Source organism: Bos indicus x Bos taurus, chromosome 3, assembly GCF_003369695.1.
Source record: "Bos indicus x Bos taurus breed Angus x Brahman F1 hybrid chromosome 3, Bos_hybrid_MaternalHap_v2.0, whole genome shotgun sequence".
Lineage (NCBI taxonomy): Eukaryota > Metazoa > Chordata > Mammalia > Artiodactyla > Bovidae > Bos > Bos indicus x Bos taurus.
Genome location: NC_040078.1, coordinates 19,258,259 through 19,381,300, shown reverse-complemented (window position 1 = coordinate 19,381,300; position 123,042 = coordinate 19,258,259). Strand labels below are relative to the sequence as shown.

The 123,042-nt window shown below is 44.7% G+C and overlaps 2 protein-coding genes, 1 non-coding gene and 1 pseudogene across 10 annotated transcripts; 3 read left to right on the top strand and 1 right to left on the bottom strand.

Annotated features, from left to right (window-relative positions):
• Positions 1-44,487: 44,487 nt before the first annotated feature.
• On the top strand, positions 44,488-69,762 carry CGN (cingulin). 3 transcript variants are annotated; one of them, XM_027533633.1, is made up of 21 exons: positions 44,488-44,594; positions 51,110-51,984; positions 52,725-52,825; positions 52,969-53,038; positions 53,142-53,231; positions 54,905-55,032; positions 55,668-55,800; positions 56,364-56,576; positions 57,011-57,159; positions 57,397-57,529; positions 60,594-60,794; positions 61,126-61,332; positions 62,091-62,348; positions 63,356-63,526; positions 64,609-64,770; positions 66,112-66,201; positions 66,674-66,757; positions 66,871-66,989; positions 67,320-67,428; positions 67,814-67,977; positions 68,257-69,762. In XM_027533633.1, the coding sequence occupies exons 2-21, from the start codon at positions 51,124-51,126 to the stop codon at positions 68,396-68,398; spliced, it is 3,585 nt and encodes a 1,194-aa protein (XP_027389434.1). In that variant the 5' UTR covers positions 44,488-44,594; positions 51,110-51,123; the 3' UTR covers positions 68,399-69,762. The 3 variants fall into 3 exon arrangements, 2 of the variants coding, with proteins under 2 accessions (XP_027389434.1, XP_027389441.1); XM_027533640.1 differs by lacking the exon at positions 44,488-44,594 and adding an exon at positions 47,157-47,237; XR_003509587.1 differs by lacking the exons at positions 67,814-67,977; positions 68,257-69,762 and adding an exon at positions 67,120-67,210 and having other exon boundaries at positions 67,320-67,411.
• A 1,340-nt stretch (positions 69,763-71,102) lies between these two features.
• TUFT1 (tuftelin 1) lies at positions 71,103-121,212 on the top strand. 5 transcript variants are annotated; one of them, XM_027533573.1, is made up of 13 exons: positions 71,104-71,247; positions 95,913-95,987; positions 96,398-96,499; positions 103,473-103,559; positions 104,112-104,201; positions 106,116-106,181; positions 109,603-109,716; positions 113,740-113,868; positions 114,621-114,715; positions 116,803-116,908; positions 117,749-117,832; positions 118,757-118,857; positions 119,679-121,212. In XM_027533573.1, exons 1-13 carry the CDS (start codon positions 71,188-71,190, stop codon positions 119,740-119,742), a joined length of 1,173 nt encoding a protein of 390 aa, XP_027389374.1. In that variant the 5' UTR covers positions 71,104-71,187; the 3' UTR covers positions 119,743-121,212. The 5 variants fall into 5 exon arrangements, with proteins under 5 accessions (XP_027389399.1, XP_027389385.1, XP_027389374.1 ...); XM_027533598.1 differs by lacking the exon at positions 104,112-104,201 and having other exon boundaries at positions 71,103-71,247; XM_027533584.1 differs by lacking the exon at positions 106,116-106,181 and having other exon boundaries at positions 71,103-71,247.
• On the top strand, positions 73,481-73,611 carry LOC113890625. Its single transcript, XR_003510582.1, has one exon. It is a non-coding gene; the product is annotated as a small nucleolar RNA SNORA11 (small nucleolar RNA).
• Positions 99,449-101,162, bottom strand: LOC113886922 (annotated as a pseudogene). The gene has a single exon (XR_003509581.1). The product of XR_003509581.1 is annotated as a calponin-3 pseudogene (transcript).
• Positions 121,213-123,042: the final 1,830 nt, after the last annotated feature.

Here is a 123,042-nt window from a genome sequence, read left to right as displayed (position 1 = left end):
AATGGCACCAACGACTGTCATTGGAACAAAGGCATCAAAATGGCACTCACTGTACCTCAAGAGACATTTCAGTCAAGTAGCATTAAGTGAAAAGCTTTTAAAAGCTATTTTTACCCTAAACCTTTCTAGATTCTGGAAGCCACACGTGATTGCTTATCAAGGTGATTCATGTATGGAAAGTACTTTGAGATGAATAGACTCGTCGTAGATCTTCAAAGAAACTGTAGACTCCCCAATAGCTTTTTGCTCCAATCAAGGCTGAGATGGATTGGCCTAAAGACATTGTTTTGTCCATTCAAGATTATCCTCCTGTTATTCTAGCTCAAACAAAAACTTAACCTCTTTCCCAAGTAACTTAAGAGATTTTTTCCTTTATGACCTCCTGAGGTGATAAGATTTTAGTATTTCCCTTGGATATTTGAGGATATTATTGCTCTTTAAGCAATACACAAATATTTGTTCCAAACCAAATGCTAAATCAAAGTACTTGGTCCAAGACTGGAGGATGCAGAACCATATTTATTCCTTCTCTTGTACACACTCCAAACCACCAGACTATGAAAATAGGCAGTGGAAGGAAGCATCCCAGATTGTGCACCCATGCACATGTGTGCACCACCACCCATTTTCATCACCCATTTCACACCAGAAACATGTGAGTGATTTCAACCAGTCATTCATAGGAAGAATTTTATTCTTTGAATTGTAAGAATCACTGAGCCTTCTCAAAATGCTTCTGAAGCTTTTCCAGACCCGATCTGGAAAGGCCCATGGTGGGATTATGGAATGAATTGTCAAAAGAGATTCTGCATGAAGCTCTAATCCTATTTTATGTTTTCCTCCAAAAATTATTATAATTCATTATAATGTCATTTGCCTCTGAAATATTCTTGCTGAAAAATATTTTGCCATGCTTTCAAGTGCCAACTTATGATCTATGCCAATGAGGTCTAACCCAGCAGATTGTACCCTCTCCCACTGATCAGTAACCATTAGAGCACCTTACTGAAAATGCATCTATGCATCCATTCATTTATTCAGCAAATATTTATTGAGTACCTGCTATATGCCAGGCACTGTTCTAGGTGCTGGGAATGCAATAACAAAGAAAATCCTTGAATTCATGAAACTTTAGTGAGGAGAGACATACAATATACATGTAAATTGTTCCAATATCTATTATAGAATAACAAATGGTTGCAAAACTTGGTGGCTTAGCACAACAGTTTTATTATTATCCCTCACAGTTCTGGGAGGTCATTAGACTAAGCTAAACAGTTCTCACTTGGAGTCTCATGCAGTGGCTGAGGCTGAAGTCATCCCAAAAGCTTCCTCAAAAGTTCAGAAGTTGATAATGACTGTTGGCTTGGACTGCATGTAGGGCTGTTGGTCAGAACAGTCACCAGTTGGCCTCTCCACGTGGCCTAGGCTTCCTCATATCATAATGGCTGAGTTCCAAGATTGAGGGTCCCAAGAGGACCAGGCAGAAGGTGTATGGGTTTTTGTGACCTAGCCTCAGAGGTCACTGAGGCTAGCATCACTTCCATCACGGTTACAGACCCACCTTGGTTCAAGAGGGATGGGAAACATCTCTCAAAGGAAGTAGTAGAAGCATCACATTGTAAGAAAAGTGTGTGGAATGTGAAATCTTGTTGTGGTCATCTTGAAGAATACAATCTACCACACAAATAAATGAATATATAATAGTGATATGGTGTAAGTGCTAGGGGTGAGGAAAAAGGAAGACAAGGAACTGGGGGTGTAGTGCAACGGTAGGGGTGGTTGGAGGAGGCTTCGTCATTAAAGTGACATTTGAGCACAGACCTGAAGAAGGTGAATTCAAGTTCAGGTTTTATTCTTAGTGAAAGTGAAGTCATGGGAGGATTTTGAGCCAAGGAGTGACATGGCCTGACTAACATTTTTAAAGGACCACTCTGGCCACTTGGAGAGAATAACTGGTAGGGGCAAGGTTAGCGAGCTATTGCAATTTGCAGGTAAGAGATGATGGTGGCCTGGATCAGGGTGGAACTGTGGAGCTGTGCTTCAGTTGAGTAAGTTCTGGAGTATGTTGTTTACTTCTCAGTGACCTATTTTTCTGTAATTTAGTTTGCGCCCTGGGAGACAGTTTTGACCCATAATGGCTAACAAAATGTGTGTGAGTGATGGTACTATGCCTGCCACAAAGAAATAAAGGAAGAACATTCTGCTGAATGATAAAATGGGAGTTTTGCAGGGGCTGGGGACACCTTTGAGGAAAGAATTCAGGAAACAAGGATAAAGATCAACAGATCATCACAGGATGGAGTAAGTTCTTTGACACCGGAAAAGATATTCTAGCTCTGCCACAGCCTGGGGGGATTGATCAACAGTTGAATGACTTATAGTTGGAAGAAATCAGAGGTAGAGGCATCTATAACCTCAGAGCATTTGAAGAAAACTCTAAACCTTGCAACAGCAGAGCAGCATCTCGAAAAAAACTATATAGTTAGCATTTCCATTTCCAGAAATGTATTCCCCTAGCTAAAGAGGGAAAACCTGTATTAATTTGGACAGTCTTGGAACATTGTGTCATCAGCTAACACACAAGTTTCTAGAGTGAAATATTAATAATATAATTGATACTTATCATTCTCCTATATTTGAACCATCTTGATGATTACGGGAAAAACCAAAGCAGCAGAACAAATAGCCTGGATCAAATCCTTAAGAATGAATTCACGTAGGCCTCTATAACATATTGGGGATGGGTCTGAAAGCCAGCCCAGTTTTCTGTATTGAAGAAATTGGGACCCTAATACTGCTGCTAAAAAGCTATCCCAGTCTTCAGTAACCAACTTAGAAAAATTGAATCCTCTCCATATGGGTTTCTAAGAAAGAAGGTCAAAAGTTAATGGAAGTCCCAAGTTGGGCATTTCACAGTTAGGTAGCAGGAGGGTGTTTCTTTTCAACAGTTTTTGGAAACACTTATTTGCTTCCTTGGCTTATGGTTTCTGCCACGAGTTGAAAATTGGAAACACCTGTAACTTGGAGCGTGTCAAGGCAGAGATACAAATGATTTCAACATGTCTTCAGAAGTAGTGAGCCTTGGGTGCCCCTCTGCTGTCATTCTGTTAATGTACTGACTGCTCAGGTTCAGTGTGTGGGTGACCGGTACGTGTCAGGGTGGGGATTGGAGAGGACTGTGAGGTCAGTCCAGGCAGAAAGCAGCTTCGTGGGGACCAATGCTAGTTTCCTTAAAAATGAGCATCCCATTCTTATAGAACACACTCAGGGTCGTCAAAGCCAAGAACTCAAAGGGAGCGACTCATTTTGGAAAACAGTAGCAACATTTTTCACCATCTGAGCATCTCCCGGAAAAGGCAATGGCACCCCACTCCAGTACTCTTGCTTGGAAAATCCCATGGACGGAGGAGCCTGGTAGGCTGCCATCTATGGGGTCGCACAGAATCGGACACGACTGAAGCGACTTAGCAGCAGCAGCAGAGCATCTCCCAGCTTGAAAAGATTGACAACTGATTGCACTGAACCTGGAAGTCTAAAGAAGTCAACATGTAGGAGGAGAAGGAGACACGAAATGTCTAGCTTGACAGGGAAATCATCGTGAAATAAAGGGCAAGTGAAGAGCTATATCTGACCGGTGTCAAATAAAAAATGGGGAACCTGGAGGCTGCTATAGATTGTACTTATGAATATTGTTTGGTAATTCCTTATGTTTATAGGCTCTGAGGTCTTTCCTAGGGGCTCAGAAAATTCTCAGGAGGTGAGAAATAGCTGGAGGAAGTTTTCATATTGGGTTTCTCCAAGCAGAATTCCTCATTCTCTTCCAACAAGAAGCAATGGAATGTCTCTGTCTTCAAAATATAGTTCTCAAGACATGCATGAGCAGTAACTGCATCAGTCATGAAGACTTCTCTGTGAGCTGCTATATGATTTCATGGAAGATAATAACTTAGTTAAATTTAGAATTAAATTAACATTAGTTAAGAGATACCAAGAAGCAAACCTATACTTGTTGCATCTAGGTTGTTGCTATGGAGGTGAGCAGGTCTAAGAATTGAGTAATTAAACTGATTCTATAAAACTTCATGGCAAAATGAATTGGATTACTTTATGGACACACTTGGTTTTTTTTGTTTGTTTTTTTAGTTTTACCAGTTTATTGCTACCAACCCATCTCCCTCCACCCTCATGCACACATGCTCAGTCATGTAACCCCATGGACTGCAACCCGCCAGGCTCCTCTGTCCGTGGACTTTCCCAGGCAAGAATACTGGAGTGGGTTGCCATCTCCTTCTCCACTTTATGGACACACTTGTTATGTGGCTTGTTCATTATAAAAGGTTGCAAAGCAAAATTTAATTTAAAAATGTTTTTGGTCTAAGATACATTATTTTTCTAATTTAGCAGTGTATGTTTTTTATTATAGTTGTAATAATTTCCAGACACAACTGTGGATGTTAAAAAAAACTTGAGTCATCCTTTTGAAGGACATGAGGATTTTTTTTTTTTTTTTTGACATGAGGATTAAAATCATTGTTTTACAGTTGAGGAGACTGAGGTAGCCTCCAGAATTAAGTTTAAAAATTTTCTGGTGTAGATAAGTGGTCAGATTTTTTTGGGTATCTTCTAGTTGTTGGTTATATACAGTAAGAGTTAGAGATAGCAAGGAGACCATCTCCTGTGATAGCCAAAGAGGCATTTTTAATGCCTTTCCCATTGCCTGAAACATAAAGGTAATAAAATTTGAAAATGTGAAAGTGCCAAGATTCACCAATTTAAAATCATTTTAAAGGAGGAAAATTATTTAACCTTCATTCAGCCAGGAAATAATTCTCACTTCTAGGTTTGCATGTAAATGCATTGGTGTGTTAGTACTATGAGTCAGGTGGGAATATGAATTTCCTCTTTCCTATGCACCTGCTTCCTGACAGCCTCTGATCTCTGCTTCTCCTATTTAGAAATCCTATTCCTAGTCTAGAAAAGTAAATGTTAATGTTTTATGTATTATGAAACTATTGAAAATCTCTATGAAAGCTATGGATAATCTCTACCAGAAAAACACACATTTGTGCATATACACAAAATTCTGCAAACACTTTGAGGTTTAAAGCCCATTCCCATGTCTGTACATGGTCCCCAGGGAAAGCACCTCAGGTCCAGGGTTCGTTGGACAAGATGCTTCACGTCCTATCTTCCCAGAGAAATGATAGCCTCTCGATAATTATATGAACACGTGTGCCCAAAGAACTATTATAGAGTTCCTTCTTATTCTAAGTGGCTTATTATTATTGTTGTTGTTACTGTGATTTTATGTCTTCCTTTACCTTTGCCCCAAATGTTCTTCTGTATCTGTGAAAGTCCAAGCACCTCTAAAACCTGAAAGATGATCAGATAGTCTAACTACCTCAGCCAGCTGAACTTGATACCACTGGAACTGAGGAGGTTATCTCTGATTCACCAATCCCACAAATAAAGTGACCCTCTTGGTATGCCTGGCCCCACTCCACCTGATTCATTGGCTGTGGCTTATTGAATATTCATGTTCTCTCTGCATTTCTCAGGCTCCCTTGCAAGTGTTAGGTAGGGCCTCGAGATTGAGTCCTGGCAAATGGGAATACAGGTGTCAGGTGATGGGTGACTCCCAGCCCACTTAAAGACTGGTGTGGCTCTCCTCTTCCTACTTAGAGGAATGGTAGAAACATAATATAGAAACAGCCAGGATTCCTAAGTCACCCCGGGGAGAAGACCTGAACTACTGAGCTTTTCAACATACATTGGGTTTTACCAGAACAACCACAAACCTTTATTGTGCTTAGCCTTTGCGATTCGATTAATTTGCTAATTCAGCATGGCCTAACTATACTGATAAATACATTGGTATAAAGAAATTGGATTAAAAAAAGAAGAAAGAAATTACCCCAGAACATTTTTATGGAATGGAAATAAGTATGGTTAACTTGATAGAGCTTGATATTCCCTACATCGCAGGGTTATTGTATTGTAGATATGACAGTATATAGAATGCCTAGGATGGCATCTGGCTTATGTTAGTTACTCTATAAATGGTGGCTTTTATTGTTAGTTCTTAAGATATCCTATCCCATAAGTATTTAATGGGACATGATAAAACTTGACTACACTCATGGATGATAGGCTCCATATTCTGATTCTTTCTCAGATTTCTTCCCTTTAGGGTATCTCTCCTAACTAGTTTGGGTGTGGGGCTCAAGCATCTTTTATAAGATTACTGCAAATCATAACTTCCAAGAAATAAACTGTATACTGTCTTTAATCCAATAGAGTCAAATCCTGTTATTTCTTCCACATGTTAACTAACAAAACAGCATAACAGGCAAAATAATATCTCTAGGTGCTACTTCTTGTAGTCCAGACAATGAAAGAATATGACGTATAAAATAATGCTACATGAGGGACTTTCTTGGTGGTCCAGTGGCTAAGACTCCATACTCTCAATGCAGGGGGCCCAGGTTTGATCCCTGGTCAGGGGACTAGATCCTGCATGCTGCAACTAAGACACGGCACAGCCGAAATAAAGGATTTTTAAAAAATAAAGTAATGCTGCCGGAGACAGACAGTACACTCTGGGTTGGCGGGGAGGATAGCTCTATGCAGGCTCAAGTCTTCAGTGAAAACTTGAAAGAATTAGGGCTCAGATCTTGTCTTAAAGCATAGGTAGGATGTAGATAAGTGAAGGAAAGGAAAAACATTCCAAGTGGGCAATAGAATGATCAAGGTACTGATCAAACTCATGAAGGTTAAATATCAGGTTAAATCATATAAAATTATTGGGTTTTTTGGAAGGTAAAAAACAGTCAAATATGGGCAATTTCATATTGTTCAACCTAATAAAAGTGACATTTGTGGAGTGGTATACTGGAAGTTTCAACTGTATTGGTAATGTTTCTGTCTTTTGTACTGAGTGGTAGTAGATATATAATAAGTTCTTTACATGATTTCTTCTTTCTTAAATATTTCACAATTATTAAAATAATTAAAAGAAAAGCAAAAAAAAAAGAAAGTCTCATCAAATAATTTAAATAATTCCTTTAGGTAACACTTATTCTCTGGATGAAAATAACATTTCTCAGCAATCTCACATTTTTCTCAGCCTTCTCACACCTTCACCCTCTTTCCCAGCATTTCTCCAAATGTACCAGCAGGGCTTATCAACCATATGACAAAGGAGAGAACCCGGAGAGCCCTCAAGCGTAGTGTCCATTGACTCCTCTGGCCTTGGGGGCCACGTCCCCCCTCCGCCTGGCCACACCTTGCCCTGTTGGTGTTTGCAGCTGAAATTCGTGGTTGGAGACCATACGGCTATGATCTGTGAGGTGGCCTTCCTCGGGGTGCTCAGGCCCTGTGGCCCTCCCTCAACCTTTTCTTAGCTCTCTGACTGTGGGTCTATGAGGCCCATGGCACCCTGGCCCAGGGTAGCGGAAGGGGGTGGTTCCCTCTGCAGTGTCCACTCCAGGGTCACCTTGCCCCGAAAGTTCACCCCTCCAGCCACCAGCCAGATAGTCAGTCACTGTGGCTTTCCCAGGAAAGCTAGATCTCCAGGCCTCCTGCCTGACCACACTTCTCCACGGTGTGACAGAGGGGAACAGGGCATCCTGGGCCTCCTGACGAGGGCCCAAGAAGGACCAGTCTCGGCCATTCCCTCCGATTCTATGATGCACCCCTGCCATCTCTACACAGAAGCCTGGAGGGGAGAAATTGGGACACACATCTGACAGTTCCCCCCTTGTGCTTATTTCTTGTTCCCATCTTTCCACCATTCCCCCAGGATCAAAAGCATAGGCCTGCCTGCCTTCCTTGGCTTCATGTCCTTCTGCCACTGAGCAGCAGGCATTGGGCCTGGCAGTCATACCCTCTGGGAGAACTTCCTGAATTAAGTTCCCCAAGCGGGGCTCTTCAAGGAGGCACAGGAATTCTCTTTTTAAAAGGGAATTTAGGAAATCCTCTTTCAAGCCACTAACCTGGCTTATAAAGTTCTTGTCTTGCTATAAAATCCCATGTTGACTGTCAGAAGCCAAATATCTCAGTTATTTCCCCCTCATGCCTTCTGTAACAAATCCTTATTTCCCCTAGGCAGATGAATGTCAAGGGCCAACTGAGGATCAAGTCATTTTCTCAGAAAGGGAAAAAGGAAAGTATGTTATTCTTCAAAAGATTACTTTTCTAATTGCACAAAAATTCTCCCCATCCCCTGTTGCTCTCCCTCAAAGAGCTCCAACAACTCTCATGACCCTTAAATTTCAAACACCAAGATTTACTGGCAGGATTGGCCTCAAAATGTTGAACAACTTGCTGAATAGCAACCCTGACCCATGACGAACATGTACAGGAAATAAAACCAGTTAAGTAAGTTCACAGTGTTTGCTTTTCTTCTCTCCCAAAACACATCTGTGTACAGCTTTGTAAACAATTTACCCAGGGGCTCCCCTTCCTCCATCCACATTTGCAATGACCCCTTCTTGCCTGGTAAATAAAATCTGTGGTGCACTTCAGATGCCAGTTAACAAGGCCTGACTTACATAATCTATCTCATTGGTATCACAATTGCCTTTTAGGCAAGAGGTCTTTGGAGGAAAACAATCAGATTCCGTATTCAGTCAGTGAAAAAAAAATGAAAGGAGAGACCAGGTAAGGAGTCCTGCCAATCACAAAGCAGCACATTACTTACCCTCATCTAAGCTCAGTTTCTTCAATTATGAGATAGGGTTATTAGGAGAATTCACTGACCCAATGCACGTAATTTGCTTAGCACAGCAAAGTGTTGAGAAATATGTGTTAATGATAATCATCATTATTATTTTATTGTTATTATTGGGCCAGTGGCCCACTATTGATGATGGAAGTGTTTCCCTGCCTTCAGCACCTTTACCCACACATACATGTGAGCCTTTTGATCCAAACGTTGAACTAATGAAAATGGCAGGAATGAAGTGAGTGTGTGTAATGGGGGCAAAAACAGAAATTTCAGTCGGAGACCATAGTCCTGATTAGCACAAAAGCAAGCTTCCCCCACTGAGAAGGGACAAAGTCAAATTCAAGCACTTCAGGCTCTCATATGACTTATATAGAGCAATAAAAATATTTTAATAAACAATGAGGGAAAAGAGAAAAATGTTTAAAGCAAACATATATTAAAAAACAGACCCACAGGAGTACGTGACCACACGATATTCTAGTAACCCAGGCTTTCAGCTCTGCACTTCCGACAGTGCTTCCCGACGTGGAACGTGTCCATGGCCCCGGGGTCACACGGTAATAGAAGAGCCACAGAGAAAAGAGGAGCTTGGCAGAATTCCCTTCATATTTTAAGCTACAGCTTTCTTTACTGAAATAATAGCTTTCAAGACACAAATTGTTCACAAACCATTAATAGTATATATTGAGATGGGAGGATAAGCAAGAAGAATAACTAAGTCTGGTCTATTCTTTAAATGGGGACTTCCCTGGTGGCTCAGACAGTGAAGAATATGCCTGCAATGCAAGAGACCCAGGTTCCATCCCTTGAAGATTCCCTGGAGAGGGGAATGGCAACCCACTCCAGTATTCTTGCCTGGAGAATTCCATGGACAGAGGAGCCTGGCAGGCTACAGACCATGGGGTCTCAAAGAGTTGGATAGGACTAAGCGACTAACACACACATTCTTTAAATGAAACACTGCCTAAGTATAGAGGAATGAAGTAGAGGACTTTTCAAACCTTTCTAGGTCTCTTAAAATAATTCCATTGTCTATTGCAGTGGTTTTTCAGACATTTTTTTGACCACAACACACGGCAAGAAATATATTCTTCTTCTTGATCCCGTACATGCAAACATGACACTGGTTTCATGAAAGAATACTGACTCTTAGTATGTAATGTTTTTCTATTCTTTTACTCCGGCTCCTTCCTTCCTTTCCCTTTGTTTCTCCCTCCCTTCCTTTCTAAAACTCCTTGCCAAACTGATTTTTGCCACTTATAATCTGAAAAAATACAGGCCTAGTGGGTTTTTCTAATCACTATATATTTCTGCAGGTGAGTTTACCCATCCAGAATATGGATAGAATTCAGCCAACTTCCCAGGACAGCCGTTTCTAGGTTTGACTTTTTTGTCTCTAGGATTTAAGAAGTCATTCCCAGGGGATCTTGTTTTCTCTATAGCTGAAGGTAAGGATTTAGGAGCCTGGGGGAAGAAGGGGTTCAGATGAGAATCAACAGAAAGAACTGCAAGGTCTGAAGACAAGAACCATTTATCTGGTGCAATATATTTTATGTTAATTTAAGAAAAACTCTTATCTTAAATATTTAGCATCATCAAGCACCTTTTACAGTTAACCCAGCAAACAAAGCTCTGGCTCGGAGGCCCAATCATTTATTTTCACGGCAGAGACCTCTTTTCTAAAAGCCAGGTCCCATCCCCCGCCCCCAGAGCCCCGACCCCTCCCAGGCCTCGGGTAACTTTTCCCTCCAGTTTGGTGGAAGGTTACATTAGAAGAAAATAGTCCCTACCGTCTAGAAAGTTTTCAGGGGAAAAGAGGGCGTTTGACGTGTGGGTGGGTGTGCGGAAAGCGCCAGCACGAGCAGCGGGAGCGGCGAACGCCGGGGGCTGGGCTGCAGAAGAGTGCGGAGGCGCCAGCGGCGGGGGCGGGACGGGGCGGGGGTAGCGGGGCGGGGGTAGCGGGGCGGGGGTAGCGGGGCGGGGGTAGCGGGGCGGGGGTAGCGGGGCGGGGGTAGCGGGGCGGGGCGCAGGGGAGAAGATAGCCCTGAAGTTTCCCAAAGGGCAGTGGCTGCCGGCTCTCCTCGGTTGAGCAGCTGCTGCCCGTGAGGGGGCGCTGGCGGCCGGGGAGTTAAGGATGGGGCCTTGGTCTCCCGAACCCAGTGAGTGGCTTGGGTTGTCAAGCCACTCGTCTTTTTTTTTTGATAATTTTTTTTTTTGTCATGATGCTGTTTTGGCCTCCGACTCCGTGAAGGGAGCCATATTAAGAGTGCAGAAGAGGTGACCCGGAGGAAAAATTAAAAGGCGACTTTTAAACATAGAGTTTTTCTTTCTTTTCTCTCTCTCAAATTAATTTAGATGTAAATTACATTTGGAAAGATCAGGCTCGAAGGCTCTCATTTACCCTCACCAGATACTTAGAATAAGATTTCGGTGCGATAGTAATTTTGCCAATGGAGGCCGACTCCCTAAAACATCACCCTGGTAAGTAATGAACATTTCCATGGGTTATGACTTTGAGGTTTTGTTTTACTTCATTCTAATACATGGCCCTTCTAAAAGTGGTACGATCATAACTCAGCCTAGGTTTAATTAAGATTATTTTTGAAAAATCTCGATGGGTAGGTAATTTACCTAGTTTCTCATTCAGATTTAGGAAATTTTGCTTTATTGCTGCATGCATTTCTAATTATCTTTTCCCATGCTGTTCTTAGTATGGATGGAACACAGTCTCTCTCTTTCCTGCTTGGTATGTCAGCAAACATTTGAGGAGTGTTTAGTTCAGAATACTGTTGGGTATTATGGATTAAATAATCTGATATACCTGTCAATTTCATCAGAAACAGCATTTATGTATATACACATAGTCTATATCGGGCTTCCCAAGTGGCATAGTGGTAAAGAATCCGTCTGCCAGTCCAGGAGATGCAAGAGATTCAAGTTTGATACTTGGGTCAGGAAGATCCCTGGAGAAGGAAATGGCAACCCACTCCAGTATTCTTGCCTGGAAAATTACATGCACAAAGGAGCCTGGAAGACTACAGTCCTTGAGGTCAAAAAGAGTCAGATGCAACTGAGTACACACACACTCACACATCTATACCACGTTATACACCAGAACACACACACACATGCCTATACCATGCTATGCACCAGAAATCTTTGTGAAATGTAAACTCAAATTAGAGACCTTGTTTTATTTTGCAGTGAAATGGAGTTAATCTCATTGCAGTGTTGTGTATTTTAAGATACCTAGATTATAATAGGGACTCATTAACTGATAACTATTTATTATTTATCTAGATATGCTCCAAAGTGCTTTGCTCATGGCAAACAGTAAATACTGGTTGAATGAATGAACATGGCGTGTTCCTTACTATACACGTAGGGAAAACGCCAGGATGGGGATCCAGTAGCGCAATGACGTCATCAATGACGCTTAGCGTGGAGGTGTCTGCCCTAAACCTTTCACCAGATGCAGGCTCTCTCTTGACCTTGGAATGTGGATTACTTAAAATTTTAGGGGGAAAAAAATGTGTACCTAGTAGGCCCTCGCCTCTTGTTAGTATGGAGCTTGAGCAGTTTTCTTAAATGTGGAAAAGCTAAGCTCACTTGACACAAATCAGGGGGAAAAAAGGTTTCTACAAGTTATTCAAGTTATTCATGTCAAAAGCGATTAGTGGGCCCCAGCTTCCATTACATCATTCATTGGGAGAGGCTGGGAGCTCTGCAAGTCATATGATTCCATGGAGGAATTAAGGCTGAATTTTCTTTTGTGTTTCTGCCCTTAGCTATATTCAGTAGTAAGCATGTTTGGAAAAGGTTAAAACAGAACATGGAGCTCTAGTTTATTTTAATGCTGTCAGACTGCTAAGCAGTGGAAACTTGCTGAAGATATTTACCAAGCTGTTTCCTTAAAGACTTTAGTGAATTAATTAAAAGGGTTCTGAGAGATACAACATGCCAGACCCCTACTGGCTCATAAAATTGTTCTTTCTGATTGATGTGACTTGACAGCTAAGCACAGCGCATGTAAAGCTGCAGGGGAATAAAACAAGAGTAGTGCTGATGTGTTCAAAAGACATGTAAGTGTTCCACTTGAATTGGCTGTGACCGCAGAGTCAGCTGGACACTGTGCTCGTTTCCTTTGGCTCAAGTACCCGAGCTCTGTAGAAGCACAGATTTGGCAAGGTGCTCAACTACTGAGTGAAAATGAAGTCACAGCTTCAGAAGAGATTCACAGATGGCGATGTGTAGGTATTCTGTTTCGCGTTTGCGTCATTGCCTTTAGAATGCCTGCTTTAAGATGGTCCTCAGTTATGGAACCATGCCTGTGCCACACGGTCTCCAGAGGGACTGAGCCACAAGTGAACTGTGTTCTTTAGTAGACAAATATCTAAGACAAGCAGATAGCTCGCAGAAGTATTCTAAAATTTTTAACCAAATTCTGGGCAATGTTGGGTCTAACTGATTTAGAAAACATACTCTTTTTCAGCCAACAGTGAAGCCGACATTGTTAACGATATGAACCAACACTGAAAGCCTTCATCAGTAATACATACCTGCAGTCAGAATTTGAATGTGACCTGGCCAAATGTATTTACTCATTCAATGCTTATTTAAATAAGTGGTAGGCCTTGGAGATACCTCAGTTCTTATATTCTTTCATAGTGCTGTTCAGTAGGAACATAAGGTGAGCCATATATGTAATTTAAAATTTTCTGGTAGCCCCATAAAGACATTCAAAAGAAACCAATAACATTAATTTTAATAATGTATTTTATGTCCACCAAATATATATATATATACATTTTAATATGCAGCAATATAGAAATTATTAATATTTGCATTTTTTATTTTGAATTGTTATAATTCAGTGTGTATTTTACACTTAGAGCTCATCTCACATTGCACTGCTCAGATTCCACATATGACTAGTGATGTTGGGCAGCCCAAGTCTAGAAGGAAACACAGATGAGTAAAAAGGTAATTTCAGTAAGACGTAATAAAGGCAACGATGAGAGAAGTGTAAGGTACAATGAGAACACATAGAAGGGCTTAGTTCATTTATTCTTCCACCTGAAATTTCCATACTTCTCTCTGCTCCTCTATATTCTTCCTGCCTCCATGCTAATCCAAGCTGGCATCATCTCTCTCCTTGATTTCCACAACAGCCTCCAAAATTGTCTGCCTGCATTCACCCATGGCCCTCCCTGCAGCTACAGTGGTCTTTTAAAAATGACCATGTGGGACTTTCCTGGTGGTCCAGTGGCTAAGAATCTGACCGCCAATGCAGGAGACATGTGTTCGATCCCTGGTCCGGGAAGATACCACGTGCTGCAGAGCGACTAAGCCCATGCACTGCAACTGTTGAAGCCTGCTCGCCTACAGCCTGTGCTCTGCAATGAAGAGTAGCTCCTGCTCACAGCTAGAGAAAGCCTATGCACAGCAGGAAAGACCCAGCGTGGGCAAAAATAAATAAGTACCTTTTAAAAATGTCCATCTGATAATATCATTCCCCTGCTTCAAACCTTAACTGTATGATGAAGGCACATTGAACAAGTGTGGAATGATGCATATAAAACGCCTGGCACAAGGCTTCTGCTCACTCTTTGGTTCTCCCCACATCTCTCTTTCCCTGTCTTGTTTCTGTCATTTTCCTCTCTGGCTCTGGAAAAACCATCTGCCTCTCACTTCCTTCTTCCTCTTATTACTTCTTAGTCTCTTATCATCTGAATTTTCTTTTTTCTTTCTTGCTTTCCTCTTTCCTTTTCTCTCTCTCATGCTTTAGTTTATTACAATATAGAATTTAAACAGGCTTAAATTTTAGTGCTGTAGTGAGTTCCCTGGTGACCTAGTGGTTAGGATTCTGGTCGTGATTCTGGACTTTCACTACCGTGGCTTGGGATCAGTCCCTGGTCAGAGAACTGAGATCCCATCACGCAAGCGTCACAGCACAACTGACAAAAACAAACAAAAAAATGTGTGCTGTAGTTATGTACTTCAAGTTCTTCATTTTCTTTGTTTATTTGCTACTCGGCATGCGAGATCTTGGGCTTCCCGGGTGGCACTAGTGGTAAAGAACCCGCCTGCCAGTGCAGGAGACATAAGAGACACAGGTTCAATCCCTGGGTCAGGAAGGTCCCTTGGAGGAGGGCATGGCAACCCACTCCTATATTCCTCCCTGGAGAATCCCATGGACAGAGGAGCCTGGCAGGGTACAGTCCATAGGGTCACAAAAAGCTGGACATGACTGAAGTGACTTAGCACAAACATACTCATGTGAGGTCTTAGTTCCCTGACCAGGCAATGAACCTACGCCCCTGCTCTGGAAGTAGAGTTTTAACCACTAGACCATCAAGGAAGTCCCAAGTTCTTCATTTTAAAACTTAGAAGAGATTGACCTTGTATCAGGATTAAATTAATACGCTTTTTATTTCAGCATGGCCTTCAGTTAACTCTTCTTATAGAGAACTTCTGTAGAAGCAAACGTATTCTCTCCTGGGAGGAAAGCAATCCCCTTTCATGTTTTGTAGAGGAGAAAATGATGCAGCTATATACACAGTATCCTCCTCTAGTGATTTGAAACAAGTCAGAAGGAGAACCCAGGTACCTGCCCATAGCTGTGCCTTTCTTAGGTAGATTGCTGCTGCCTTCTGGCAGTAGGGCAGTGAGGCAAGTTAATTATTCAGTGTCAGAGGAGGTAAATAAATAAATGAATTACCTAATTAAATAAACCTTCGGGGTGCTAAAAGCTGGCAGTTTCCTCAACCACACACTTTTTTTTGAGAACTAGTCCTCTTGTATGAAGGAACAGCCAACCCAGGCATATGGGCTCTTCCCTTTTACCTCTGAGAAAGTGGATTTATGACCGTCTGTGTACTCATCTCTCTGTTTATGTCTCTGACATAGACCACTCTGCCAGTTGCCAGCACTCTTTCTACCTCCACTGAGAACATGGAGAGATTCTGCCACTACAGAAGGAGGAAAGAAAGTTATAATTCAAGAAGGACTTCCTGGGCTTCCCTGGTGGTCCAGTGGTTAAGAAGTTGCCTAGCAATGCAGGGGACAAGGGCTCGATCGCTGGTCCGGGAGGACCCCACACGACGCAACTACTAAAGCCCACCCGCCCTAGAGCCTGTGCTCCACAATGAGAAGCCACAGCAACGAGAAGTTCACACACCACAGCTGGAGAGTAGCCCTCACTCGCCACAACTAGTGAAACCCACATGGAGCAACAAAAACTCAGAGCAGGCATAAATAAACAGATATTAAAATGTAAAAAAAAGAAAGGACTTCCTGCTGTCAAGGCATGACAGACACCACCACAAAACAAGTGAGGGAGAATCTTAGCTGAGAAAAGATGTTTCTGTTATAGAAAATACCCCACCTCACCCCCTCCCCCATCCCAAGCCTCGCTTGAGGGAGGCTCTACTCTCGGAAGGGCTTGGGCGGTCGGAGTCAGAATCAGCAAGCTTTTGTTGAATAGACAGATACTGCATACAAGGCAGCTCCATGTACTTCTTTCTACTACACCCTTTTAATATTTGAACTTAAGAGAAACCCTCCAACTTTTTCCTAAGTGGAATTTTATTTTGAAATGAGATCCTGCAGCGTGAGGACCAACTACAGAAACACTTTAGTGTTAAGGGACCTCCACAGCCTGAAACATTTTTCCTAACTTGGACCACTGTTCCATGCGCATCCAGAGGCTATACTACATCCTACATTAACAGCTTGTTCTTAACCTCCCACTCCAAAGATTTACTGAGAATTTCTTTCTGAGCAGAGCTACTCTCGTAAAAGAAATAGTAGAAGCATGTTGTGTTAGGATAATTGCTATAATAGAAAGATCCAAGTAAAGAACATAGCTCACATACAGTAGTTTATTTCTTGCTTCTAGGGTTGTATAACTTTTGAACTGTGGTGTTGGAGACAACTCTTGAGAGTCCCTTGGACTCCAAGGAGATCAAATCAGTCAATCCTTAAGGAAATCAGTCCTGAATATTCATTGGAAGGTCTGATGCTGAAGCTGAAACTCCAATACTTTGGCCACCTGATGCGAAGAACTGGCTCATTGGAAAAGACCCTGATGCTAGGAGATATTGAAGGCAGGAGAAGGAGACAACAGAGGATGAGATGGTTGGATGGCATCACCGACTTGATGGACATGACTTTGAGCAAGCTCTGGGAGTTGGTGATGGACAGGGAAGCCTGGCATGCTGCAGTCCATGGGGTCTCGGTCAGACACGACTGAGCGACTGAACTGAGGGTTGCAGAGCAGCACTCCTCCATGTAGCCATTTAGGAACCCAGGTTAATGAAAGCCTGCAAAAGGCATGGAGGAAACAGGAGGTTTTTGTGAATCTAGAAGTAGGGCTGTTGTCATTTTTTGTGCTAAGTCATGTCTGACTTGGTGACCCCATGGACTGTAGCCCACCAGGCTCTTCTTGTCCACAGGATTTCCGAGGCAAGAATACTGGAGTGGGTTGCCAAAGAAAATTTTCATATATAGAGAGGACTGGGCCCCCAGGATGAGGGTGAGCATGTGGAGCGTATCCATCCTACTTTCATCAGTCTGGAGACCGCTGACGGCCATTGGCATTAGTTACCATCCAGAAGGATTTGACTGCTAAGGCCTGAAGGAAAAATGTTGTGTTTATTGACTGTGTTCATCTCTCACACTCAAACTTTTCTTTCCATTCTCCCAACTATGTCTTAATTCATCATTTCCTTTTTTAAAAAAAAAAAAATGCATGTATTTGGGGGCACTTGGTCTCAGCCACCGCTCACAGGATCTCTGATCTTTGTTGTAGCAATTGGGATCTTCAGCTGCAGCACGCTCAATCTTTTAGTTGTGGCATGCAAACTCTTAATTGCGACATGTGGAATCTAGTTCTTGACCAGGAATTGAACCCAGGCTCCCTGCATTAAGAGCTTGGAGTCTTAACCACTGGACCACCAGAGAAGTCCCCAGTTCATCATTTCTTAAACTATGTAAATAGCCTCCTAACAGAGGCCCCTACCTCTGTCCTCTCGCACCCTCAACCCCATCTAACATGTGACTCACTGTGTTATGCTTCAATGGTTCCTCGTCACTCACAGGCTTGAGTCAACTTTCGTGATAAAAAAACTGAATTCACATTCCAGTCCCTTCCTACCTCTTAGACCTCATCTCCTGGCATTGCACCCTGGGCATTCTGTGTCCAGCTTTGTCTTCCCCGCATACTCTATGTACTGACATGCCTCCTTGCCTGGGATGTGCCATCCTTCCTGGGCCCACTCCCACCTGTCCATCAGTTTTCTCTTTAATGTCACTCCATTGGTGAAACCTTTCTTGATTCTCCTCGGCTTGGTGATGCACCCCTTCTTCAAGAGAATCATAATTGATTGGTAAAGAATAGTTATCTCTCTAAACAATGTATTTTTCTCCTTTAGACTCTAAGCTAAATGAGGCCCTAGAACATGTGTTTTCATTGTGTATCTCAAGTGCTTCATATGGTTTCTGATGAAGAGCTGGTATTCAGTGAAGATTCGTCAAGTGAATGAATGAATGGTTTTTAACCCTTGGATCATTTAAGGATGAAGATGCTCTTTCTTGTCTGTCACCCACCTAAGAATAAAGGGTTTGGAACTTCCCTGATGATTCAGTGAGTAAGACTTCGTGCTCTCAATGCAGGGGACTCTGGTTCAGTCCCTGGTCAGGGACATCCCATATGCCACAGGTGAAAATCACACATGCCACAACAAAGACCTGGCACAGCCAAAAGAAGAAGAAGAAAAAAAAAAAGAATAAAGGGTTTGAAGAAGACAGGACAGGAAGTTGACACAAAAGCAGAAGAAATGAAAGTTGGATCTCAGAAGACTGTTGAATGAGAGGTCTCTGACATGTCAGTGTGTAGGGTTGGATGGGGCATCTTAATGCTGTGAGAGAGGAGACTGGTCGTCAGTACCCAATCTTTCATGGCTCCTTACTGACAGAGAGCCCTTATATTATTCGAAGTGTCAATGCTGCTGCTAAGTCACTTCAGTCATGTCTGACTCTGTGTGACCCCATAGACGTCAGCCCACCAGGCTCCCCCACCCCTGGGATTCTCCAGGCAAGAACACTGGAGTGGGTTGCCATTTCCTAGCTTATTGGAGGGGGTTTCTTAGAACAACCTTTAAAGATGGTTGACTTCACTGGGAGGTCTCCCCTTTGCCTCAGCCTCATTGCTGCTGCTTAGAATGGATGTGGTATCTGCAGCTGCAAATCTTGTTACCAGGAGACAACCCTGAGGATGGAAGCCATGGGCTAAGGAGAGCGGAATAGAGATGTAGAAGGAGCCTGAGTCCCTAATAGGATGGAGTCACCCTACCAGGCCTGCTGTGCCTATTTTGAACTTCCCCATAAGAGAGAACTAAAGTTTCAATTTGTTTAAATCACTCTTACTCACATTTCCTGTTTTATGTGAAAGTGAAGTGAAAGTGTTACTCGCTCAGTTGTGTCTGACTCTTTGTGACCCTATGGATTGTAGCCTGCCAGGCTCCTCTGTCCACAGATTTTCCAGGCAAGAATACTGGAGTGGGTTGCCATTCCCTTCTCCAGGGGATCTTCCCCACCCAGGGATCAAACCTGAGTCTCCTGCATTGCAGGCAGATTCTTTAACATCTGAGCCACCAGGGAAGCCCAAACTAATCCCAGCTGATACAGAGGAGATATTTACAGAGTCCTCATACATCAGATGGAGAAGGCAATGGCAACCCACTCCAGTACTCTTGCCTGGAAAATCCCATGGATGGAGGAGCCTGGTGGGCTGCAGTCCATGGGGTCGCGACTGAGCGACTTTGGTTTCACTTTTCACTTTCACACATTGGAGAAGGAAAAGGCAACCCACTCCAGTGTTCTTGCCTGGAGAATCCCAGGGATGGTGGAGCCTGGTGGGCTGCCGTCTACGGGGTTGCACAGAGTCGGACACGACTGAAGTGACGCAGCAGCAGCAGCAGCATACATCAGATATTTCATGCATGTTACCTCTTCATAGCTTCATGATAGTGCTATAAAGGTTGGTCAGCCTGCTCCTTGTCTAGCTGTATGTTATTGGGAAAGTTACTTCACCTCTCTGCGCCTCTGTTTCCTCATCTGTAAGATGAAGACAACACAATAATAGCACCTCCTCATAGAGTTATGAAGATCGGACAGTTCCTGTATGTAAAACGCTTAGAATTGTGCTTGGCGTGTAGTCAGTGCCTACTCTTGCATGCATGCTCAATCACATCCGACTCTGTGACCCTATGGACTGTAGCCCACCAGGCTTCTCTGTCCATGGGATTTTCCAGGTAAGAATACTGAATTGGGTTGCCATTTCCTTCTCCAGGGGAACTTCCTGACCCAGGGATAAAACCTGCGTCTCCTGTGTTGGCAGGCGTCTTTATCACTGAGCCACCAGGGAAGGTGGTGCCTACTCTTAGCAATTGCCATATTAGCAATAACATAATCACATTCAGATGCCTGACTATAGCTCAGAAAACTTCAGTAACTTGTCTAAGGTGACACAGTAAGTGGTAGAGCCAAGTTGCAAACACAGGCCTACATGAATCTTAAAACTATGCATTTCTCCATGCACTTTGGAAGGACCCAATGTGGGTAGGCTGCAGGGTGGAGGGCAGGAGATGGTCATGATCATGGCATCCAGTCCCATCACTTCTGGCAAATAGATGGGGAAAAGTGGAAGCAGTGACAGAGTTTATTTTCTTGGGCTCCAAAATCACTGCAAACAGTGACTGCAACCATGAAATTAAAAGATGCTTGCTCCTTGGAACGAAAACTATGACAAACATAGACAGTGTATTAAAAAGCAAAGATATCATTTTGCCGACAAAAGTCCATATAGTCATGGCTTTTCCAGTAGTCATGTATGGCTGTAAAAGTTGGACTATAAAGAAAGGCTGAGCACTGAACTGATGACTTCGAATTGTGGTGCTGGAGAAGACTCTTGAGAATCCCTTGGATAGCAAGGAGATCAAACCAGTCAATCCTAAAGGAAATCAACCCTGAATATTCACTGGAAGGACTATGCTGAAGCTGAAGCTCCAATACTTTGGCCACATGATGCAAAGAGCCCACTCATTGGAAAAGACTCTGATGCTGGGAAAGATTGAAGGCAAAAGGAGAAGAGGGCAGCAAAAGATGAGATGGTTAGTACCACCACCTCAATGGACATGAATCTGAGCAAACTCCAGGAGATAGTGAAGGACAGGGAAGCTTGTGTACTGTAGTTGCAGAATCAAGACACAATTTAGCAACTGAACAATAATACCACCTGGGCTTCCTAGGTGGTGCTAGTGGTAAAGAATCCTCTTGCAATGCAGTTGGCCAGGTTGGATCCCTAGGTCAGGAAGATCCCCTGGAGGAAGAAATTCAACCCACTCCAGTATTCTTGCCTGAAAAATTCCAGAAACAGTGGAGCCTGGCGGGCTACAGTCCAGGTGGCCACGAGGAACACACACGCATAATACCACCTACTTTATGAGATCATCGTGAAGATTAAATGAGGTAATATATGTAAAAGAATAGTGTCTGACATATAGAATAAATGCATAGTGTGAAAGTCACTCAGTTGTGTCCGACTCTTTATGACCCCATGGACTACACAGTCCATGGAATTGTCCAGGTCAGAATACTGAAGTGGGAAGCTGTTTCCTTCTCCAGGAGATCTTCCCAACCCAGGGATCAAACCCAGGTCTCTCACATTGTGGGAGGATTCTTTACCAGTTGAGCCACCAGGGAAGTCCATAAACACATGTGTTGTTTAAATAAATATATACAATTCGAGAGTTATAGATAACATATAAATGAAACACTCCTTTTGTAGTTTAGTGCCATAAAAATTCAAAAACAGGAAAAATCATAGGAGAAAAGAAATTTCACTTATTTTAGTAGAACCAAATAATGGACAGAGATGTGGGCTGGATCCAGGCAAAAGTATGGAGGCAGAAACTGGCATGGTCAGTGCTACAGAAGAGGTGGGGGTGAGAAGGGATGGTCAGACAGTAGAACTGGGGAATAGGGAGAGATAAGGTTGAGGTCTGATTACATAAGACTCTGAAAGCTAGATTTGCTTTAATGGGCAATGACGAATGGTTGGAACATTTCATGATGAATGTGGCCTATTTGGAAGATTCATCTGGCAGATGAAGATTGGAGAAGAGAAAATTAGAAGGAAGGACAATTAGGAGGCAGTTACAAAAATTCTGGCTTGAGGCAGTGAGAACCTAATTTAATATTACATTAGACATGGAGGAGATGAGGGGAAATTTTGAGATATATGGTTTTATTTATTCTTTTAATTTTTATTTCATATTGAAGCATAGTTGATTAACAATGTTGTGTTAGTTTCAGGTATATATCAAAGTGATTCAGTTATACATGTATCTATTCCTTTTCAATTTTTTTCCCATTTAGGTTATTATAGAATATTCAGTGGAGTTCCTGTGCTATATGGTCAGTCTTTGTTGGTTGAGATATATGGTTTTTAATTTATTTTCAAAAAAATAAAGGTAAGATATACTTAAAGTTGAGCTTCCCTGGTAGCTCAGCTGGTAAAGAATCTGCCTGAGACCCCGGTTCAATGCAGGAGACCCCGGTTCAATTCCTGGGTAGGCAAGTTCCCTTGGAGAAGGGATAGGCTACCCACTCCAGTATTCTTGGGCTTCCCTGGTGGCTCAGATGGTAAAGAATCTGCTGCAATGCAGGAGACCTGGGTTTGATCCCTGGGTTGGGAAGGTTTCCTGGAGGAGGGCATGGCACTCCAGTATTCTTGCCTGGAGAATCCCCATGGGGAGAGGAGCCTGGTGGGTTACAGTCCATGGGATCACAAAGATTCACACATGACTGAGCGACTATGCACAGCACAGAACAGCATACTTAGAGTTAAAAAAATCGGATAGTACATAAAGGCATAAAATGAAAAACAAAATCTCCCGTCTCTTCCTCACCTCAAGTCTAGTTTCACAAAGGCAACCACTCTTTAACAGTTTCTTGTGTATCTCAGATGAGTTTTAAGCACATAGCTATCAATAAACAGTTGACTCTCTTTTATTTCAAGGAGGTTGCTTTCTATAATGTTGCCTCCAACGTTGAATTAGCAAATACCATTGCTCCTGGGGGGAAATACAGGGTAGGTTCTTGCAAGCCTATGATCAGAACATTTTCAACTAATAAATTCATAACTTTGTTTTGTGTTTCTGTCAAAAGACACCTTCTTTAATAACTGTTGTTTCATTAACTTGTGACTAACAGCCTTCTAAATCCTGCCTGAAGGAAGCTTATTTAACACCTGTTTTCTCTGTAGGGCACAGCTCAGCCTTCTTGCACCTGGAAGCACGTAAGCACTACCGTTGGGGGCCGCTGAAAACAGTGAAATCACCCGCAAAAACAAACCTGAAAAACAGCACTAAGTAGACCGTGAATGGGACACTTGGCAGGATGAGAGCTGAAACAAGAGGCGGAGTGTTGCTGCTGGGCCTCAGCTGGGAACGTAACTGTCCCATGACTCAGATTGGTTGTTGCTCTGGATTTGTCTGGGATTGACCATGAAAACCTTATGAGTACTGATTGGGGAATTACAGATAAATTTTAGTAAGTAGGCAAATTGACAAATACAGAACTTGCAAATCATGAGGATGAACCAAATGTAGAGAGAGGACCAGTTTCTCAACTGTGTGACTTGTCCAGTCACAGATTGCATTCAGAAGGGCCTTGAGCTTGGTTTAATGCTCTGCTGTTGTTACTGTCCTGAAATTCCTAACTTAAAAAAAAAATTATAGTTGATTTATAATATTGTGTTAGTTTCAAATGTACAGCAAACTGATTGGGTTATATATATACTATACATAATTTTATATAAAATAAAATTAATAAAATGTTTATTTTATATAAAAATACAGATTATTTTCCATTATAGGTTATTATTAGATATAAAATATAGTTCCCTGTGCTATACAGTAAACCCTTGTTGCTTGTTTTTATCTATTTTATATATAGTAATGTGTATCTGTTAATCCCATACTCCTAATTTATCCCTTCCCCCCACCTTGAAATTCTTAACTTTTAAACAAGAGGCCTCATGTCATTTTCACTTTGCTGGTCTTGTAGCTGGTCTTGTCGCTGGTCGTGTCTTTATGTTTGTGTATGCATATTTAATTGCATAAATGAGATCATATTATAAATACCCTTCCTTTTTTCCTTCTTATAGTTTCCTTTTTTAAAAATTCAATCTTTGGTGGTATTTTTATATAGACATATATAAATCTACTTTCATCCTTTTAACGTCTGTGGTATAGATGTATCATGATTTATTTTTCAAGTCTCCAATTACTCTGGACAATACTTTGTTTATGAATTTTTACTTTTAGGAATTATGCCAAAAGAACTACCCTTGTTACACACACACACACACGCTTTGGCATATCATCCAATTATATTCATACACTACACTAGCAGTAGAATTGCTGCTACATTGAAGTATATTTGTATTTCAAATAATGATCATTATTGCCTTGTTGCTCTCTAAAAAGTTTGTACCAGTTCTCACTCATACCAAGAAAATTTGAGAATTTATGTTCTTAAATATAGCTTGCCAACTTCACAAATTTCCAAACTTAAAAAAAGTTGTCAATCTGGGCTTTCCTGGTGGCTCAGTGGTAAAGAATGGAAGATCCCCTGGAGAAGGAAATGGCAACCCACTCCAGTATTCTTGCCTGGGAAATCCCATGGACAGAGAAGCCTGTTGGGTTACAGTCCATGGAGTCGCAAAAGAGTTGGATACAACTTATTGACCAAACAACAACAATATCATTCTAAAAAAAAAATAGTGGAAAAAATATTTGCCAATCTGATCAGCTGAAGAGGTATTTTGAGCTTCCCTGGTGGCTCAGTGGTAAAGAATCTGCCTGCAATGCAGGAGACCTGGGTTCAATCCCTGGGTTGAGAAGATCTCCTGGAGAAGGAAATGGCAACCCACTCCAGTATTCTTGCCTGGAGAATTCCATGAACAGAGGAGCCTGGCTGGCTACAGTCCGTGGGGTTGCAAAGAGACATGACCAAGCAGCTAACATACTAAAGAGGTGTTTTGTAGTTATTTTAATTTGCATGTATTTAATCATGTGTGAAGCTGAACATTTTTTCTCATGTTTATTTATTAACCATTTTTTCTCTGTTTTTGCATCTCCTGTTGCTACCCTTTGTTCATTTTCCTATTCGGTTGTCTTTGTACTTTATATAAATTAAAGAAATTAACCCTTTGCTTGTTATATGAATTATAAATAATCCTGACTTATGAGTCTTTTGCTTTTATTTGCAGCATTGTTTTTTCCAAAACAGAAATGAAGATTTTTGTGTTATACACTGAAACTTCTAGATGAGAGATATTTTAAATTTCAAACAGCGAATTCCGTGGTGGTCCACTGATGAGGACTCTGTGCTTTCACTGCTGGGGTCTGGAGGGAGCTAAGATCCTGCAAGCTGAGTGGTGTAACCAAAAACAAACCTTTCTTAATCAATATTACTTGATGATAGCTCAGATGTAAAGGGCCTGGGAGAGGAAGACATCAAAGACAACAGCAGTGTTCCTAGGTTTGGGGAATAATAATAGTGTCTTTACCAGGTTTCTCCGACAGGGATTCTCTCAGTGATAGGTCCTTCACCATGAGCTTAGGGAGCTGAACTTTCAAAATCAAGAGTTCATTAGAGTTTACTGCTTTTATTTTTTAATAAATGATTTAGAATTAATTTTAGATTTACAGAAAAGTTGCAAAGATAGTAAGAGATGGTTCTCAGATACCTTATGCCCAATTTTTCCTATTATTAACGTATTACATTAACATGGCGTATTTATAGCAATTAATGAGCCAATATTGACATATTGCTATTGACAAAGTCCGTACTCTCTTCAGATTTCCTTGGTTTTTAGTTTCATATCTTTTTTCTATTCCAGGATAATGTCTTTTTTAGCTTCTTATTGGCTGTGACAATTGAGTTTCCTGATTTTTGTCACTGTCATTCCACATCAATTCACTAATGGGAGCAAAATCCTATCTGAGCTAGCCGTCCCAGGTTAGAGGATCAGCAGATAACCGACTCTAGATTCCTATCTTGCCTCTCTTCCTGCTTTAAATCCCCCTTTTCTGAGGCTGTGAGCCACCCTCCACTTCCTCTCCATTCACTCCCGTACCCTGCACATTCCTTCTTTGTCCTCTGACTTCAACCTAGTATTGGTTGTCTTCATTTGAAATCAAAGACTGTTTTCTAGATTCCTTTGCTAAGATTAGGATTAACCCCCACATCTTCCCATGAATTTGCTTTATTTATTTATATAATGGTTTGTTTATCCCCTGAATCAGGGTAGCTGGCTAGTTTTCTTAGCAGCTAGTCTCTAGTACAGTTCTAAGCCTGGAGTTGCTCCTGATACTGGAGAGAAGGAGGACTATAATTAGCAGAGGCAGGGAAGTTGGGAAGGAGAACTGTTTACTAAGGAATTTAGTGCACCTGGTTTGTATGTGTCCTAAGCAAAGGTGAGATGCACAAGTGCAGAAATCCTGGAGCAAGTTAGAAGTACAGATTTCGTACGCTGATGAGAGGTCAGTGTTTAAAACAGAGCTTGGAGAGATGTCTACTTTTGGAGGTGTCAGTAGGAAGCATGAGAGTGAGAGAGAAGAGTAGGGGGAGAGGAAAAAACCTTGTCCACAGTCAGGGGACGGGGAAGACACTCCCACGTAGGAGGCAGGGGAGGAGCTGGAGTAGTAGATCATGGACAGAGCATTGGTGTAGGAACCCAAGGAGAAAGGAATATGGAACACCAGGAAGCCATTCAGTGTAGGGAGGACTAAGAAAAGCCTTCAGTTTCTGAACTCACCTGCAGAGGAGGGACGAGAGGACTTGGAACCCTCGCATAAAATAAAGTGCTTGACTCAGACATAGTAAACAGAAAGGAAAGAAATAAGACAGCTTCAATCTTCAAAAGAATGGGGCTAAATTCCTCCTATACATCTTCAGGTCATAAGGAAGGTATCACAGGGAAGAATTATTGAAGATGATAGAGAAGAAAGGGAGGCTAGTGGAAATAAGATTCTAGCTTTTAGTTGTCCTACTTCACTTAGGATGTCAACTCATGAAGGCAGGGGTTTCTGTCTGTTTTGACTTCTTTAATATTCCAGGAGCCTAAAACAGTGTCTGGTACCTGGTGGGTTTTCAATAAATATTGCTGAATGGTGGAAAGGAACAGAAATTATTAAGTCTAGACACTAAGAGGAGAGGCTGGTTTTAGAATGAACGATAAATAAATATATCTTCGTCTAAGACCATGAGGAAAACTGAGGAGCCAGAGGGGAAGAAGGAACTTATACCCGAGGCCCTAAACTGAATAATAAGGTACCTGATGATGATGGACTGCAGGAAAGCAGATCTGGCAGGGAACTGAGGGCAACAATCCCTTTCTGCTCCCATGCAGGGAAGCCAAGAACTGGCTTGGGACACCAGCTGGGCACTCTTCCCAGCCCTTGCATTCCAGCCGAATACCCTACACAATGAAGAAAGGGGACTGACAGTGCAGTGACATGATTTAGGTTAATGAACTACTGATCGTCTGCCAAGTGGGTGGGAAGTTGTTTTTGTCTGCTTGCTTCTATGGAAAAAAATTGTTATGAATGATTCATCTTGTCTCATTACTCAAGAGCACAAATTGATAACAAGAGTTTAAAACCTAGGGAGAACATAGCTACCTCCACCCTATCCCACAGCCCAGTTTTTGGTGGATGGGTACGTTCACCCTCTCACTTTCTTGATTATGAGGGTTTCACAGACGTGTGTGTGTGTATGTATATATACATGTATATGTATATATATAGTCAAATTGTATATTTATATGTGTGCAGTTCACTGTGTGTCAATTATACCTCAATCAAGCTGTTTAGAAAAAGGAAAACAGAATCTTACATGTAAAATTATTTCAATCACAGAGTTTGGATTATATATAATATATATACACACATATATACACAGGGCTTCCCTGGTGGCTCAGATGGTAAAGAATCTGCCTGCAGTGTAGGAGACCCAGGTTTGATCCCTGGGTCAGGAAGATCCCCTGGAGAAGAGAATGGCAACCCACTCCCGTATTCTTGCCTGGAGAATCCCACGGACCAAGGAGCCTGGCAGGCTACAATTCATAGAGTCGCAAAGAGTCAGACACGACTGAGCAACTAACACACACACACACACACACACATATATACATACATATATATATATTTACTTGCATATATAAATTCATCTAATTTATCTTTACAATCCAAGAGAAAGTCATTTTGAAATAAATTATTTGAGGGGAAAATAAAGGTCAATCTAGGGAGACAAGATACAAAGAGAACCACTAAGATTTCCAGCCACATCCCGGGATAAACTAAGGAATTCCTTCTCTCAGGGGGAAAACTGAAGAGGAGAAAGAAAGTTTTTGGTTAGCTGGTGGTGAGAGTGTTGTGTTCTTTTTGTAAACTTTTTGTAATTCTTCTTGAGGTCATGCTGTCCTTGTAATCTTCAACCTATAGAAGACCCTCTCTTCCACAGCCTGGAGAGAAAGATGGCTTTTTCCTAGGAAGGCCTGTTGCTCTGCCATTCTGCTGCTGCCAAGGGTCACATTTCTTCATCCTCCTGATACACTACAGAACTCGAGAGACACCGGTACAACTCACCACATAGATGGATCTGGGGCCTGAGCGGTGAACCAAATCCTGGCTGAGGCCGGTTTACTTTAAACTTTTCTGAAGAGGTTTTGTAAATCATTTCCAAAGGAATTAAATTTAATCGAGTAAGGACTGAAATTACTCCCACTGTGGTCTCTGCCATCACCTGGCAGTCTTAGGGGTTTTATGCCAGACAATATGCATGAAACAGTGCTGGGTGCTGTTCTTAACCCTAAAGAGGCAGGGTTGGTTCTTGATCTCAACTTGAAATTCAGAAAGCCTAAAGAATAAAAATCCCTGGGGTGGGGATAACAAATCAATATTTACTTTGTGAGTTGGAACTGGTCTGCTTAATAAAGCTCGTTCATAAGTGAGAAGGGTAAATATCAACTCACTTCTTGAACTAACAGGCCCCCCAATTCACCAAAAATCTCCAAAGGACTAAAGGGATAACAGCCAAGTGTGCTAGTAATTGCTTTCTAGTCCTTCAGGCTGTGCCTCCAAAGCCAGTTCCTGCTTTTGGTCAGATCACTCCCCAAACTTGTCACCATCATGATGCCCTTTAAAAATTGTCTTCATAGCACTTAACAGTGTTTCATCAATTAATTTATCTGTTTATTTTCTGTCTCTTCTACACTGGAAGAGAATCTCCATGGAAGCAGGGATCTTACCTCCTGTTTTCGACACTGTATTGCTGCAATAATGTAGTATAATGGCTTCCCCAAAATGGGCTTCCCTTGTGGCTCAGTGGTAAAAAACCTGCCTACCAACGCAGGAGATGCAGGTTTGATCCCTGGTTGGGAATGTTAGGTTGTTAGAATAGGAAAAAGGAGTCCAAAATGGGGGTGGCTAAAAGACAAAAAGAGGAAAAAGTCCTTGAAAAGGGAGCAAAGGAAAAATTTATGGACCCAGAATGGGAATCTCAGGTGAAATAAACACTCCCCCTTCCTGATCATTGATAGGTGTTATGCTAGTCTTAATTTGCAAAGGGCAGGCTCAGGGGGAGGAGACAAAAGGTATAAAACGAGGGAGCCAAGACAGGCTGGAGCCTTTCCTTCCAGGGTTGGCCTGCCCTCATGCCTCCGGGGTGTATTATCCTTTGTTTACCAAATAAAACTCTGAGCTGTAACCCTGGTCCTTCGTTTCAAATCTTTGTTGTGGCAAGACTGAACAGAGGAAATTATGCAGTCTCCCTACAGGAAGATCCCCTAGAAAAGGAAATGGCAACCCACTCCAGTATTCTTGCCTGGAAAATCCCATGGACAGAGGAACCTGGTGGGCTACAGTCCATGGGGTCGAAAAGAGTCAACCATGACTGAGTGCGACACGCACACACACACACACACACACACACACACACACACACACACACGAAAGTCCCAGGGGGAGTGGTGGGCAGGGTTCTTTCCTTGCCTGTCTTGTTCAATACTGTATATCTGCAGTCCAAGGGTCACAAAAGAGTTTGATGCAAACTTAGTGACTAAACAACAAACAAAAGATGGCCACGTCCTAATTCTAGGAACTCCTGAGTATGCTACCTCATGTCATTAAAGGGACTTTGCAGATTTAAGGATGGAGATATAAAAGTAGGGAGAATATCCTGCATTTTCCAAGTGGGCCCAATGTAATCACGAGGGTCTTTATAAGAGGGAAAGAGGATCAGTGTCAGAGGACATATGGCAACAGAAGTAGCTGTCAGAAAGTGGGAGAGGGACTTGCAGGTCCTGTGCTGCTGGCTTTGAAGATGGAGGAAGGGGCCACGAGCTAAAGAATGTAGACAGCTCCTAGATGCTGGAAAAGACAGGGAAATAGATTCCCTACTAGCCTTTAGAAGGAATACAGCCCTGTGACAACATGATTTTAGGATTTCTAATCTCTAGAACTGTAAGATGATAAATTTGTATTGTTTTAAGCTGTTAAATCAGAGAAGACAATGGCAACCCACTCCAGTACTCTTGCCTGGAAAATCCCATGGACGGAGGAGCCTGGTGGGCTGCAGTCCATGGGGTCACTAAGAGTTGGGCTCGACTGAGCGACTTCACTTTCACTTCTCACTTTCCAGCATTGGAGAAGGAAATGGCAACCCACTCCAGTGTTCTTGCCTGGATAATCTTAGGGACAGAGGAGCCTGGTGGGCTGCCATCTATGGGGTCACACAGAGTCGGACACAACTGAAGCGACTTAGCAGCAGCAGCAAGCTGTTAAATTTGTGCTAACCTGTTACAGCACCCATGGAAAACTAACACAAATGATACCTGATGCATAACAGACTTTTAATAAACATTTATCGGTTGACCAACTTCCTTATATATGAGGCCCCAGCGAGCAATAGAAACAACACTTTGCAAACTTCATGGTGGTGTATAATAGCCAAGTGTGTTCATAATCCTAAATTCATTTTATTTTCACAATTATTATTCTTATATTACAGACAGGGAAATTAAAACTCAGTTGTCCAAGTTCCCATAGGTTTTAAGAGGCAGAAAGTATATTCAGAACCAATATTCTTCTTTTTTTTTTTTCAATATTCTTCTTATTTTCTCCTTATTTTTGTCTGATCTATAAACAATATTAACAATAAAGGACAGGTTTTAAAAAATTCATTTGCAATCCTATTACTCTAATAGATCAGTTTTATTTTTCTATGTTTTCTTCCAGGTTTTATCTATGTAAATGTAAAACATCTTTGTAATTATAGTATGTGATATATACATATGTAGTTTTAATTTTTCTTGTTAATATATTTTACTGCCTGGGTGTATTGGTTTGGGTCTTTTGGGAAACAGATGCTAAGACAAAATTAATAATAGAAGAAGTTTATTGGGAGTAACACCTGAGAAAGATACAGAGCAAGGAAGCAGGATTGGGCAAGGAGAATTCCAAATCATGGTGCAGCTCTGACAATCTCAGCAGGCCCAGCAGGGAGATCTGGGACAAAGATGGCCAGTGAGAGGAGTCTATGGAGCAGAAGCTCCATGAAGCTGAAGCTCTAATACTTTGGCCAACTGATGTGAAGAGCTGACTCATTGGAAAAGACCCTGATGCTGGGAAAAATTGAAGGCAGGAGAAGAAGAGGATAACAGAGGATGAGATGGTTGGATGGCATTACTGATACGAGTTTGAGCAAGCTCCAAGAGATGGTGAAGGACAGGGAAGCCTGGAGTGCTGGAGTCCATGGGGGTGCAAAGATGCGGACACAACTGAGCAACTGAACAACATGGAGCAGAAATGGCCAGTCCTGGTACCCACACTGGGCTCAGTCATTCCTGGGGGCTGCCTGGGAAGAATCTGGTCTCAACTTGAATATAATCATGAATCCTACAGGTGCTGCAACTGGAAGCTGTGAGGTCATTGCATTCTGGCAGGTGAACACAAGGGCTTTCCTGAAAGGAATCCAAGTGGGGCAGCTCCAGGGCTACTACAGTCCACCTCTTACATCATGAGGATTCACTTCTCCCTACATATTGAGTAAGTGTTCCCTGGACCTCTTCTCCTCCGGAGAAACTTAGACAAGGGACGTTAGTGCAGTAACGTGCAGTCCCATTGCTGCAGCTGGTCTCACGGCTGCAACTTGTGCTCACTGTTTCCTTCCTCCACTCCAAATCCCCTTTGCTCTCAGCCGTCACCTCTACTGTTCTCAGTGGCTTACCCAGTGGCGCAGCCCAACCCCTAGCCCCTGAGGAGTGTGACGTACCTTCTCAGGTCAAAATTACTACATTTGTCCATTCAAGGTCAAAATTAGGCAAAATGTGCCCGGGTGGGTCACTGCACATATTCCTCCCTGCCCAAACTGGGTAGCAGCAGTTTACCTCTTCCCTAATCAGGGCCAATGACCCCCAACAACATGATCACTTCTCTTCTTGCCTGCTGCTCCCTGTGTATAAGGAATCCAAAGTGACCAGGCTGCAGCCATAGCATGAAACTCAATGTTACCCTTCTAGGAAGAATATAACCCTCTGGGGATTAGAACTTCAAACCCTGCAGAGCCCAGAGTTGTAGAAACAGTCAGTGCCAAGTCCCCGGTGAGTCACTGAGAGTGATGGTGAGTGGGTGCTATTGTCTGAATGTTTTCATCCCTCCAAAATTCATACGTTGAAATCCTCATGCCGGGTGTGATGGTGTTAGGAGAAGCAGTCTTTGGGAAGTGATTAGGTCAGGAGGGTAGAGCCCTCATGAATGGTATTAAGTGTCCTTATTAAAGAAGTCCAAGAGAGACGCCTCCCTGCTTCTGCCATGTGAGGACACAGTGAAAAGACAGCCATCTAAGAATCAGGAAGCCCTTACCAAATACTGAGATCCTGGGTTTCCCAGACTTCTGAATCATGAGAAATAAATGTTTGTTGTTTATTAGCTACCTGATATGTGGCATTTTGTTATAACAGGGTGAGCTAAGATTTGGGGGCTACTCTTTTCCTGCTCTGGGCCCCATTCAGAGCTGGCAGTTTTTTGTCACCTAGTATGTGGGCCAGAGCACTATTACTAGTGTGGAAAGTATTGTCTTCACAAGCTGAAGAGGCCTCCCAGGTCTGTGATCCCTTCTTTGCGATAAGGCATGGAAGATGAAGTAGTATGTCTTTTCCTTTGGAAGGGATGTCCTGGCATGTCTCTTCAACACTGGAATCTTAAGAACTTGACTGATGTCATAGGCCCCTGCATTTCTGTAGGGATTATCTTCCGAGCTCTGGCGTGCATGTGTCTTCCTGAGGCTTTTAGTGTGCCAGCTCTTCTTGCTCATTCTGACCGATCAGCATGATGTCATCAATGCAGTAGACCAAAGGGTGCTCCGCAGGATGTCCACACAGTCCACATTGCTTCTGACTAGACAGAGTGGATCCACAGGACCCTGGACTTTGACTGGGACTGTACTTACCACCTGACTCACACAGGGTCCCACCCCAGCAGTGGGGTAAGGATGATGCTTTGGGTCTCCAGGTGTCGATGTCAACTGAGATTCTGTGTCCCACAGTCCTCAATACACCTGGGGGTTCTTTCCTATCTTTACAGTCACCTGAGTAAATAGTCATAAGTCCCTTTCTGGAAAGACTGGGGAATCACTACAATATATACTTACTGTGGTGTTGCCAGTCTTGGAGACATGGACATCTCTTTAATCAGTGAATTCTGGGTCTGGAAACTGACTGAGGCTGGGGAACTAGATAAGAGATCATGATTTCTTTTTTTTTAACTGGGGCCTCCATCTTGAGTTTCTGCTCATCTATGTTTGCTTTCTTTTCATTACATATATTCGTAATACCCTTGTTTTGACTGCCCCTAGGGATGTCATGGAGAAGGCAATGGCAACCCACTCCAGTACTCTTGCCTGGAAAATCTCATGGACGGAGGAGCCTGGTGGGCTGCAGTCCATGGGGTCGCTAAGAGTCGGACACGACTGAGCGACTTCACTCTCACTTTTCACTTTCCTGCATTGGAGAAGGAAATGGCACCCACTCCAGTGTTCTTGCCTGGAGAATCCCAGGGACGAGGGAGCCTCCTGGGATGACGAGTATGGGGTCACACAGAGTCGGACACGACTAAAGTGACTTAGCAGTAGCAGCAGGGATGCCATGTTCTATTACCCATCTACACAACTCCTTGTGTCAAGCTACTGGGCTGTCACTATGACTTTGCTAATCATTCATTATAACCCCCAACCCACTGGCAGTTAAATGTTGCCACTTGGCCTCTATTGCTTTGGGACCCCATTATCCCTTTTGCTGTTGGAGAGCCAGGCTGTGACAGCATCTTCTCTTGCTAGCTCTGGTTTGCAGAAGAAAACCAACATTGAGCTTCTTAGTAATGCGTCACTCCTCTCACCAGCACATTCCTGATGGCACTGGTAAATGGACTGCTCTAGCCCACTCCAGTATTCTTGCCTGGATAATCCCATGGACAGAGGAACCTGGTGGGTTACAGTCCACAGGGTCACAAAGAGTCTGACATGACTGAAGTGAATTAGCATCTACGTAGACCTTCCATGGAACATCCTTTGGTAGGGTTTCTGGCCTCTTATCATTGACTCTGGCATGATCATTTCACTGAGCCATTTAATCCTTTCTTCCCCCAATTGCTGTGGCAATCCAGGCAACTGAACTTGACTCAGCAAAGTTTATCACATCCTCCATGTTCCTAGGAGCCACTGAGGCAGGTCCTTAAGAGGAAGTTAAATTCTACCCCAGAAGAGGGTGGAGGGTGTCCCAGTCAATAAACTCTTCCTTACCCAGTCTTGTATTTGAGCCCCTTGATTAAGCACCATCAAAAATCCAATTCTATAGATATTCCCCAACTCTTACAGTTCATATTGGTCAGTTGTCACAGCTACTTTGGGGGTATGTCCTTTTCTTCTCTCATCAGGACCAGTATGTTTTCACTGGACTATGCTGTAACTTAACCCTAATAAGATCCTGGCAGTCAGGAGAGGAGGTGGAGACAAAGTCTGAGGGGGTAGGGGTGGGGGTGGCAGGAGGCCTCTGCAGTATCTTTCCACATGGAGGGAATGCTAGGTCCTAACACGAAAGGGTGGGCCCCCTCTTAAGGCACTGAGGAGTTCAGAAGATTGTAGGGAGTCAAAAATCTTTGAAGGAACCCCCTAGATACCTCCATTCAGTGTGTCAGGGTCCTGGGTTTTCCTAACTAGGATCCTGACCTTGAGTACAGATCTGCCTCCCAGAATTCTCAAGTCCTGAGTTTGGTCTTCAGCATTTTTTCTTTTTTCTTTCCTCCCCCAATGCAATAGATAAGGGCCTCTTTGTAACCCATCAAAGAGGCTCTCTGGCCTTCACAGTCAATTTTCAATGTTTGGTAACTGCTCTCAGCTTTTCATTATCTCTTGGCAGGGCTCAACACTACTTAATAACAGTCAGCCCATTCCATTGTCCTTGGATTCACTGCTATCCCTCCGCCTACCACATATATCTGAATTGTTGCACCATAGGAATATTTTCCTGCTTCACCATCAGTGAAAGTTTTAGCAACTGGATCGCCCTCTTGTCTCAGAGACTATCTATCTGTACCCCCACAAACTATCCAGGAGGGGTTGTTTTTTTAAGGTTCAGTGAGGCAAAATGGCAAAATGGTTGTCTGAGGAGGCCTTACAAATAACTGAGAAAAGAAGAGAAGCCAAAGGCAAAGGAGAAAAGGAAACATAAACCCATCTGAATGCAGAGTTCCAAAGAATAGCAAGGAGAGATAAGAAAGCCTTCCTCAGTGATCAGGGCAAAGAAATAGAGGAAAACAATAGAATGGGAAAGACTAGAGATCTCTTCAAGAAAATGAGAGATACCAAGGCAATATTTCATGCAAAGATGGGCACAATAAAGGAAAGAAATGGTATGGACCTAACAGAAGCAGAAGATATTAAGACGAGGTGGCAAGAATACACAGAAGAACTGTATTAAAAAGATCTTCACAACCCATATAATCACAATGGTATGATCACTCACCTAGAGCCAGACATCCCAGAATGTGAAGTCAAGTGGGCCTTAGGAAGCATCATTACGAACAAAGCTAGTGGAGGTGATGGAATTCCAGTGGAGCTATTTCAAATCCTGGAAGATGATGCTGTGAAAGTGCTGCACTCAGTATGCCAGGAAATTTGGAAAACTCAGCAGTGGCCACAGGACTGGAAAAGGTCAGTTTTCATTCCAATCCCAAAGAATGCTCAAACTAGCACACAATTGCACTCATGTCACACGCTAGTACAGAGAAGGCAATGGCAACCCACTCCAGTGTTCTTGCCTGGAGAATCCCAGGGACGGTGGAGCCTGGTGGGCTGCCATCTATGCGGTCGCACAGAGTCGGACACAACTGAAGCAACTTAGCATCAGCAGCAGCAGCACATGCTAGTAAAGTGATGCTCAGAATTCTCCAAGCCAGGCTTCAACAGTACATGAACTGCGAAATTCCAGATATTCAAGCTGGATTTAGAAAAGGCAGAGGAACCAGAGATCAAATTGCCAACATTCACTGGATCATCGAAAAAGCAAGAGAGTTCCAGAAAAACATCTACTTCTGCTTTATTGACTATGCCAAAGCCTTTGACTGTGTGGATCACAACAAACTGTGGAAAATTATTCAAGAGATGGGAATACCAGACCACCTGGTCTGCGTCTTGAGAAATCTGTATGCAGGTCAGGAAGCAACAGTTAGAACTGGACTTGGAACAACAGACTGGTTCAAAATAGGGAAAGGAGTACGTCAAGGCTGTCTATTCTTACCCTGCTTATTTATCTTATATGCAGAGTACATCATGAGAAACGCTGGACTGGATGAAGCACAAACTGGAATCAAGATTGCCGGGAGAAATACCAATAATCTCAGATATGCAGATGACACCACCTGTATGGCAGCAAGCGAAGAAGAACTAAAGAGCCTCTTGATGAAAGTGAAAGAGGAGAGTGAAAAAGATCGCTTAAAACTCAACATTCAGAAAACTAAGATCATGGCCATCCGGTCTCATCACTTCAGAGCAAATAGATGGGGAAACAGTGGAAACAGTGACAGACTTTATTTTCTTGGGCTACAAAATCACTGCAGATGGTAACCGCAGCCATGAAATTAAAAGATACTTACCCCTTGGAAGAAAAGCTATAACCAACATAGACAGCGTACTAAAAAGCAGAGACATTACTTTGCCAACAAAGATCCAAGAGTCTTGTTCAACACCACGGTTCAAAAGCATCAATTGTTTGGCACACAGCTTTCTTTATAGTCCAACTCTCACATCCATACATGACTATTGGAAAAACCATACCTTTGACTAAATGGATCTTTGTTGGCAAAGTAATATCTCTGCTTTTTAATCTGCTATCTATACGTGTTTGCTGCTGCTGCTAAGTCGCTTCAGTTGTGTCCGACTCTGTGCGACCGAATAGATGGCAGCCCACCAGGCTCCACCGTCCCTGGGATTCTCCAGGCAAGAACACTGGAGTGGGTTGCCATTGCCTTCTCTGTACTAGCGTGTGACATGAGTGCAATTGTGTGCTAGTTTGAGCATTCTTTGGGATTGGAATGAAAACTGACCTTTTCCAGTCCTGTGGCCACTGCTGAGTTTTCCAAATTTCCTGGCATACTGAGTGCAGCACTTTCACAGCATCATCTTCCAGGATTTGAAATAGCTCCACTGGAATTCCATCACCTCCACTAGCTTTGTTCATAGTGATGCTTCCTAAGGCCCACTTGACTTCACATTCTGGGATGTCTGGCTCTAGGTGAGTGATCATACCATTGTGATTATATGGGTTGTGAAGATCTTTTTAATACAGTTCTTCTGTGTATTCTTGCCACCTCGTCTTAATATCTTCTGCTTCTGTTAGGTCCATACCATTTCTTTCCTTTATTGTGCCCATCTTTGCATGAAATATTGCCTTGGTATCTCTCATTTTCTTGAAGAGATCTCTAGTCTTTCCCATTCTATTGTTTTCCTCTATTTCTTTGCCCTGATCACTGAGGAAGGCTTTCTTACCTCTCCCTGCTGTTCTTTGGAACTCTGCATTCAGATGGGTTTATCTTTCCTTTTCTCCTTTGCTTTTTGCTTCTCCTCTTTTCAGAACTATTCATCCCCAAGGAAAAGAAATGCAAAAAAGCAAAATGGCCATCTGAGGAAGCCTTACGAATAGCTGTGAAAAGAGGTGACTTTGCACAAAGGCACAATACCTGTGAAAGATATAGGGGAATGACACACGAATGGGTAAGTAAAGTTTTCGGGTGGTGATACAGATGTGATAACTGAAAGAAAAGGAAGTAGGAAGGAAAATTGGGGAAAGAGAATCTCAAACCATGATGCAGACAGATCCTCCAAAGTTGCAGTTGACCCAATGGAAGGTTCCAGGGCTTAGAGAAAGGCTTAGAGAACACTGAACAGAAATGAGCAGTGAGCAGAGAACAGTGAGCAGAAACGGCCAAGTCCTAATGCACACATGGTGCCTAATCATAGGCTGAGAGCTGCTCACGGGGAGTGGGGCCCCAGCTCTACCACTGCGAGTGCAGTCGCTCGGTTGTGTCAGACTCTTTGTGACCTCATGGGCTGTAGCCCACCACTCTCCTCTGTCCATGTAATTTTCCAGGCAAGAATACTGGAGTGGGTTGCCATTTCCTTCTCTAGGAGTTCTTTCCAACCCAGGGGCTGAACCCAGGTCTCCTGCATTGCAGGTGGATTCTTTACTGTCTAAGTCACCTGGGAAGGTGATAGATCCTAAGATTATGTCACTGAAGGCTGACAGCTAACAGCACTCTGGCAGTTGAATGGCATGTTTTTCTTAAAGGGAGATCTGAGTTACATTTCTCTGTGGCTGCTGTATCAGGCGTTTGGTTTTCGAGTCCAGTGCTCTGTCTGTGTATCATCTCGCCTCTATTTGAGACATATACTTTGAAAATCATTCAGATAAAGAGCCTAAGTAAATCAACGTGAGACTCTGCTGAAATTCTCACAGTCCACAGTGGACTGTGAGAGAAAGTGGGGCTTCGGGAAAGTGTGTATAGGTTTAAGCTGTCTAGATTCTGCCTCCTTCACTGACGAGGAAAGGAAAGCAGGGTGGGAGGTGGAATCAGCTGTTGTTTGGGTGTGTGGAAGAAAGCTGGTTCTCTCCTCAGAATGGTGATTTACCAGCTCAGAAAAAAAAAAAAAAAGTATGCAGAAGGAATCTGTTCCATTTAATTTCCATTGGAATTGCAAGTATGTAGCCTTCTTGCTCTATTTTTCTTTTAAATGATACTCATATTTTGAACATATGCCAGAGACTGAACATACTGGAATTTCGTTGCTCAGAGCATTGGAAGCCGGGACTGATGAAAGGGTTTGAGGTTAAGGGGTCAACTCAGGAGCTGGGAGAGAAGTCTTTCCCTTATCAGGAAGTGACTCTGATTAGACCCAAAATGTTGCTTGGAATTCTTTGTCCCAAACAGTTACCTTGTTGTATATCAGATATTGTTACACATATTCATGTTTCCAGCTGATAATAAAAGGAGGAGCTGCAAGACCAACATGACTTTTTCCTCCCAAGGAGAGCAAAAGAAACAATATAATTAAGGAATCTGGAATTATCTTAATTTCTCAGAAGAAACTGAGCTCCAGATTTAGGAAATTTGGCTAGGATTATAGCTTTTTCAGACTCAAAATTAGAATACAGGTCTCTTGACTCCTGACTCATGCTCTGCCTCAGTGATGTCCACTAATAAAATCTCTGTGGACAGAGTGGAAGATGTGGGTTAGAAGAAGTGAAATATCTTTGGGGGACTCTTGGCAATCCTGAACCCCAAGACTGGAAGAGTGTATCAAGTGAGTATATAAAGTGGCCATTTCTTATCTTCCCTAACAACACCCATAATAGAAATTTTACTCAACCAGGAAAAGCCCTAAGCATGAGTGCAATGACATGTTGGTACTGCTGTTGAAGAGCAAAATATTTGTAATGAACTTTGTAAAGAAATGATGAATAATGTGCTAAAAGGACATTCCTCCCTTGGTCACTACTCTAGCGCAGGGCTTACCACCTCAATCAAGACTTGCCATTGCATTCATCATTCCAACCTAGGTTCACCTTCTGAAGTACACCTTCACTTTCTTGTTCAAAAATCTACAGTAGCTCTCTGTGATCTATCAATAAAGCCCACATTCCTTACCTTGATTTTCATAAAGAAAGTGAAAGTTGTTCAGCTGTGTCCGACTCTTTGCGACCCCATGGACTAACTCTTCAGGCCAGAATATTGGAGTGGGTAGCCTTTCCCTTCTCCTGGGGATCTTCCCAACCCAGGCACCAAACCCAGATCTCCCGCATTGCAGGTGGATTCTTTACCAGCTGAGCCACCAGGGAAACCCAGGAATACTGGAGTGGGTAGCCTTTCCCTTCTCCAGCAGATCTTCCTGACCCAGGAATCAAACTGGGGTCTCCTGCATTGCAGGCAGATTCTTTACCAACTGACATATGAGGGAAGCAAGGCCTTGAATAATTTACCCTACAGTTTACCTTTCTGGTCTGTTTCTCAATACTCGCCTGTCTCTCTGCTCAGCCTGGAGGATCTCCTTCCAGTGTCCACAATAACCACTGTGCCTTCCTGCTCCAAGGGCTCTCCCTACCCTTTCACCTACCTGTTTTTTTTTAAGGTCCACATTAGATACCTTCCCATTCTAGTTGAAAGGAAGACTTTTCAGTAGTATTTCACTTGTGCCATTCATTTGGCACTTTTCATACTCTTCCTTAGGCTTATGGGCAATTCCAACAGCTTCAAAACTTATTTACAAAGTCTCCGGCCCTCAGAATCACTCTCCTTGGGACTTCCCTGGTGGTCCAGTGGCTAGGACTCCGTGCCCCCAGTGTAGAGGAGCAGGTTCAGTCCCTGATGGGGGAACTATATCCCACGTGCCACAACTGGCAGTTCATGTTCCTCAGCTAACAGATCCTGCGTGCCTCAACTAAGACCCAGCACAGCAAATAAATAAACAAATAAATACGAAAATAATAATAACAATAAATAATTTAATTTCTCCATCAATCTGGTGGGCTAAAGTTATCTGACTCAACTTCTGCAACTTCTTACCCCTTCATGTCTGGCCTTCCAATTTAAGTTCCAGAACACAAAATTTACCTTTTCTTCTATGTCCAGGCTTTCACTGCTGTTTCTTGAATCTTGCTCACTCTTCTGGCTTATTCTTAAAATACAACCAAGTCTCTCTTTCCTGAAAACAAAACCAACATAAAACTTCCCCTTTCTTTACCCTGTTTTTCTTTAAGCCAAAGTACATTTCCCTCTTTTCTTGATATACTTGTTATTGCAGTTTGCCCTAAGGGTCTGCCACTCTGCTGAAACCAACAACTAGAAGATCAACCATAATTTCTAAATCCCAAATTTCAGTCTCTTCTACTTAAACAACGTTCTTCTATGGACTTTTTCATCTACCTCTCTGCCTACTCCATCACTGGTTTTTATTTTTGCTTTTATCCACCTACTCCATACTTCTAAAGGTTTGTTCTTTGGTCCTGTTTAGAAACTTTCACATCTATGAGGATGATTCTTAGATCCGGTCTCTAGCGCTAACTTTAACTTCATTTCTAGTTGTTTGCTAGACTGCGTTTGTGTGTGAAGGAGTCTTTGGGCCTAGAAAAGAAAGCAACAGTCTCAAAAGCCCTTGCTGAACCTTTAGGTCCCGCCCTGATGCTCCAGGCCGGTTGTATCTACCTGGGACTTATCAAGCCCTGCCCAGAAACCTTCCACCTCCTACATCTGTCAGGGACTTACCACCCCCTGCCCAACTACAAATGCCATCTCAATTAAAGAATACCCAAAACATCCCGCCTAACGTTTCCCTTGTTGCTTCCACAAACCTCCCTTTAAATATGAAGCCTCCCTGATCCCTCTTTTGCACTCAGTCTGGTCTTTGGCCAACTGTCGCCCCTCCTTGCCTAAATAAAGGTAACCTGCCTCCGTTGAGGTCGTCTCTCCTTCTTCTGCCTTGGCCTGAACTATACCTTATGGTGTGTGTGTCCCACCTCCCAAGATGGAATTTCGAAAGCTAATTTATTTTATTCTTCCTCTTTTAGGTTATCCCCAAATCCCTTCTGTCTCCTGTCCTTTTAAGCTCAGCCAGTGGCATCACTCCTTTTCAGTTATTTTAGTTCAGTTCAGTTCAGTCGCTCAGTCGTGTCCGACTCTTTGCGACCCCATGAATCGCAGCACGCTAGGCCTCCCTGTCCATCACCAACTCCTGGAGTTTACTCAAACTCATGTCCGTCGAGTCAGTGATGCCATCCAGCCATCTCATCCTCTGGTGTCCCCTTCTCCTCCTGCCCCCAATCCCTCCCAGCATCAGAGTCTTTTCCAATGAGTCAGCTCTTCACATGAGGTGGCCAAAGTACTGGAGTTTCAGTTATTTACTTATCTTTAATTACTCCTCCTGTGTAGCCTTCCTGCTGCTCCATTTAGGAACTGGGCATAGAATAATAGGTGATCCCCGGGACAACGATTTCAGTAGAGTTGTTAGTGGTAGTGGTGACAGTCTTGGATAACTCAAGAACTGAGGAAAGAATTGTAGGATAAGAATTTGGCTCCAAATTCACTTTTCTATCATGAAGCCTTCTCCAGTTTACCTATATCATTCTCTTCTATTCCATGTCACAAAAGTAAAATTACCCTCTTGAATATACCAATGTAATTCATTTCTTCTTCCTGGATTCTATGTTTTGCTCTAATTTTCTGCCTTTGCTGTATTTATAAACTGGTAAATTCTGCCAAAGTGTAACATTTCTTAAGGAGAGAGAACATCAGATCAGATCAGATCAGTCGCTCAGTCGTGTCCGACTCTTTGCGACCCCGTGAATCGCAGCACGCCAGGCCTCCCTGTCCATCACCAACTCCAAAGGCCTCAGTGTCACCTTTGCCCCCTGTGTCTGGGAAGTGTCTCTCTGAGATTGTGTGCTTCCTTGAGGAACAGGTGACTATCGCTGTGACTCAGAGGCCTCCCAGTTTTTCCTTGTAATCTGTATTCAAAGGGTTGGGGTGGGTGTTTCCTTTGTCACTCTAACTTTACAAGTACACTAAGTAGCCTAACGATTGAGGCGTTACCTTAGGAGAGTTTAGGCATTTCCATTTCCCAATATTTAGGTCAGTTAAACAATCTTATATTAAAAAAAAAAAATCTCTTAAAAAACCACCCCAGGGGTTTGAAGGTACTTGGTCCTGAAGAGGCACTTCCTTTTCTGATCCCCAACCCCCTTGCTTTTCTTTTCTTTTCTGTCCCACCCTGGGGCATGGGCCAGTTTGACGACTTTAATCCCTACCTAAAGCTTCCCTTGGAATGCAGATTTGCTTCCCAGCCTAGGAACCGGGAGATGGACTTTACTGTCCAGGACCTACACCTAGCCTTCGAACCTTGGGGGAAGGGGAGGGAAATGAGCTCCCTCGAAAGCACTAGACTGTCAGCAGCATATAGGATTCCTCTTCAATGCCAAATAGGTACATAATCAATATTTGTTGAATAAATGCGAATATCGGAACCTAGCAACGCAAACTAAGTCTATCTCTTTTTCATATATCTCAACCATTGAAATCTCGGAAGTTAGCTTTCTCGCTGTTTAACTGCAGCTAGTTGATTAGCCGGCGTGTCTGCAGTTTGCGGAGCACCCCGACTTTACTCTTCAGGGTTCTGGGATCAATTTCCCCACTTCTTGAAAAGCTAAAGTCTAAAATGGATTTACAATCTGGGGTTGAGATCCTCTTCTGTTTAGAATGAAAGTCATTCGTATTCCATGTAAATTCACCCCGCCCCTTCCCATTCATTCACTCGACAAATATTTACTAAGCGCCTAACAGATGCCTGTCCCTGTTGTAGGCATTTGGGATAAACCAGAGAACAAAACAAGAGATTTTTGCTCTGGTGGAGCTTACAGTAGGGCGAGAGACAAACGACGAATACGAATTTTAGATTAAATCATATAATCTGGAAGGTGATACATACTATGAAGAAAAAGGTGCCAGGCTGAATGGAGGCCTGTTGTGGAGGCCAGGAGATTAGGGAGGAGAATCCAAGATTGGGATCCGGCTCAGGTTGGGAAAAAGGGAGACGGAGCTGAAGTGAAGGGGCTGCTGACGTCTGGGGACCGGGAAGGTATCTTCCGCAGGATGCCACGGAAGAGTATTCTGGTTTATGCGGAGATAGGGGAAGGGCAGAAAGGAGTCTGGACAGAGGTTCCGGCCGAGAACCCGGCAGCGGGGCACTGCTCAGCAGCTGAGGCGAGAAGATGCTCTGGCGGGCGGCTTCCAGTCCAGCGCCCGGGCAGGGGCCGGTCAAGGGCGGCCAGCCACTACGCCCCCAAAATGGCCTCCCAATGCCCCTCGCCGCCCCACCCCCGCCCCCGCGCCTCACCGCCAGCCGGCCCACGTGACCGCCGGCCCCTCCCGCCCACCCTGGCTGGCGACCCCGGGTCCCGGTCCCTGCGGCGGCGGCCCCGCCCCTCGCGGGAAACGGACCAACCGGAGGAAGGGTAGGGCGGGTCGGGTGGTGACGGCCAATGAAGGTGGAGCTCCGGAGGGGAGTAACAGGTTGGTGGGAGGGGGAGAAAGAAGGAGGGAGCGCGGAGGGACAGAGGGGGAGGGCCCGGGAGCCGATCGTGCAGCTCTCCCCGAGCCCGAGCCCGAGCCCGGGAGCGCCGAGCCCGGCTAGGGTGAGTGAACCGGGCGGGAGGCGAGGGCACCCAAGAGGCTGGCGAGCTCTCAGGTGTACCCTTGAGGGGCGGGAGTCAAGGCGATCAGAGATACCCAGGGCACAGGTGCTGTGTTGGCGAGAGGAGGAGGGGAGGTCAAGGTAGGGTGGGAGTACTACTGATAAAGAGCTGGCTTCTGCTCTAAGGTGCCAGACGCAGGTGCTTGGGAAGGTGCCAGGTGAGGGGCACCTGAGGCTGAGGCTATTCCCCGGGCATGAAAGCGTTTCAGGGCCAAGATATCTCTGGAGGTCAGACGCCAGTCCCTCGGGCAGAATTTCTCCTGGAGACCGGAATGGTAGGGGGAAGGAGTCAGTCTCGGTAGGGCAAAGGGGACTTGCTGTCTATGGTTCAGAGACGGAAAGGAGAGGGCGTGGAAAGGTGCTGTTTCTCTGAGGTTCTTTCCCCGACTGCCAGTCTGAGCCGTCCCTGATACCTCTCTTCTGGCTTTGAGATGGCTCTGAGGTGTGGAGTCTTTAACCTTTCACCTATGGGAGGAGACAGGTGCAATTAATAGACACTGAGAGGTAAAAGGAGAGGATACCCCCATCTCTTTGCTAGGTGTGAAACTAAGGCTTTCAACATTTGTCCTCCTTTGCTTTTTTGCCAGAGAGGATTTTTCCTTCTTCCTCTTGAGAGAGTGCTGTATGAGAGAGGGATTTGAGTAAGCACTGATCCCTAGGCTTACAAAATATGTAGAAATACTTTTTTCTAATGAGGCCTCTTTCTGGGAGCTAATGTCAAACCCTCCCTCCAAGCACACATACTTCTGGGGTTCTAGATGAAGCTGTTGGGTGAGGTTTGGGAGCCTAACAAATTTTCTCAATGCCTCTTGGAAATTCTCCATTATTCGCTGAGACCCCACCAGGCATCCCTAACAGCTGGACTGTGGTGGCTGTCAGACTGGCAGAAGACACTGGTGCAGGAAATAAGCAGGGCTCCTCAGGAGACCCCAGGACTAGGAGATTCAGCACCTCTAAGTCTTCAGGCTGGATGAGAGGTGCACATGAGGGCCTAGACTAAACTTCTGAGGCAGATTTCCTTGCCTTAGGCAGGTGAGGGAACCAGAGCCAGCCATAACTTGGCCCCTTTGATGCCCTGCCTGAGGAGTTGTTATAATTGGGAAATAATTAGCAACCGCTATGTAGTCGACAGGCTGCTTACACATGCCTCCATACCTCTTTTTTCATCCTGGGTATTTGGGAATGGGGGGCTGGCCCTAGGGGACTGCTAATCCAGAGATTTGCCTGACCCTAAGAGGATTCTGGCTTCCTAGAACCCTTCCTGCTTTCCCCAGGCTGACCTGCTTGCCACCACCCCTGTGGGAAGTGAGGAGAAGAGTAGGGCCGCTGGTTTTCTTCATGCTAGGCAAGGGGAGAACTAAGAGCCAGGGAGGTGGCCCAGGTTATGTGGGATCTGAAATGCAACCTTGGAAACTCTCAAGAGGGAGGGGTAGAGGGAGACAGTCTTCCTGTCGCACACTGGGCTGTCTCTCACTCACCAGGCTCATTGTGTATCTGTTCGTATCTCTGTTCCTCCTGCCTGTTCCTTTCCCACCTTCTGCCTTGGCATCTAAGCTGGACAGAGTCCCTGCCCCTGGTTTTGCCCCTCTGCCTCCTCTGTGGTGTGGAATTTCTCTGATCTGCTTCACAAACTGCCAGTGGAGTCTCCCTGGCCCTCCCCTTCCTCTTGCCTCTCAAACCTGTCCAGCCAGTTTGCAGGGGCCCAGTTCCTCATTGTGTTCCCCCCCCACCCGCCCCCACTGGCCCAGCAGCTGTAGCCTGGCGCTCAGGTTTGGCTGTTTCAGTGGACTGAACCAGGAGTACACTTGGGGGGTTCTTTTTGGATCCTCAGTCAACCTTATCTCATTACCTGTATGAGAAAATAGGAGCCAAAAGATCAAGGTCACTGAGTGGTCCTTTTCTATTTTGTTTTCCTTGTTACCTCCAAGGGGAGTCTAATCAGTGTACCTCTACCCATTTTCTGCCTCTGCCAATTATATAGCATCTAGTATATTGCAAGGCCCTCTATATACCAGTTCTTCCTGGGCACACCCGAAACCACCCCACCCCCACTTCTGCCAGGAGTCCAGAGACCCTGTCACTCCTAGTTGGAAGCCAGACGCTTATGGCTGGGCCAGAGATGATGGAATTGGGGCAGGGCAGGCTAATGAGTAACTCAGGGAGAAGTGGCTGCCTGATACAGGTGCTGTGTCCGCCCCCTCCTCGCAGGCAGGAATGACAGGCAGACAGATGAAGCTGAATTAACTTGTGGTCTAGTCTTCTTCCCAAGTCCAGTTGGTGAAGAGCGCCCTGGGCACATGCCAGTGGTGGGAAAAGCAGGGTCAGGCATCTGGTGAGAGCAGAGGCTCTGGGCTCTCTGTTGCCTGGCACTCGATCACTGTTTACCTGCCTCTGGTGCTTACGCAAGACCTTGGAGCTGCCCTACTCCCTGGACCCCGCCCCGCTGTCCTCTGTAACTGAAGGCGGATAGGTTTCGGGTTTTCCATGTTGAATCATTTAGAGCCCTGCTTTCTGACCCACTCCAAAGATCCCTTCAGTCCTCCTGGCCCTGGATTCACATGTTCTGGGGCTGAAGAAGATTGAGGTATGGGAGTCCCTGGGACCTAGGGGTAGGCTTGGTTCCGCCTCTGAGCAACTTGATGCTCCTGGGTGGGCAAGGGGCTATGTATTCTCTGGGACTAGGCTGAGAACTCCTTGACCTGAATCTGGAAGATCAGTTGATATACTATCATGGTAGAGCCACATCATGACTTTTGATAGCTGGCAGTCTAGGCACATTTGGTTCCAAAATTATGACTGAAGAGGGCAGGGAGTCCAGGCCAGGAAGAGGTTCTGTTACTAGGGCAAACAAGAAATGGCTGTGTGGGATCCTTGGGAAATCTCCCCACGGCTGTGTGAGTTCTCCTTGGTTCAGGATACAACTTTTAATAGATTCATGTTGATGTCTACTATCTGCTAGGCCCTGGGGACACAGGAGTCAGCTGAGAGCAATGTTTGTTTCCCCTCCAGGAGCTTATAATCAAGTGGAGGAAACAGGAAACAAATTGTCCCTCGATAACTATATAATTGTGGTACATGTATACAATGGAATATTACTCAGCCATGAAAGGGAATGAATTTGAATCGGTTCTAGTGAGGTGGATAAACCTAGAGCCAGTTATATGGAGTGAAGTAAGTCAGGGAAAAATAGATATTGTACATTAATGCACACATGTGGAATCTGGAAAAATGGAACTGATGGACCTATTTGCAGGGCAGGAACAGACGTGGATGTAGAGAACAGACTTAGGGACATGGCTGGGGAAGAGGAGAGTGGGATGAATTGAGAGCGTAGCATGGAAACACATGTTACCATATGTAAAACAGATCGCTCATGGGAAGTTGCTGTATAACTCAGGGAGCTCAACCTGGTCCTCTATGGCAACCTAGGGGAGTGGGATGGGGTAGGGGGTGGGAGGTAGGGTCAACAGGGAGGGGACATGTATATACTTAACGGCTGATTCATGTTGTTGTATGGCAGAAAGCAACACAACATTGTAAAGCAATCATTCTCCAATTAAAAATAAATTAAAAAAATAAACTGAGGCAAACTCATGAGGCCATCTGTGGAGTATATAATGTGCATCTGATCTAGTCTGTGGGAGGGAAGGATCAGGAAAGGCTTCTCTGAGGAAGTGACATCCTTCTGTAAACCAAATGAAGCCAAGAAGGCCCCCTTGAAAGGAGCAGCATATGTGCAGGATAACATTTGTTGACAACTTTGTGACAGGCTTTTGCTGCTAGGTGTGTTCATGTTTACTATCTTGTCATTTGCCCTCTTTTTATTGAAGTAGAATCTAAGTAAATAAAGGGCAAAAATCTTGTGTATAACTTAATAAATTTTTATAGTTGTATATACCCATATAATTGTTGTTGTCTAATTCTCTTGGGCAATTACCTACCTTGTGAGGTAGTATCATTATGCCCATCTTACAGATGAGGAAACAGGCTTAGAAAAGTTGTGGTTTGTCCAAGGTAATATACATTAAGTGAAGAGCAGAAACAAGGATTCCAGGTCAGATCCGGAGTCTAGTCTGGAGCCTTTTCTATCGGATGAGTGGCTTGGAGAACTTATACCTTTGCCTTGTAGCTTCTTTTCTGGTCCCATTTCTTTTCTTTTTAAAAAAGAATTATTTATTTATTTTTGGCCGTGCTGTGTCTTCATTGCTTCTTGAGCTTTTTTCTATTAGTGGTGCATGGGCTTCTCATTGGCTTTCTCATTCCCTTGTTGTGGAGGATGGGCTCCAGGGTGCCTGGGCTTTAGTAATTGTGGCTCCCAGGCTCTAGAGCACAGGCTAAGTCGTTGTAGCACATGGGCTTAGTTGCTCCACAGCATGTGGGATCTTCCCAGATCTCTGAATCTGTGTCTCCTGCCTTGGCAGGTGGATTGTTTATCATTGAGTCACCAGGGAATCCCTCTGGTCCTATTTCTTACTTGAATTCCAGCATAGGGTCCTACCAACTAAGTATCTTGCTGTCTTGGGTATCTGAGTCAGAGGTTGGTTGGTCCAGAGAGGTTGGTCCTCCCCATTGTCTGCACAGTGGAAGGATGGGGTCCTCGGGTTCACAGGTGGGCTTTGAGGACCTTTTGAGATGCTGTGCTAAAAGTCTGGGTGAGCTGTCACCTGGGGGAAGGGTGCATTGCTTTCATGTTTTCTCAAATACCAAAAAGGTGAAGAACCATTGCTGATAAGGGGTTCCTCCCCGCAGTATCTTCCTCTGGAGGGGAGGGACTGGGAATGTTAGGAATGCTCTTACTCCAAGCCCTGTCTCACCTAGAGCTCTGCCCCTCCTTTCCTTGCTCCCGCTGGTTCATGGGCTGCTTAGCCCTTCTACAGTCCCTGCCTGAAAGGGGCCTTGCCAAGTTTCCTTGGCCCAGAGCTCTTCTGGAGGGTTGAGTTAGGTATGTTTGTGTCTCTGGCACTTCAGAGGCTCCTCCTCCAGTTTGGTGCTAGGCCCTGGTGGAGGTTAGCAGAAGGGGTGGGGGAAGCTGGTTTTTTATTTGCTTAGAGGAGAAACTCTCCTCCCCAAGTTCCTGGAGCCAGCACATACCTGGACTACATTCCATCTGCTGACTCTGGGCTTAGGCAGTATGGACCCAGGGAGGCGACCTGCAGGTGGTCTTGGCTCTGGCCCTCAGATGGACAAGTCTGCCTGCCCTGGGGCCTCTTGGACTCATCCCACATGGCCTGCGGGATCTCAGTTCCCCAACCAGGGACTGAACCCTGGCCCCGGCAGTGAAAGCATGAACTTCTAACTACTGGACCACCGGGGAACTCCCTGGACTGGTACTCTTAAATGTTATTTAAATCTTTTCTTGAGTGGGCTTCCCTGGTGGCTCAGATAGTAAAGAATCCTCCTGCAGGGTGGGAGACCTGGGTTCCATCCCTGGGTCAGGAAGATCCCCTGGAGAAGGAAATGACAACCCACTCCAGTATTCTTGCCTGGAGAATCCCATGGACAGAGGAGCCTGGCTGGCTACAGTCCATGGGGTTGCAAAGAGTTGGACTTGACTGGGTGACTAACACTTACTTTTTTCTTGAGTAGGCAGTACTCAAAAGGGACCAGATTCAAAAGGGACCAAAAGGTACTTCCCTGGTGGTCCAGTGGCTAAGACTACCTTCCTAATGTAGGGGACTGGGTTCGATTCCTGGTCAGGGAACTAGATCTCATGTGCCACAGCTAAGATCCTGCATGCCACAACTAGACCCGGCACAGCCCAGTAAATGAGTAAATGATATAAACAAACAAAAAACCCCAAAGGGACAAAAAGATGTCTAGGAGAGAGCCAGTCATTCTCCCAGCCCTGTCCCCTATCCTCAGTTCCCCCACCCCTGATGCCATCACTGCTGTTGGTTTCTTTGAGTATCCTCCCAGAAATGGGATGACATACCCTGGGGTCTGCTGTATTTAAAATGAGCTCTGGGAGCGGAGGCCCCAGTTCTCCACTGGGCTGGAGGCATCTGCATGTGGGGCTTGTGCCTTCCTTGGGGTTGGGGGAAGCATACGGTAGTGCTATATGTGTATGTGTGAAGATGAAGAAAAGTCTTTAAACTTTTGGCAAAGCCAAGCTCCTCAGGACTGTATTAGAGGAAAGAAGTCCTTCTGGGTCAGTGGGTCTCAAAGTGTGGAATCTGGATACAGCATCAGCATTTCCTGGGAACTTGTTAGAAATGTAAATCCACGCTTGGGGACTACCTCCTGAGTCTGATACTCTGCAGAGGGTCGGGGTGGGGAGCGGGTGGAGTCTGTGTTTTAACAAGTCCTTCAGATGCTGCTGCTCAGATGAAGGATGAGGACCACTATTTTATATAGAGGGAACTGGCAGGCAGTCAGCCCCGTAGAAGCTGGGCAAGTGGAGGTTTCTGGGTTTCTATTTCTAATCTCTCAGCTTAAGCTCTTTCCTTCATCTTCCAGGACCCCTCCTATCCATGGAGCAGGCGTCCACCATGGCCGAGCCCCGGGGCCCTGTTGACCATGGAGTCCAGATTCGCTTCATCACAGAGCCAGTGGGTGAGGCAGAGATAGGCACCCTACGTCGTGGTGGGCGACGGCCAGCTAAGGATGCAAGAGCCAGTACTTACGGGGTTGCTGTGCGCGTGCAGGGCATTGCTGGGCAGCCCTTTGTAGTGCTTAACAGTGGAGAGAAAGGCGGTGACTCCTTTGGGGTCCAGATCAAGGGGGCCAACAACCGAGGGGCGCCAGGAGCTCTGAGCTCTGACTCGGAACTTGCTGAGAGCCCCTACTCTCAGGCCAGGGAGTTGCCTGCCCCCTCGCAGGGCAGCACCTCAGATGAGGAGCCCGGGGCCCACTGGAACGGAAGGCTACTCCGCTCCCAGTCCCAGGCCTCCCTGGCAGGCCCTTCCCTGATGGATCCAGACAATAGGAGCACCAGCCTGCTGGAGCTGGCCCCGCAGAGGACTTCCCCTGGCAACACCATTGACACTGCCCCCCTGTCTTCGGTGGACTCACTCATCAACAAGTTTGACAGTCACCATGGGGGCCAGAGCCGGGGCCGGACTGGCCGCCGCACGCGGATGCTGCCCCCTGAACAGCGCAAGCGGAGCCAGAGCCTGGACAACCGGCTGCCACGGGCCACCCTCCAGGAACGGGAGCGCCAGTCCCCTGATCACTGGATCCGTGGCACAAAGCATGACCAGCGCACGGGCAGCTCGAAACCATCAGCCCAGAGCTCTCTAGGCAGCTTTAGCCGTGCCCGTCAGACCCAGGACTGGGTCCTTCAGAGTTTTGAGGAGCCACGGGGGAGAGTACAGGACCCTGCAGTGCTACAGGTCAGACCCCATCCTTCTGTGGCTTCCAACCCCTGGCCCCTTCTCATAGCCCCAACCCACCAGCCCTGGGCCCCCTAGTGGACTCAGATGGTCTATAGCAGAGTCTACATGTTGTCTTCCACTTTATCCATCTGCTTAACAGATGATATTCACATGTACAAGATACTTCCATGGGCAGAATTCTAAAGGAAGTGGAAGTAACTGTGAAATCACCATTCACAAGCCTGGAGAGCTAACTCGTTCTTGCCAGACCACTGTGTGTGCCTCAGTCACTGGCATTTGCTAGGGCTGCCACAGATGTGAAGCAGGCTTGGAGGATATGAGTGGCTCTCTGCTGCTCTGGCCAAAACTCCCATCTTTGTCTCCCACTCAGGAATGTGAGTGAGTAGGGGAGTGACGTTACTCTGAGACAAAGTTAAATCTATTCTAAAAGTAAATCATTTACACATTCTAGTACATTAACTGCCATTAGTGACAAATAGCCTGTGACACAGCTCACAACTGGTTGAGAGCTGCCTGTCGAGCAAAATCTGGTTTGCAGCAATAGTGAGAGGTGGATCCTTCCTGGCCTGTTGCTCTGGCCTCAGAAGTATTGCCTCTGTACCCCCTTTTCAGGCTCGTTCTTCATGCTTGAAGGGCCTCATCTCCCAACTGCCACTTCTCTTCTACCTGTACCCCATACACGCTTCTGGCTTAATCTTCTCAACCTCCCGATTTCTTTGGGTTTACTTCTTGTGTAGTTCAAATCAACTCCAGACCTTCTCCGAGACCAGCAGGAGGCCGCCCCACCAGGCAGTATGGATCACGTGAAGGCCACCATCTATGGCATCCTGAGAGAGGGGTGAGTGGGGACCCCTCCCAACAGCAGAGTCACTTTCTTGTTCTAGCTTTGTTCCCCATCTTCCCTGCTCATAACCCTCCCTTCCCTCATCTCTTCCATCCCTTGCCTCCCCTTACCTTTGCATCTGTCCTTTCATCCTCCAGAAGCTCAGAAAGTGAAACCTCTGTGAGGAGGAAGGTCAGTTTGGTGCTGGAGCAGTTGCAGCCTCTGGTGGTGAGTGGCCTTCTCATGGTGGAGTGAGGGGGCAGGCTTAGGGCCTCATGTGCCTCAGAATCTGGATGTGGACTCACTTCTTTCCCCACTGTGTCTCTGGCAGATGGCTTCTCCTGGTTCTGCTAAGGTAGGGCAGGCTGAACTCACCCAAAAAGTGGAGGAGCTACAGAAAAAGCTGGATGAAGAGGTGAAGGTGAGGAGAGGGTCAGAGGTGCAGGAGGGGTGAAGGACCACATGGGAGAAGAAACTTGGCCTGGATGGGCCCTTCCAAGCAGTGGGAAGAGCGCTTGTGTGTCCTGAGAGATGAGACAAGAGTGTGTGCTAGTCCCAGGAAGGACTTTGGGGGTTCTCCAGAGCCTGGAGAGGAAGAACACATTCATCAGGGGTCCAACTACTTTTCATTCTGTTCCTCTGGACAGTCCTGTCCTAGCTCTGCCCCTTGTGCTGTGCTTAGTCACTCAGCTGTATCCGACTCTTTGCAACCCCATGGACTGTAGCCCGCCAGGCTCCTCTGTCCATGGGATTCTCCAGACAAGAATACTGGAGTGGGTTGCCATGCCCTCCTCCAGGGGATCTTCCCAACCCAAGGATTGAACTCAGGTCTCCCACAATGCAGGCAGATTCTTTACCATCTGAGCCACCAGGGAAGCCCAGCTCTACCACTTACTGACTGTATAAATCTTGAGCAAATTATTTACCTCAGTTCTTTTCATCATTATCATAATGATGGCAGTAATAGTAGCTGCCATTTATTGAGCTGAATTATTGTAGTAGGTACTATCCTGAGTAATATGTAATGATTATAGTGACCCTATAAAGTAGGTATCCTGGACCCTTGTATGATAAGAAAGTTGAAGATCAGAAAGATGAAGTGAATTGCCCAAGGTGGTAAGTTGTAGAGGAATTTTAAAATTCAGGTCAGTCTTATGCTCAAGGCTTTGTACTCCTTTTTTTTTTAAACACTGCTTCTACCTTGGCACAGTGGTAAAGAGTCTGCCTGCCAGCACAGGCGGTGCAGGAGGTGGGGGTTTGATCCCTGGGTTGGGAAGATCCCTTGGAGTAGGAAATGGCAACCCACTCCAGTATTCGTGTCTGGAAAATTCCGTAGACAGAGGAGCCTGGTAGTCTACAGTCCATGGGTCACAAAGAGTCAGACACAACTGAGCACATACACACAGTTATTACTGTGTAATAAATTACCTCAAAACAAACATCGCCCAGTATCAGAGTGTCCAAGGTCTGGGAGCCACTTAACTGGGTAGTTGTGGCTCAGGGCCTGTAATGAGCTTCCAGTCAAGATATTGGCTGGGGGTCTCGTCATTAGGATACTTGACCGGAGTTGCAGGATTTACTTCTAGCATGGCTTACTCAATGGTGGTTAGCTGGAGGCCTCAGTTCCTTGCTACGTGGACCTCTTCATAGGGCTGCTTGAGTGTCTTCACAGTGTGGTAACTACCTTCCCTCAGAGTGAGTGATTCAAGAGAGAAGCTTAGAAGGAAGCTGCAGTGCCTTTTTATGACCTAGTCTTAGAAGTGACACATCACTTCCTCCTTTTTCTGTTTGTTAGAAGAGATGGCCTGTACTCCAGGGGAGTCTATACTAAGTCCAGCCTCTGCACAAGGGGAGAGGTTTCACCTTTTGGAAGGAATGGCAAAGAATCTGTGGACATATTTTAAACCATTACAAGTATAAGGACCATTACAAGGTTTCATCTGAGGCTTAAATGCAGATAATATACATAAGATTCCTAGTTCAGCGCCTGTCACATAGTGAATATCAATAGGTGTTAGACATTTCCATTATTCCTGGTCCTTCTGAGAGGCTTGACCTACCCTTCACCTGTTTCATTCTCCTTTCCTTTTCCAGAAACGGCAGAAGCTAGAGCCGTCCCAGGTGGGGCTGGAACGGCAGCTGGAGGAGAAGGCAGAAGAGTGCAGCCGATTGCAGGAGCTGCTGGAGAGGAGGAAGGGGGAGGCCCAGCAGAGTACCAAGGAGTGAGTGCAGCTGCTGGTGCACGCAGGGCCATGTGGGGACCTCAGCCATATTCAGAGACTCCCCCAGCGCTGGGGGAGACAGGGAAATCTCCAGAAGCTGAAAGGGGCAGACAGAGATGGTTAAAGATGGGACCTTTCTCTTTACCTTTTCTATCAGATATGCTCATAGTGCATGAGTTAGGCTGCCTGGGTTTGCCTCTGTGCATCAAGTTCTTAATCTGTAAAATGGGCTTAATAATAATACCTGCCTTACCAGATTGTTGTGAGGATTCAATCATTCATGTAGCAGAAGTTTTGTGATCAGTATTATATAGTAGGTACTGATCTAGATTCCTGTGGTTCATCAGTGAACCATAAAGCAAAGTTTCTAGTGAGGAAAAACAGACAGTAAACAATAAGCATATTATGTAAGTAAATGTGTAACATGTGAGAAGGTGGTAAGTAGAGTAGGTTAAAGAACCTTAGGAGGGCTGGGTTGTAGGGGAGCAGGTTATAGTATTAAATCAAACAGGGGAGACATTGTTTAGATTTGAACAAATGCTTGAAGGAAGTTTAAAGGAATTACTATAGGTAAAGTGTTTAGAAAATGGACTGACACTTAATGCTCAGTAATGTTGTCTGTGATTGATTATTAGGCTCCAGAACATGAAGCTTCTCCTGGACCAGGGTGAAAGGGTACGGCATGGGCTGGAGACCCAGGTGATGGAGCTGCAGGACAAGCTGAAACAGGCCCACGGTCCTGAAGCTGCTAAGGAGGTGCTAATGAAGGTAGGGAGGAGGGTGTGCGTATTAATTGCTTCAGTCATGTCCAACTCTGTGGCCCCATGGACTGCAGCCCCCGCCAGGCTCCTCTGTCCATGGAATTCTCCAGTCAAGAATACTAGAGTGGGTTGCCATTCCCTTCTCCAGGGGAATCTTCCCAACCCAGGGATCAAACCCAGGTCTCCTGCTTTGCAGATTCTTTATCATCTGACACCAGGGAAAGCCCAGGGAGTAGGATGGGGTACTCTCATCTCTGCTCCCTTTCAGCAAGAGCATCCTCAAGTCTGCTCATCTGTTGTTTCCCCAAAGTATGGGGAGGAGGTAGCTGACTGTCTCTTTAGGGTGCTTTCAGGCAGGCTCAGTGGTGGGGTGATCCCAGAGACAGAATGGTGGATTTCCTTTAGCCTAACTAGGCATTGTAGAGGGCAGAAAGCACCTGTTCACGTGCCTAACAGATCAGACGTGCTCAATACATATTTTTTGACTGACTGGATTAATGAATGAATGAATTAACAGACAGGTGGATTCTAATATGGTCACCTCTGTACTTCCACCTTCACTTTCCCCAGGACCTGATAGAGACCCGGGAGCTTTTGGAGGAGGTCTTGGAGGGGAAACAGCGGGTGGAGGAGCAGCTGAGGCTGCGGGAGCGGGAGCTGACGGCCCTGAAGGGCGCCCTGAAGGAGGAGGTGGCCTCCCGGGACCAAGAGGTGGAGCACGTGAGGCAGCAGTACCAGCGGGACACCGAACAGCTTCGCCGGAGCATGCAGGACGCGACCCAGGCATGTGACAAGAGCAGGGCTGGGAAAAGAGGGCATCCCAGGGAAGGGGGCTGCCTTGAGGTCTTGGTATCTGGGGATTTTTTTTCCTGGTCATCACTGGAACTCCTGCTAAAAGACACGTGTGAGATGTAATGAAAACCTCCGTCAGGAAACCTGTAAGGGTGGAGAGAAGGAGTGCGGGCCAGAAGTCCCAGGAGGGTGTGTGATTGAAGTCCCATGGGGAAATAATGAAGGAGACTCCCTCTAGATGACAGGCAGACTGTGTCTTAGGAAGAGAGCCTTGTACTAGCGCTGCGCCAGGCTCCCTGGGTGTCAGGGTGTGCAGCTGGCACAGTGCCTCTGGATCTGAGCTTTACCATCTGCACTCTCACACTTTGCTCTGGAGTTAGCTCTCGCCTATGAACCTCCTGGCCCCTGACTCTTCTCTTCACTAGGACCACGCAGCATTAGAAGCTGAGAAGCAGAAGATGTCAGCCCTGGTGCGGGGGCTGCAGAAGGAGCTGGAGGAGACCTCAGAGGAGACAGGGCATTGGCAGAACATGTTTCAGAAGAACAAGGAGGAGCTTAGAGCCACCAAGCAGCAGTAAGGATAGTCCCCCCCAGGAAGCTTGTCCAGGATTCTTCTATCCCTGCTCTTCTCCGTCAGCGCTGTGCTCTTTTCTCAAACTGCCCTTCTCTGTATCCACCTTCCTCCCTCCTGAGGGCGGGGGCCCAGTGTATTAACCTCCAGGGAGGTGGTTTTCATTGTTCTTCTAGCCTCTCCCCAGCAGGTGGCCTCACTCTGTTTCCCTTCCCTTTTATCTCACCTTGCTGGGCTCAGACTCCTGCAGCTGCGTATGGAGAAGGACGAGCTGGAAGAGGAACTTGGGGAGAAGATAGAGGCCTTGCAGAGGGAACTAGGGCAGGCCCGAACTGGTGCTGGAGATACTCGCCAGGTGGAGGAGCTCAAGAAGGTACTTGGAAGCTGGGGGGCAGAAGGGCAGGTTAGGGTGATGGGCACATGCCTCACCCATCCACGAGGGCCTTCATGCTGTCTCCTACTGCTTTGTTTTCAGACTTCCTCCTGCCTGCTCAGCCTTATCTCTTCGCAGCACACACTCCGGCAGGACTGGTCTCCTCATTCACTGTAGACATTTCTAATGGAAAGAACTCGCCATGGCCAGCTTGGGTTATAGCCAGAGGCTGCTGGCTGCCTCCCAAGAGACCTCATGGGTAGCAACATTGAGGTGAATTTGTGAAACTCCAGGCTCATTTTTGCAAGCTTGGAAACCTCATTTGGTCATCATAGCAAGGGTTACTTCATCTTTTAGAGGGGACTCATTAACTACACTTATGAAACCAACATTTACAATTAGAACACTGGTTTATTAACTTACAATGAGCAGTGTTGTCACATGGATTGGAACACTTGCAGTACACAGCCAGCTGACCTACATGGGAAGCCAAATTGTAATTTGAAGGCTACTGCAGAATCTAGACCCAGGGAACTAAATGTTTTTATCATGCGTGGATATTTTATAAACAATCTCATAAAATTGAAATTAACACAAATAATTTCTTCATATTCCTGGTATTAGTTTATGAAGGACAAGAAAGCAGTGCTTTATTTCAAATGATTTGAAAGTTAGAAAATATTTTCATTAATTATAATTATGGAGAATTGGCATTTACAGCCTCTTGAGAATCCTTCTGGGTCTACATTTCTTTGATTGTCTATGCTTGGTATGTAGTAGGTAATCAGTTAACAAGTATTAATTAATCAATGCTTATTGATCATACATTTACTATAAGGCTACCTAACTGTAATCAGTAAGCATTGTATTTTTAAATGAGTAAAGAAATATACCTCTGAATGATGATTTCCCAGAAAAATAAAAGCTTGAGCTTATAAAAAAATTTTTGGTGGAGAAAAAGATAATAAGTGTTAACCAAATATACTTTGGTGGTTGTCAAATCAGAAGTACTCCTAGTTTTTACTGTATTGTTATTAAGTTAACAAATAAAGATAGTCTGAAGTTTGTTCATTATATTAGCTGACATAGGCAACTTGGACATTCCTCTGGACAATCTCAATTGATTTATTATGCTAGGTAAAGCTAAAAAGTAATAACTACTGTTTCATTTATCTCATATATTAAGTACATTTTATTAAATATTTAATCAGCCTATAACATATACATGGAGAAGGCAATGGCACCCCACTCCAGTACTCTTGCCTGGAAAATCCCATGGATGGAGGAGCCTGGTAGGCTGCAGTCCATGGGGTCGCTAGGAGTCGGACACGACTGAGCAACTTCACTTTCACTTTTCACTTTAATGCATTGGAGATGGAAATGGCAACCCACTCCAGTGTTCTTGCCTGGAGAATCCCAGGGACGGGGGAGCCTGGTGGGCTGCCGTCTATGGGGTCGCACAGAGTCGGACACGACTGAAGTGACTTAGCATAGCATAGCATAACATATACATTAGGAAAACAGACTAACCCAGTCCACTGTAAACCACACACTGTGGTAGTTTTCTTTTTCTTTGTAGTTAGTGTCTTATATAGAAGACTCACTATATATATATAAACAACCTTTCAGCCTAATTATGATACTTTCTGAATTTCAGAAGTAGCTACTAGATAATTAGAACCAGAAATCATATTTTAATATTTAAAAAAAAAATCAGATCAGCAAATCACACGAATATTTATTGTGTCACATACTTTGGTTTTTAGCATTTGAAAAAAAATAGCTATTTTTATTTTATTCATACACTCATCTGTTCTTATTCCACATAGTTTTTTTAAAGTAGAGATTTAGTTCATGTACCATAAAAGTCACCCTTTTAAAGAATACAGTTTAGTGGGGTTTTGTACACTCACAGAGTTTTACAACCATCACCACTATCTAATTATAGGATATTCTAATTACCCCAAAAAAGAACCCTGTATCCATTAGCAGTCACTCTTCTCATTCCCAGGAGCCACTAATCTACTTTCTCTCTCTATGGATTTGCCTATTCTGGACATTTCATATAATCGGACTCCTATTATATCGAGCCTTTTGTGTGTCTGGCTTCTTTCATCTAGTATGTTTCTCACGGTTTATCTGTGTTGTACCAAGTAACAGTATTTCGTTACTTTTTATGGCTGAATAATATTCCACTGTATGGATATACCACATTTGTTTCTCTTCATCAGTTTTTAAACATTTTAAAATTTATTTATGGCTGTGCTGGATCTTCATTGCTTTCCTTGGTCTTTCTCTAGTTGTGGCAAGTGGAGCCTACTCTTTGTTGTGGTGTGTAGGCTTCTCATTGCGGTGGCTTCTCTTATTGTGGAACATTGGCTCTAGGCAAGTGGGCTTCAATGTTGCAGCACACGAGCTTAGCACTTGTGATGCATGGGCTTAATTACTCTGTGGCATGTGGAATCTTCCTGGACCAGGAATTGAACCTGTGTCCCCTGCACTGGCAGGTGGATTCTCAGCCACTGTGCCACCAGGGAAGTCTTATCTGTTCATCAGCTGATGGACACTTGGGTCATTTCTATATTTAGCTATAATGAATATTGCCACTATGAACTTTTACTTACAGGTTTTTTTGTGATCATATGCTTATATAGTTCTCTTGGGTATATACCTAGGAGTGGAATTGCTGGGTCATATGGTCACTTTATGGTTAACTCTTTGAAAGTGGAAGTCATTCATTCGTGTCTGACTCTTTGTGACTTCATGGACTATACAGTCCATGGAATTCTCCAGGCCAGAATACTGGAGTGGGGAGCCATTCCCTTCTCCAGGGAATCTGCCCAATCCAGGGATCGAACACAGGTCTCCCCCGTTGTAGACAGATTCTTTACCTGCTGAGCCACAAGAGAAGCCCAAGAACTCTTTGAGACATTGCCAAATTATTTTCCAAAGTGGCCATACCATTTCACACTCTCACCAGCAATGTATGAGAGTTTCCGTTTCTCCACTCTCTGGTATCCCAAGCTGGTTCTCTCTGCCCTGTCACCATTTCTCTTCCTTCTAGGAGCTGCGTCGGACACAGGAGGAACTTAAGGAGCTGCAGGAAGAGCAGCAGAGCCAGGAGGTGGCAGGGCGGCACTGGGAGCGGGAGTTGGAGAAGCAGCTGAGGGTCGAGGCTGAACGGAGCCGGGGGCTGGAAGAGCAGAACCTCCAGCTACAAAAGACCCTCCAGCAACTGAGACAAGACTGTGAAGAGGCTTCCAAGGCAAGGGGAGTGGGCATAGGGCTTAGGAGGTGGAGGCTGAGGGGTCTGGAGGGCTGAGGAGCCAGAGGGCATGGAAAATTACCTATCATGGGTATGTATAGACCAAATACCACGGTCCTAGGTGTGTGCTTAAACGTAGCCAGGATGTGGCAGGGGAGGCCGGGCTGTACCTTGTGACACCCACTGCTTCTCTGTAGGGTGGGGTTCTCAGGGAAGCCTCTGGCTGGCGGTACCACCCCTCTTTCAGTCGCTCTCTGTGGGGTGCTTTTCCTGGGAGTCGTCGGCAATCTTGAGCCCCGGGGTCTGAGCCACCTCTCTGAACCGGCCTCAGGCTCAGATGGCAGCAGAGACAGAAGCGGCAGTGCTGGGGCAGCGTCGAACAGCAGTGGAGACGACGCTTCGGGAGACCCAGGAAGAAAACGACGAATTCCGACGGCGCATCCTGGGTCTGGAGCAGCAGCTGAAGGAGGCACGAGGCTTGGCGGAGGGTGGGGAAGTGGCGGAGGCTCGGCTTCGGGACAAGGTGCAGCGGCTAGAGGTTAGTGCTTTCGCTAACATCTTTGGCTTCCTCCCTGTCCTCTGTCCTCTCATCCCTGGCTACATACTGGTAGCTTAGACGGTAAAGAAACTGCCTGCAATGCAGGAGACCTGAGTTCAGTCCCTGGGTCAGGAAGATGCCCTGGAGAAGGAAATGGCACCCACTCCAGTATTCTTGCCTGGAAAATTCCATGGATAGAGGTATAGTCCATGGGTCGTGACGAGTCAGACACGACTGAGAGACTAATACTGTTACTCTCGTGGCTCAGATGGTAAAGAATCTGCCTGTAATGCAGGAGACCTGGGTTTGATCCTGGGGTCGGGAAGATCCTCTGGAGAAGGGAATGGCAGCTCACTCCAGTATTCTTGCCTGGAGAATCCCATGGACAGAGGAGCCTGGTGGGCTATAGCCCACGGGGTCACAAAGAGTCAGACATAACTGAGCGACTAACATGAACATGGGAATACTCAGCCATCACTTTTATTTTGCCTGTAATGTGTTTCTATTTGCCTCCCTAGCCCTCTGTTAACCTTGGGTTTGTTTCTGGAGTGTGCTTTGGTGTGAATGTCTTAGCCTTTGCCCTAGTGTTTTTGTCCACCTCCCACTCTACATGGTCTCTGATCTTGGAGCCTGTTTTCATTGTCCACCTTTTTCAGAAATATCTCTTCCTCCTCCCTCCCAGCTGCTCACCTCCAAATGGCTTGAGCCTGAGCTTTGCATCCTCTTGGTCCAACATCACTCACCTTCTCCTCTCCCAGGCAGAGAAACAGCGGCTACAGGAGGCCTTAAATGCAGCTCAGGAAGAGGAGGGGAGCCTGGCAGCAGCCAAGCGGGCACTGGAGGCACGGCTAGAGGAGGCCCAGCGGGGGCTGACCCGCCTGGGGCAGGAGCAGCAGGCGCTGAACCGGGCGCTGGAGGAGGAGGGGAAGCAGCGGGAGGTGCTCAGGCGCAGCAAGGCCGAGCTGGAGGAGCAGAAGCGCTTACTGGACAGGACTGTGGACCGGCTGAACAAGGAGGTAGGCACGGGCTGGCCCAGGCTCAGGAAGAGGCTCAGCTCATACAGAAGCTTGCCTGGAGCAGTGGACAGGGGAGGGAATGGGGTCACAGCGTGTGGTGTTTGCTTTCCTCAAGTTCATTGTTGGGGAAGCCAAGGCCAAAGAGGCAGAGTGGCATCCTTCCTGTGTCCCCTGAGTGTTTTTGCCCACCCCTGCCATCCCATTCCTTTACGGTCTAATCCTTGGAGACCGTCTGTCTCCTGGAGTTCCTTTTAGAAGTCTATGAGACCTAAACATAGGAACCTTCATTGACAGAACTTTATATTTAGGGGAAGGGGAAAAAAAGGCCTATGGTCCCTCCTTAGACATCTGTAAGACCTTAAAACAGGAATTTTCATTGGTAGAATTAAATATTCAGGGGAGGGAAGGAGAAAGGAAGAAAAGGAAATAAATTGCTTTTTTTTCGAGTAAGGTCATCCACCTAGACTCTTATTTATAAAACTGGAGCAAACACCTATTTCATCAGTTCTAAAATGTACATTGTATCATCTCTGGAATTGATTTGTCTTATAATTGGTGGTATGTTATAGTTCAGTTGGCAACTTTTTCTGTCAGTGGTATACCTTATAATAATCATTGGTATCATGGGTTTGGTAAAATATGGTCATTTCAGGCTTACTTTGTATCAGGCACTGCTGTGAGTACGTATATAATTAATTAACATAATTCTCACAACAACCGTGTGATGTACTATTATTATCCCATTTTACAGATAAGGAACTGAGACAGAGAGGATAAGTAACTTGCCTGTGGTTGCACAGCTAAGTGGTAGAGCAGGATTTGAATCCAGGAGGTCTGTATATTACTCCCAGCCATACTAGGGACCTAGGTCCAGGAGAGAGCAAGAGAGGGCTGTTGGGGCAGGAAGGAGGCTTTGGGAGAACCTTGGGAGTCTGGGCCTAGAGAAGGGACAGAGGCAACTGTTAAAGAGTTGCAGGGTTGAAAAAGCTCTTCTCTCTGTGTCTCAGCTGGAACAGATTGGGGATGACTCAAAGCAAGCCCTGCAGCAGCTCCAGGCCCAGCTGGAGGATTACAAGGAAAAGGCTCGGCGGGAGGTGGCAGATGCCCAGCGCCAGGCCAAGGAGTGGGCCAGTGAAGCTGAGAAGACCTCTGGGGGGCTAAGCCGGCTTCAGGATGAGGTAGAAGCCTAAATGGCAGGATACTGGGAACCCTCCCAGTATTCTTATATTGAAGGTCATTCATTGCCTCTTAATTAAGTGTGTCTGACTCTTTGAGACCCCATGGACTACACAGTCCATGGAATTCTCCAGGCTAGAATACTGGAGTGGGTAGCTGTTCCCTTCTCCAGGGGATCTTCCTGACTCAGGGATCGAACCAGGGTCTCCTGCATTGCAGGCATACTCTCTAACTTCTGAGCCACCAAGGAAGTGAAGTGAAAGTTGCTCAGTCGTGTCCGACTCTTTGCGACCCCACAGACTACACAGTCCATGGAATTCTCCAGGCTAGAATACTGGAGTGGGTAGCCGTTCCCTTCTCCAGGGGATCTTCCCAATCCAGGGATTGAACCCAGGTCTCCCACATTGTAGGTGGATTCTTTACCAGCTGAGCCATGAGGGAAGCCTGCCTCTTAATTAAAGCTGTTGCCAGAGGATCCTAGGATCTGCGTTTAGGTCTAATCATTTAGGCGGGGGAGGATGGAGGGAGTTGTCCACCCTAGATGCAGACAGAGGATGCATTCCCCAGTGGCTCAGCAGTAGAGAATCCGCCTACAATGCAGGAGACATAGGAGATGCAGGTTAGATCCCTAGATTGGGAAGATCCCCTGGAGGAGGAAATGGCCACTCACTCCAGTGTTCTTGCCTGGAGAATCGCATGGACTGAGGAGCCTGGCGGGCTGTAGTCCATAGGGTCATAAAGAATCAGACATGACTGAATCAGCTGAGCACGCATGCACTTAGGTGGGGCTGTACACTGTAGCGGTGCACTTACGTCACTCCTGTACAGACAACACATCCTCTACTGATGCGTTTTCAAACCCTGCTGCACATTAGGGGCACCTGGGGAGATTTTTAAAAATCTCAATACCCAGGATGCATCTTGTCCACTTAAATCATACACCCTGAGGCTTGGTTTCAGTATCAGTTGTCTAAAAACTCAGGTGATTTAAAGTGTTGAAGAATTTTCCCCTGCAGGGTGGACTGCTCCCACCCCGCCTCCACCTCACTTTATCTGAGCTGTTGCATTTTTCTCTTCTGACCAGACTCAGAGGCTGCGGCAGGCCCTGCAGGCATCCCAGGCTGATCGGGACACAGCCCGGCTGGACAAAGAGCTGCTGGTCCAGCGACTGCAGGGGCTGGAACAAGAGGCAGAGAACAAAAAACGTTCTCAGGATGACAAGAGCCGGCAACTCAAGAGCCTTGAGGTGAGGGGTTGACGTGTAGAGGCAGGGTGGGGGAAGGTGGGGGGAGGTCTGGATCCTGGCACAGGTGGGACTTCTGTGGGAAAAGCCAGGGCACTCCCAGCCTCTTTCTGTATTAGGGGTAGAAAACTGGCAGCCCACAGCTGATGGGTTTTGTTTGACTACAGTGCTTTAAGCAACTTTGAATTAATCGCCACTGTTTAGAAATTTAAAGACGTCAAATAAAATTTTGGATTTCTGGCCTCTTGTTTACCTTTGAAAAATATAACAACGAGGGGCTTTGAGTCCCGAGTTTTCTGCATGGTAATCGTTGGCTGGAGCTGAGCAGCAGTTTCTCCCCTTTAGAGTCAACAGTGGTTTTCAATTTGCGGTGTTTGGCAATAACGACAACAGTAATAATAGCAGCAAATGCTTAATATATTGTGCTATGTGCCAAGTATTTAAGAATCATGTAAACTTGAGCAACGCAGGAGACCCGGGTTTGATCCCTGGGCCTGGAAGATCCAATGGAGAAGTGAATGGCAACCCACTCCAGCATTCTTGCCTGGAGAATCCCAGGGACAGAGGAACCTGGTGGGCTACGGTCCATGGGGTCACAAAGAGTCAGATATGACTGATCAGCTCCTCAGTCCTGAGAATAGCCCTTTGGAATGGGTAGTTTTGTTTTGTCCATTTTACAGATGTGGAAAACAGATGAGGAGAGGCTAAGCCACTTGTCCTTGGCCCCTGTGCTAGGAAGTGGTGAAGTGAAATGAAGTGAAAGTCGCTCACTCATGTCCGAGTCTTTGCAACCCCATGGACTATACAGTTTATGGAATTCTCCAGGCCAGAATACTGGAGTGGGCAGCCTTTCCCTTCTCCAAGGGATCTTCCCAACCGAGGGATTGAACTGGGGTTTCCTGCATTGCAGGCGGATTCTTTACCCGCTGAACTACCAGGGAAGGAAGTGGTAGATCTGATTTTTAAACCCAGGCAGTCTGGCTCTGGTGCCCACACTCTTAGTCTCTATGTGGTACTGCCTGGCTTGAGTTTAGAAGCTTTGGTATCTATTTTCCCATTAGGGAAATAGGGCTGCCCCAGTGAGAAACAGATTCTGGGGTTTGTCCTCCTGCCAAGGGGTCAGGATCAAAGTGGGCCCGCTCCTTCCTCTTGATGCCTCACTTGGGCAGCAGAGGGCGCTAGCTCCATGGTGGCTCTGGGCAGGGGGAGGGACCAACGGATTGTGGGATGGGGAGAGACAAGAATCTCTGGAGGCTGGGGTCTGAGACCGTCCAGGTGAGAGTGGCATTGTGGTGTCCAGCATTTGGGACACAATTAACCCAAATTGTTGTCCCTCTGCCACAGGAAAAAGTCTCACGGCTGGAGGCAGAGTTAGATGAGGAGAAGAGCACGGTGGAGCTGCTGACCGACCGGATGAATCGTGGCCGAGATCAGGTAGCCCCTTCCTGACCCCTCATCTATGTTTATGCCTGACGACAGAGCCTCTCAGCCCTTTCAAAAACAACCCTACCTTCCCATCTTTCATGTCTGGAGAGATCTGGCTGCAGAATTGGTGCGTGACTAGTTCTACTGCAGAGTCTCATCTGCTTTCGGGAGGGGTTGGCAGGTTTCCTCAAGTGGAAAGAAGCCAGGAATTGAATGGAGGAAGGAATCCTGGTGGCCTGGGTTACTGACCTGAGTCTGGGCCATCTCCATTCAGAAGGGATTCTGGTTCCTGGTGAGACTGAGGAGGCCTTGTTTCAATCTTTATGGCTCCTCTCATTTGAGTAGGCTGTGATTTCTTAGTTGCCTGGGAATTTGGGGGATTCAGAGAGCACCCTCCATTTACTCTGCCCAGCTTGGTTTCAGCTTGCTGGTTCATCATCAGTCCTCCCCAAGTCCAGTTCCTCTGGCCTATCCCTGCTAGGTGGACCAGCTGAGGACAGAGCTCATGCAGGAGAGGTCAGCCCGGCAAGACCTGGAGTGTGACAAAATCTCCTTGGAGAGACAGGTGAGGGGGTGGGGTGGGCAGTCTCAGGGAGAGACCTTGGGAGGTGGATAGAATGACCATGAAAGCTATTGGAAGTAGAGTGCAAATCAAGGAAGCTTCCTGTCCCCTCTCAGAACAAGGACTTGAAGAGCCGGTTGGCCAGCTCAGAAGGCTTCCAGAAGCCCAGCGCCAGCCTCTCGCAGCTTGAGTCCCAGAATCGGGAGTTGCAGGAGCGGCTGCAGGCAGAAGAGAGGTGACATGAGCCATCCTTTCTCTCTCCCTTTGGACTTTTCTCCTCTGCCCCCACCCCCCCGCCACCCCGATCTTCTGCCTCAGTCATGGCAATCTGGCTTGATCTTTCGGGAGCCCTCTTCTCTTGATAGGGAGAAGAGAGAATTATGGAAATTCTGAAATGTGAATGGCCTCTGTCTACCCAGTTCTTTGGATCTGCCCTGGATCCTCCCCAGCCTAATGGTGGGGCTTGTGGCTGAGCCCTTAGAGTCCTTGGAGGCAGTATGGGGCCAAGTAGCAACTTCTTTAGAAATGGCAACAGCCTAGACATCCCCCTACCCCGCCCTTTCAGGGAGAAGACAGTTCTGCAGTCTACCAACCGAAAACTGGAGCGGAGAGTTAAAGAGCTGTCCATCCAGATTGATGATGAAAGGCAGCATGTGAATGACCAGAAAGACCAGGTAGGGATGGCAGCTAGGGCCAGTCAACCATAGGGCAAGTATATACTATGCATTTTCTTGAAGGCCAGGGGAGGGCCTACCTCTTATGTGTTCTATCTTAGACTTTTTTTCCATAAGGACAGAGAAATTAGAGCAAAAGGACTAGATTAATGCATAGTAAGCATAGGTACTGAGTACTTACGATACACTGGGTACCTTTTCTAAGTGATGTATTAACTCATTTAATCCCCAAGACAAACCTATGAGGTTAGGGAACTTGCCTATGGTCACAACATTTTTCTAGGGGGCAACTACATATACCTTGTCAAGATTGCTACAGGGGAGGGTCTCAGGCCTTGGTAGCAGCAGATGCATTTCTAATGGGGGGACTTGATATCCTGCCTAGCTAAGCCTGAGGGTGAAGGCTTTGAAGCGGCAGGTGGATGAAGCCGAAGAGGAAATTGAGCGACTGGACAGCCTGAGGAAGAAAGCCCAGCGTGAGCTGGAGGAACAGCATGAGGTCAATGAACAGCTCCAGGCCCGGATCAAAGCCCTGGAGAAGGACTCCTGGTATGGGCTGCTCTTCTGCCCCCTGCTCCGTTGGGAATGAGCTCTCCTGAGCTGGGTGGGGAAAAGGGGACTTCGTGGGCATTCATTCCTGGATGAAAGCCAGGATGGATGTCTTTTAGTACCTCAGTATCCATCCTGTACCCCATCTCCCCTACTTCTTAGGGGAATCTTATGGGTAGTTTTAGGCTTTAGGAGAACTGAGTTTCCTTAGCATGAGAAGGGAGGCTGTTTTAATCTTTCTGTCATCTCCCCTGACTGGTATTCCTCTCTTTGACTCAGGCGCAAAGCTTCCCGCTCAGCTGCTGAGTCAACCCTCCAGCACGAAGGACTGAGCTCAGATGAGGAATTTGACAGTGTCTACGATCCTTCCTCCATCGCCTCACTGCTTACAGAGAGCAACCTGCAGACTAGCTCTTGTTAGCTTGTGGTTCACAAGGGCCCATAAACCACACCTGAGGCCTGGTCAGTTCTGCTCTGCTCTGCCCAGCTTCAGATTCCTCATCTCTGGCAGGGATCCAGTTATTAAAGACCTAAGATGGGGAGGGGTTTGAGTGATGGTGATAAAAAAAAATGCATCTGCGCTAAACCGGTAGAGGGACATTCCCCTTCCTCTGGGGGGAGTGGGCTCTTTAGGCCAACTGAGCCCCCTCCTTAAGTGCCGATAACCCCCTCCTCTGCTCCCTCATAAGAGCAGGCTGGTCAGGGGGATTGAGTGGGCTAGGAAGGGATAGAAATTGCCATGTATATAAAGCTTGCTTTCTTTAGCTCTTAACCCTAGGCTCAGGGAAATACCCTATGTGATTCTGCCCCCTTGACTCCTGTAATTCATTTCCTTCCTATTCTGGAGTGGGGTTAGGGGAGCATTATGGGTAATGGACATGCTGGCGTGACTCTGCCCACTTCTCACATGCTCTTCTTTGCACAGTCATGGGGCCCATGTGGTAGTCCCCACCTGTCTCCATTACATATTTTTTGTCTTCCCTAGGCTAGGATCCAAGGGACCCTTTCTCCTTCTCTTCCCATCTTTACCATTTCTATGTTCCTTCTTCTCGGTGCCTTAGCCAGGGTGAGGAGATATGGATGCTCTTCTTGCCTTTTATTACCTGCACATTCATACCTCTCCAAAGATCACCTTGTCCCCACCTGGGGCCCTCTGCCTTCCCTGCTGCCCCAGTGACTGGTCAAGAGATCTGCCGGCTTCTCTGCCTATGAGCCCCTGTGAGAGGGGCTTAGGTAGGGCTGTAATAAAGTGGTGGAGCCTGCTTCTGCTCAGGGTTTCCATCCTTCCTCCTCTCTCTCTGGACTATGATGTGTTTATAAGATGGTTGGACCTGGGAACCCTGACAACTGTCTACACAAGTTTGAAAAGCAAACAATTTTGGTCTCTATGGCCATACTTGTGGTTTCTCTTATCAGAGGTGCCCAAGCCCTGTAGGGAACTGAGGGACCCTCATTATCTCAGGAGCCTGGACCTGATACAGAGGGGCTAGAAGCTGACTCTTGGTAGAAATGGGAAGAGGCAATGGAGGATTTGTTCCTCTTTTGGGATTTGGGGAGAGCCAAGTTCTGGTGGGGAGGAGGTGAGGAAGATGATTCACCTCTCTTATTTCCTAAGCAGGCTCTGTAAGGAGCCTAGAGGAGGGAGAAGCCTGTTCTCATCAATGACTTGTAATTTCATGATTTAGAAAAATTCCTCTATTCTGAAAATCATATATTCTCTCCCAATCCAATCGAGCATTGAATTTTTATTTTAAATTAAATAAAAATTATATATCTATACTGAAATCCTTGACTTCTCATTCATTTTCCTGATTTATTTGGAGATCTAAATTATATGAAGAAGCCATATTACTGTGCAACTTAGAGGCTGAAACTCGAGTTTTCTTACCTCACTTTTAGAGGTCTTTTACAACAGATCAGATGGGGTCTAGAGAGACTAGAAGTTTATAGCAGCTCCATTCTTTCCTGGGAATAGCAAGACCAGTAAATGCCTTCTTTGAGAATTAAAGAAGACAGGTGAGAACTGAGTTTTATTCCTATGGGGCATAAGGATACCCTAAATATTTGCCTTCCAGGTGCAAAGATACCATCCATTCCTACATTGCATGTGACCCAGTTCCTACCTGGGAAGTTTGTCATCCCTGCTCTTGTGTTCCCTTGAAGAGGGGGTGAGGTGTTCACCAAAGTCTATTGCCAGATTCAGAAGTTCTGCCCACTCAAGAATGGGTCAGACCTCCTCCTGTCTGATGTTCATGAAGATCATAGCCCCATTGAGAAGCCACCTGCCAAGAGCGGTTGGGCTGGAAGAAGTTCCAAGGTCCTGCTTGACCAACCTCTCTTATGGGCCCTTAAGATGCTAACCTGGGCTTAGGGAGCAAATGCCACTGGAAAAATTGAGATTTATCCCTTCCCAAGAATACAAATTCCTTTTAAGGCAATGTGTCCCGCCTCTCCCTTCTATATAAGGGCAGCTTCGATATAATAGCTTCTGCCAAACAAGCCCCACCCATAGCCAAGCTGGCATTGACTTTGGCCTGGGCTTCCTGCCAGGGAAGGGCACTTGCCAGACTGGCTTAGGCCAGTCTGAGTGAGCTGGTCCTGGAAGTCTGTAAGGTTTGCTCAGCTCCACAAACCCTACAGGCTGGCCTATATGTAGGAACAGGAGAATGGAAGACTTTCCCAACTCCTCATCCGCTAGGGGCTGGCAGGGTGATTCTATCTTACAAACACTGGTCTTGGAATTGAAAGGTGAAGCCAAGACTACTGTTTGAGGTACAGCCCATACACGCATATGTGCTTAGTCGCTTAGTCATGTCCTACTCTTTGCGACACTCTGGACTGTAACCCGTCAGGCTCCTCTGTCCATGGGATTTTTCAGGCAAGAATACTGCAGGGGGTTGCCATTTCTTCATATAGGCATAAAATGCTATGCAAAACTTCAGTTAAGCAAATAAGTTGCTCCCAAGCCATAATCCCCACCTCTACGTAAATCAGAGCGAGCTCAGATGGGCGTGTCCTGATACATCTAGACCACGCCTATTGCACAGTTTCGCCCACTCGTTGGCCAATGGCGTATTAGGGGCGTGTCCTGTCTTGCTCCCGCCCTGACGCAACAATACAAGGTGGGGCGGTTCGGCGCGCGCCCGTTTAGTAGGAGCCGGACTGCAGGGCTGAGGGTTGGGCTTTGTGCTGCGACCCCCGCAGGAGAAGATGAACGGGACGCGTAACTGGTGTACCTTGGTGGACGTTCACCCAGAGGGGCAGACCGCGGTAAGTAAAAGCGTTCGCGCTGCCTACCTAGCTTGGTATTCTCGTTTTCGAATTCTTCATTTCCAGTGCCCCGCGAGGAGTTCGCTGACATCACCTGATGCCGCGCTCGGTGTGGTCAGCTCCTCGCGGCGCTTCTCTTTCTTCTACCACTTTGCGGCGGGTAGTGGGGTCAGCAGGATAAAGACTCTTCTGAGGCTCGAGGACACGGGGCTTCCCTGCCCTTTGGGAGGACACTGCGGCTCCTGCCAGGGCCTCGGCGCTGGTCGCCGGTGCGCGCTGCTCAGGGGTCCTATGGGCTGTTAGGTTGTGTCGTAGGAGAATGAGCTCCAGGGACGGGATCCCTGTGCTCTTTTGGACTTCGGTTCCTATCGAGGGGGATTAGGCCTTTCTGTGGGTTCTGGTGACTTCAGGGGCTCTTCAAAGAACTTCGTAGGGCTTTGGGCGAGCAGTAGCAAGACAAAGGATACAAAGTGAAATTCTAGGGCTCGGACTGGAGGGTGGGGTGGTAGAACTCCAAGTACGCGGAGATTGGCCAAGGACTCTTACCTTTTGCTAGGAGGCTGTCTGCTTGGGGTCACCTCTCTGCTATGATTTCTGCTCTTTCCCCCATGCAGGTTTTCCTGCTCCCCTCCTCCCATCGGTCAGCCGATAGCTTCCTGGGACTTTTGGTTGGTTTTGCTTCCGTCTTCAAGCACGGAGCAAGCAGATGGAAGGGATGCCAGAACCTGGGCTGAGAAGGGGAGGGAAGTGACCTGCACGAGTTTCTAGACGGAGTGAGAGTGGGGGAGCGAGGACCCCTTCCCATCTGCTCCAGTGCTAAGCGATCTGCCCAGCTCCCCTCACTCCCTTGGTCTCCTCCCCACCACAGCAGACCGTATGATTTTTCCTCGTACCCTCAGAGGAGGGTAGCTTGTGGCTCTGCTGGGAAACCTAACCCAGAATGAATGTGTGCTATTTCATCAGTTTTCAAGCTATTCTGGAGGAGAATGAAACGGGAGCTAAGGTGATAGGGAGTTTGTATCCCTCCCTTTCCCCCACTGCACTCTGATTCCGTTCTGTCTTCCTGTCTCAGCATGCTCTTGAGATAGAGCTAATCCATCTGCACCTGGATTATGGCTTTTCAAAGTATATTTCAAGTTGAGGGTATAGATGATCACTTAATTCGGCTCACAGTCCCCTCTCCATTTCTGTCCAGGCTGTGAGTGTCTATCACATTACAATTCAAGTATTGCTACTGCCCAACCCCAATACCCCCATCCCTGTCTTCTGTTATTTGCCACTCCCCCAGCTCTGGGACACAGAAGAGATGAGAAGAAAAATCCATCCTCTATTGTGTTAGACCCAAGTCCTTTTCCACATGCTTGCTCACTGTTTTGGAATGGCTGAGGCAAGGAACAGGATATGAGGGAAATAAAGGAGAGGGATGACTAGAGTTTTTGCTTGTTGTAGAAAAGAGATTCAGAGAAGTCTTAAATCTAAGGCATTGGCAGTGTTGAGAATGAATTGACACTCTATCCCTTGATGTTTTGCTGCTTGTCTGGTGGGGCAGAAAGAGTGGATTGGAAAATAGCAAGAAATTCAGACAGTCTCCAGCCATAGATTAGTTTGAAGCTAATCAGAGGCCTCTAGAACAAGAGAGAGACAGAAATTCTCTTTTATTCCTTCTTACCAGGCTGAACTTGAAAGTTATTTGACTTCAAAGGTGGGAATGAAATCACTATTGCCCATATCTGGTGTTGGAGACATTCCTAAGCTCTTACGGAAGAGGAGATGGTAAACAATCAATCAGTCAGGAGACAGGCTTTGTCCTGGATTCCTTTCCTCTGAGCCATCTTGAAGACAGAATTTATGGCTCTGGACAGTCCCCAGGAACCTCTCATATATTCACATTGTTGAATGAGTGCTCAGTGCATGTGCAAAGTGAGTGAGTGAATAAATGAATGAAGAAGTTGTTTCTTTTGGTGTCAGCAGTGCAGACAATTTAATTTTCTGGTGTGTCGTGCTGAGTGTCAGGACCCTGGGACTGTGTTGGTGTTTCTCCAACAACCAGGCCATGTGCCTCAGTGCACCACACATGGTCACTGGAAATACGGCTGCTGCATTCTCTGGGTTGTTTTTATTGTTGGAGGCAGTTGCAGTAGGTACAAGGAGCCAGTGCTTTCCAACTGCTGATCGTAATCACATAGTCACTAAAAATCAACTTAATGGGTCAGAACCAGCCTTAAAAAAGAAATAGATGTGCTCAGAGCAGGAGGCCTGAAGAAATGGCCCCTGTATTTGTAACACACCCTAACAGGGATCTGGGTTCATTGTAACAAGAGGCGCAAAACTTGTGGCCTTCCTGTGAATAAATACCTTACACATGTCCGCCTGCACCTCCACTGGGCAGGGACAGTGGGACAGGGCTCAGTATTGGAAGAAAAGTTGCAGTATTTAGTGGAAGAGCTTGCTACCTACAGCCTGTCTAGCCCGTGCATGGGTGAGCCATGAATGGTCTTATAGTCATAAAAGCTTTGAACCTCTCTTTTAAGGAAAAAAGAAAGAAATTCCAACTGTATGCTCTTCTGGAAATGGTAAAACCATAGAGACAATAAAAAGATCAATGGATGCCAGGAATTTGGGAGGAGAGTGCAGATGAATACACAGAATACAGAAGTTTTTTAGGGCAGTGAAAATACTTTGATAGTATAATGATGGATATATGTCATTATACATTTGTCCAAACCCATGGAAGGTGTAACATACTCACTTGACATAGAGTGAATCTTAAGATGATCTGTGGATCCTGGGTGGTTATGGTGTATCAATATACGTTCATCTTTGGTTAAAAAGTACCATTCTGGTGAATGATGCTGATAATGGCTATGCATGTGTGTGGGGAGGGGGAAATTTCTATATCTTCCTGTCAATTTTGTTACAAACCTAAAACTGCTCTAAAAAACAACAAACTTCTTATTTCTTAAAATAAGAAATAAGAGTTAACAGGCTCAGAGTGTTAGGGTAGACATTTTTGGTGAAACTTTTGTTTCAGTTATATCTTTGTTTACATATTACATATGTGTATGTGTATTTATTTGATTGTGATGTAAAATGTGTTTTTTAAGGCCAAAAAGCTTTGCAAGCCACTGTACTAAATTGTACTGGCAAATAAAAGCACAGATGAACTTCATATTCATTTTTTAAAAGACATTTCCAATAAGTTCTCTTATTATAAACAACAGAGAGTGGCTTCAACTAACTTAAGCAAAAGAGGAATTTATTAGAAGGAAATAGGCAGCTCACAGAATTTAAGCTTAAAAAGTCCAAACCAAGGGAGTCCTGGGGGCTGGGTAAATGAAAGGAGAGAATGGAGGGTTTCTAGTTCTGGGTGCACTGTTTCCAGCTGTGTTAGGTCTTTTTGCCATTCTGTTCAAGATTCCAGGGAGAAAGTGTCATTGGCCCCTTCCCCACTTGGCCAGGGCTTGGGGTTCCTTGATTAACAGGCCCACCAAATTACCCAGTAAAGGAGGGAGATTCTCTGAAACAAAACCCAAGTGCTGTTATCAGTGGAGGAGGATGAAAATTGGTAACAAGAGCAGCAATAGACTTAATTTAAATGATCTCTGATTGTCTTTCTTTTCCTTTTTAAATCATTTTTAATCAAAGGAATGTATGTGTATGATTTTAAAAAGATCTAGTAATATAAAAGGCCTTTAAAAAAAATAGTGAGCAATTCCCTACCTAAGGCTGGCTGAGCAGTAAAAAATCTGCCTGCTGAGGCAGGAGATGCAGATTGTATCCCTGGGTAGAGAAGATCCCCTGGAGAAGGAAATGGCAACCCACTGCAGTATTCTTGCCTGGGAAATCCCATGGACAGAGGAGCCTGGTAGGCTACAGTCCATGGGGTCACAAAAAGTCAGACACGACTTATACTTAGCGACTAAAACAACAGCCACCCAAAACCACCCAAAGTGGAAGTTACCACTCTTAACTCTTAGTTCTGTCTAGTGTTTATAGCCATGTTTCTAAATAGTTTGCTTATCATTTATCAGTTTTAGACATTGTTGACTTCCTGTTGTAGGAATTATAGGAAGGTTTATACTGGCACCTCTTACATGCTTCCTTTCCCTTCTCCCTTCTTCCCAACGAAATTATATCACAGTTTTTGACTAAATTGTGGTTCTATTCATAACATTGCAGTTAAGAGCCTGGTTCTGGGAGTCTGATCCATTGGACTAAGTCAGAGCTTCAGTGTTTGCTTTGTCCAAGATCACTTTGATAGACTATTTTATCTCTTTAGTCTCAGTTTCCTCATTTGTAAAATGGGGATAATAATTACATCGTTTTCATAAGGTTGTGAAGAATGCATATGAAATATGAAGTACAATGCCTGGCGCATGGTAAGTGCTGAGATGTTAGTCATTATTTTCTCTTTGTTACTTACAGCGAGACTGTTTTAACTGCCCCTGGTCAAGGGATGGAGAAAGAACACTCTGGTCTGGTTAAGTTTTGCTCCTTCTCATTATGTTGATGTCTGGTCTTACCTGTTCCTTTCCCCTTTCCTCTGCCAGTGGAGGATCTTGAGGGTCAAAAAGGACGTCTAGATAGACCCAGAGTGAAGACCTGAATAAGCTTGTCTAGTCTCAACTTAGCTGGGACTGTCTTAGAGTGATAGTCAGGGTTCATGTTTTAGCATCCTGTTCTGGGCTCTTTTCCTCCTTCTCCTTTTTCCGAAATCATGGCCAAGGCAGCTGGTGTCCCCTGATGCTCTGGACTCTGATAAGGTCCCTTTAAGCATCCTATCAGTGTTACCCTTCCTTAGAATATTTTCTCCCCACCTCCACCCCCGGACTTCCCTGGTGGCTCAGATGGTAAAGAATCTGCCTGCAATGTGGGAGACCCAAGTTCAGTCCCTGGGTTGGGAAGATCCCTTGGAGAAGGGAATGGCTACCCACTCCACAATTCTTGCCTAGAGAATTCCATGGACAGAGGCTATAGTCTGTGGGGTTGCAGACAGTTGGCCAGGATTGAGCAACTAACACTCCCCTCCACCAGCACCCAGTCCTCTCTACATTTTTTATATTGGTCAGTCTAGCTAAAGAGGTTTTCTCAATATCTAAGTGGATTTGAAATTTTACATCAGCTGCAGTCTGAACCTTTGTCTTTACCCTGAAATTGGTGTCATTCCTTTAGGACTTCAGAATCTGCATTAGTTTAATGCCAAGTCTTTCCTAACTTAGACTTTTTTTTTTTTCCATAAAGTTCTGATTTACTGAAGGCTCACTATAGGCCTCATTTTCATTTTCTTTTTATAATAGCTTTATTGAGGTATAATTCACATGCCATACATATCACTCATTCCATATACAATTCAATGGGTTTTAGTGTAATGACAGAGTTGTACAGTCATCAACACAGCTGATTTCAGAACATATTTCATCACCCCATAAAGAAATCCTGACCCATTAGCAATCACTCCCCATTTTCCTCCAGTAGTCCCTGACCCCAACTAGCAGTCTACTTTCTTTCTCTATGATTTGCCTATTCTAGATACTTTATCTAAATGTAATCATATAATATGTGATCCTTTGTGACTGGCTTCCTCTAGTTAGCATGTTTTTGACCCATGTTGCAACGTGAATCAGCATTTCATTCCTTTTTATGACTGAATGATAAATATTACATTGTACGAAAATATTTTGACATGTTCATCATGGATAAATGTCAATGGGCTTTTGGGTTGTTTCTTTAAAAAAAAATGTTTTGAAATTGGAGTATAGTTGATTTACAGTGCTGTGTTTGTTTCAGGTGTATGGCAAAGCAAATCGCTTATACATATATAAGCGATTTTTTAGAATCACTCTTTTTTAGAATCTTTTCCTATATAGGCCATAACAGTATCGAGTGGAGTTCCCTGTATGACACAATAGCTTCTTACTGGGTTGGTTGTTTCTTCTTTTCTTTTTTTTATGAATAATGCTCTTATGAACATTTGTTGACAAGTTTTTATGTGGACTTATGTTTTAATACCTCTTGGCAAGAAATACCTAGGTTTGGAATTGCTGGGTCAGAATATTTGCATTTTAAAAGAGGATTCTTCTGGAGCCATTGACGTTTACTCCAAAGGAATGAATGAATTCTAAGCCGGTGGCAGCCCTGGCTCTGTGACACCTGGGTGGGGAAAGAAACTCCGGGGCAGAGGAACCACTCAAGTTCTGTGACTGCCTGTTCCTTTCACTCATGAGCTCTGCCACAAGCTCAGCCCGTAAATTCCTCCCCACATCATTCTGTGTCCCCCATTCGTTGCCAGGTTCTCACCTTTAGGAGCACTACGGCTGATGATGTCTCCAAGCCTGCCTGGAATTTGGGGAATGCTGGGCTCTGTGGGAGGATTTGAGAGGGGAGGCTTATGGAGCCACCAGGCATTGGGCGCCGGCGTTTGCCCATACTTCTCGCAGGTGGGAGTGGTGGGGTGGAGTGTGCACCCAGATGGTTTCGGTTCCATACATGTGTACTCAGAGCAGGTGGGACAAGCTTCCTCGCCTGCTGATAATTATGGTATGTGCCTCTTTGGGTCACGATTCAGTCTTGTGAAATACCCTTGTCTCCTAGGGGTGGGGAGGTTTAGTGGAGGGAACAGGTATGTGCCGGGGAGACACTTGGCCCAGATTGAAGCCTGGCCAACAGGGGCAGGAAGAGGAAAAGAAAATAGAGAGGAAGGAAAAGGAAATGGTTTTCTAGGGCTTGGGGGCAAAGAAAGCAAAAATCACAAAGCAAGGTAATCAGAGACTGGAGAAGGGGAAGGGGTGCCCGGGAACTGGGGATTCCAGGCTGGCTGGGCACGAGGTGGGTTTCCTAAATGAAGATTGGCCAAGCAAAAGGGTGTCTTCCTCAGAGTTGAGAGTTCTGGAGCCCACCTCCCTCTCACTGCTGGCCCCTGTGTTTTGCTGTGCCAGCGGTCCAGAGAATGAGAACAGCTGCCCCAATTTAGGGTGCCACCCTAAATCCCTTTTTCTCATTTCACCTCCTAATCACCTTGGTTAGCTCTCTGCGTAGAGCTTGTCCAGCCCATGCCTTTGGGCAGGGAACCAGACAAAAAGCAAACACCTGTTTTGTTGGTTACTCTGTGGGGAGGAGCAGGAATGCAACAAAGGGCCAGCTCTGACCGAGAGAGCCCTGCAAGAGGCAGGACCAAGAGTGCCCTGTGAGACCTGTGAGCCCAGTGGGTTAGGAGTCTCAGCCAAGAGAGAGTGGTCCCCCAATCACTGCACCTAGCCTCTTTGACTTTTCTGGGGCTTTCCTCGACCTGACCTCTTGGGAACCGTTGTTTCAAGAGGCTGGCTATTTCCATTTCTCAGAAGGGAAAAATTGAGGTGGCTGCTTCAGAGACCACGGACATTCCAAGTGGAAACAGGGAACAGGATCAAGGGACAAGATGGTGGAGGAGTGTATTTTAGGGTACGGGTAAATTAAGGATGCTGGTTTTCAGCTGAGGGGCAATCTTACTCAGAGGCCCTTGACTCTCATCTGCCATTCAGTCCTCGTGGCCCTCATAGCAGCCTGGGGAGTGGGAGCTGGGGAGACATATTTTTCCATGGATCTTTCCACTATTCACGTGAGCCTGAGGTGTGGGAACCTCTGGGGCCTCCCTGTTTATCTCCCTATCACTGTTCCTTAGCGTCTTGATCTCTAAGCCCTTAGCTATGTGTTTACCCCATCCCCGCTCTGAGGAGTGAGTCACAGCTGGAGATTTGTTTGAACAGAGTGGAGAGGCTGCCTATAATTTAGAGGTGGCTGGGCTTCTCCCCAGGAATGTTTATGAGGTTAGAGGCTGCTTACCTTGTGATTAGCTCTGTTCCTTTTTCCCTAGAGAAGATGGCTCCCCTTCCTATCTTGCAGTTCAGAGAGTCCCCAGAGGGGACCCCCCTGCTAGATATTTTGGGGTATTCCTAAAGCTCCCTGAAGCCCGCTCACAGCCTTGGGGTCCCTCCAGCCCCAGAAACCAGTGGCACCAAATAGAGAGGGGCCTGGGTTTTCCTCCTTGGCTATGGTTTGGGGTTATGGGGTGAAGTCTGTGGCCTTACAGACTGGATCGTCTGGTTCTGGAGGATGAAGTGCCAGAAAGAACCCTAGATTTATTCATAGGCTCCTTTTATTTTTTTATGTATTGAAGGTGCACGGGCTTAGTTGCTCCATGGCGTGTGGGATCTTCCTGGACCAGGGGTAGAACCCGAGTCTCCTGCATTGGCAGGCGGATTCTTTACCATTGAGCCACCAGGGAAGCCCTCACAGGCTCCTTTTAGACAGTTGGTTTCACATACTCCCCTCCCTTGAAGTTTTCCTAGAGCTCCTTGGGAAAGTCAATGCTGCCTGACTTTTGGGAAGTGATTTATGGTTTGCAAAGTGCTTTCACACTGTTCCTAAATATCTACTGCCTACTTGCCTAAAGTACAGGCAAGGTAGGTATTATTACCCCCTATTTTGCAGATGGGAAATTGCCCAGAGAGATAAAATGATTTGCTCAAGGATTAGTAGGTGCCATTTGTACTCAAACCCCACTTCTGTCTCGAAGTTTAGTACTTTTTCTTTCCGTCTCTTTCTTTTATATATTTTATATAGGAGTGTCACACAAATGCATTTTTGTTGCAGACATTTCAAACACTGTAGAAATATTGATATATGACCTGAAAGTCCCTTTACTCCTCTGATTTCTTCTGTGTGTTCAGTCGTGTCCAACTCTTTGCAACCCCACGGACTGTGGCCTGCCAGGTTCCTCTGTCCATGGGAGTTTTCAAGCAAGGATATTGGAGACGGTTGCCATTTCCTCCTTCAGGGGATCTTCCCAACCCAGAGATCAAACCCGAATCTCCTGTGTTGCAGGCAGATTCTTTACTGCTGAGTAGACTTTTTCTAGCTTAGTGTGTATGAGTTCAGTGCTTTTCTGTTGTGGTTACTTTCAAGAAATGCCAGTGTGGCATGGTGGTTAGGAGTATAGACTCTGGAATCACAGGGCCTGGGTTTGAATCCTGACTCCTCTCCTTATTAATTATGTGACCTTGGGCAAGATACTTATATGACTCAGTTTTCTCATCTGTAAAATGGGGATTTATACCTAGCATATAGTTGTCTTGTGAGGATTAAATGAGTTAATACATATAAAGCACTTAGAACAGGACCCGTAGGGCTCAGCACATAGTATTCGCTTTATTTAGGAGCTGACAATTACTAATTCTCTGAACATATATATGCACTTAAATAAATAAGAGGTCATATTTTATGAATTAAATTGTGACTTGCGTTTTTCACTTAATATACCTTTTTAATATTTATGTGGCTGCATCTGGTCTTAGTCGTAGCGTGGGATCTTCACTGCATCATGTGGGATCTTTGGTGCACAGCCCCTCTATTGCAGCGCGTGCAGTCTCTGTGTGTGGCATGCAGCCTTTCTAGTTGTGGCACTTGGGCTCCAGAGCACATGGGCTTCAATAGTTGCAGTGTACAGACTTGGTTGCTTCACGGCATGGGATCTTAGTACCCCGACCAGGGATCTAACCTGCATCCTCTGCATTGCAAGGTGGATTCTTAGCTACTGGACCACCAGGGAAATCCCTCACTTAATATATCTTGGAGGTCTTTTCCTGTCAACTTGCAGAGGTTTACTTATCAGCAGTGTAGTATCTCATAGCATGGATATTACTATACTTAATTCACTCCCTCGAGACTACTTATGCTGTTTCCAGGCCTTTAAGTATTGTTAAGAGGATTGCAGTTAACATTTTTACACATATATCTTTGGGTAAATGTGCATGGATTTTCATAGGGCATATTCCTAAAAGTGGAATTAGTCAAAGGGTTTAAAAAAGTATGCACTCTTAATATTGGCCAAATTGACTTCTAAAAATACTTGTGTAATCTCTGATGATACGCATTTGAAATTAGTCTTTTTTCCTGCATCCTCACCAATCCTAGGTATTATCAGTATCTTTAAAATTTGCCATTCACTTGATCTAAAAATGATATTTCTGCAGGATTTACATGAAGTAACTCACTCACTTTACTGAAAAGCAAGGAAGGATACCTTTGTATATGGGAAGTTGTTTTTTTTTTCCTGTCACACCATGTGGCATGCGGGATTTTAATTCCCTGATGCCCAGGGATCGAACCCATGCCCGTGCCCCTGCAGTGGAAGCACAGAGTCTTCATCACTAGTTCACCAGAAAAGTCCCTATACGGGAAGTTTTAAAACATAGCAAATAAAATGGTCACCTGTGTACTGAACAGCCACCTTAAGAAACAGAACATTAGCAATACTTTGAAGCTCCCTGGGGTCTCTTATGGATCATAACCCTTCTGCTTCCTCCACAGAACTTTGGAATTTTGTGTTTTTATTTTTTTTGTTTTTTATTATACTTTTACTACATACTCAAGTAATGTATTGCTTAGTCTGACGTGTTTTGAACTTTGTGTACATGGCGTCATCTGTATTCTACTGCTTACTTTTTTGCATAATATTAATTTTGAGATTCTTTCATGTCGATGCATGTAGCTGTAGTTCATTTATTTTCACAGCTGAATATACTGGTTCATTGTATTACTGTGACAGAGTTTATTCACCCGTTTCCTTGTCAGTGCACCATTCGGGTTGTTTCCAGTGTTTTCCCACTGCAAGCAGTGCTGCCGTGAGCATACTTCTACGTGTCTTATCTGACACTTTTCAAATCAAAATTTAATGAAATTCCCCCCAAATGATAACTCATTATTATTTTAATTTTTGCATTTCCTTTATTACTGGTAATGTTGGGCATCTTTTATATGTTTTTTAGCCATTTGTATTTCTGTTTTAAATTCATTCATTCATTCATTCATTCCTTTATTGGCTGTGCCGGGTCTTCATTGCTGCCTGTGGGCTTTCTCTAGTTGCGGCAAGCAGGGGCTACTCTTCGGTTGTGTGCATGGCTTCTCCTTGCAGTGGCTTCTCCTGTGGCAGAGCACAGGCTCTTGGGTGCCTGGGCTCAGTAGTTGCCGTACACAGGCTTCAGGAGTTGTGGTTCGTGGGCTCTAGAGCACGGGCTCAGTAGTTGTGGTGCACGGGCTAAGTTGCTCTGCAACATGTGGAATCTTCCCGGACTAGGGATTGAACCCATGTCTTCTGCATTGGCAGGCTGATTCTTAACCATTAGACCACAAGAGTAGTCCCTGTAGTTTTTCTTAGTGTTGCCTTTCTTGGTCTTTGCTCATTTTTTTTCTTGTTTCCCCCCTTTTCATGTCTGCTTTTTTCCAGTGTTCTATACCGCTTCTCTAAACTGAGGAGTCTAATGTTCTCAAAAGAAAAGGAATTGGGAAGATCCCAGATGACATTACCTGGAATTCACGCAACACATATTCTTTGACATGCCTACTCTAAGCAAGGCACCGTGCTAAATAAGCCATCAAGTCTTCAGGAGCTTATGATTTTATCGGGGAGAAGAGCAAATAAGTAGTTATGAAGGAATGGGGCCTGTGTTACAGTTAGGGTATGTAGGATGCAGTGGGTGCAGGAGCAGGCTATGACAGAGGGGTGCTGGCATAGGATTGTTCGAGCAGAGCCTTAAGGTTGAGTGCAATTCTCCAAGGAGGCAAGGGAGGGGAAGGGAATCTCAGAGGAGAGAACAACAGGGACACCTTTGGGGAGGTGGAAACGTGTATTGCATTGGAAGGCTCATCAACAGAAATTTGGATTTGGGTGCTTTGCTACAGTTGGATCAGGAAAGTTTGGAATAGCTCGTGTCGGGTACAGGTGAGGTCCTGGTGGGAGTCAAGACATTATGTGATCCGGACAGTGATAATAGGTCTGATCATAAGGGAATTTTAATGCTATGATAAACAGTTTTTAATTTTTTTTTTTTTTTTGCTTTAAAAAAAGGCATACATTTATGTATGTATGCAGTAACATACATTCATAAATGTACAATCAAGCAATTTTCACACACTGGACACTAACCATCACCCAGATCAAGAAACAAATCATTACCAGTATCAGGGAGTCCCCTTTTGTCCCCTTCTAGTTATTATCTACCCTCTATCCTCACGGGTAACCACAATCCTGACTTCTGAAAGCATTCTTTATTTTGCTTGTTTTTATACTTTTTGTAGAAATGGAATCATATGGTATGCTTTATTGTCTGACTTCTTTTGCTTAACCTATCTAAAAACATATCCATAACATATCCATGTTGCATGTCCATTAGTTCATTCTTTTCCATTGTTGTACAGTGTTCTGTTATGCGGATGGCTATATCACAATTAATCCATTCTACTCCAAAACATTGCTAATTTTGGCTATTGTGAAAAATGCTACTATGAACATACTGGTGTGTGTTTTTTATGGGGAAAATATATATGCATTTCTATTGAGTAGATAACCAGGGGTAGAATTGCTGTGTTATAAGATGCTTATACGGAGAAGGCAATGGCACCTCACTCCAGTACTCTTGCCTGGAAAGTCCCATGGATGGAGGAGCCTGGTAGGCTGCAGTCCACAGGGTCCCGAAGAGTCAGACACGACTGAGTGACTTCACTTTCACTTTTCACTTTCATGCATTGGAGAAGGAAATGGCAACCCACTCCAGTGTTCTTGCCTGGAGAATCCCAGGCAAGATTCTGGGGGAGCCTGGTGGGCTGCCGTCTATGGGGTCGCACAGAGTCGAACATGACTGAAGCAACTTAGCAGCAGCAGCAGCAGGATGCTTATAGGATTGAAGGCAGGAGAAGGGGACGACAGAGGATAAGATGGTTGGATGGCATCACCGACTCGATGGACGTGAGTTTGAGTGAGCTCCGGGAGTTGGTGATGGACAGGGAGGCCTGGCATGCTGCAGTCCACGGGGTTGCAGAGAGTCGGACACGACTGAGCTACTGGACTGAGGGTGTCACTCATGTGTTCATCTGTGGTAGATACTTCCAAAGTGACTGTGATTGATTGTGATAATGAGTAAACCCTCCATCAGTGTATGAGAGTTCTGATTGTTCTATAGCCCCTAACACTTGGTTGTTTTTTTTTAACCCTTCATTCTGATGGGTATTTTGTGGTATTGCCTTATGGGGTTAGTTCCTAGTTCTTTGATGACATGGCTAATGAAATAGAACCCTTCTCATATGTTTTATTGGCTATGTGAATATCCTCTTATGTGATGATTCTATTGAAGTGTTTTGTTCATTTTTCTGTTGGGCACCACTCTCTCTCCCTCTCATGTTCCCTCCCTCCCCTTCTTTCTTCCTTTAAATATGCTCTTTATTTTGAAATAATTTTAGGTTTACAGAAAAGTTGCAAAGATAATACTCATATACTCTTCACTCAATTTTCTCCAATGCTAGCATCTTATATAACCATGGCACATTTGTCATAACTAAGAAATTTTTACTGGATATAATACTGGTTAACTAAATTATAGACTTTAATTGGATTTCACCATATTTTTCACTAATATCCTTTTTCTGATCCAGGATTCAGTCCAGGATATCATGTTGTTTTTTGTCTTACAGAAATTCTTAATGTATTCTGAATATCCTTTGTCAGATATTCATAGAATGGATATCTTCTACTCTGTGGGTTGTCATGCACTCTTTTAATGGTGTCTTCTGATGAATGAAAGTTCAAAATTTTAATATAGTCCAATTTATCAATTTTTTACGAGAAGGATTTTTTTATGATGTGTTTAAGAAAAATTTTGCCTTTGTCAAGGCCGTAAAAATGTTCTGAAAGATAGAAAGTGAAGTTGCTCAGTTGTGTCCAACTCTTTGTGACCCCATAGACTATAGCCTGCCGTCCATGGGATTTTCCAGGTAAGAATACTGGAGTGGGTTGCCATTTCCTTCTCCAGGAGATCTTCCTGACCCAAGGATCCAACCCAGGTCTCCCTCATTGCAGGCAGACTCTTCATCATCTGAGCCACTAGGGAATCCAAAAAAAATATTCTATAAAAACCCTTATTTTTCTGGGAATTCCCTGATGGTTCAGTGGCTAAGACTCTGCTCTCCTGATACAGGGGGCCTGGGTTTGATCCCTGGTCAGGAAACTAGATCCCATGTTTCACAACTAAGACCCAATGCAGCCAAAAAAAAAATTAAAAACCTTTATTTTTCTGCTTTTCACATTTACATCTGCAATCCACTCAGAATTAATGCTTATATATAGTATGAAGTAGGAATTAATATGTATTTTCTCCCATAACAAGGCATGTTTATTTTAACCTGTATGCTTATGGAAAATATTTTAAAGAGGAGCATTGTCAAATTTTGAGGAACTGGCATTTTTGTATGTCTGTGTGTATTAGTCACTGTGTTCTCACTGAAATGTTGTACTGTCCATCTTACCAGCTAGTAAAGTAAGGCTGAGGGAGAGTAAAATTAATACACACAACAAATGAAAGTCAGAGCTAATGTTTGGGCCAAGGTCTAACTGTTCTAAATGCTGTTCTTTTTCTGCAAAGTAGGTAGAAAATCAGTCTGGGCTTGAGGGATAATGGACCAGGCAACAGACCTGGTGGTGATTTGGGTACTCCTTGTTATGTATCATCTCATTCTATGGAAATAAAATATGCTTTCTAAAAAAAAAAATAAGTATATGAAAAATAAAATGAAAGAAGTTGATCATATCCTACACTGAAGTTGTGGGTCAGTTAGGCTGAATAAATTAGTCTGATCTATTCACGGAGTATTAGTACTGCTGCTGCTGCTGCTAAGTCGCTTCAATAGTGTCCGACTCTGCATGACCCCATAGACGGCAGCCCACCAGGCCCCACTGTCCCTGGGATTCTCCAGGCAAGAACACTGGAGTGGGTTGCCGTTTCCTCCTCCAATGCATGAAAGTGAAAGTGAAGTCGCTCAGTCGTGTCCGACTCTTTGCAACCCCATGGACTGCAGCTACTAGGCTCCTCCATCCATGGGATTTTCCAGGCAAGAGTACTGGAGTGGATGCTTAATGTGATGAAAATTAATGATGAAATATTAAAGGGGGGAAGCAAGTATATAACTGTATATAGTAGTATGCCTTTCAAAAATGTGCATAGAAAAAATTGTAAGGAATACATTTTAGTAGTGGCTATTTTAGAGTAGTAGGATAATAATTACTTATTTCCTTTATTATTTCTTTAATTTTTATCTCTGTAGGTATTTTTTTAACACAGTTGTAGATTCACATGCAGTTAAAAGAAATAATAGAGATCTTTTGCATTTACTTAGCATTTCACTTTGACTTTTCACTTTCATGCATTGGAGAAGGAAATGGCAGCCCACTCCAGTGTTCCTGCCTGGAGAATCCCAGGGACGGGGGAGCCTGGTGGGCTGCCGTCTATGGGGTCGCACAGAGTCAGACACGACTAAAGAGACTTAGCAGCAGCAGCAGCAGCAGCATTCCTCAGTGGTAACATCTTACAAAACCATAATGCGCTGTCACAACCAGGATAGTGACATCAATACAGTCAAGATATAGACTGTTTCCATCACTACAAAGATTCTTCAGCTTCCCATTTTAGAGTCACACCCACTTCCTTTCCACCTCCTTCTTCTCCCTAACTCTGGAACCCCTTTGCCTGTGCTCTGTTTCTGTAATTTTGTCCTTTCAAGACTATTAGATACATGGAATCATATAGTATGTAACCTTTTGTGATTGGCTTCTTTCATTAAGCTTAATTCTTGGGAAATTGATGTTGCATGCGTCAGTAATTAGTTCCTTTTTATTGCTGAATAGTAAGCATTCCATGTTTAATCATTCACTTACTGAAGGGCATCCAGGTTGTTTCTGGTTTTGGGGTATTACAAGTAAAGCTGCTATAAGCATTAGCGTGCAAGTTTTTAAAAAATGTTTATGTATTTTTAAGTGGAGGATAATTGCTTTACAATACTGTGTTGGTTTCTGCCATACATAACATGAATCAGCCATTGGTATACATATGTCCCCTGCCTCTTGAACCTTCCTCCCACCTTCCACCTCAAGTGTGCAATTTTTTGTGTGAATGTAAGTCTACATTTCTTTGTGATAAATGCCCAGGAGTATAATTCCTGGGTCATATGGTGATTGTATGTTTAGTTTTTAAAGAAATTCCAAACTATTTTTCAGAGTGGCTGTGTCACTTTATATTCCCACCAGCAACGTGTGAGTGATCCAGTTTCTCTGCATCCTTGCCAGCATTTGGTGCTGTGGTCTTTGTTTTAGCCATTCTAATAAGTGTGTAATGATATCTCACTGTGGTTTTAATTTGCCTTTCTTTAATGACTAATGATGTTGAACATCTTTTTACATGCTTATTTGCCACCCGTATATTTTCTTCAGTGAAATATCTTTTCATGTCTTTTACCCATGTTCTAACAAAACGTTAGGGAATAAAATCTTTGTATTTATGAGAGATATTAGTTTGTAGTTTTTTGGGTTTTGTTTTCTTTTCAAAATTGTCTTTGGTCTTGGTGCCACAATAAGAATAGCTTTCATAAATGAATTTGAAAGTGTCCTTCCTCTTATTTTCTGGATGAGATTATGTAGAAATAGTATTGGTGCTAATTTTTAAAATACTTCATAGAATTCTCCAGTGGAGTCATCTGGGCCTGGATATTTCTTCTTAGGGAATTTTTTTTTTTTTTTTTTGGCTCTGCCACATGGCTTGTGGGATGTCAGTTCCCCAGCCAGGGACTGAACCCAGGCCATGGCAGTGAAAGCCTGGAATCCTAATGACTAGGTCACCATGGAACTCCTCTGAGAATTTTAAAATTATGATTTAAATTTCCTTAATAGTTATAAGGCTATTCATATTACCTATGTCATATTAGATGAAGAACTTCAGTAGTTCATATTTTTTTGAATAATTGATTCGTTTTTCTAAATTGTCAAATTTATGCTCATAGAGTTGTTCATAGTATTACCTTATACTTTTTATACCTCCAAGTTCTGTAGAAATATTGTGTTTCATTCCTGATATTGGTATTTATGTCTCTCTGTTTTCTTCTTTGTCAGTCTTATTTGAAGTTATGAATTTCATTGATCCTTTCAAAGAATAGCTCTTTGTTTCATTGGTTTTTTTCTATTGTTGTTCTGTGTTAAATATTATTTATCCATGCTCTTATTTTTATTAAGACCTTTTCCCTGCTTGCTTTGAGTTTTGTTTTTTTTTTCCCTAAATTCTTGTAGTGGGAGCTTAAATTATTGATTTGAGACTTTCTTTTCATCTAATACATACATTTAGTGCTATGAATTTCCCTCTCTTTAAAGGGAGTTTCTCTTGCTTTCCCTCTCTAAAGAACTACTTTAGCTATATCCCACAAATGTTGATGTTTTGGTTTTTCATTTTCATTCAGTTCAGCGATTTTTAAAAATTTCCTTTGACAGTGTCTTTTTGACCCAAAGATTATTTAGAAGTATGTTGTTCAGTTGCCTAGTGTTTGGAAAATTTCCCATTATCCTTCTGCTATTTATTTCTGGTTTGAATCCATTGTGGTCATATAACGTCCTCTGTATGATTTCAGTTCTTTCAAATTTGTTGAGCTTTTTCATAGTCCAGATTATGGTCTGTCTTAGTATGTGTTCCATAGATCCATGAAAACAATGTGTATTCTGCTGCTGTTGGGTGGAGTATTCTGTAAATGTTGATTAGATCTTGCTGGTTGATGGTGTTGTTGAGTTCTTATATATTCTCGCTAATTTCCCCCACCCCAATTGCTCTGTCAGTTGTTGAGGGATAGGTATTGAAGTCTCTAACTATAATTGTGGATTTGTTCTATTAGGTTTTGTTTCACATATTTTGCAGCTTGGTGTTTGGTGAATATACATTTGGGATTGCTCTGTCTTCTGTGTGGATTACATTACGTAACGTCGTTTTCTATTTATGGTAATTCTCTTTGCTCTGAAGTCTACTTCTATCTACTTCATCTGATATTAACATAGCACTCCTGCTTTCCTTTGATTAATATTTGCATGATATATCTTTTCCCATTCTTTTACTTCAACCAGTCTATATTTTTATATTTAAAGTATTGAATATGTTTCTTATAGACAGCATGTAATGAGTCATTTTAAAAAATCTATTCTGCCAACCTGCTTTTTATTTTTTGGTTGTGGTTGTACAGCTTACTGGATCTTAGTTTCCCAGTCAGGGGTCTAGCCTGGGGGAAAGTATGGAGTCCTAACCATCGGACCAGCAGGGAATTCCTGCCAATCTGTATTTAAGTGATGTATTTAGACTGTGTACATTTAGTGTAATTATTGGTATGGTAAGCCTGCTATTTTATTTTTGTTTGTTGTTTGTTTTCTTTGTCTTTCAGCCATTATTTCTTTCAGCAAGTTGAGTACTTCTTCAACTTTCTTTCTTGTCTCCAACTGAGATTCTGATGACACAAATAGAGATGACCTCTCAAGGCCCAAATCCAGGCTAGTCTGTGCTCTTCCAGTTAAAATGCCATGGCTGAACCCAGGATGTGGCAGTGAAAGCATCAAATCCTAACCATTGGACCATCAGGGAACTCCCGAGACTATGCTTTAATCAAAGTGCATGCCTGTGTACTGCGGAAAAGAGTTAGCAGCCACTTTGGCTATTTTGGGCTTCACTGGTGGTTGAGTTGGTAAAGAATCCGCCTGCAATGCAGGATACCTGGGTTCGATCCCTGGGTTGGGAAAATACCCTGGAGAAGGGAATGGCTACCCACTCCAGTATTCTGGCCTGGAGAATTCCATGGACTGTATACTCCTTGGGGTCACAAAGTTGGACACAAGTGAGTGACTTTCACTTTCACTTGGCTATTTTGAAATCATTTCTTCTTTTTTTTGTAATGTTCTCTTGACCTAGATGTCGTGGAACACTCACTACGCATTCAGATAAGGCTTACCTTTGTTAGGGGCTGTGGCAGACAGCTGCCCACAAGGAGTTAACAGTTAGAAGATCACATGGCTCACAAATAAGTGAGAGGCACTTGCCACCAGAGGCCTTGTGAAGCAGAGGGAGCAAAGGGAAGAGAGTATGTGTTTCCCGCAGGATGTAGGGAAGTGTCATGGAAGATGTGGCAGTTGAATGCAAACTCTTGAGGGACTCACAGGTGCCCCTGGTGAAAATAAGAAGAAAGAACAGTTAGGCAAAGGAAATTAAGAGAGTGAAGTTACTAAAGTAGGAAAGCATGGGGCATTTTGGACCAGGGGCAGTGAAGACCAGTGACAGCAGAGGCGAATTGACTCAGATTGTAGAGAGCCTTAAAAGCCACACTAAGGGTCTGGGTTTTATTTGATAGGAATTAAGGACTTCCGTGGTGGCTTAGATGGTAAAGCGTCTGTCTACAATGAGGGAGATCCGGGTTTGATCCCTGGGTCAGGAAGATACTCTGGAGAAGGAAATGGCAACCCACTCCAATACTGTTGCCTGGAAAATCCCATGGACGGAGGAGCCTGATAGACTACAGTCCATGGGGTTGCAAAGAGTCGGACATGACTGAGCGACTTCACTCACTCACTCAAGTGTTTCTGTAAAAGCTAGCTACATTGCCAGGTTTGGTAAGCCTTAAGGGCCATATGGGAGTGTCTTCAAACTTTCTTGTATTTGGGCTTGTTCCAAGAACTGGGAAGAGGCTAATATTTGAATACTTTCCTCTTATGTGGCTTCCCCAATGGCTCTGCTGGTAAAGAATCTACCTGCAGTACAGCAGACACAAGAGACTTGGGCTCCATCCCTGGGTTAGCAAGGTACCTGGAGAAGGAACTAGCAACCCACTCCAGTATTCTTGCCTGGAGAATCCCATGGACAGAGGAGCCTAGCAGGCTACAGTCCATGGGGTCTCAAGGAGTCAGACATGACTGAGTGACTAAGCATACACTCTTAAGTGGCAGAGAACAACCTCCATATATTTTCAGTTAATCTTAAACAAAAAAGCTAGTAGTTGGATGGTAGTGTTTCCATTTTATAGGGTGAACACAGGGTATCTGATTACAGAGGCTGATTACTTCTCCACCCATTTGTTCTTTCTTGTGGAGGAAGATCTGTTGCCTCCCAGAGAAGCTTCTCCCAGCTTTCTGGGCAGAGTCTATTCTTTCTTCCTCCTGTCACTCCATCAGATATTTGGAAGGTTAGGAGGATTCCTCAAAACTGTTAAGAGTTCAGTTAAGTTGATTTGCTCAGTCATGTCTGACTCTTTGTGACCCCATGAACCACAGCACACCATGCTTCCCTGTCCATCACCAACTCCCAGAATTTACCCAAACTCATGTCCATTGAGTTGGTGATGCCATCTAACCATCTCATCCTCGGTCGTCCCCTTCTCCTCCTGCCCTCAATCTTTCCCAACATCAGGGTCTTTTCAAATGAGTCAGCTCTTTGCATCAGGTGGCCAAAATATTGGAGTTTCAGCTTCAACATCAGTCCTTCCAATGAACATCCAGGACTGATTTCCTTTAGGATGAACTGGGTGGATCTCCTTGCAGTCCAAGGGACTCTCAAGAGTCTTCTCCAACACCACAGTTCAAAAGCATCAATTCTTCGGTGCTCAGCTTTCTTTATAGTCCAACTCTCACATCCATACATGAGTAGAGGAAAAACCATAGCCTTGACTAGATGGACCTTTGTTGACAAAGTAGTCTCTGCTTTTTAATATGTTGTCTAGGTTGATCATAACTTTCCTTCCAAGGAGTAAGCGTCTTTTAATTTCATGGCTGCAATCACCATCTGCAGTGATTTTGGAGCCCCCAAAATATAAAGTCAGCCACGGTTTCTACTGTTTCCCCATCTATTTCCCATGAAGTGATGAGACTAGATGCCATGATCTTAGTTTTCTGAATGTTGAGCTTTAAGCCAACTTTTTCACTCTCTTCTTTCACTTTCATCAAGAGGTTCTTTAGTTCTTCTTCACTTTCTGCCATAACGGTGGTGTCATCTGCATATCTGAGGTTATTGATATTTCTCCTGGCAATCTTGATTCCAGCTTGTGCTTCTTCCAGCCCAGCATTTCTCATGATGTACTCTGCATATAAGTTAAATAAGCAGAGTGACAATATACAGCCTTGACATACTCCTTTTCCTATTTGGAACCAGTCTGTTGTTCCATGTCCAGTTCTAACTGTTGCTTCCTGACCTGCATATAGGTTTCTCAAGAGGCAAGTCAGGTGGTCTGGTATTCCCATCTCTTTCAGAATTTTCCACAGTTTATTGTGATCCACACAGTCAAAGGCTTTGGCATAGTCAATAAAGCAGAAATAGATGTTTTTCTGGAACTCACTTGCGTTTTCCATGATCCAGTGGATGTTGGCAGTTTGATCTCTGGTTCCTCTGCCTTTTCTCAAACCAGCTTGAATATCAGGAAGTTCACGGTTCACATATTGCTGAAGCCTGACTTGGAGAATTTTGAGCATTACTTTACTAGCGTGTAAAATTAGTGCAATTGTGTGGTAGTTTGAGCATTCTTTGGCATTGCCTTTCTTTGGGATTGGAATGAAAACTGACCTTTTCCAGTCCTGTGGTCACTGCTGAGTTTTCCAAATTTGCTGGCATATTGAGTGCAGCACTTTCACAGCATCATCTTTTAGGATTTGAAATAGCTCAACTGGAATTCCATCACCTCCACTAGCTTTGTAGTGATGCTTCCTAAGGCCCACTTGACTTCACATTCCAGGATGTCTGGCTCTAGGTGAGTGATCACACCATCGTGATTATCTGGATCATGAAGATCTTTTTTGTACAGTTCTTCTGTGTATTCTTGCCACCTCTTCTTAATATCTTCAGCTTCTGTTAGGTCCATACCATTTCTGTCCTTTATTGAGCCCATCTTTACATGAAATGTTCCCCTGTTATCTCTAATTTTCTTGAAGAGATCTCTAGTCTTTCCTAGTCTATTGTTTTCCTCTATTTCTTTGCATTGATCACTGAAGAAGGCTTTCTTATCTCTCCTTGCTATTCTTTGGAACTCTGTATTCAAATGGGTATGCTGCTGCTGCTGCTAAGTCACTTCAGTTATGTCCGACTCTGTGTGACCCCATAGACGGCAGCCCATCAGGCTCCCCCGTCCCTGAGATCCTCCAGGCAAGAACACTGGAGTGGGTCGCCATTGCCTTCTCCAATGCGTGAAAGTGAAGAGTGAAAGTGAAGTCGCTCAGTCATGTCTGACTCTTCAGGACCCCATGGACTGCAGCCCACCAGGCTCCTCTGTCCATGGGATTTTCCAGGCAAGAGTACTGGAGTGTGGTGCCATTGCCTTCTCCATCAAATGGGTATTTCTTTCCTTTTCTCCTTTGCTTTTCGCTTTTCTTCTTTTCACAGCTATTTGTAAGGCCTCCTCAGACAACCATTTTGCTGTTTCTCATTTCTTTTTCTTGGGGATGGTCTTGATCCCTGTCTCCTGTACAATGTCATGAATCTCTGTCCGTAGTTCATCAGGCACTCTGTCTATGAGATCTAGTCCCTTAAATCTTTTTCTCACTTCCACTGTATAATCATAAGGGATTTGATTTAGGTCATACCTGAATGATCTAGTGGTTTTCCCCACTTTCTTCAGTTTAAGTCTGAATTTGGCAATAAGGAGTTCATGATCTGAGCCACAGTCAGCTCCTGATCTTATTTTTGCTGAGTGTATAGAGCCTCTCCACCTTTGGTTGCAAAGAATATAATCACTCTGATTTCGGTGTTGACCATCTGGTGATGTCCATGTGTAGCGTCTTCTCTTGTGTTGTTGGAAGAGGGTGTTTGCTATGACCAGTGCATTCTCTTGGCAAAACTCTTATTAGCCTTTGCCCTGCTTCATTCTGTACTCCAAGGCCAAATTTGCCTGTTACCCCAGGTATTTCTTGACTTCCTACTTTTGCATTCCAGTCCCCTATAATGAAAAGGACATCTTTTTTGGGTGTTAGTTCTAAAAGGTCTTGTAAGTCTTCATAGAACCATTCAACTTCAGCTTCTTCAGCATTACTGATCGGGGCATAGACTTGGATTACCGTGTTATTGAATGGTTTGCCTTGGAAATGAACAGAGATCATTCTGTCATTTTTGAGATTGCATCCAAGTACTGCATTTTGGACTCTTTTTTGACTATGATGGCTACTCCATTTCTTCTAAGGGATTCCTGCCCACAGTAGTAGATATAATGGTCATCTGAGTTAAATTCACCCATTCCAGTCCAACTTAGTTTGCTGATTCCTAGAATTTCGATGTTCACTCTTGCCATCTCCTGTTTGACCACTTCCATATTGCCTTGATTCATGGACCTGACATTCCAGGTTCCTATGCAATATTGCTCTTTACAGCATCGGACCTTGCTTCTATCACCAGTCACATCCACAACTGGGTATTGTTTTTGCTTTGGCTCCATCCCTTCCTTCTTTCTGGAGTTATTTCTCCACTGATCTCCAGTAGCATATTGGGCTCCTACTGACCTGGGGAGTTCCTCTTTCAGTATCCTATCATTTTGCCTTTTCATACTGTTCATGGGGTTCTCAAGGCAAGAATACTGAAGTGGTTTGCCATTCCCTTCTCCAGTGGACCGCATTCTGTCAGACCTCTCCACCATGACCCATCCATCTTGGGTGGCCCCACACAGCATGGCTTAGTTTCCTTGAGTTTGACAAACTGTGGTCCGTGTGATCAGATTGGCTAGTTGTCTGTGATTGTGGTTTCAGTCTGTCTGCCCTCTGATGCGCTCTCTCAGCGCCTACCGTCTTACTGGGGTTTCTCTTACCTTGGACGTGGGGTGTCTCTTCACAGCTGCTCCAGCAAAGCGCTGCTGCTGCTCCATTCTTTCTTCCTCCTGTCGCTCCATCAGATATTTGAAAGGTTAGGAGGATTCCTCAAAACTGTTAAGAGTAAGATGATATTTATACTTCTGGACCTCATGGCAGGGTATGACCAGATGACCTGAAAGTCACTTTTGTCTTGGCTAGTTCAGCACCCATCTTCCCATCATTAGCTGCGAGAGGCATGTACTCCTCTTTATGCTGTTATAATATCAAATATGGAAGGAGCCTTAGAGATACTTAGTTCAACCCTTATTTTTCTAGTGAGATACACGGATCCGGAGTTGCTAAGCCTCTTGTCTACCTGTATGTGTTACACGGGTTACTGGCAGGGTTTGGTGCATTCTGCCTTACTGATCCTCTCTCAATGTTGTTATCTCCCCAGATCTCCAGCCCACCACTTTTCCCTCTTCTTGCATATTTTCCCCCTCAGGTTTTCTATTTTCCTCACAATGAAAAGAAGGTTTTTAAACCTTCTTTAAGTTACGAAAGAACACCTGCTTCTTCCTTTGAAATTAGGCTGATCTACTGTATCGCCTGCTTTCTTCTGGATAATTTCTGTGTGGCTCATAGAAATAGGGGTTTGGATTCAGGTACCTTCCTATGATTTGGTTCAGGAAAGATATCCTAGTCTTGTAAAGGGAATCAGTAACTTCCTGGGTGGATGTCAGGTGCAGAAGTTCTGAACTGGGGATGACCAATCCAGGGATGCCTTCTGAACAGTGGGGAAAGGAGAACGCACACAATGTGCTGTGTGAAGAACACTGTCAGAGTCCCTGGAGACATCCTCATCACCCAAGAGTGAACTGACCTTGGGCAAGCTGATGTACCTCTCCGACCTCAGCTTTTCTTGTCTATGAAATGGCAATAATAAAACCCACTCTACAGGACTGGCAAAAGTGCATGTGTACTGGTAGTAGACTGTAAAGTGAGAGATTATTGTTGCTGTGATTGTCATTATTAGGGCAGCGTGGACGTGCTCAGGCTGACTCTCCAGAGTGAACTGACAGGAGATGAACTTGAACGCATAGCCCAGAAGGTATCGAGATTGCTGGTGGAGCGAGGCCTCCTCGTCTCCGCCAGTTCTCCTTCCTTGCTGCTGACTCCTCAGCCCAGTGCTGGCTGGAACCATCTCCTCTGCTGCCTGGGAGCATCTCCTTTCAGACAAAGCCAGCCGACCTCAGCATCGTGCCTTGCTTTGGGGATGTAGAGGCCCCCATTACAATTAAAACTAACCTGCAATTTCAACTAATTCTCCCATCCTGTGTTCTTGCTGCTGCTGCATTCATCCTGTGGCTTCGGGTTGAGGTTCTGAAATAAATCTTTGCAGGGAAACATTGGACTAACCCTTCAAGTCTTTTGAGCAGCAGTTCTGCATTGGTTGAGGGGCAGAAGTTCAGTGCTGGTCGTATGGTTTCTGATCCACTTTTCTTTCCCTCTCTCTGGCAGGCGGGCAGGAAGACCTATGCCATGGTGTCCAGCCGCTCAACTAGTCATTCTCTGGCCTCAGAACTGGTGGAGTCCAATGATGGACACGAAGAGATCATTAAGGTAGGCTTAGTTCACTTTCATGGTTTATCCCTCCTCTCTTTCTCCCTGCAGACACAGGAGAGGAAACGGCTGCCTTCACCAAAGGGCCTTGTGGTTTGACTGGGAAGAACCAGATCTGTGATACTAGTTCTTGGCTGTCTGTCTCCTGGAAAGATCTTAATTAACACCAGGAGATCACAATCAGGCTATGGTGGCTCTAGTGCCACCTGGCACTCGGCAGGGGAATGGATGAGATGGCCTTTCCAGGTGCTTATCTACTGTCTGTATTCATGTCAGCTGCTGAAAACTGTGGAGACAGGTAAAAAGTGTGTTTACGGAACTTTTTTTTTTTTAATTGAAATAATTTTTGTTTAATTAAGGCAATTAAAACAATTTAAAAAAATTAAAAGTTTCTTTTCTAAAAACAACTTTTTGAGATGTAATTCACATACCATACAATTAACTCAGTTAAAGTGTACAATTCAGTAGTTTTTGATATATTCATACAGTTGTGCAGCCATCTCCACTACTAATTTCAGAACTTTTTCAGTCACTCCTTCTAGCCCCTGGTGATCACCACAGTTCTATCAGTACCTTCTGTCTCTATGGATTTGTCCTTTCTAGACATTTTATATGGAGAAGGAAATGGCAACCCACTCCAGTGTTCTTGCCTGGAGAATCCCATGGACGGAGAAGCCTGGTGGGCTGCAGTCAATGGGGTCGCACAGAGTCGGACACAGCTGAAGTGACTTAGCAGCAGCAGACATTTCATATGGGCTTCCCTGGTGGCTCAGAGGTTAAAGCATCTGCCTGCAATATGGGAGACCTGGGTTCAATCCCTGGGTTGGAAAGATCCGCTGGAGAAGGAAATGGCAACCCACTCCAGTATTCTTGCCTGGAGAATCGCATGGACGGAGGAGCCTGGTGGGCTACAGTCCATGGGGTTGCAAAGAGTCGGACACAACTGAGTGACTTCACTTCACTTCAGACATTTTATATAAATGGACTCACAACACAGCATGTGGCCTTTTGTGTCTGGCTTCTTTCATTTAGCAGAGTATTTTCAGGGATCAGCCATATTGTAACATACATCAGTACTCACTGCTTTTAATGGCTGAATCATATTCCCTTGAATGAATATATTATATTTTGTTACCCATTCATCAATTGATGGGCATTTGGGTTGTTTCTACTCTCTTGCTTTTATGAATGATGCTGCTTTGAATATTCATGTACAAGTTTTTAGGTGAACATGTGTTTTCAATTCTCTTGGTATATACCTAGCAGTAGTGAAATTGCTAGGTCATATGGTAATTCTATATTTATATTTAATCTTTTGAGAAACTACCAGACATTTTTCCAAAGCATTTGCTCTATTTTGTATTCCCACCAGTTATATATGTGGGTTTCAATTTCTGTATATCCTCATTAACACTTGTTATTATCCATTTTTTTTGATTATTGCCATCCTAGTGGATGTGAAGTGGTGTCCTATGGTGGTTTTAATTTGCATTTCCCTAATGACATCTTTTCATATGCTTATTGCCTGTTTGTATATCTTCGTTGGAAAAATATTTGTTCAAATCCTTTGCTCTTTAAAAATCCAATTGTGCTTTAATTGTTACAGTGTAAGTGTTCTTTTATATATTCCAGATAGTAAGTGCTTATCAGATAAATGTTCTGGAAAAAATTTTTAATTTTTTCCCATTCTGTGGTTTTTTTTTTTTTTTTCTTTCTTGATGATGTCCTTTGAAACAAAAATTTTTAATTTGTTGAAATCCAATTTATATATATTTTTTCTTTTGTTACTGTGCTTTTTTTAAAAATTATTTTATTGAAGTATATATAGTTGATTGACAGTGTTTTGTTAATTTCTAGCATACAGCATGATCTTTTAAATTTTTCCTCCCTTTTCGTAAAGGACAGAGCAGAGAAGTATCTGATCCCTTTATGTATGTATGTATCCATGTATATATGCATTTGTGTACTTATGTGTTTATTTTATTATTCTTGTGCCACCTAATCACTTTTTGGTTTTCTTGGAGCTTTCATGCGTAACCCTCTTTAGCTGGAAGCTAATAACGTCCAGCAAGTCATTTCCAGCAACATTAAAAAAAAAAATCCAGTAAGAATGCAAGAGTCTGATGCTACTTGCAGCAAGTAACTATTTCTCTGTTAATTACGTTGTTCTAATCTTTTTTTTAAGTTTTTTTTTAATTTAATTTTATTTTTAAAACTTTACATAATTGTATTAGTTTTGCCAAATATCAAAATGAATCCGCCACAGGTATACATGTGTTCCCCATCCTGAACCCTCCTCCCTCCTCCCTCCCCATACCATCCCTCTGGGTCGTCCCAGTGCACCAGCCCCAAGCATCCAGTATCGTGCATTGAACCTGGACTGGCATCTCGTTTCATACATGATATTTTACATGTTTCAATGCCATTCTCCCAAATCTTACCACCCTCTCCCTCTCCCACAGAGTCCATAAGACTGTTCTATACATCAGTGTCTCTTTTGCTGTCTCGTACACAGGGTTATTGTTACCATCTTTCTAAATTCCATATGTATGCGTTAGTATACTGTATTGGTGTTTTTCCTTCTGGCTTACTTCACTCTGTATAATAGGCTCCAGTTTCATCCACCTCATTAGAACTGATTCAAATGTATTCTTTTTAATGGCTGAGTAATACTCCATTGTGTATATGTACTATAGCTTTCTTATCCATTCATCTGCCGATGGACATCTAGGTTGCTTCCATGTCCTGGCTATTATAAAGAGTGCTGCGATGAACATTGTTACTGTGCTTTTGGTATTGTATCTAAGGAGACTTTGCCTAACCAAAGGTCACAAAGACTTATCCCCATACTTTTTCAGAGAGTTATAGTTTTAGCTCTTATGCATAGGTCTATGATCCATTTGGGTTAATTTTTGTGTATGATGTGACTTCATTTTTTTTTTTTTTGCACACTGATCAGGACTTTATTTAAAAATTAGCAAACAATACTGTAGAAACATTGATATGTAAATTTCTAAAACGCTGCATCTTAAATTTAGTTGGCAAAGACCACATTTAGCTATAAGCATGTTTAGTCTTCCATGTAGAAACAAGATACTAAACTGTAAAAAAAAAAAAAGCTTCCTATTGTTTGAAAATACCAGTTTAAGTAGAGGACTGTAAAAATGCATAGATTTTTAATGAAAGAATTGACTGTACAAGAGTACTCCCCTTTCACAGTATTCCTTTTTACTTCATATGTGAGTTATTGGTTATGCTGTAGGATTTAACTGCCACAGCACTAAAAGGCAACTATTTAGGGAAGAGGCAGAAAAAGGAAAAAGGAATGTATGTAAGGCAATAGTTCCTTTAGGTACAATAAGCATAATAGTGTTTTAGGAAGACAAGATAAAAATTACTCAAGGCTAGCTTGGTTCTCACTGAATAAAAACAATGGGCTAAATACTGAGCTCCTCTGTGAATCTAATAATCAATGCCTTGGTCACCATACTGGTAATCTCTGGGGTAGTCATCTTGGTACTCGCCATGATATTCATCGGGGTATTCTGCCTGATAATCACTATCACTGATTTCTGACCCATTGGTTCCTGTTCCTTGGCTTCCGTTGTGAATGACAGGTTCTGTGGGAGCAGCACAGTATTTGGGATCATACACTTGCCGCCCAAGCCCATACACACTCATTCCTTTCTGGGAAGCGACTTTGTTGGTACCCATCTGTAGGGAAATCGTCGAGTTGTCCACGGGTTGTAATGTTAGCTTCTGATCGTAGATGTCTCTTCGGGTACCCGGTGCTAACATTCCCGCCTGGCTGGCTCCTTTGTTGGTGCCCATTTGCAGGCTAATTGTGGTCTGATCAAAAGGTTTGTCAGTTTGCATTTTGGGATCATAAAGGTGCCTCCTCGTCCCATAGGCTGTCATACCTGCTTGGCTGGCGCATTTGTTGGTTCCCATCTGCAAACCAATTACACTCTGGCCAGCTTTTAATTTTCCTTCATCAAAACGTCTTGTTTGTTTTTCTGCATACTTAACTCCAATGTCAATGGTTGTATGGAATCCTTTTGTTTTGGCCAGACCTGCTAGGGCCACCAACGTAGTCTGAACCTGGGTCATGTTTCCATTCTCAAAAAGATCATTTGCTTCAAATATGTCATGTGGCTTCATGCCATAAGCCTGAATAGCTTTAATAAAGTTGCCGATATTCTCCAACTGAGGCCAGTTTAATGAGGACTCATTGACCTTCTTCACTGAGCCTGGCTGTAGCTTGTTTATGAGTTCGCAGAGGATAATGCCATCTTTCAAGCCCAGCTGGAAGTTGGCGCCAATGCTCATGCCTGTCACCTCTTCTATCCAATTGCGGAGATCTTCTTCTGCCTGATGATCATACTTGGAAGCAATCTTGTTCTTGACCTCGGCCGAAAGCCCATAGGAAGGGCCCTTGTTGAAGCGGGTCATGATGATTCGCGCGGCGGGAAGAGGTTGAGTTCGGGTCCGGGGGTTTCTTGCACTCGGTTTCCCCGCTCCTGACCCCGAAGAGTGGCCGCACTACAAGATGCTCGGAGCTCGCTCTCCTGGGCGGCGCAGGAGTCGCCGGGAAGCGGCGGCGGGACGCGGGCGGTGCCTCGGCTACTCGGTCGAACGAGGTCCCCCAGACGCTCCCGCTCGGCTCTGGAGTCCCGCACGAACTCAACTTCATTTTTTTGCACATGATGTCTGTTTTTACCAGCCTCGGTTGTTGAAAAGACTGTTACTTGGCACACTTGTCAAAAATCAGTTGACAAAAATCAAAGTATGTAATTATTACTTCTGGACATTTTGTATACCATTGATCTATGTGTTTATCCTATATCAGCCCCATGCTGTCTTGACTTCTGTAGCTTTGTAGTAATTTCCATATGAATTTTAGGATTAGTTTGTCAGTTTCTGCAAAGAAACCAGCTTGGATCTTCATAAGAATTGTGTTGAATTTGTAGTTCAGTTTGGGGAGTATTGCCATCTTAGCAATATTAAGTTTTCTAATCCATGAAAATAGGATGTTTGTTCACTTTTTAAGGTCTTCTCTTATTTCCTGTTCTGTAATTTCTTGCCTCTGTTATGTTCTATAATTTTAAGAATGCAGGTTTTGAACTTTGTTAAATTTATTTCTAGATTTTTTTCTTTTGGATTGTTCATTGCTATTAATAGTGTATAGAAATATAACTTTTTTTCATATATTGTACTTGTATCCTACAACCTTGCTGAATTCATTTATTTGTTCTAACAGTTTCTTATTGAATTCCTTAGGTTATTCTGTATGCAAGATCTTGTTATTTATGAATAGTTTTACCCTATCCAACCTGTATACTTTTCAATTAATTTTTTTTATTCAAAGTCATTACATGGCCTTTACGTGGCCATTACATTACCACCCCCTAATTCTATTAATATAATCATTGTTAACATTTTATTGTGTATCCTCTCAGACATTTTCCTATACGTTTGTATTTTTAAAAAATTGTATTGTATATTTATACTACAATTTGCTTGCCTCCCTTTAATGGGAGTTTATAATATCTTCTGTATCCATAAATGACTTCATAGTATTCTATTATACACATACCCTATAATTTCTTTAATCCCCTATTGTTGAACATTTTGTCTATTTCTACTTTTTGCAGCCATAAATGATATTTTGTCAAGTATATATATTACTAACTTGTGTATGTTTTATAGTATAAATAATAAAGAAATATTTTCTCAGTTGTAAAAAAGTCAAGCATGGTGTACAGAGAAAAATGTGTAAATCCCCTTTACAATTCCCTTTTCATGAGTTTACATGTATATATGTAAGTATCTATACTAGTTTTTAGCTCAATTTATTTCATTAGGATAAATTTCCAGAAATAGCTTTGGTAGGTCAAAGAGTAAATATAGTTTTAAGTCTTCTGATCAGAACCACCAAATTACCACCCAGAAAGGCGGTGACAATTTACCCTCCCACCAGCAGTGTAAGGGTCGGACACGTCTGAGCCACTGAACTGAACAGCAGTGTATGAGGCTACCTGTGTGGAGTTAATTTAACTGGAGGTTTCTTTTCTTTTTCTAAAATTTTTATTGAAGTATAGCTGATTTACAATGATGTGTTAGTTTCAGCAAAGTGATTCAGTTACAGATATCTTTTTCAGGTTCTTTTCCCTTATAGATTATTACAAAATATTGAGCATAGCTCCCTGTGCTGTATCGTAGGTCCTTGTTGTTTATCTATTTTATATACACTAGTGTGTATATGTTAATCCCAACCTCCTAGTTTATCCTTCCCCCCTTCTCCTTTGCTAACCATCAGTTTGTTTTCTGTCTGCAGGTCAATTTCTATATTGTATATAAATTCATTTGTATCATTTTATTTTTCTAATTTTCACCTGTAAGTGATCTCATGTGATATTTTTCTGGCTTACTGCACTTAGTATGATAATCTCTGGGTTCATCCATGTTGTTGCAAATGGCATTACTTCATTCTTTTTTATGACTGAGTCATATTTTAGTGTGTGTGTGTATGTACCTACCACCTCCTTTTCCCCCCAGTTTTTGTGTATTTATTTAGTTTTGGCTGTGCTGGGTCTTTGTTGCTTGGGCTTTTCTGTAGTCGTGGCAGGCAGGGGCTACTCTCTAGCTGCGGTGCGTGGGATTCTCACTGTGGTGTCTTCTCTTGTCGTGGAGCACAGGCTCTAGTATGTGAGGGCTTCAGTAGTTGTGGCACGTGGGCTCTAGGGCACAGGCTCAGTAGTTGTGGCACATGAGCTTAGTTGCTCCATGGCATGTGGGATCGTCCCAGATCAGGAATTAAACCTGTGTCTCCTGAATTAGCAGGCAGATTCTTTACCACTGAGCCACCAGGGAAGCCCCTGTACCACATCTTCTGTATCTGTTCATCTGTCAATGGACATTTAGGTTACTTCCACTGGAGATTTCTTAATTAGTGTTGTTTTCCTTATTTCAGGTGTACTTGAAGGGGAGGTCTGGAGATAAGATGATCCATGAGAAGAATATTAACCAGCTGAAGAGTGAGGTCCAGTATATCCAGGAGGTGGGCACCCCTTCCCTTTGTGGAAATGACCAGTCGTTTCTCTAAACCTCACATTTTTTGGCTCCCTTCTTTCATAGGTTCTGATTTTCTCCCTTCTGCTTCCTTCATATCTCCAAAGTGCCACCATGCCCCCTCATGTGTTAATATCATTTCTGACCCTTCCATTAATCAATAAATACTTATTAAGCACCATACACCTAGCGCTGTCCCCCAGTCATCCTATCTAAAGTGCCAGCCTTGCTTCCTCACTTTTCTTAAGCCTTAACCTGTCTCGTATTTCTTCTTGGCACTTGTGGCCGTAACATATCACATTGGGTTGTGTGTCTCCCCAACTGGAAAGTTAAATACACCAAGACAGGATTTTTTTATTATTTTGTTGCTTCTGTAGGAGAGACTGGACTCCAGCCCCACTTGAGTAGAGTCTCTGCTTTCCCAGCCAGCCCTGAGAACAGTACTTGACTCATCAGAGTATGGGCTGGGAAAGGGCGCAGAGGTGGGTGAGTTGTTGTGCTCTCTTTCCCGAAGCTAAAGCCTCTTGCCCTCTCCTCCCAGGCCAGGAACTGCTTGCAGAAGCTCCGGGAGGATATAAGTAGCAAACTTGACAGAGATCCAGGAGATTCTGTCCATAAACAGGAGATACAGGTAATAAGAAATGGTCCACAGTCGGGTCCAAACTGAGGAGGTGGAGTTGTGCCATTTACCAGTCACCCATTGGTTACCAAATCTAATGCCAGTACTGGGAAAGTTGAGAATACAGGTGATGCTGGCTTCTCTGAGCATTCACACCTTGTTAGGGCTCTCTAGAAGATAGACACTTGTATTCACACATGTCAGCCTATATATAAGCATACCTGTCCCTAAAATATGTACAAAAGAAATTGAATTTATATCAATAAAATTATCATTCAATTAATGGCAAGCCATCTTGTCCCTTCCCCCTATAAATCCAAACTTCTTGTAAGTTGATCTTGCTTAATTTGGCGATGCTTGTGGTATAAATTGGAAGTCTTGGTCCTGGCCTGTTACTGTGTGCGTCTAGAGCTATCTCTACCCTAGCACAGGAAGCTTCTCCAGGTGAGAGTTCATTCTCGCACCCTCGTCTCTGTGCCCACACCCCAGTCCAGGGTCTGGGATGCACAAAGTGAAAACAGCTCAGTCATGTCTGACTCTTTGCAACCCCATGGCCTGTACAGTCCATGGAATTCTCCAGCCCAGAATACTGGAGCGGGTAGCTGTTCCCTTCTCGAGGGGATCTTCCCAACCCAGGGATTGAACCCACGTCTCCCACATTGCAGGCGGATTCTTTGCCAGCTGAGCCACCAGGGATGCACAAGGTCATCAGTAAATGTTTGTTGGACCACACTGATTGGAGAATCCTTCTTGGCATGGATGATCCTGGGATCCTGCTTTTTAGTCCTTCAAAAATTTGAGGATAGAAATATCCCCAGGAGAGCAGAACTGTCTCTTCCATGAGTTCACCCTCATCCTCTCTTAGATTCCGGGCAGTGTCTCCTTCGTCTGCTTTCAGTTTGGGTGGGGTGGTTCTTCTCCAGTAGCCCCTGCCTTCGTTCTCCTAAGGGGAACAAGTGACCTAGAGCCAGCACAGTTACCCTTCACCTTGGGCACGTGCCAGGCTCGTGTGGTGGACACCCCCTAATTCACTTTGCTTTGGCTCCAGGTAAGACTTTCACTGCCTGAGCTCACATCTGGCTGGTGGGAGGTGCTTTGTTTTGTGATTGAAGAGCCTAATGTGCGCAGAGCCCAGAAGTCCAGGGCCCTTGTTTATATAAACCAGCAGTCATATGATGACTAATTAGGCTTTGGGTTGGAAAGAATGGCAGCAAACTCCGCTTCCCCGTTTGATTTATGTTTTGTCAAACCTTGTCTGGATCCCCGAGGGGCAAGGGAAACTCTGTTTATGGCAGGCAGCTGCTTGTGTTTCCTGGGCTTCGGGGAATGGGCCGGCACATTTTCCAGTCTGCTGAAAGGTTTTAGCCTGGGGTTTCCTTCCTCCTCCTGATGAGGCTCAGGTATTTTCTCTCAAGGCTGTGCGTGTTTCTCCACTCCCTCTTTTCTCCATTTTCCTACAGAGCACTAGACGTCTTTTCTTTTCTTTCCTCCCTTCTTTTTCTTTCCCTCTTCCTCTCCCCCCACTCCTCCTTTTCCCTTTTAATCTTTCTAAGATTTGAACTCTTAGAAAAATAATATTTCAAGATATCACGTAATATGGTTTATATGGAATCTTTAAAAAGTGATACAAATAAACTTATATACAAAATAGAAATAGACCCACAGACATATAGAACAAACTTATGGTTACAAAAGGGGAAAGGAGAGGAGGGATACATTAGAAGTTTGGGATTACACACATACACACTACTCTATATCCCTGGAGGGGAGGACATGGCAACCCACTCCAGTATTCTTGCCTGGAGAATCCCATAGACAGAGGAGCCTGCTGGGCTGCAGTCCATGGGGTCGCAAAGACTTGGCCATAACTGAGTGACTAAACAACAACAGCTATTTTCACTACCAATTTGATTTTTCTTTGAACAGGTGGTGCTAGAAAAGCCCAATGGCCTTAGTGAAGGTCCCCTGACCACGTATAGCAGCCCACCCGAGGTAGGTAACAGGGAAAGTAGTGGCAACTACTGGTTAGCCAAGAGGCAGGAAATACACCTTCCTTATCTTTTTGTTTATTGCTTGCTCTCTCTGTCTCACTAAATATGAAAGTAATGTTTACTGGCTGTAAAAATGCAAACAAAGGAGAAACATATGAAGCAGAAATTCTGCTTCCCCAGTTCCACTCCTTGTAAATACCCATGGTTAACAGAAGTGGGTAGGTCCTTTTATTTATTTATTTTTTTGGCTGTACTGCATGGCTTATGGGATCTTCGTTCTCTGACCAGGGATCAAACCTGCGCCCTCCTCAGTGAAAGTGCAGAGTCCTAATTGGACCGTCAGGGAATTCCCATGGGTGGGTCCCTTTAGAGCAGTGCTCACCGTTTGTTATTATGATGGCCTTGGGAGCTTTAAAGGATGCAGTACCTGTGTGCCGTCCCTAGAGACTGTAATTTGACGGATCTGAGATGTGGCCTATGCATCAGGACTTAAAAAAATTTTTTTGACCATGCATGCCACGTAGCATGCAGGATCTTAGTTCCTGACCAGGGATCAAAACTTCACCCCCTCAGTGGAAGCAGGGAATCTTAACCATTGGACCCCCAGGGAAGTTCTACATTAGGACTTTTAAAAGCTCTTCACTTGATTCTAATATTTAGCCTGTTCTATTAGTTCTAATATTTCTAGTTTAAAGTTCTAGAGTGTTTTTCTGTACATAGGCATCCATATTTAAGAGCTATATGTGTTTGTGTGTGTGTGTGTGTATGTGTATACACTAATATATAGACATGCATCATATATATATATATAAATATATGTATATAATATGCACATGCTTTTTACAAATACGGGATTGTGATAAATAATACATTATTTCTTCTTGTTTTTTAATTTTTTTTAAACTGAAGAGTGTAGCCTACTTTCCATGTTAGTACATGTAAATCTAGGGCTTCCCTAATGACTCAGAGGTAAAGAATCTGCCTGCAATGCAGGAGACACAGGTTTGATCCTTGGGTTGGGAAGATCCCCTGGAGAAGGAAAAGGCACCCCACTCCAGTACTCTTGCCTGGGAAATCCCATGGACAGTGGAGCCTGGCAGGCTACAGTCCGCGGGGTTGCAAAGAGCTGGACACGACTGAGCAAGTAAACAACAACGATACACAAATCTGTCTCATTCTTTTCAATAACAACATAGTATTTTTAATCTCCCCCCAGCTTTATTAAAGTATAATTGACAAACACATGGCTATACTTTTTTTAAAAATGACTTTTGTTGTTATATTTTTTGTGATTATGTAATAATACAAGACATGCATACTGTAGAAAATTAGGGAAATTCAGGAACATAGAAAAAGTTGAAAGAAGAAAAAGATATCAACTGTAATCTACCCAGAGAAAAATCAGTTTGGTGAACTTGCCTTTGTTTTCCCTTCAGTGCAAATATATATTTACGATATTGAGATTAGACCATCTGTAGCAGTTCTTTGTTCTTGTTTCTTGGGCGGTTATTTTTTGTGTTGGGTGTATTTGGCTCTCAAATGCAGAGCTGACTCAGACCTTCCCTTCAGTTCAGAGCTCGTTATCATCACTGGGCCCACAGAGGCCTCTCACTGCTTCAGCTTTTTTTTTTTTTTTGGTCTACCTGACCGAAAGGTGCTCACTCTAACATATTTAATATATAATTTAAATATGCCTATTAAGTATGTTTTTAATTTTCAGAATAGACTTGCGCTCTATTTGTTTTTTCCTTTTTCATCCAACACCATATGTTTTAGGGTTCTGTTTACATTGCTGTGTTAAAATCAGTTTTCTTGTCTTTAGCTCCTACATGTAAAATTGTATAACTCCCTTTTATTCTCTTCATACTGTATCATGAAATTTTTCCATGTCATCAAAGAGTCTTACAAGAATGACATTTGGATGAATCTTTTTTATAATGAATTTTTTTAGCTGCCCCAAGTCTTGATTTTATTTGCTGCATGCAAACTCTTACTTGTGACATGTGAGATCTAGTTCCCTGACCAGGGATTAAACCTGGGCCCCTGCATTGGGAGCACAGAGTCTTAGCCACTGGACCACCAGGGAAGTCACTCATGGCTGGATTGGGAATGTTGTGATTCTAGCCACTCACTTTAGATGTGCAGTTTGGATTTTTTCCTTCCCCTGAGTCACCATATTTGGCAAATATGCTGTTAGCAACAAGTTATAGTAACACCTGGCACTATCTGTTCAGCCTTTCTTCTTCCAAGCTCCAAGATATTATCTGACTTAGTTTTGAGGCAGCCTTGAAGGCAGGGTGTGGTAAGGAGTCTTCTCCATTTCCCAGTTAGAGAAGCAAGGCCCACAGGACTCAGTGATAACACACCGCCTGGGACACTGTCCTCTCTTCCCCGCTGAGCTCTGTGCTCTGGTTTGAAGGTGCTGCTGCCTCCCACTGTGCAAGGCAGGGAGAGACTCTTCTGCCAGACTCGAGGGAGCTGGTAACTGAAGTGTGGCAGAAATGGAGGCGAGCTCCTACACGCCAACTCAGCCCTAACCACCCCCAGTTTGGGTGTGTCTGGGGGAGACAGTAACCTCAATGAGACACCTTTTCCTACACCGCATCTGATTCCCGGATTCACTGGGTCTTTTGCCCTAAGCTGCCCATCTGTCAGTAACCCTTAATCTGCTGATCTCTGTGCTCAGCACAGAGAACCACAAAAGATATGGCTCTTGGGCTGTGCCCCTCTTGACCAGCACGGCACAGCCCTTGCCCTTGGGGACTGAAGTCTAAAGAGGATCATGGTCCCTGCTCTCAGAGGGCTCTAGTCTGGTGGAAAAGTAGGACACACACGTGAAGATGGCATAAACATACCTGGTCATCAGTCCATTGACAAGTATGTAAAAGCTCCTGTAGTGTGTCCTAAAATAATGAGGTGACTGGAAGCTGCTGCTGCTAAGTCGCTTCAGTCGTGTCTGGCTCTGTGCGACCCCAAAGACGGCAGCCCACCAGGCTTCCCCGTCCCTGGGATTCTCCAGGCAAGAACACTGGAGTGGGTTGCCATTTCCTTCTCCAGTGCAGGAAAGTGAAAAGTGAAAGTGAAGTTGCTCAGTCGTGTCCGACTCCTAGTGACCCCATGGACTGCAGCCTACCAGGCTCCTCCATCCATGGGATTTTCCAGGCAAGAGTACTGGAGTGGGGTGCCATTGCCTTCTCAGGATTGGAAGCTAGTTGAGTTCTTTAGGGTACGAGTGTGTTTTCATATGAATAACTTAGAATGCTTGGGTGCCTAAGACTGACTAACTTTACTCCCTTATGCGATGTAAATTCCTTCATGAGGGTGGTCTGGGCCAGTCGGTCTAACAAGTGTTTATTATGGGGCGACCTTGTCTTACCAAGTCACATAGTGGCTTCACCTTCTCGTCCCTCTCCTGGCTATAGGTGGACACCCATATAAATGAAGATGTTGAGAGCTTGAGGAAGACGGTTCAGGACTTGCTTGTCAAGCTTCAGGAAGCTGAGCGGCAGCACCAGTCAGACTGTTCAGCTTTTAAGGTGAGATTTGGGATTTGAGGAGAAAGTGCCCTGAGGGCAGGGCCACTGGCTGCAGGTGCAGATGAATTTCCTCCTGGCTGGCGTGCCATCAATCAACTGGAAAGGCTGGGTTTGGTGGCCCGGGGCACTTCCTGTCAGCTTTGCCCTTTCTTGGATATTTATAGTTTTTGCTGTCCGAAGCTAGCCCATAGTTTGAAGGTCAGCTTTTGAGTCTCTGCTCTACTGGAGTGGAGAAATGGCACTGATTTAGGAGAGCAGGTAATTCAGAAGTCCTTTCTGTCAATCCGTGGTAAGAACTGCTGGGCTGGATGTGCCATGCAGGCAAGGATTGTTGCTGTAAAGTTCACCACTGCGTCCCCAGTGTCTGGGACAATTCTAGGCATCGGGTGGGTGCCTCTTAAGTGTGAATGGGATGCATGGATGGATTGGTGTGGTCTTAAGAAGAAATGTGCCTGTGGAATCAGGAAACTTTAGATCAAGTCTTGGCTTTACTACACAGAGCTCTGTGATTTTTTTTTTTAATTGAAGTATAATTTATTAACAGTGTTTTAAGTGAAAGCGAAGTCACTCAGTCGTGTCTGACTCTTTGTGACCCCGTGGATAGTAGCCTATGAGGTTCCTCCATCCATGGGATTTTCTAGGCAAGAATACTGGAGTACGTTGTCATTTCCTTCTCCAGCAGATCTTCCCCACCCAGGGATTGAAGTCGGGTCTCCAGCATTGCAAGCAGACGATTTTACTGTCTGAGTCACCAGGGAAGCTCCCCAGTAGTGTTTTAAGTGTACAGCAAAGTGATTAAGTTACACACACACACACACATATATATTCTTTTTCAGCTTCTTTTCTATTATAGGTTATTATAAGATATTGAATGTTCCTGTGCTATATAGTAGGCCCTTGTTTATCTGTTTTATATATAGTTAGTGTGTATCTGTTAATCTCAAATTCATCCTTCTCCCCACCCAGAGCTCTGTAAGCTTGAGTATCTCAATTATTGTTATAAAAGGTTATTATAGAAGATTTTAAAAATACAGAAGTCTATATTTATAAAACCCCTTCCTCAACTATTGAAAGTGTGTGAGGTGTTCTATGCTTTCCAGAAAATTCCTGGGGTAAAAGATGAGGTACGCAAGATGAACGCAGAGCACTTTTCCTAGCGCTCTGGGTGAGAGGAACCATTCCGTATCAGTCATAAATAAGTAATGATAGGATTCTGCCCTGCCCAGGCTTGCCTGGGGCTGACGGAAGGAGAACTCCCAGCCTGAACTCTTTTCTTCCATGGACTAAAGAGAGAGAAGTTTTGAGAGATGTTTTGAGGGTGTGGACCTAAGGTAGTGAGAGTGATTAACTGCCTCAAGAGTAGTTAAAGTCTTATCTGGGTAATTTAACCTCCCTAACCATCAGTTTCAACTTTCGTAAAAAGGGGTCATGAGTCGTGATTATTTAGGAATATAGTATATGATGGAGGTGTCCTTTTAAACCAACAGAGATAGATGAGAATATTCAATAAATGAAAATGGAATTAATTAACTAGTATTAAAAATAAACAACATAGATCTTTAATACGTCACTGTTTACAAAAATAGAATTCAATTGGATTAAAGAGTAAATGCAGAAAAATAAGATTCTGAAGATATTAAAACATATATATAAGGACATATTTTTTTTTTAAAGGGTCATGAAATATACCTCGCAAGTTTGGTGCATTGATTGAGTGAGGTAATATTTGTAAATATATTTATTACTTGAAAGAGTTTTAGAAATAATAAATATTCCACATTTTTCTTAGTCATCAGTTTAACAGGTGGGTTTTCCTATCCTAAATAAATTAGACTTAGGGTCCCCAGTGGCTCAGTGATAAAGAATCCATTTGCCAATCCAAGAGAAGGGGGCTCAGCCCCTGGGTTGGAAAGATCCCCTGGAAATGGAAATGGCAACCCACTCCAGTATTCCTGTCTAGGAAATCCCACGGACAGAGGAGCTGAGGGCTATAGTCCATGGGGTCGCAAAGAGTGAGCACGATTTAGTGACTAAATAACGACGACAACAACAGGGTAATACTAAGATTAATTTGGTCTCAGAACAAAGTAGCTGTGTGGTAAAGGAGTTTATTGAATCTATTTCAGATTCTACAGTTTGGATAATTCAGTCGATAATGAATCAGTTCAGTGACCCTTTCTTACTTTCCTAGAATAGAACAGGAGGAAGGGGAGGTTGAGGCTGTAGCACTGACCAGGCTGTAAATGTTGGAAAGAAATTTCTACATTGAGAAACACTGTGAAGTACCAGTTGGTTTTGGCAGCAAACGGGAGAGCTCTGCTAACCCTGGGTTTCAAAACTTGAGCAAAAGTATCCTCAGTAGAAGCCCAAGGCTGGAAGGCCTCTGACTGCTGTTAACCACACACTCATGGCTTCTTACAAGGGGCTGCCCTTTAACCCCATGACATGTGGCACAGATCTACAGTAGGAGATGCTCCTTGGGTTACTCCCACTACTGGGGTAGGTCCCCACACCCTCTCATGATTAAGGGGTTCCCTTAGGGCAGGGCTGGCTGGAACTGTGGGGCCGATGTAGCAGAGTGTGGCTTTTTTGCTTTGTGATTTTACAGCTGTGTGTGAGGATCATCTGTGGCCCATTGGTGCTGTGCTCCGAGCACACAGCAACTGGGGTGCAATGTTTGTGTACAGAAATGAGAGGCCTTCTTTTTACACTTCTGCCCAAGGGGCTGGCCTGTTTCAGGCTATTATGGGACATTGGAAGGCTTTTCTCAGTTTCTCCCGGTGGATTAGACTCTCTGGTCTATTTTTCTGAAGCTGGCGGGCAAGAAGGGCAAGATTGTCTATTGCCATGAAGATAACCTGTCATGAAGCGTGGGTTTCCCGTTCTACTGGCTCCTGGCTGTCATGAAGGATTTACTCTGGATGGGGCTGTGTACAATGTGGACAAGTCCCATCACACATCATCCTTTGCTTTGCTTTCTTCTCCTTGATTCTGACTTCGGGAGGAGCCAGACAAACTGGTTGCTGGTGTTTCGTTTTACCAGGCTTTCCAGAGGTTACCCGATTCTTTTTTAGTCTCTCATTGGAGAGTCAGAGTGGGGTACCTGGAAAGCATTGAAATTGATGATGAAGCAACTGAGTTTACTGTCATTTACTGGCTGTGTAATCTTGAATAGGTCATTTTTCCTTTAGTTGTGAAGGGAGAGGGTTGGACTAGATGATCATCCAGTCCATTCATGATGTTGCAGAGCACTGGCTGTGTGCTCAGTGCTGTGCTAAGCTCTGGAAAGGCAGTGATGCCCAGCGTCTCTGCTGTCATGAAGCTGATGGTCTCCTGGGGGGTGCGCACAAGCGACCAGGCAAAATCTGCTCAGTGCAGAAGAGGGAAAGTTTGTGTGTCCTCTGTAGACACACAAAGGACACACACCTCATCTGAGCTCCAGCTCCCTGGAAGAAGGGGTGTCTAAGCTGAGAGCTGAAAGATGATCAGGAGTTGGCAAAATTGCACACAGGAGGAAAGGAGGCAAGTTCTTATTTTACTTTTTCACTCTAAATTCCACTTCTGTCCTTTCCATATTGGAAAATTCTTCCTGGTGCTAGTAACGCTTCTGGGTGCTGTTTTGGCCTTTCCAGATTGTTGGAAGTGAGGATGAGGAAGAGTGGGAGACAGAAGGAGGGACACAGAGATTCCTCCATTGGATTCTTTGTATTAGGAAGAAAGTCATAATACTGGTTTAAGCTTGGGTGACCCTGGAGGGCTGGTGGGGATGCTGAAGACGTCAGCTATCTGGAAAGCGGAGCTTGTGGGTTCCAGGTGTCACTCTGATTATGTGACAGTTATCCTTGGGAGTGGAGTTAATCTGCTGGTCTCCTTAGTGGTCCTGGAACAGTGATGGGGAGACGACGGTGTGCCCATCAGGGTTGCCTCCTCCTTCCATCCCTGCACCCACATTTCTGGTTTTTTTCCTTTTTATCCATGTTTGTCCTTCCACACAGTTCACACAGTCCCCATCCTGTGTCCCAGGTCACACTCAGCCAGTACCAGAAAGAAGCCAAGCAGAGTCAGGTGGCCCTTCAGAGAGCGGAGGACAGAGCGGAGCAGAAGGAGGCAGAAGTCGGGGAGCTGCAGAGGCGCTTGCAGGGAATGGAGACGGTAACTGCTGGGGTCTTGCTCTTTAGCACCCATACTCCTGGGCTGGAAGGTGCAGGTGGACTGACTGAGATGGTTGCAGAGACCTTCCTTTTCTGAGTGGTTGCAGAAAAGCGCATTTCACAGCTTTGTTTGGAGTACTGTTTAGCCCTTAAGGAATGGGAAGGTTTTTTTTTTTTAATCTTTTATTTATGTATTTGGCTGTACTGGGTCTTAATTGCAACGTGTGGGATCTTTAGTTGTGGCATGCAGGATCTAGTTCCCCAACCAGGTATCGAACCTGGATCTCCTACATTGGGAGCACAGAGTCTTAGCCACTGGGCCACCAGGGAAGTCCCAGAGAAGGTCTTTCTTTATCTAACTTAGCCCTTGGTAACTTGACTTGAACTGATTTCCCTTTTAGGTGGGTTCTGGTAGAGCTGCCCTTTGGCCTTTGAAGACAGTTCTTCAGGAGCCACTCAGCCTAGTTTCCTGGGGATTGGTAGCCAGAGCTGGCAGGTGGACCCAGCTGATGCAGGGCCAGATTCTCCCTTTGGGCAGCTGGGCGAGGCTGAGAAGTTTCTATGTGCTGAGGGTGGGAAGGGTTATCCCTGTCAGGGGAGAGAACCCCATCAAACCAGCTTGACCTGCTGCTCCCTGGCAGCTGTCCCAGGCCCCGCAGGGGCTGAGTCGCAGCCCTTGGTGCCCATCTTACCCCGAACACAGACACCGTCACCGTTTCCTCATTGTAGATTTTCTTTCCTTTGGCCCACCAGGAGTATCAGGCCATACTGGCGAAGGTCAGGGAAGGGGAGACAGCCCTGGAGGAACTTCGGAGTAAGAACGTTGACTGCCAAGCAGAACAAGAAAAGTAAGGGCCCTGGCTCACCGTGAGGTTGGGGTGTGGGGAGGAGAGGGTGCCAACCTGGGGAGGAAGCTGGTGCTGATGTCAGGTCTTCCAGCTCTGACTCACTGTGTGCCTGCTCGGGGTGGGGCCCTGCCCAGGGAGATACTGTGGGGAGGCTGCCATGTCTGAGGCGCTCATTTTCCAATACCCTGAAGAAAAGGCTTCTGTGGTTGTATGGACAGGGGCAGGCGGGAGCTGGTGAAGTGTCTACCGTTGCGGCATGTCATTCTGAGATTCTGAGGTTGTTACACTGGATGTGTTACTAGATTGCACCACAGCCTACTCCTCCCTAAACAAAGTGTTAGTTGCTCAGTGGTGTCTGACTCTTTGTGACCCCATGGACTGTAGCCCACCAGGCTCCTTTGTCCATGAGATTCTCCAGGCAAGAATACTGGAGTGGGTTGCCATGCCCTTCTCCAGGGGAATCTTCCTGATGCAGGGTTCGAACCCACATCTCTTACATCTCCTGCATTGGCAGATGGGTTCTTTACCACTTGCACCACCTGGGAAGATCACAAATGGTAAATCAAATTTAACATTAGCATATTGGGGGACTTCCCTGGTGGTCTAGTGGCTAAGACTCCACGCTCCCAATGCAGGGGGCCCAGGTTCAATCCCTGATTGGAGAACTAGATTGCACATTCTGCAACTAAGATTTCACATGCCACAACTAAAGATCCCGCATGCTGCAATGAAGATTGAAGATCCCAAGTGCTGCAACTGAGACTTGATGCAGTCAAATAAATAATTAAAAACCTGGACCTTTCTAAGCTCAACAGATATTACCTGAAGGGCCTTCCAAGTCATTCCAAGATGAACAGACACAATCCTTGCCTTCTTGGACCCCCTCGGTCTGCTAGGGTCATCTTCTCTCCTTTGGGATAACCTTGGTCTAGGCCTGCCTGACATGGTAAATACAGACATCTTATTGTAACCTTCTTTCAGACTTCATAGCAGAATTGCTTTAAATTACTCAGCACTCCCTCACCACTCCTGTGGTGGAGATGCTCACAGGCAGGAGCCTGAGTGGAAGGAGCAGGAGAGACAAAGAAGACCAGATAACCGAGATTTGGGGATGGCAAGTGACAGTTGCACATCAGAAACACTGATTTTCTAAATAAAAGGAGACCAAGGAATAGAGCGCTGCAGAGCTGAGGGTGGGAACTTGGAATGTTTGAACTTAGGAAGAGTGAGTTGGGCTCAGATTGCATTGTCCCCCACTCCTAGAGCTGTCCATCTTCTAGCAATGGGCTCTTGTCTGCTTCCTCAGGCAGACCCAGAGAATAATGGGTATTAGCAATTCTTAAATGCCCTGAACGCCTGGGCACTCTCCCCAGCCGCCTGACCTTTGGAGATCTTGACCCAGTTTGCTTAGAAGATGCAAAGGAATCAGCAGTGTCTGGGAGTCAAGAGACTTAGACTTGGGACTTCCCTCGTGGTCCAGTGGTTATGACTTCTCACTCCCAGTGCTCTGCACTGGGCATGGGTTTGATCCCTGGTCAGGGGACTAAAATCCCACATACAGCCCGGCACAGCTGAAAAACAAAACCAAACCAGACTTCTGTGAAGACACGTTAAGGGTCCTCAAATCTTATCTCCCTGTTGGTATAAAATCCCTGCTAACAGCTTGATGGTCTTGGGTATCATAATCCCAGCTTGTACATGAATCTTTCCAGGAATAAGGAGCTCATTAGACATGAGGCAGTCCACTTTCTAACAACTTTAATACTGAGAATGTCTTTCCTATGTTATTAAATAACATAAGAACTGCTACCTTGGTACATCTACCTATTGGCTCTAGTTTTACTGGTGAAACTATCCAGAATGATTTATCCTTTCTAACCTTTCTGAGCCTCAGTTCCCTTGTTTGGACTGGGTGATCTCTAGAGATGCCTCTGATGATGTATGTTCCCACTGCCTCCTCTTTGCAGCAGAGCTGGGGTGGAAGCAAGCACACCTGATTGGAACCCCCTGAGCTCAAGGTCCTTACTGTGATCAGGTGGAGAAAGCATCTTTTCCTCTTACCTCAGCCTTTCGGTCTTAATTCCCAGGGCTGCTAACCTGGAAAAGGAAGTGGCTGGGTTGCGGGAGAAGATCCACCACTTGGATGACATGCTCAAGAGCCAGCAGCGCAAAGTCCGGCAAATGATAGAGCAGGTACGTGGGTGACCCCTGCTCCGGGGGCCACTCTGGGAGTCTCTGCGTTGTGTCTAGCCCTGTTTTCCTGTCAAGCCTACACCTTTATTTACTTATTCTCCCGGGTGTCTTGTCTTATATTCTTGAGTGTCCCATAAAACACTTAAGTCTGCCTATTAAATTAGGGTGATTGGGATTTGCTTTTCTTCCATCTTTCCCCTACTTTTTTTGTCACTTGCCTTGTGGTTTTCCATGGGAAAAGAAGGAAAAGGTTAGTCTTCCTTGCACGTTAAAAAGTGCTGGTAAATGAGTAATTAAGTCCCAATAAACTCATTTATCTGTGTGTAGATTTTCAACCTTTGCACCTCATGATGTATTTTCTGCTTTTCCTTGCCTGAGCTTTCGGTGGTCAGAATGTGCTGTTTTGTGGAATTGTTCCGAGAATTTCAGAGCCCCTAGTTGGGGGGGCATAGCTGTGGCCTCCCAGCTCCATGTGCGCTAGGATTTCTTCCGTCTTGTTCACTGCTGTTTCCCATCGTCTAAAATAGGGACTGTCATATAGTCTGGCATTCAGTATCCCTTTCTTGAACCAATACATCATTTGTGTTTCCCAAAGGCAAATGAAATGGTTTTTGAGCCATTCATTATTTTGGATTATGAGGGTGGTGTTCCCCCTCACCCCCCTCACGCAAATCAGGATAATCAAGCGTTTAATGTTTACTGAAAAGCTAAGGAAGTCACGTGAGAGGTGCAGTACTCTGCCCTTTGTCTCCGCTCGCTCCCCCAGCAGCCGGGCAAAGTTGGATGAGTGTGTCATGAGTCATTTCAGAGTGAGCCCTAGTGTCTCCCGCATCTTTGCAGCTCCAGAATTCAAAAGCTGTGATCCAGTCCAAGGATACCACCATCCAGGAGCTCAAGGAGAAGATTGCCTACCTGGAAGCCGAGGTGTGTGTTCCGGGCAGCCCTGGGAAGGGAACAGACTCTTGAAGAAGAAACTGGACACGGGGAGGGGGAGATTCTGGAGGGGACTTGGTCGTGTCTTGCTGCTGCTCAGAAGTGAGTATTCGAGGTATTTGGTTGATCTCCAGCTTTTCTGCTGGCTGAACGTTTTCTGAGACTCTTCAGGGACTGCGGGCAATGGTAAGACCTGTCCCCACTCTGAAGGGATAGTCCTTGTGGTGCCACCCCTGTGCCACAGCAGCATGAAGGCCAGCCCTTCATTCTGATTCTGTGGGCTTAGCAGAGGAGCTGACAGTGGAGCTGAGCCTTGAAGGAGAACACATCCTATAGATGGAGTCTTCTCCATGGCTAAGGTGATGGGCTCAACTGGCTAAGGAATTCTTCTTGGTCTGATGTCCACCATACTTCAGAGGGCTTCCTGTCCATTGGCTGACTCCCTGAGATTGCTTTGCAGCCATTGTGTGAGGATGACTCAGATAGAGGGGGAGATCAAAAGAAATAGGAGACAGAGTTGTTTATCTCCAGGGAGTCTGCAGTCTAGATTTAGAGATAAAATCCATTAAAAATATACCTAAGGATACTTTATAGAAAAGCATATTAGCAAATGCAAGTAAATATCTCAACAGATTCTAGGAGATTATATGTAGGAAATGTATAGAGGGGGAGTACAGGAGATGATCAGTGTTTAATAGTTACCGAGAGAACACATCCTCAGGGGAGGAGGCTGGAGCAAGTACTGGGAGGAGAGGGCAACCTGGAGTGGTGACGATGAGGGCTTCCTGGTGGTGGCAGGCCCAATGGGGGTGGGGTGACAGCAGCACCCAGAGGAGGAGACCAGGATGAGCTGGTTAAATGTGGCCCACGGCAAACTGGAAGGACCAATTCTAATCTCGTAAACTTGTGTTACAGAATTTAGAGATGCACGACCGGATGGAACACCTGATAGAAAAACAAATCAGTCATGGCAACTTCAGCACCCAGAACCGGGCCAAGACCGAGAACCTGGGCAGGTGAGTGAGTGCACATGGAGCGGGGCCCCAGTAGGAAGTGAAGGAAGGAGGGGCAGAGCCACACGAAAGACACCTTTAGTACCAAGGCCAGGACGAGGCTCTTCAAAGTCCAGTTTCGTTCTCTCCGTCTCTCATCTGACCCATTCTCCACCTGAACCACTTTCTAACCAGGTTAGAGTAGAGCCTGATACCACAAACCCCAGGGAGGCCCATGAACAACACTAGAGGCATATGAACCCCTAAAATTGGATGCAAAAATTATGACTGTGTAGCAAGGGCATATGGAGCTTCCCAGGTGGTTCAGTGATAAAGAACCCGCCTGCTAATGCAGGAGGTGCAAGGAGACGCAGGTTCGATCCCTGGGTTAAGAAGATCCCCTGGAGTAGGAAATAGAAACCCACTCTAGTATTCTTGCCTGGAAAATTCCATGGACAAAGGAGCTTGGTGGGGGACAGTCTGTGGGGTCACAGAGTCGGATGTGATTGAGCACCCACATACATAGCAAGGGCATATATCTAGGGAGAGGGCTTTTTGTTTCTGAGAGATTCATAGAAAGGTCTAAAACTTTGAAAAAAAAAAATCAGGAATCACAGTCATCCCGCTCCTTAGGTGTTCAGCTGCACCCTCTGTGTTCCCCACCCCTGTCATGAGATAAAAGCACCAGTCCCCTGGCCGCTTAGCACTGACAGTGATGGTTTCAGGACATTAGAACCAAGAGATCAGTGGGCCCTGCAGGGTGGGACCTGGAGGCAAGCCGGAGGGGTGGCTCTGGGAAGGCTGGGCCATGACAGGGCACTCAGCATTTCTGACTTTCTTTTCAGCATCAGGATATCCAAGCCCCCCAGCCCAAAGCCCATGCCTCTCATCCGAGTGGTTGAAACATGAGCCCGAGGAGATGGACGTTGCTGCCGCCTCTGGCCTACGGAGGAGCCCACCACCCCTGGAGGCCGCCAGCCCTGACTTTGACTTCCCAACTGCTCCCTGGCTGTGCTCAGGCTCGGGCTTCACGGTTCTGTACGCTGGGCAGACAGAGGACTAGCGCCCCTCTGGACACTGTAGCCTCTGAAGGCTGGTACCCTGCCTGCAGGAGCCAGGGCAGTAGCCTTGTTCCCGTAATTACTATTTCTCTCTGTAGCAGAGCCTCCCTTCTGTTGTAGATTGGAGTTCAGCTGCCCCAGAAGCAGGCCCTCCGCGGGTCAGGTCGGGAGAGGTGATGAGATCTGCCCTAGGAGCTGGAGTCCTGGGGGAACAGAGTTCCTTCCATAAACATAGCTCAGTTCTTAACAACAAACTGTTTGTTTTTCTACTTGCTCCACCCTCAGCCCATGCTGAGCAGGGCCTCCTGCAGACAGACTATGGGGCTACCTGTCATCGCCTGGTCAGAGTCAGTGAACCTCAACTTTGACCGGGTGGTCTTGTCTTTGGGGGAGGGGAAATGTCCTTCAAGGCGTAGCTGTGAGCAGAAAGGTTCTGTGAGGCCACGGACAGTTATGGGCAACTTCTCTCTGCTGTGAAGTCTCCCAGAACCTCTTAGGGTTTCCCCCTAAGTGGAGGTGCAAGATACACCTCATTCTTCTTGACTCAGAGCCTAAAAACTGTTTTCACTGGGTTACATCAATCTCAGCGAAGAAACTCTTCTGGTATTTATTTTGCTAAGTTATTGGTGTTTTTCCTTCCATCTCACAACTGATTTAATCCCAGAGTTCTGCAGTCTTCTCTTGCGGTGTTTGGATTTACTTGACAGAGGGAAAGGAGCATTTTCAACGGACTCATCGATTTCAGAATGACGTTATAAGTCTTTTCCTCTCTTTCCTCTACCTGCTGCCTTTCCCTTCCTCCTCCAAACCTCAGGAAGGCAAGTATATTTACCCTGAGGCCATCAGGGTTTGCATGTCTGTTGTTTGGGGGAAGACAGCAGTCAGGAGGGATTGAATCCCTCTCTTAACCCTGCTGTGCCCTGGTGCTCCACCATCAGTTTGTTATCCCGGCTCTGAATGAACCTGCCACTCGTCTGTGTTTTCTTTAGGGCTCTTCCTGCAGCTTTAAGAAGGAGTTAAGCAGCAGAATGTGGTACTCTAGGACACAGAAAAAATGAAAAATAAACATAAAGTCTCTTTAGGTTCTACTTGGCTCAAAACCAGAAGCCTTAAGTCTGTGGTTTCTGTGCGTTGGGGCTGAGCTCCCATGCTAGCTTTGTTCATTGTGGTGTTCTGGTGTTCTTCACACCATTCCCATTTGTACAATGAGGGGGTTGCACCAGATAATTTCCATGGGTCCTTCCAGTTCTGATACTCTTTCCCATGGCATATTCTTTGTATGGTGAGTTTAATAAATTATGTTAATGTGTCTCTTTGAGCTCCTGGTGTGGTTTCTTTTCACTTTTCGGGGAGGATGAAAGAACATAATTCTAATGCTTCTTGCAGGTGGGCCCCCTGTTGTCCATATCTGGAAGGTGTGGAGACATCCCCAGTACTATGATTTGGGGACTTAGAGGCATTCAGAGGAGTTAGAGTGCCTCTGTTAAGCAGCTCAGCTCCATGGTCTGAGTCCTTGCTGTAGGAGGTAGCCCCTAACTTTTGCTCTGACCCGTCTGGGGTGGTGGCCTTGTGGGATCCCTAAGCTTGGCCAGTTGGAAAAGAGCTGCTTGCAGATAGAGGTCTCATGATTATTCAGAGATTTACTGATCTCAAAACTTAGAGATTTATTTGCAGACAGAGGTCCTGTGATTACTTAGAGTTTTACCAATCTCAAAACAGAGATTTACCAATCAGCACCGGAGAGAGGTGACTAACGCCACATCCTTCGCAGAAATGAAAAGCTGACTGCAGCTGTTTGAGGCTTTAGGTTTTGGCATCCCTAGGTATTGCATTCAGTTAATCCAATGATCATCTTTTTCTTTCTGCCAAAAAAATGTAGTTGACTGCAGGGTCCAATGGGGACATAGCGAAATTTACAGGAATCTTCCCTGTGCCAAAGGAACTAGAAACCCCCTTCGTCTCTGGCCCCAATTCCTCTCTCGGTCCCTTTCTCCTTCAGTCAGAAAAGTGTAATCTTTTCCCCTTGTGACTTTTCTTCCCTTTTTGCTTCTCAGCTAATTCACATTCAGCCTTCAGAATGCACTGGAAACCTCCTTCCATTCCAGACCTGGGTTTGTCTTTGAGCAGTCTGAGTTCTCTTCCTTCTTTGGCCGTCTTGCCTGGCATGGGTGTATCTAGACTGTGCTTGTTTTCAGAATATTAAGAGGGTGGAAGCAGGGTGGGGTCGCCTAAGGTGCCAGGATGACTTGCAGAGCTGGAAGAAGATGGAGTGAGGAAGAAGATGGAGTGAGTGAGCCCGCCATACAGGAAAGAGAAGCTCTGGACTGAACCTCAAGGACTTGGTGAGACAAGCAGAGATTAGACTTGCAGATAATGAAATGGCCTGGAAATGTTCTGGGGAATAGAACTAGATAGAGCTCTAACGGGAGTTCCCTGGTGGTTTGGTGCTTAGGACTCTGTGTTTTCACTGCCATGGGCCTGGGTTCAATCCCTGGTTGGGGAATTAAGATCCCGCAAGCTACACACCATGTCTGGAAAAAAGAAAAGAGAGCTCCAAGAGATTCCTGGGACCAAAAAGTACCTCTGGTGTACATTTCCCCAAGTTCAGTTGTACCACTGCCAAAAGGAACAGGGGCTAAGGAGGTTCTATGGGAAGAGAAATAGGCAAGGGAAAGATAGTTTATATGCTGGCAGCCTTTTCAATTAGAGATGGAGAATGGGGACTGGAGAACGGGTAGAGGCCCAGGCCTGAGAAAGGGCGTGGTGAGAAGCTGCTCCTGACTTCAGCAGCCTGTTTATTGCCTGTGTTATGTCATGTGTAAGCCACTCCTCTGTGCTCGCTGAATGTGTTGTAGACAGAAGATTGAGTCTGACTCTCTGGGATCTTTGCCATGATGGCCTGTTTCTTTGAGCTGGGTGCTGAGAGCTGCCCAGACACGCAGCCGTCATCAGCAGCACCCTGTAAACTGGGAGCATCATCCCAACATGGGAAAAGCTTGGAAGAGTGCTCCCTGCCTCCTGAATAACTGCCCCTGTTCTCCCACCTCCTTATTTGTCCCCTCCCTGGGTAGAAAAAAGCCTGATCGGGACCTGGTATTTCAACCAAATGGTGTATTGGGCCTTTTTTTTTTAAAACTAAGTACCTGAA

Excerpts from the sequence above, each read along its gene's own strand:
- CGN (XM_027533633.1), top strand. The coding sequence starts at position 51,124 with ATGGAGCAGGCGTCCACCATGGCCGAGCCCCGGGGCCCTGTTGACCAT. Across the intron at positions 55,033-55,667 it reads GCCCAGCAGAGTACCAAGGA|GCTCCAGAACATGAAGCTTC; the intron begins GTGAGTGCAGCT and ends ATTGATTATTAG. Across the intron at positions 57,160-57,396 it reads CTTAGAGCCACCAAGCAGCA|ACTCCTGCAGCTGCGTATGG; the intron begins GTAAGGATAGTC and ends TGCTGGGCTCAG.
- TUFT1 (XM_027533573.1), top strand. The coding sequence starts at position 71,188 with ATGAACGGGACGCGTAACTGGTGTACCTTGGTGGACGTTCACCCAGAG. Across the intron at positions 106,182-109,602 it reads CGTATAGCAGCCCACCCGAG|GTGGACACCCATATAAATGA; the intron begins GTAGGTAACAGG and ends TCCTGGCTATAG. Across the intron at positions 117,833-118,756 it reads TTGCCTACCTGGAAGCCGAG|AATTTAGAGATGCACGACCG; the intron begins GTGTGTGTTCCG and ends CTTGTGTTACAG.